Source organism: Podarcis bocagei (assembly GCF_964188305.1).
Source record: "Podarcis bocagei genome assembly, chromosome: 4".
NCBI lineage: Eukaryota > Metazoa > Chordata > Lepidosauria > Squamata > Lacertidae > Podarcis > Podarcis bocagei.
The window spans coordinates 95460422-95603027 of record NC_138128.1 but is presented as its reverse complement, the minus strand read 5'-3'; the positions used below and the strand labels follow the sequence as shown (position 1 = coordinate 95603027).

At 43.7% G+C, this 142606-nt stretch overlaps 5 protein-coding genes and 1 long non-coding RNA gene across 14 annotated transcripts; 3 read left to right on the top strand and 3 right to left on the bottom strand.

The window, feature by feature from the left end:
* Positions 1 to 3861: 3861 nt before the first annotated feature.
* NDUFA9 (NADH:ubiquinone oxidoreductase subunit A9) lies at positions 3862 to 25061 on the bottom strand. The gene is made up of 11 exons (XM_081191821.1): positions 24912 to 25061; positions 22819 to 22983; positions 21088 to 21185; positions 20842 to 20933; positions 16729 to 16870; positions 14431 to 14533; positions 9750 to 9817; positions 9530 to 9606; positions 8390 to 8485; positions 5799 to 5865; positions 3862 to 4133 (listed from the first exon to the last, which is right to left on the bottom strand). The coding sequence occupies exons 1-11, from the start codon at positions 24973 to 24975 to the stop codon at positions 3960 to 3962; spliced, it is 1146 nt and encodes a 381-aa protein (XP_081047947.1). The 5' UTR covers positions 24976 to 25061; the 3' UTR covers positions 3862 to 3959.
* A 2443-nt stretch (positions 25062 to 27504) lies between these two features.
* AKAP3 (A-kinase anchoring protein 3) lies at positions 27505 to 40654 on the top strand. Of its 3 annotated transcripts, XM_081191625.1 has the most exons (6): positions 27505 to 27630; positions 29310 to 29424; positions 29723 to 29749; positions 32797 to 32889; positions 34236 to 36350; positions 40348 to 40654. In XM_081191625.1, the coding sequence occupies exons 2-6, from the start codon at positions 29422 to 29424 to the stop codon at positions 40501 to 40503; spliced, it is 2394 nt and encodes a 797-aa protein (XP_081047751.1). In that variant the 5' UTR covers positions 27505 to 27630; positions 29310 to 29421; the 3' UTR covers positions 40504 to 40654. The 3 variants fall into 3 exon arrangements, with proteins under 3 accessions (XP_081047751.1, XP_081047752.1, XP_081047753.1); XM_081191626.1 differs by lacking the exon at positions 29723 to 29749; XM_081191627.1 differs by lacking the exons at positions 29310 to 29424; positions 29723 to 29749 and having other exon boundaries at positions 27518 to 27630.
* Positions 40655 to 43843: 3189 nt separating this feature from the next.
* Positions 43844 to 96118, bottom strand: DYRK4 (dual specificity tyrosine phosphorylation regulated kinase 4). Of its 3 annotated transcripts, none has more exons than XM_081191605.1 (18): positions 95612 to 96118; positions 91587 to 91686; positions 89348 to 89432; positions 86990 to 87081; positions 85173 to 85310; positions 72420 to 72563; positions 69552 to 69701; positions 67950 to 68073; positions 65576 to 65739; positions 63558 to 63694; positions 62867 to 63007; positions 60081 to 60219; positions 57187 to 57274; positions 54432 to 54604; positions 52566 to 52626; positions 50840 to 50969; positions 49323 to 49486; positions 43844 to 44196 (listed from the first exon to the last, which is right to left on the bottom strand). In XM_081191605.1, exons 1-18 carry the CDS (start codon positions 95899 to 95901, stop codon positions 43928 to 43930), a joined length of 2589 nt encoding a protein of 862 aa, XP_081047731.1. In that variant the 5' UTR covers positions 95902 to 96118; the 3' UTR covers positions 43844 to 43927. The 3 variants fall into 3 exon arrangements, with proteins under 3 accessions (XP_081047731.1, XP_081047732.1, XP_081047733.1); XM_081191606.1 differs by having other exon boundaries at positions 67950 to 68070; XM_081191607.1 differs by lacking the exon at positions 72420 to 72563 and having other exon boundaries at positions 95612 to 96117.
* Positions 96119 to 97532: 1414 nt separating this feature from the next.
* RAD51AP1 (RAD51 associated protein 1) lies at positions 97533 to 110095 on the bottom strand. The gene is made up of 7 exons (XM_081191912.1): positions 109978 to 110095; positions 106214 to 106269; positions 103343 to 103478; positions 102901 to 103010; positions 102263 to 102421; positions 101390 to 101500; positions 97533 to 98193 (listed from the first exon to the last, which is right to left on the bottom strand). Exons 1-7 carry the CDS (start codon positions 109995 to 109997, stop codon positions 98066 to 98068), a joined length of 720 nt encoding a protein of 239 aa, XP_081048038.1. The 5' UTR covers positions 109998 to 110095; the 3' UTR covers positions 97533 to 98065.
* On the top strand, positions 102314 to 108808 carry LOC308585815. 2 transcript variants are annotated; one of them, XR_014007581.1, is made up of 4 exons: positions 102410 to 102448; positions 105151 to 105192; positions 105740 to 105827; positions 108425 to 108808. It is a non-coding gene; the product is annotated as an uncharacterized lncRNA (long non-coding RNA). The 2 variants fall into 2 exon arrangements; XR_014007582.1 differs by lacking the exon at positions 108425 to 108808 and having other exon boundaries at positions 102314 to 102448; positions 104567 to 106202.
* Positions 110096 to 110110: 15 nt separating the features above from the next.
* FERRY3 (FERRY endosomal RAB5 effector complex subunit 3) lies at positions 110111 to 133436 on the top strand. 4 transcript variants are annotated; one of them, XM_081191705.1, is made up of 15 exons: positions 110147 to 110235; positions 110821 to 110873; positions 112586 to 112775; positions 113593 to 113738; positions 116877 to 117058; positions 118479 to 118578; positions 118659 to 118777; positions 119857 to 119963; positions 121274 to 121471; positions 121916 to 122044; positions 122351 to 122425; positions 124236 to 124438; positions 130440 to 130497; positions 131899 to 131966; positions 132949 to 133436. In XM_081191705.1, the coding sequence occupies exons 3-15, from the start codon at positions 112598 to 112600 to the stop codon at positions 133039 to 133041; spliced, it is 1656 nt and encodes a 551-aa protein (XP_081047831.1). In that variant the 5' UTR covers positions 110147 to 110235; positions 110821 to 110873; positions 112586 to 112597; the 3' UTR covers positions 133042 to 133436. The 4 variants fall into 4 exon arrangements, with proteins under 4 accessions (XP_081047829.1, XP_081047830.1, XP_081047831.1 ...); XM_081191703.1 differs by lacking the exon at positions 110821 to 110873 and having other exon boundaries at positions 110111 to 110235; positions 112581 to 112775; XM_081191704.1 differs by lacking the exon at positions 110821 to 110873 and having other exon boundaries at positions 110117 to 110235.
* Positions 133437 to 142606: the final 9170 nt, after the last annotated feature.

Below are 142606 nucleotides of genomic sequence, written 5' to 3'. Positions count from 1 at the left end.
TTTAAATTTCTTATGGATATGATGCTCCTTCAGTCGCTATTGTACCCCCAAAATAGAAGACTGAGGCCATTTCTCAGTTGGGGGTCCCAAGAACCGGGGTCCTAGTTCTGGTTTCCGGAGCACCTGCTAATGGGAAGGTGGGTATGTGTTAGCAAATAAAACCAGAATAATGGCAGATTTCTAACATGGTGAAAACGTCAGAAACAAACCCAGGAAACTCAGAACTCCCCAAATCCATGGAAGATTTATTTGAAGAGAATTTCGGAAGGATTCCTACGCAGTCTGATTTTTATTTTTGGGGTAAAAACTGGAGGAAAACAAGTTTTGACTGTGATTCTCTGATTCAGGGTGGTATTGTTCTTTCTTCATATGCTCTTTACTGGAGTCAAGAGCAGAAAACACAAGTCAGTTTTAGACCAGACGTACCAATACGGACAGCAATGAAGTGTCTTCTCTTATCCAGGCTAAACCACTGTTCCTCATAAGCTTGGTTTCCACACCCTTTTCCATCTTGGTCACCCTTCTCTGCACATGTTCTAGCTTGTCATTATCCCTCTTAAACGGCAGAGACAAGAACTGGACACAGGACTCCAGGCAGTCAGACCAAAGCAGAACAGAGTACTGCTGATACTTCCCTTGATCTAGACACTGTGTTTCTGTCAATGCAGCCTACAACTGAATTCACTTTCTTTGCTGCTGCATCACACTGATGGCTCAGGTTAAGCTTGTGGTTTATGAAGACCGTTAGATCCTTTTCACACATAGTGGTACCTCGGGTTAAGAACTTAATTCGTTCAGGAGGTCCGTTCTTAACCCGAAACTGTTCTTAACCTGAAGCACCACTTTAGCTAATGGGGCCTCCAGCTGCTGCTGCACCACTGCTGCACGATTTCTGTTCTCATCCTGAAGCAAAGTTCTTAACCCGAGGTACTATTTCTGGGTTAGCGGAGTCTGTAACCTGAAGCGTCTGTAACCCGAGGTACCACTGTACTGCTGTCAGGCCAGGTGTCCCTTATCCTATATTTGTGCATCTGATTATTCCTAAGCGCAGGAACTTACAGTTGTCCCAATTGAAATTCATTTTGTTAGTTCTGACCCAGTTTCACAACCTGTTAAGCTCATATTGAATCCCGATTCCATCTTCTGAGGACGCCCATTTGGTGTCATCCACAAATGTGTTGAACGTCCATCAATTCCGTCATCCAAATAACTGGTCAGAGAGTATAGCAGGGCATCTGTTGCTGAAGAAATAAGGTTGCCTTCAATTTCTATGTAGGAGAGCCAATGCAAGTGTAAATAGTGTTTGACTTGGATCATGGAGGCGATGATTCAAATCTTTGCCCAGCTCAGTAGGAGAGCCAAGTCAGTCTCATCTCTAAGCCTGACCTACCTTGAGAAACTATGAGGCTAAAACAGTGATAACCTCCATGTCCCCTTGAAGTGGGTAGGATACGCTCACTCCAGCTGTTGGGGGCTCTATTATTGGTTTTAGTGCCCCAGCTGTTTAAAATGTTTAAAAGTGTTTTAAATTTTGGTTTTCATTTGCCTTTTGTTGGTACTAAAGGGTTAAGAGGTAACAAGTCGCTCTAATCACTGAGCAGCTGGAAGTCATTAAGCATCCAGGAATGTGAGTTAGTTTGTATAAATAGTTCACCCATGTGTTTTCTCTCCCCCCGTGTTTGCTAATATGAAGAAGAAGAAGAAGAGTTTGGATTTGATATCCCGCCTTTCACTCCCTTTAAGGAGTCTCAAAGCGGCTAACATTCTCCTTTCCCTTCCTCCCCCACAACAAACACTCTGTGAGGTGAGTGGGGCTGAGAGACTTCAGAGAAGTGTGACTGGCCCAAGGTCACCCAGCAGCTGCATGCGGAGGAGCGGAGACATGAACCCGGTTTCCCAGATTACGTGACTACCGCTCTTAACCACTACACCACCACTACATTTTCTTTATGCCGGAGATAAAAGCATGTGTGCTTTATCGCCAGGGTTTTTCTTTTGTAAATAAAGTTTTTTCCCTGAGTTCCAAAGTGCTTGCTCCAGGATTCTTCATCGAAAGGTACTGACTCTCCTGCCTCCTTCAACCGCTGCACGAAATTCTCTGCTGAGATAAGATTTATGGCGTTGGAAGCGCACTGGACGTTTACTTAACATTAAACTAATTAAAGTTTAATGGACACCTTTGTTTTAAATAAAAGGGCATAGGATGTGCCTGGGAAGAGAGGAGCAAGGGAGAGCAAGGGGGACCCGCAATCACAGTAGTTCAAGGTAGGAGGTATGGAGTTGGGAGTTGGAACAGGCTGGGTAATGGGGCACACAGCACAGGTAGTTACTGACTCTGCCATATGCCAGCCCCTCCTCCAACCTGGGGAACTGCAGTTGTCCTATCTGCCAGCCTTCAGGTCTGTGGCTGCTGTTGCTGAATACCAGATTGAGTCCTCCCTCATCCATGAACCTACCCAGACCCTGAGATCACCCTCTGACTTATCCTATGTGGTGGGAATGTAAAAAGGTGAAAAACTTCTGGGAAATGATATATAATGAGATGGAAAAACTGTTGAAATATACATTCATTAAGAAACCAGAAGCATTTTTACTGGGCATTGTAGGAGATGATATAAACAGAAAGGACTGTAAGCTGTTTTTATATGCAATGACGGCAGCAAGAATATTACTGGCACAAAAATGGAAGCAAGAAGAACTACCGACGATAGAAGATTGGAGGATGAAATTGATGGACGATGCAGAATTAGACAAACTAACAGGAAGAATTCGAAACCAGCGGGACCAGAGATTCACAGAAGATTGATGTAAATTTACGGATTATTTGAAAAGTAATTGTGATGACCAGATTACATTCGTAGGTTTGCAAGAAGTTTTGTGAGGTGAATAATTTGAACTATTGCATAACTGGATAAAAAGGGAGACATTAGTTAAGAGAATTAAAGGCAATATGAATTTAAGAAATGCAGAAGAAATGATATAAATGGGGGATCATCAGAGGTGTTGATGGAAGCCCAAAAGATTGTAGAAGATGTGAAATTCTGTTCTGTGTATGACAATTAATATGTTTAAAAATGAATAAAAATTATTTAAAAAAGAGAGAGAAATCATTCTCTGAGGCCCTTCTTTGTGTGCCTCGTACATGAGAGGTCTGGAGGGTGGCAACACAAGAATAGGCCTATTCTGCAGTGACTCCCTGCTTGCAGAATGCTCTCCCCAGGGCATTCCTCTTCAACCAGGCCTTTGGCTGATTAACATCTTATACTCCTTTTAAATGTGTTTGTGGAACGGGGGAGAGGGGTTACTGGTTTTTGTTTTTTATTCTTGTTTTATTATGCATTTTGCGTTTTTATACTGTATTTTATGTCGTGAACCATCTTGAGAGCTACGGATGAAGGGCAAATTTAATAAACAATCAAAAGCCGAAACTGTTCAGCATCGCTGGCACTGGTTTGGGACCAGTTGTAAGGATAAAAGAAGTGTAGACAAGCAACCGCCCTTGCAACCCAGCCTTGCTAATCCTGATACTGAAATCTGGAATTGCAGAATTCCACTGTATATAGGAGGCACAATGCCTTTCTCCTACACATTGATAGAATTGAGTAAAAACCACCACCACTCATGGTTAGGTATGTGGAAGAGAAATCAAAGGCAGCATTATTTCTAAAGTATTGATCCTCTACTGATCTGGAGTGCTTAGCTCAATGTTTTTAACATTTCTGAAAGCAAGGGACACAGATCCAATAGATACATACTCTTGAGCAGGGGTCTGGTACCCTCATTACGAAAATCTACAAAGGGACAATACAGAATTTTCTTGGCATATCGTATTCCTGAATAAAACAATTGACACCAGTATCGTAAAGGTTACATGATTTATATAGGGTTTTAGCTTTGTATGTACAGATTTCTTCAGAAATGAGTGCAGTGTAACCAGTCTGAAAAACTCCCAAAGTAGATTACATGTCGGTAACAGGCTTGGCTATTTTTGCTTCCTCAAGCTCAGCTTCCAGCCAGCGGAATGTGCGGTGGCGACGCAGGACTTCAATTGCTTTCTGTTCTATGGGAGTTGGGACAATACCCAAGTCCTCCAAGCCAGGAAGATCAGGGAACTTCATGTCTGTGGTATGGAACTTCAAACAAACAAACAAAGAAGAAATGAGTGAACGGTGAGCCATCTTATAAATCCATCTCTCACACAGCTGCATCTTTACAAATCAAGTATGCAATATTGTTTGGATGGCCAATATCTTATTTTTTGGGTGGTTCTTTGGATTCCAAAGAGTTCATTAAGAGTTTCACATGAAACAGTCTGAAATAAAAAGTTAAGTTCAGCTACAAAATATACAATTAGATTTTCCCTATTTTATCATCTATCTCTTACACCTGGTCAGAGGAAAGAATATTTATTGAGTGTATTACCAAAGGACAGTTTGGATTCTATTTTCCTATCTGTGATTAGACTAGAGTCACAATTGTGACAACTTTTGTGTCTGGACTTAAGCTCCTGCAAAGCAGAAGACATACCTAAGGCTCTTTGCAAAGTTTCCACATTTTGCATTTGTCATATGCAACACCCACCCACTCTTATTGTGGGATTGCAAACAATAACTTCTAAGGAATACCTGATCTCCGATGGACCCACCAACAGAAAGATGCATGCTGCTTATTAAGAAAAAAGGAAGGGTAACGGGAGATGAAGCCTTTAGAACTACATAGGTTCCAAAGACTAGAAAACAAGAAAGAAGCAGGAAAGAAAACTGCACTAAAGGGGAGGGGGAAACAGCGGCTCTTTAGGACCCCAGGGATTCCTCTTGTCTGGCGCCCAAACAATTCTCTTGTCAATCACAGCTCTGACATTGCTCATTGGCTAGAACACCAAAAGGTGGGAGCAGCCAGGCAGATTCATCCCACAGTAATTGTTTAGAACGGTCTTTACACATTTGCTTTATAACATTTTCTCTAGAACGTTAAATACTTTTTTAAAATGAAAGCTCAGAGTCAAGGCCCCCTGCTAGCTTTGGATCTGGTACATCTATACCCCCTGCATCTACCTTTTGGCAGTCTTGAATGGACTCAACAGTCTGAAGCCGTCTTTCCCAACCTAAAGATCTCCAGATGTTTTGGAAACCAAGCATTCCTGACTGTTTTTCATTATGGCTGGAGTTGTAAACAGAAACATCTGGAGGGCATCACGTTTAGGGGGGCTAGTCTGGAAGAAGAGTACCTCTGCTTCCCCGCTCTCTACAAATAAGAAGTTTGCTTCAAGTAAGGCAGATTTAATTCATGGGTAGGCAAACTAGGGGCCGGATCCAGCCCAATCACATTCTAAGCGTGTTTTTACATGAGTAGGATGTGTCCTTTTATTTAAAATGCATCTCTGGGTTATTTGTGGGGCATAGGAATTCGTTCATATTGCCCCCCCCAAAAAAAAATATAGTCTGCCCCCCCCCCACAAGGTCTGAGGAACAATGGACCGGGCCCCTGCTGAAAAAGTTTGCTGACCACTGATAACTGATACGTTGCAACTCAAAAGCTAAACATTGATTCCATCCCATTAATAAAATAAAAACTCCATACGTATGTAATGTTAAGAATGCATTCAACCCTAAAAATAACACTGAGAAAGAACACACAGAGATAAACTTGCTCTGTATTCATATATATAGAGAGAGATAGTTCTTATATTGATTATCATTCTGATATTTTGTATTAATTTGCATTTTGTTCCATTCTTATCCACCTTAGGATTCGCAGGTGATAAGCAATAAACGAGATGAAAATGAAGGCAATCTTACCCGATCCACTTTGTCCCTTGTTATCCATGGCTCAAAAGGACTTATCTCAAAAAATCTTGCAAATAAGCTGTAATTCAAAGTGCCACAATAATTAATACCATGGCTGAACAAAGGCAAGGATCTAACTGTTCTTTTCTCAAATCAGCTAGTGAAGTTTCACTCGCTTCTAATTGCTCCACCAGACAAAACAGACTACTTTGTATTTATTAATTCTATCAACCAAAGTAACTATTGAAAGGAAAAGTTAACTGAAGCCACAAGACACACGTGCTGAAGTTGGGAAAGTGCTGAGAGAACTGAGCTGGCACATCAAGTGAGGCTGGGAGAGGGCGGGACTGGAGCGACTTATGAGCAGAATTTGACAATTCCCTTAAAGGTAAAGGGACCCCTGACCATTAGGTCCAGTCGTGACCGACTCTGGGATTGCGGCGCTCATCTCGCTTTACTGGCTGAGGGAGCCAGTGTACAGCTTCCAGGTCATGTGGCCAGCATGACTAATCCGCTTCTGGCAAACCAGAGCAGCACACAGAAACGCCATTTACCTTCCCACTGGAGTGGTACCTATTTATCTACTTGCATTCTGACGTGCTTTTGGACTGCTAGGTTGGCAGGAGCCGGGACAGAGCAACGGGAGCTCACCCCATTGCGGGGATTCGAACCGCCGACCTTCTGATCGGCAAGTACTAGGCTCTGTGGTTTAACCCACAGTGCCACCTGTGTCCCTGAAAATGAAATGAAACCTGAAAATGTTGTAACAGTAATTTCTGTTCTGCAAGTCTCATGGAGGGCATCCATCATGTTTGAGATGGTACCAACCTTTGGAGTACATATAGACAGGGCCAATTCCAGACGACTTCACCAGGTGGGATGGCAGATGGGGGGATGAAGGATTATGAAGGATATGATTTGGGTCTGCTGCCCTTCCTGAGCTTATTATTAGAGTAGTCCTTGAATCCATGTCTGCTCTTTACTGGATGAGACCTGCCACAAGGCTCCCAATTTCCATTGATGGAAAGGACTTCCTGGACCTGTTAAGTCAACAAGTATCTTGTGGCTACTGCATAACCTAGGTGAGGGCCTCATACCCAGAAAGATCAGGCCAAGGAATGAAGGAGGGAAGCCATGGCCAGGGTTCAAGGCACCTTCCCTAGGACGCCAAATGCCCTCTAGGGGCCTCCGGAGAAAGCCCCTTTTTAAAATGATGGGGAGGGGGATTGTTTCTTCTCAAAACGCATTACGGTTCCCTCGCTGCGAGAAGTGAGGTTACAGGGAACCAGGCAGAGGGCCTTCTCGGTAGTGGCGCCCGCCCTGTGGAACGCCCTCCCATCAGATGTCAAGGAAATAAAACAACTATCTGACTTTTAGAAGACATCTGAAAGCAGCCGTGTTTAGGGAAGTTTTTAATGTTTGTTGTTTTATTGTATTTTTCATATTCTGTTGAGGTACTCCCAGAGTGGCTGGGGAAACCCAGCCAGATGGGCGGGGTATAAATAATTATTATTATTATTATTATTATTATTATTATTATTATTATTATTATTATTATTACTACTACTACTACTACTACTACTACTACTATTATCCAGTTAAAAGCTTTCCTGAGAGCATTTTTGTTGCCAGTTCAAAGGTCCCAAAATAGAGCTACAGTAAGGGGGGGGGAGTATTTGATCTGTGGAGGGAGCTGAAGGTTCGAGTAGCTACACATCAGCCTCGAAATCTTACTGACTTGGAGAGGATCTGCAAAGAGGAGTGGGACGAAATACCTCCTGAGATGTGTGCAAACCTGGTGGCCACCTACAAGAAACATCTGACCTCTTTAATTGCCAACAAGGGTTTTGCCCCCAAGTACTAAGTCATCTTTTGCAATGGCATCAAATACTTATTTCACTCATTATAATTATAATCTTTGACTTTTGTCTTCTGGGTTTATGGGGGTTATTTTCCTGTTGTTATTCTGTCTCTCAGAGCTACAATAAACCTACCATTAAAATTATGTACTGGTCATTACTTCGTCAGACGGCAAATGGGCAAATTTAGCAGGGGATCAAATACTTTCCCCCCTCGCTGTACATGCTCTTGCTTAGGGTTCTCTTCACCTTGAGTGACGGAAGGCAGGCAGATTCTCCTGGCACATATTTCTAATGCCACCTCCCTAACTCAACATTCAGGCTGCAGAACCAAAGCCCAGACTGATTACAGCTCAAGCTACACATGACACCTAATGACGTCCAGTTCTCCTCACTCCCAAAAGCAAGCATACAGCAACTGCAAGCAAACTGACAGAGGTAGTAAATAGAGAAGAGGGATGTCTCAAGTTTTTCTTCTCTGCCAGTCATCTACCTCCCAAAAACATTCCCCATCCCCAAACTACTTTGGGCTTGTGGAGTGAAACAGAGGTAACATCTCTTGCGTTCCCTTCAAAATCCAGGCCTAGTCCACTGATGAAGAATGCAGCCTGCGCACCTGCTTTCAATGGCAGAGATGAACAGATCAGTGTGCGCACACAAGGGGAAAAAACCAAACAACCAACACAGGTATAGTTGGAGCCTCAGAGGTAACAACTTGTCAACAAAAAACATATTAAGACTTACTGATACAGAGGACGGGGCATAGGATACGGAAAGAAATTTCTGTGGAGTACTGAATAAACATACTCTACGAGGTCGTGAAGGAGGTATCTGTTAGGGCTGCAAAGGAACAGACATTAAGTTGTCAATTTGAGAAAGAGGCCTTGGTCTAAAATGGGGTGCTGGTACCACCAGGAAGGACGTGTGACAGCCTTTGTTTTAGCCATGGTGGTCACTGGTAATGAGCAGCTTTCACCAATCCCTCCCCCCAAACCTACAACCAAACCTTAATTATGTAAAAATATAGCCAAAAGTACTGTCACAAAGGTTGCAAGCCAATCTCTGCCAAGTGGTAGCAAGGGGGGTTCCAGGTGGTCATGTTTCCATAGGGAATCAAGACGCAGCGAACATGCTGCGTCTTTAAGAAATATGCAAAATAAAAAAATTCCTTCCAGTAGCACCTTAAAGACCAACTAAGTTAGTTCTTGGCATGAGCTTTCGTGTGCATGCACACTTCTTCAGATACCTATCTGAAGAAGTGTGCATGCACACGAAAGCTCACACCAGGAACTAACTTAGTTGGTCTTTAAGGTGCTACTGGAAGGAATTTTTTTATTTTGACTATGGCAGACCAACACGGCTACCTATCTGTAACTGTTTAAGAAATATGGTTTATCTTACACATACAATGGTACCTTGGTTCTTGAACTTCTCACAACTGACTAACACAATATTCTTGTAAAATTATGCAGACTTTAAGGGTATAATAAAATTAGGGGTTCAGGTATGTGAACAGGGAAAAGAGCATTCTCCCCAAATGCTTACACAACTGCCTTTTGAAACTGCAATTTATGGAAAGGAGCTGCTGGCTGAATGACCAATAAAAGAAGGTATCTGTAGTGAACACATACCATCTAAATCAGGCTTCCTCAAACTCGCCCCTCCAGATGTTTTTGGCCTACAACTCCCATGATCCCTAGCTAGCAGGACCAGTGGTCAGGGATGATGGGAATTGTAGTCTCAAAACATCTGGAGGGCAGAGTTTGAGGAAGCCTGATCTAAATCCACTGCAGAGTTTTTAATAAAAACAACAGGGGGCCAGGAAATGCCTGTAGTGATTTAAGGTGGTCTGAGTAAAAATAATAATAGTAACCAACAACCTACCCAGTCAATGCATAAGTTTTTCCTTTTGAATCAGGGTCCTTAATAGCACTAATTATAGCCTTTGCTACATCAACAACCTATGGGATGATATTTAAGAAAAATTAGCATATATTTTAAATTTACCTTTTTTTAAGCAAGGTCAAAAATGTAATGAAATATATACAAAAGGAAAAGAGGTATGAAATATGCATCATAAACTATATTTTCCAACAATACCTACATAGATAGGCTGCTTCACAGTTTTCTTGCCCATAGCAATCATAGGCAGGCCCCAAAACCAGCGCATGTCTGAATTAAGAGAGATAAATTATTGGAGGATAGAAGTGAGGCTGTTAAGAGGTCAAAGAGCAATAACAACAGTACTGGAAAGTAAAGATCTCAAATGCACCTGAAGGTGACAGGAGAATTGCCTGCACGAATCTCCTGCATCTGCCCCAAGAAAATGTAAACGCTTTAACTGAGGATGCTCAAAACTTTCAGCAAGCTAAAGCTCAGTCTTTGGATACCAGCTACCAGATTTGGCAATTGAACATTATTGCTTAAAAATGTTATGCCAATGCATGGGGTGTCAGGAGAGACTGATCTATGAAGCTGGAAGTCCCTGGTTAAAATCTTGTCTCTGCCATGAACATGAAAGTGGCCTCAGAAAAGTCATTCATTCCTAGCTCCATTTCCCATCTCTACGATGGGTATAATCTGTTATAAGGGTCACTGAGATAGCACTGATCACTTATAAAGGAGTAAATAGTAATAGTAATAATAATAATTTGTTATTTACACCCCACCCATCCGGCTGGGCTTCCCCAGCCACTCTGGGCAGATTCCAAGAAAATATTAAAATACAGTAAATACAGTAAAATACAGTAATGATTTTTCATATCAAACAGTGTCATCAATGCTTATGGAAATTATCTAGGAGGAAAGCACTGTAACTTAATTAACAAGCCAATCCCATGAGCTTATCTGCATCTCCCAACTTTGCATTTCTATCTCTTTCACCACACTCCACTGCCAAACTCCTGTAAGAAGACTAACACTGGGATCCTATACAGGGGGTTAAGTACTTAATTCGTTCCGGAGGTCCGTTCTTAACCTGAAACTGTTCTTAACCTGAAGCACCACTTTAGCTAATGGGGCCTCCTGCTGCCGCCACACCACCGGAGCACGATTTCTGTTCTCATCCTGAAGCAAAGTTCTTAACCTGAAGCACAATTTTTGGCTTAGCGGAGTCTGTAACCTGAAGCGTATGTAACCTGAAGCATATGTAACTCGAGGTACCACTGTACATATCTAGTCAGAAGCACGTCCTATTGATTTCAGTGGGATTTGCTCCCAGGTAAGCAGATTCAGGATTGCAGCCTCAGTGAAAGCCCCCATAAAGAAAAGGTAAAGGGACCCCTGACCATTAGGTCCAGTCACGGACGACTCTGGGGTTGCGGCGGTCATCTCACTTTACTGGCTGAGGGAGCCGGCGTACAGCTTCCGGGTCTTGTGGCCAGCACGACTAAGCCGCTTCTGGCGAACCAGAGCAGCACACGGAAACGCCATTTACCTTCCCGCCAGAGTGGTACCTATTTATCTACTTGCACTTTGACGTGCTTTCAAACTGCTAGGTGGTAAGAACTGCTAGGTAAAGAAACATAATAAACCCAACAAATACTATGGTCATGTTGCTCCAAAACTGCATATTCATAAGGAAACTATCAATAGGAAGCCTATGTTCAGTTTATTTATTTACTTACTACAACTACATGCTTCACTCACTCACTGTAATAATCTGCAATTGTTGTTAATATTTGTAATGAAAATGACTGGCATATATTTGCCTAGTACAATATAAAATACAAAAGGGTTAAAAGACACATTTTCTAAAAACACCTTCAATTTCAGAGGTCATCACGTTCAACAATTTAACAGTATTTCCCAAACTTGGGTTTCCAGCTGGTTTTGGACTACAAGTCCCATCATCCCTAGCTAGCATGAGCAGTGGTCAGGGATAATGGGAACTGTAGTCTGAAAAACACCTGGAGTCCCAAGATTGAGAAGCACTGTTCTAGAAGATGAATTTGGAATCTTTTGCCAAATTCTGACTGTCTGAAATTCCATTTCGCCTGGGCTCAAGGAAATCTAAATTCCATTTCTAGAGTAAATAATGCAAACAATTCTAATACCGTATTTTTCGCACCATAGGACGCACCGGACAATAGGGCACACTTTGTTTTAGAGGGGGGAGAACAAGAAAAAAAAAATCTCCCCCTCTCTGCCCAGCGCTCCTTCAGTGAAGCGGCAGGAGGAGCTGCACAGAGAGGGGGAGAACTTTCCCCCTCTTGTTTTCCCGCTCTAAAACAAGGTGCCGTTCAGGCAGCTACCTTGGAAGCCTGGAGAGCGAGAGGGGTGGGTGTGCACTGACCCCTCTTGCTCTCCAGGCTTCAGGTTCCTTCCGACCTGCTCTTTGGGGCAGGGGAAGCCCACCACCAGCCCCAAAGAGCAGGTCAGGGAGCAGCGGAAAGGCGCAGCGGAGAGGCTCCTGCCATAGCCGCGTGTCACCTCTCCAGCCGGGAGAGGGTCGCAGGGCTATGGCGTCTTCGCTCCATAGGACGCACACACATTTTCCCTTCATTTTTGAAGGGGAAAAAGTGTGTCCTATAGAGCGAAAAATACAGTACATGGTCCTGCATCTCTGTGTAAATATGACAAAGATGGGGATAAGTGCGGGTGGGGCGGGGGGGAGATCTAATAGGGAGGAACTCAGGAATATGATTTCATTTAAAAAAATTAAAAATAAACCAAGCAAATATCTTCAGGAAGTTATATATATTCTGTACTGGCTTGGCATGCTTTACACTCACAATGCTAAACTTAAGTCTCAGAAATAGACAGGATTTTCTGGTGGGCTGGAGCGAAATTAGTTCACTTACCGTAAATTTCGCTCTATAACACGCAGATTTTTTCTCCTAAAAAGTAAGGGGTGATGTCTGTGCCTGTTATTGAGCGAATGTGTGGTCCCTGGAGCTGACTCGCCGGAGCGCAGGGGCAAAAATAGGCAAAAATCAGGCAAAAATAAGATCGGGCGGAGGGAAGGCGGAAGCTGCTGCTTTCCTGCATTCTGCCTCAGGGTCTTACTGCCCACCCGCTTCTGTTGCTGCGTTTGCTCAAACTCAACAAAGAGCAGGGAATCCCTTGCCCTCCTGGCAAGCAGAGGGTTAAGGAAAGGATCGAGTCTTTCCTTCTAATTCTTTCCTAGTCACACTGCGTGCAGGCTCCAGCCCACCACCTCCTCCTCTCCGTGCTCTAGGGACTCGCAGGCAGCCGAAAAACATGCAGGTGGGAGAGAGAGAGGGGGGAGCTGGCTTGGGTGGGGGGGACGGACTTTTGCCTTCCTTTCCTCCCCCCACCCCATTAAACCCCTCCCCTGCATTCTTAGCCAGCTGCTTCTCCGCACACCCCTCTTGTGCTCCTTGTCCCTTCTGTGTTTTTCCTTCCCTCCCCATTTAAAACGTGGTGACAAAGCACGGATCCACATGGATCCTCAGGATTTTTGCATTGGGTCACCCCAAATTCACCATCAGATAACATAGCATGTCCATGGCTACAGCCTGCACCAAAAAAATCACGCACCCACTGTGGCCTGGGGCCACAATGGTGCAAAAACGTGGTTACAAAGCACGGATCCACATGGATCCTCAAGATTTTTGCATTGGGTCACCCCAAATTCACCATCAGATCACATAGCATGTCCATGGCTACATCTTGCACCAAAAAAATCACGCACCCACTGTTGCCTGGGGTCGCAGTGGTGCAAAAACGTGGTTACAAAGCATGGATCCACATGGACCCTCAGGATTTTTGCATGGGCTACTCCAAACTCACTGTCAGATCACATGTCTGTGGCCACAGCATGAACCACAAAAATCATACATCCACTGTTTAATTTAGAATATTTTTTTTCTTGTTTTCCTCCTCTAAAAACTATGTGCGTGTTATGGTCTGGTGCGTGTTATAGAGTGAAAAATACGGTAGCTATGCAAAGCCCATGCAAGACAATTAGGATGCTGCTATTTACAGGAAAGCTCATCTGTTGGCCCATGAATACAACACATTTCCCATGGAATTCAAACACATTCTTTCCTGGCACCATAACAAGTTGCTAATATCTGAAGCAAAAGCTCAAGGATGATTGCTGCATAGATTTGAATAAGATCTTAATACAGATTTTCACAATTACTCTACAATTCTAATTACCGTATTTTTCGCTCTACAGGACGCACTTTTTCCCCCCAAAAAATGAAGGGGAAATGTGTATGCGTTCTATGGAGCGAATGCAGGCTTTCGCTGAAGCCTGGAGAGTGAGAGGGGTCGGTGCACACCGATGCCTCTCGCTCTCCAGGCTTCAGGAAGCTATCCGCAAGCCTTCGAAGCGCGGCGGAAGTGCCCACCAGGCTCCCAAGGCTTGCGCATAGCAGCCTGCAGCGCAGCAGCAAACCTTCAGAGCGCTCCCCCAGCCCACAAGCTCTGGGCAACCTTGCCGCCGCTCCTGGACCTGTTCTGGGGGCTGGGGCCGGGGGAAGCTCAGGCTTCCCCCACCCCAGTCCCGCGGCTAAAAACGAAGCCAAGACAGCAAGCAGGATCCATCCCGCTCGCTGTCTTGGCTTCTGCCAAAGCAGCACACAGCCTTTCCCGGCTGGAGAGGTTGTGCGTGGCTAAAGAGGAAGCCAAGACAGCCAGCGGTATCCAAAATTTCCTTTATTTCCCCCCCTAAAAACTAGGTGCGCCCTATGGTCTGGTGTGCCCTATGGAGCGAAAAATACGGTAAGTACAAATGCAGTGTGCTTGCATCCCTTGCTCTCTGATATTACTTTCTCTCAAGGAAACAAATTTTATGCTGCAAGGAGTGTACTTACTTGCATAATGGTTGAAAAACCTATCCTCTCTCCCGTACATTTCAGAAGGCTTCATAATGATGGCATCTGGAAATTCTTCCCTCACAACCTTCTCTCCAACGGCCTGCCATCAGGTCATTAGAAAGTGATTAATTTCCCATGCAAGTTCAAGATGCACAGTGCTATGAAACTATAATAAAATTTAGAGATACCCTTGGGTTTCACATTGCATACACTTGGGCTCTTTGGCATAATTTAATTAAAAAATAAAAAAAATCCAGCCTAGGTATACAAGAATATACAAATCTATATATTAACATATGGCAATGTAACAGTATTTTTTCTTTTCTTTTTTCATTCTCACACACTTTCTTTTCTTTCATTCTTTCTTCCTCGCTCTCTCTTTTTATAAATGAAATTCTCTCAATAAAATATTATTATTATTATTATTATTATTATTATTATTAAAATGTTCCAGTCTGTCGGACAGAACACATATTTAGCACCATGAAATATGTAACCTAGGAAACACAAGAATTAACAGCAAGCAGAATGAAGTCTGTGCAGACAGCAGGGTAACTACAATGAATGTAAAGACACAAAATCCATCAAAGGGCTTATCTACACTTCCGTTTGGGGATGTGGGTGGCGCTGTGGTCTAAACCACATGCCGATCAGAAGGTCGGCGGTTTGAATCTCCATGACGGGGTGAGCTCCCGTTGCTCGGTCCCTGCTCCTGCTAACCTAGCAGTTTGAAAGCACCTCAAAGTGCAAGTAGATAAATAGGTACCGCTCCAGCGGGAAGGTAAATGGCGTTTCCGTGCGCTGCTCTGGTTCGCCAGAAGCGGCTTAGTCATGCTGGCCACATGACCCGGAAGCTGTACGCCGGCTCCCTCAGCCAATAAAGCGAGATGAGCGCCGCAACCCCAGAGTCGGCCATGACTGGACCTAAGGGTCAGGGGTCCCTTTACCTTTACCTTTTACACTTCCGTTTTCTCCAGCACTTTTCCCTAGGAAAACCCAGTTTAGGACTGAACTGGAGCAAACAGTAGTCAGGTTTTCAATGGATTGCTGTTTGTTCTGATTTATCGCTAAAGAGCAGGTTTTCTAGGGGAAAGTGGAAGGACAAAGGCAAAACTGCTCAGACCAGTACCTAGAAAGCACTGCTCATATCTTTGCCTTCTAGGCCCAGGACAAGCAGGATTGTGAATGAGCCCATAGACCGTGTCTTTCCAAAATTCCTCTTTGCAACCAGTAAGGTAAAGGTAAAGGGACCCCTGACCATTAGGTCCAGTCGCGGACAACTCTGGGGTTGCGGTGCTCATCTCGCTTTATTGGCCAAGGGAGCCTCCAGCTCATGTGGCCAGCATGACTAAGCCGCTTCTGGCGAACTAGAGCAGAGCACGGAAACGCCGTTTACCTTCCCGCCTGAGTGGTACCTATTTATCTACTTGCACTTTTGATGACTTTCGAACTGCTAGCTTGGCAGGAGCAGGGACCAAACAACGGGAGCTCACCTCATTGCGGGGATTCAAACCGCTGACCTTCTGATCGGCAAGTCTGATCGGCAAGTCCACCCGCGTCCCTTGCAACCAGTAAGAAACACTGAGTGACTCCGATTACTTAAATTTGTGTACACTTGCAACCAGTAAGTGTACACAAATTTAAGTAATCGGAGTCACTCAGTGTTTCAAAAAAAATATTTTTTTGAAATATTTTTCAAAAGCAGCCTTATGGCATCTAGGAAATCTGTATGAAAGGTGCAGACATACACAATCACACACACACAGACACACACACATAACTACAGATGACACTGTAATTAATCATAGCAGAAAGTGAACAGATTAGTGTTAGCCACACATAAGAAAGGACAAAAGACACTCAAATCAATAGTTAACTTTCCCTACAGATTTAAACAAGAGTTTTAAAACTGTTCAAACACTACGCAAGCCTCATTTTGCTCTAGAAGAGTTTTTGGATTAGGAAATTCACTGAGTACCCTGAATCTATGTAATGACTACTTATGTGGAATATAGCGTCATATCTGAGCAACCAGAAAATCTCAGCAATAATTCTTGAAGAGTTTCTCACCCCAGAGGTTAAGAAGTCTCCCCTCAAGTCTTTTTGTCACTCTCTTCCTTGTCAAATCTGAAACAGCAACTATTGAGGGACCAGCAGGATTTAAATATACCTAATTCCAATCAAATTTTGGCTTCCTGTTGGGACCATTATGGGTTTTTCTGCACAGAATACCCTGAAAATGGAATTGCAAAACACCAACATCTAAAAACAATCACAAACTAATGGAAAACTTACTTTATTTCTAAGGTATTTTGAAGGACTTTTCATGTCTGCATTCAGATGAGAAATGTGAACCAAAGTTTCTATCCCAGCTTCCTTTGAGAGCTGAGCAATTTCCCTGGGAATATTAACAAAGATGTCTTCATACTTAAAGTTTCTGGAATAAAGCATAAAGAACAGAATAAAAACCAAGCTCCTTCCAAAATTTAGCAAGTCATCATATCACAGTTTTGATATCCCTCTTATCTACAGGACCACCTCTCCTGGTATGCCCTGCAGAGGACCTTAAGGTCCATGAATAACCAGTTTAGAGGACCCAGGCACTAAGGAAGTCAGACTATCCTCCGCCAGGGCCAGGGCCTTTTCAGTGATGGCTCCGACGTGGTGGAATGCTCTGTCCCATGAGACCAGGGCCCTTCAGGATTTAACCTCCTTCTGTCAGGCCTGTAAGACAGAACTATTCCACCTGGCCTTTAATCTGAATTCAGCCTGATCTTTTATTTCCCTTCTCTTCCCTCCCCTTCCCCTTTTATGAAGATTACCTGTTCTGAGACCCCACAGCTAATTCTCCCCTGGCCTCCTCACTGGCCCAAGTAGGACTAATTCAGCCAGCTAGCCCTGGGGATTATCTAATGCTTATTAGATGGATTTCCCCTAAACTGATTTCTGAAATTTGAATTTTATTGTTATTCATGTTTTTATACTGTATTTTATGCTGCTTTTACAAGTAAGTGTTTTAAATTTGTTGTTAGCCACCCTGAGCCCGGTTTTTGAACCGGGAAGGGCCAGGTATAAATAAAAAAATTTCATTTATTTATTTATTGATGGTGAAGCAGAGTGTCTAAGGGTGCAATCCTAAAGGAGTACAAAACCCCACAACTTACCGGGTAGCCTAAGGTAACTCAGTCTCTTTCGGCAACAACCATGTGTGACTTGTGCAGCTCTGTGTTTTTGTTTGCTTTGCTCATTATGGCAAGTGTGCCACTGCCCTCTTGTGACCATGACAAACCCCAGCCTTCTTCTCAAAGTCAGTAGCTGGTCTTTATCTGCACAATTGGGGAATTACCTGAGGGTTATCCTCGCTGCGAGATCACGTTCACCCGGTGCTATACCAGCTGCAACTGGCTCCCAGTGGGGTACAGGATCAGGTGCTGGTTTTAACCTTTAAAGCCCTATACAGCCTAGGACCCTCATACCTACGGGACCGCCTCTCCTGGTACAGTGGTGCCTCGCAAGATGAAATTAATTCGTTCCGCAAGTTTTTTCTTCTTGCAAGTTTTTCGTCTTGCGATGCACGGTTTCCCATAGGAATGCATTGAAAATCAATTAATGCGTTCCTAGGGAAACCGCCTTCAGACCAGGTCCGGGGACAGTCTGTCCCCCGACCTCTTCTGAAGGCTGGGGGGGGGGGACAAGGGCTTTTCTTCCCACCCCCAGCATTTTAAAAAACCCCGGGACAGCGGAGGACTTCTCCGCTGTCCGGGGCGATCTTAAAATGCTGGCGGGCGGCATTTTAAAATCGCCCGGGACAGCGGAGGACTTCTCCGCTGTCCGGGGCGATGTAAAAGCCCCTGGGAAGGCAGGCAGGGGGGACAAAGACTTTCGCCCCCCGCCCACCTTCAGAAGAGGTCCTGGACCTCTTCTGAAGGCGGGCGGGGGGCGAAAGTCTTTGCTCCCCCCCCCCCGCCTGCCTTCAAAAGCCGTCCGCGATAGCGGGAAGCGCTTCCCTGCTATCCCGGACTGCTTTTAAAATGTTGGCGGTGGGGAGCAAAGCCTTTCGGCCCCCGCCGGCCTTCCTGGACCTCTTCTGAAGGCCGGAGGGGGGGAAAGGCTTTGCTCCCCACCAACAGGATTTAAAAGAGGTCCCCGGAGATTTCCCTATGGGCTTCCTTCTTGCGAAGCAAGCCCATAGGGAAATTCGTCTTGCGAAGCGCCTCCAAAACAGAAAACCCTTTCGTCTTGCGGGTTTTCCGTCTTGCGAGGCATTCGTCTTGCGAGGTACCACTGTATGTCCCACAGAGGAACCTACAGTCTTCAAACAAAAACATCCTGAAGGTCCCAGGCCACAGAGAGGTTAGGCTGGCCTCAACCAGAGCCAGGGCTTTTTCGGCTGTGGCTCTGATCTGGTGGAACGCTCTGTCACAAGAGACTAGGGCCCTGCAGGACTTGACATCTTTCCGCAGGGCCTGCAAGACAGAGCTGTTCCACCAAGCCTTTGGCCAGGGCACAGCCTGACTCCCTCCTTTGGCAATCTTCACAGAACTTTAGCCTAATGGTTGCCATCAATTTGATTTGAATTAATTTTATAATGAAATGATTTTAGAATGTTGTACTATTTCATTGTTGTTAGCCGCCCTGAGCCCGCCCTGAGCCCGGCTTCGGCTCGGGAGGGCAGGATATAAATAAAATTATTATTATTATTATTATTATTATTATTATTATTATTATTATTACTACTACTACTACTACTACTACTACTACTACTACTATTACTACTACTACAACTCAGCAGCACAGGGTCAAACCAGAAAATCAGCTGTTACCCTTTCTTACCAAGGGCAGCCAAAAATTGTGAGCCGTTGAAAAATGAAGACAAGATATACTGAAAAGGCCTTCCAGGGCCGTTGCAAACAGCACAGAGGTAATGGGCATGAGATGCTTTGAACACCTGACCAGAACCCAGTCCCTCAACATGGCAGAAACATACGCCAGCTCTGAAGTTGAGAGAGTACTAAAGAATTGAGTCCTAAAAAGCAACAGCAAATAGAAAACTACCCACCCCTCCTTCACTTTCCACCATGCTGGCACAGGTCTGGTAGGCCACGGGATACACAGGTTTATTTGTAATAATAATATTATAATAATTTATTATTTATACTCCACCCGTCCAGCTGGGTTTCCCCAGCCACTCTGGGTGGCTTCCAACAGAATATTAAACAGAATAAAACTTCAGACATTAAAAACTTCCCTAAAAACACCCTTCAGATATCTTCTAAAAGTCATAGTTGTTTATTTCCTTGACATCTGATGGGAGGGCGTTCCACAATGCGGGTGCCACCACCAAGAAGGCCCTCTACTTCTGGTCCCCTCCCCTCTGTCCTTTTGGACTTTTGGCTGGTTCCTAGATCTGGTTTACAGATTTCCACAGATACAGCAGTTTCTTTCATGCGCAAAAGATGAAGGAATCTGAGCAGACAAGAAGGTATGAGAACTGTACATGCTTACAATATATGGGGTTGTAATTGCCTAATGCTGTCAATTTCTGTGTCTGAGAGAGGAAAGGGGCAGCTAAAGTCTTTTAAGTTTTGCCTCAAGAAGTACATCACTCATTTTAGACTTCATATTTGTGTTACAGTTTTCCATTCAAAAACATCTGTGCTAGGGGAATAAACCTTCCTCGTGCTTCCCCCCTGGGTCTTCGTCTCGCTAGGTTGCATCCACAAAGAATATGTAAGGCATAAGAATCAGGGCTTTTCTTTGGAAAAAAATCAGATTGGACCCTAAAACCTCATACAGTTTTAGTTTTCTCTTTCTAGAAGAAAAAATTATGATACAGTGGTACCTCTGGTTGCGAAGGGGATCTGTTCCGGAGGCCCGTTCGCAACATGAAAAGGGCGCAACACACAGCTGCGCATCAGCGCATGACATCATTTTGTGCTTCTGCGCATGCGGCGAAACCCGGAAGTAACCCTTTCCGGTACTTCCAGGTGATTGCGGGATGTAACCTGAAAGAACATAACGTGGCGGTTCCCTCGCTGTGAGAAGTGAGGTTACAGGGAACCAGACAGAGGGCCTTCTCAGTAGTGGCGCCTGCCCTGTGGAACGCCCTCCCTTCAGATGTGAAGGAAATAAGCAGCTATCTTCTCTTTAAAAGACATCTGAAGGCAGCCCTGTTTAGGGAAGTTTTTAATATTTAACGCTGTACTGTTTTTAACACTTGATTGGGAGCCGCCCAGAGTGGCTGGGGAAACTCAGCCAGATGGGCAGGGTATAATTATTATTATTATTATTATTATTATTATTATTATTATTATTATTACTACTATTATTATTACATGAGGTATGACTGTAACTATCTTCAGTCTATGTGACCTCAATCTATCCAAGAGAGCCAAAGAAGAAAGTTACCTTGTTTCCCACTCTTTGCCAACAAGATTGATGACTACATTGCTGTGCTCAAGAGCTCTTCGGGTAGAATCTTTGTCACGTGGATCCCATTCCTGATAGCCACAGCACAAATCAAGAGAGAAATGAAATAAAAGTACAAAAAGCCTTTCAGGAAGATGTTATTTATGGCCTGTACCAAACTTTCAACTATTTAGCAAGTGATCCTAGCCAATCATGAACCAGACTGGATTATTACAAAGAGCATACCATGAACAGGAGCTGTCCCAGGTCACCCATGGGTCGAAGGTACATGACGTCATAAGGCTCACAGCGATATGGGACGATGACTTGGGAGCCGATACGCCCTAAAATTAGAAAGGGGTTTTAAAAGGAGAACAAGGGCATGATATTAATTGAGGATGTTCTATTTTAAGCACTCGGAAAACATCAATGCTTGGCTATATAACTCTACCTGCTGTAATCAATACAATAACTTTAATTCTTTAAAGGTGTTTTCAAAGGGGCTTCATGGAATCCACAATCCTAACACTACATATACCCTACAGAAGGGGTCAGCAAACTTTTTCAGCAGGGGGCCGGTCCAATGTCCCTCAGACCTTGTGGGGGGCCAGACTATATTTTGAAAAAAATATGAACGAATTCCTATGCTTCACAAATAACCCAGAGATGGATTTTAAATAAAAGGACACATTCTACTCATGTAAAAACATGCTGATTCCCGGACCGTCTGTGGGCCGGATTTGGAATACAATTGGGCCAGATCCGGCCCCCGGGCATTAGTTTGCCTACCCATGCCCTACAGACATTTTAATTTTGGTTTCACAGCTTCCCACAACACAGCAAGCTACTCTGGAAACTGGGGGAAATTTCAAAAGGGAACAGGGGAAAGGAGCAGCTGGGTCTACTTGATTGATTGACCTACTTAAAATGTTTTTAAAAGTCTGTTACTCCCCTGTTCTTGAACACACTTAAAAGATGGCAGTTGCAAAACCAACATGGTGTTATTGGTTTTGGGGTGGGTGTAAATTAATAAATGGTAGGATTTTGATTATTTGATTATTATTAATGCAGAGGCATTAACATGACAAAAGGTTTGATGGCCCATTTTAGAGGACTCTTGGGCCTGCAGGGACAGAGGTTGCCAAGGTGATGGGTGTGTGAGAGAAAGGTAACAAGAAAAGTGTATTTAGCAAGGTGTGCAGGGAATAAGATGGGGGAACAGAGACAGAGACCCATCTTGGGCAGGCTGGAAAAGATGCCTTGGACTCCAGAGCTGCACTGCTGTGGAGAACAATACCGTGCTGGAAGATCTGTACTCCCTCTAGACTGAATGTGTAAATATGTGAATAAATCGTATTTCTTAGGACAGCCTCCTCCATATCTTGATTGTCAAAAAAACCCCACAGAACCTGGGTGAGTGACCCCCCTGGAATCTTGCCACAGATTGGCAGCGATTGAAAGTGGCATTCAACCTTTGTAAGGGGGGCGACTCAGAGAAGAAAATCCTCACTTAGTACAGGTGATAAAAGGGTTGAAAACTACCATCTTGAACCATCACGGCTCCATGGGGATTTAGCCTGTTTCCCATCCCTATCTGCCACCAGCATCTTGACAGAAGGTCATTCATTTTTCATTGTACTTGAAATAGGTAACAGAAAGAAAAAAGAAGTTCGGTATTTAGGCACACAGTAACTATTGGGACATTTAGTGAACAGCAAGGCATGCAATCAGCTACAATGGGTCAAGACCTTCACATTTCAAATATGTGTAAGCAGTACAAGATGTTGAGTCCCACGTCCCAGGGTGAAGCAACACTAGGAGGAATCGTAGACCTGCAGAGTTGGAAGGGTCATCCAGCCCAAACCCCTAAGCTTTGTGAACTTACACATTGGTTTACATCTTGCAAGAGACACTATATCAGATTCATTTTCCTGTTAAATATCCAGACATCTCAAATTTAGTTTTGGAGAAAATTACCCAGGCGATTGACGACGTATCGTCCCAGGAAGCCTGTAGCCCCAAAGACAGTAGCCGCAATGCCACTGACAGAGGAGCGCCCACTCCTTCCATGAGGAATCACCAAGTGATGAACTTGACGGTCTTGCTGGACAACAGGAAATGCAGCTGGAGAAGCACCATAGCCTAAAATACAAGAAAATGGAAGCAATATGTGAATAATAATAATAATAATAATAATTTATTATTTATACCCCGCCCATCTGGCTGGGTTTCCCCAGCCACTCTGGGCAGCTTCCAACAAAACACTAAAATAGAATAACCTATTAAACATTAAAAGCTTCCCTAAACAGGGCTGCCTTCAGATGTCTTCTAAAAGTTTGGTAGTTATTTTTTCTTTGACATCTGATGGGAGGGCGTTCCACAGGGCAGGTGCCACTACCGAGAAGGCCCTCCGCCTGGTTCCCTGTAACTTGGCTTCTCGCAGCGAGGGAACCGCCAGAAGGCCCTCGGCGCTGGACCTCAGTGTCCGAGCCGAACGATGGGGGTGGAGACGCTCCTTCACGTATACTGGACTGAGGCCGTTTAGGGCTTTAAAGGTCAGAACCAACACCTTGAATTCTGCTCGGAAACATACTGGGAGCCAATGTAGGTCTTTCAAGACCGGTGTTATATGGTCTCGGCGGCCGCTCCCAGTCACCAGTTTAGCTGCTGCATTCTGGATTAGTTGTAGTTTCTGGGTCACCTTCAAAGGTGGCCCCACATAGAGCGCATTGCAGTAGTCCAAGCAGGAGATAACCAGAGCATGCACCACTCTGGCAAGACAGTCTGCGGGCAGGTAGGGTCTCAGCCTGCATACCAGATGAAGCTGATAAACAGCTGCCCTGGACACAGAATTCACCTGCGCCTCCATGGGCAGCTGTGAGTCCAAAATGACTCCCAGGCTGCACACCTGGTCCTTCAGGGGCACAGTTACCCCATTCAGGACCAGGGAGTCCTCCACACCTGCCTGCCCCCTCCTCAAAAACACGCGGGTGGTGCTGGGGTTAAACCACAGAGCCTAGGGCTTGCCGATCTGAAGGTTGGCGGTTTGAATCCCCGTGATGGAGTGAGCTCCCGTTGCTCGGTCTCTGCTCCTGCCAACCTAGCAGTTCAAAAGCATGAAGTGCAAGTAGATAAATAGGTACCACTCCGGCGGGAAGGTAAATGGTGTTTCCATGCGCTGCTCTGGTTCGTCAGAAACGGCTTAGTCATGCTGGCCACATGACCCGAAAGCTGTCTGTGGACAAACGCTGGCTCCCTTGGCCAATAAAGCGAGATGAGTGCCGCAACCCCAGAGTCGTCCGCGACTGGAGCTAACGGTCAGGGGTCCCTTTACCTATACCTTACCTTCAGTAGCTTAAGGCCTCATCAAACCAAAACCCGGCCCTGCCTCTGAGACTGTCCAACTGCCCTACCAGACACCGTTGAGGGAGTCTGGGAGGCTTTATTTGGATGAATAAAGCCGATAAACAAGGGAAAGTTGGGGGGGGAGGTATGTGTACATGTACATTGGTACCTCGGGTTAAGTGCTTAATTCGTTCCGGAGGTCCGTTCTTAACCTGAAACTGTTCTTAACCTGAAGCACCACTTTAGCTAATGGGGCCTCCTGCTGCCGCTGCGCCGCCGGAGTACAATTTCTGTTCTCATCCTGAAGCAAAGTTCTTAACCCGAGGTACTATTTCTGGGTTAGCGGAGTCTGTAACCCGAAGCGTATGTAACCTGAGGTACCACTGTAAATAAAAAGAAGCGAGAAGCGGCTTTCGGGATTTTGCCACAGAGGAGCCTTCCTTTAGAAGCGTCCCGCTGCCTCTCGCCTAGCAGAGGGAAGGCGCCTGCCTCAGACTCCAGTGGCAGGGAGTTCCGAAGGGCAGGCGGAAAGCTTCCCAAAGAGGAGGAGCGTCGCCCAGGGGGGACCTCGCAGGCTCACAGCGCCGCCGTGACCTTCCCGAAGGGCGGCCCTTCGGCGGAGAGGAGACCCCGCGCTCTCCCCCCTCCCCCCCCCGGCTACGAAGAGGGACAGGAGGGAGGGACACCCCCCCCCATTCGCTGCCCCCGGGGCCCCCGCCTCTTACCCGCCCTCGGAGGAGTCAGGAGGGCCCTGCAAGGGAGCCGGGAGACCCGAGCGGAAGCCGCCATCTTGCCCCCGTCGCCTCGCCCCGCCCCGCGACGGGTGCCGCGCGAGGCCAATCGAGGAGCGATCGAAGGGAAACGGCCTCTCCGAAAGCGGGTCGGGCGGGGACGACGGAGCGCGCAGGAATTGATCTGCGGGTTTTCGACAGGGCGGGCGGGCGAATCTGTTTTCGGTTTTTTGTTTTTTAAAAACAAAAAACGACGGAATTGGGGTGCATTATTTTATATGAGGCACAGGTATTAAAGAAGGACCAGCAGTTCTATTTTGCTTTATTTTTATATTATTATTATTATGATGCATTTTTATCATTAAGGTAACTGATGCACATGAATGATGTTAAGAGTAGTATCTCTGAAAATAAAAAAAAATGCAGAATACAGGACTATAAGGTGTTTCCTAACATTTTAATGCAATTTGAATCGAGTTTCAGAGGGGGGGGGAGGGAATCAAAGACTCCCTCGCCATCAGTGTAAAGGACTTTCTAAATGATTTACTTTCTACAAAAAATGACTAAACCTAAAGTTACCCAAAATCAAAGGGAAGGCCTTAAGACGTCAGCATCGCAGAAGAGGAAATAAAATAAACAATTAGGAAGCATCCATCGCCAGGTGAAAATGACAGGTGAATTTTATAAATAAATAAAAACCCCTATATTAATATTTTGATTCCAAATTTAGAACTACTTTTTTGATAATTACTGGAAGATGAACCTATTACAGATGTCTGGTGGAAATCTAGAATAATATTACTTTTGAAATCAGGTAAATATCCCAGTTGTATGGATTGTTGTAATTAATCAAGATGTGGAAATAGGTTTTTAAAGTTTGACAGGTAGACCATGTCATATAGCACCTAAGGTTATTAATTTGAATAATTAAATCAAGGAAGATAGCCGACTCTCTAAGGGGAGCATTAAATATAATTAATCACTGCAGCACTCCTACAGTGGTCCTTTCTATTCAAGCAACCAAAGCTTTTAATAAAGTTAATTGAGATTTTCTTAAGAGCTTATTAAAATTTCAGAAATTTGGCCCCCCAAAAATATAGGAATCATTAATCAACTTTAAAGCAACCATTTGGCTCATCTTGATATCAATGACAGGGATTGTAATGTTTTTTTTTCAAATTGTAATAGTATTAAACAAAGCCTTATCTTCACTTTTATTTGCTTTTATCTAGAACCTCCTGCTGAACTATAAGAAATGACCCAGAAGTAGAGAGTATCCAAATAAATCGCACACAACACAGTATTTGAATATTTGCTTATTCTTTTATTATTAACAAATCATGAACAATCAACAAAGTAATCTATGTCTTTGATTTCGGATTTTGGCAGACGGTCGGGTCTTCAAATAAACTTAAAAGATATCAGAAATACTACGTTTGAACAGAAACGGTTGTTTTCTGGGAAGAGAAAACAACTTATGCAAGAAATTACATATATATCAACACATTACAGTCATACCTCAGGTTAAATATGCTTCGATTCGAATTGAGTGTGTTCGAGTTGCGCTCCTCGGCAACCCAGAAGTAACGGAGCGCGTTACTTCCAGGTTTCGCCGCTTGCGCATGCGCAGACGCTCAAAATGATGTCACGCGCATGTGCAGAAGCGGTGAAAAGCGACGCGCGCGTACGCAAATGTGCCATCGCTAATTCTGTTTACCTCTAGATGCGAACGGGGCTCCGGAATGGATCCCGTTCAAATCTAGAGGTACCACTGTACAAGTCAATAAAACATTTGGTAGAGATTCTCCCTAAAAAAAACTTGTAATGCTAGAAAAGACATGCAAAGGGATGTTTGGTCCAGCCAGTCGAAAACTTCCTTTTCCTCCTGCTGGAGCATCCTTCCTTTTGCATGTGATAGAAGGTGGGCATGACCTAACCTGTCCAGGTAACAAGAGGATGAGTCACGTAGCACCCTTCCCTCTTTTTGACTTCCTTCTTCGTTTGACCAGCTATTAGCTAGGACTGCTCTGCTAGCTCTCAGCTAGTAGAAGCACTGGGATTATTCCCCCATACGGGGTAGATCCACATGTACATATTTGTAACTAAGTCTGCCTTCAGGAATACAACTGTGAACTGATGTGAGTAAACTAATTTTATCATCTTTAAATAAGATTGGGGCGTCTTTATTCTTTTTAAGAGGGATTCAAGGGAATTTACCAAGAGCGTACAATTCAATCTGAGACAGATTGAATTGTATAATAGTGAGAGGCTCACACAAGCCTGCAACCAGCTATCTGCTGTGCATGTAAGAAAGGGGAATGTAACTCTGCTGCATAAAGGAACTTGCTAGCGCAAGTTAGGAAGGATAGTAATAAACAAGATATCCTCTCTTGCCACCCTGAACATTCCCACATTTTTCAGGGGCAGAGGGCTTCTCTTTTCCACAAAGGAATGATTAAAGGAGCCTTTAATTTCAGATCTCATGCCAGTCTTGGGCTAGCCTGGCCCCCTCCTTGCAGTGTTGACTGTTGCCATGGAAAAGCCAGTTTCTCCTGGTGCTTTGTGATGTCAGTCTGCATTCTGGCAAGTGGAGGGTAAGAGAGGAGACCAGAGCGTGGGGAGCTCTCAAAGAATATCCTGGAAGTTTTGGGCAAAAATTCTGCTTTTTTGGTGGGTGGGAATTCTTTTGGATGCTCGCGTTGATGTGATAGAGGTAGGCAAGGACCCTTGGTTCTGCAGTGAGCACATTTTGGGGAATTTAAAGGTGTGGAACTGGGTGGTGATAAGCAACATCTGCTGAAATTCCTTTTCCTCCAAGACTTCTGAAGGCATGTTCTCTTTCCCCTTTGGTGACCCTACTGAAGAGAGCTCTTATTTGACCAGGGGGCACCCAGAGAAAAAGAATGAACTCATGAATTCTTACCAGCTGCGTTGTACTTTTCTGTTCATCCACTCCAAAGATTGATCCAAATGGCCTTGCTGCGGTTTTGTCTGTTGTGTAGTAGGCATTATAAAGGTAAAGGGACCCCTGACCATTAGATCCAGTCGTGACCGACTCTGGGGTTGCGGCGCTCATCTCGCTTTACTGGCCGAGGGAGCCAGTGTACAGCTTCCAGGTCATGTGGCCAGCATGACTAAGCCGCTTCTGGCGAACTAGAGCAGCGCACAGAAATGCCGTTAACCTTCCCGCCAGAGTGGTACCTATTTATCTACTTGCACTTTGATGTGCTTTCAAACTGCTAGGTTGGCAGGAGCAGGGACCGAGCAACGGGAGCTCACCCTGTTGCGGGGATTTGAACTGCCGACCTTCTGATTGGCAAGTCCTAGGCTCTGTGGTTTAACCCACAGCGTCACCTGCGTCCCTGTAGTAGGTGTTATGGATCAGGCAATTTCCCTTCTAGTGGGGCCCACCTAATTAATGAGAAGTGAATGAAAAATAGAATATTTGCATTTCTTCCAGGTGCAACGTTAAGAGAGTAAAGGGGAAAGTTCCTGTTGCTCTCACTCTTTGCCCTATTTCTGAGGTCTCATGAGGAAATTTCTCAGCTGCACCTTTGTGTCAACCTAGCTCACGGATCTTAAATATTGGGCAGCTGTTATTATAAACAGTTTAATAGGGCAACATGCTAGGCGGTCACACCAAAGGCACAAAGGAAAGCCATTTCCTCTTTCCCAGGCTAAACATGCCCAGCTCCTTCAACCATTCTTCAAAATGTGGATCTTGAATATTGAGCAGCTCCTTCAACCATTCCTCAAAAGGTTTGGTTTCCACATCCTTCATCATCTTGGTCACCCTGCTCTGCACCCGTCCCAGCTTGTCAATATCCTTCTTAAAATGGTGGCACCCATAACTGATCACAGTACTCCATGTGTGATCTGTAAATTTATTTAACAAGTTAACAATAAATAAACATTAGCTTTCGGGCATGAATGTGAATTCTGCATAGCAGATTGGGGGGCACAGGAAGAGGAGAGGGAAGTTTTGTTGTGTAAGTCTGAAGGATAATACACAGATCAACTTAATTAATAATTCTGTTCATCAAAATATATGTATTTTATGTCAGAAAAAATTCTTTGTGAAGCGAGGTGGGTGAGATGCACTGGAAATACAGAGTGATGGGCAAAAGTGTGTAATTTTAGAAAATCTCTGCTGTATCACATTCTCATTTTGCTCAATTAGTGGCACTCAGAATTGCAAAGGACAGTTCCATTAGAGTAAATGGGAGTTGCTGAAGAGCATCCTGGTACTTAATTTCATTTCAACGGGTTTGGAAAAGGATAATTTTCCAATGGATTATGCCCAAGGATATTTGCTGTACTGGATTTGATGTTAATGCCCTACAACATAGTGGAGAGCTGTCAACAGCAATTTATTTTGTTCCTCTCTCATAGATTCTTTTATGTATATATATATATGACAACTTATGGAAGCCATTCCTGGAAGTTGAGAGTGTCAGCAACTTTTCAGAGACGTCTCTTGGGCCTACAAATCGTATGAAAAAGAATGGTGGGTTTTTAGAAAAGGAAGAAAAAGGACAGAAATGTTACCAAAGTATAAGAGACTGAAAAATAATATTGGCATTCTTGAAGATGGTTGATATCTTGGTTGTATTTTTCTGCAGCTATTCCTAATTAGTTCATTTTGTGCTGGGGTTTTAGGTAGCTAATTTTTCTAAAGTCACTGGGGTATTGTGATTCATTGTTAGAGTGCTTTGATAAGTTAATAATGAGTTTTGTAGTTTCCTTGAATTATTTGCATTGCTATTTTTGATATTGTTCTGCTTTGGTTTTGCTGTCTCCTTTAGGCTTTCTTTGGACTGGAAAAGTGGAATGTAAATATAGATCTTTAAGAGAATCTGCTTCAGATAGTGATTGTAATACTGTTTGTTTAACACTTTTTATTATCCTCCAGAAGCTAAGCTACACAGGGTGGTATTCAATGACACAGTTCTGCAAAGTGCAGTGAACTTTCCAATCCTCTCTTCTTGTACTCGCTAAATCTGTTCTGGAGTCGTCCCCCCCCCCCGGGGCTAGCTACACCCCTGTTCCCCCCAACCCTCCATATCAGATTGGGGGGCACAGGAAGACGAGAGGGAAGTTTTGTTGTGTAAGTGTACATTTCTTGCACTAGTGAAAATACTTGGTTACCGCCCAGTTAGAGTAGCTAGCTAGAGCACGTGTATTGTACCTAAAATAGCACAATTTCTCCCTTACATTTCCTTGTTATTTAAAGGGTTTGCAGAAGCTAGGATGGCATTTACCAAAGCCTAGTTAAATGTGATATCTTGAGCTATTTTAGAAGGTAGAAAAATTGTGCATACCCAGTACTTTTTTTCTTTAAAAAAAATGTGCAGGGGTACGCTAATTTTGACTCAAGAAAATCACCATTTTATAGTTCAAATCGGGGAAAATAAATACAGTAAATCCACAAAAGAGTCACAAAATGTTTAGGGGTATACATACCCCTGCGTCCCCCCAGAAAAAGCACTGTACATACCTGTTCTTGTGGTTTAAGATCTTGTGCATATTAATGTCCCTTGTGTAGAAGCAGCTTGTCTGGTGGAGCAAAGCTGCCGTTCTAGCTTCTGGCCAGGGGTCTTGCTGTTGCTTAAAATGAGGGATCAGGCATTGTGCGAATTGACCAGCCGAGCCAATACAGCACTCTAGCTCAGTGGGTAGAGCATTAGACTCTTAAACTCAGGGTTCGAGCCCCATGTTCGGCAGAAGGTTGGACTAGATGACCCTTGTGGTCCCTTCCAACTCTATACCTCCCCTCCCTCTCTCCCTCCTGGTAAACAACATGAGACTCTGCCCTTATACAGTGGTGCCTTGCAAGACGAAATTAATTCGTTCCGCGAGTTTTTTCGTCTAGCGAATTTTTCGTCTTGCGAAGCACAAAATCCCATAGGAATGCATTGAAATTCAATTATTGCGTTCCTATGGTCAAAAAAATGTCCAAACAAAGCCAAATTTGGTACAACAAGAGTTTATTAAGTGCTCTTTAAAGTCACACATACTGTAAAGAACATTTCAAAAATTGAAGGAACAATAAACTAAGTTTCTAAACATGACAGAAAAACATTTAAAAATCAACAAAGTGTACAGTACATTTTCTAAGACTCTGGGGGACAACTTGAAGAAGGTTCCTCTTCCACTCTTTGCTTCTTGCTGAAGAACCTGTCCATGGTCTGCTGCTTCATCCGCCTTTTCAGCACCTCCCTGAAAGGCGACATGACCCTCGTATCAAAAGTGTTCGCAAGGTCATGTGCCATGTGCTTGTCAGGGTGGTGCCGCTGTGCAAAAGCCTGCACATCCTTCCACTTCATGCAAATGTCCCTCAGTTCTTTGGAGGACAGCCGTTCCTCAGTTGCTTCCTCCTCTTCCAGCGAGGCCTGCTCCTGCGCAGCCTCTGCCTGCAGTTCGACCAGCTCCTGGGTGGTCAGCTTGTGGTCGTGCTCCTCCACCAGCTCGCTGATGTCCTCCTCTGTGACCTCCAGGCCCATGGTCCTCCCCAAGGCAACAATGTCCTGCACCACTGTTGACTCTGGTGCATCAGAGTCACTTGGTGCCACACAGTCCGGCCACAGGCTGCGCCAAGCGCAATTCAAATTTCTCTGGCTGATCCCTTTCCAGGCCGTGGTGATCATCTTCAAGCAGGTGACGATGTCGAAGTGGTCCTTCCAGAATTCCCGCAGGGTGATGGTGGTGCAATCAGCCACCTTGAAGCATCGCCTGAAAAGCTCCTTGGTGTAGAGTTTTTTGAAATTGGCGATGAGCTGCTGATCCATCGGCTGGAGCAGTGGCGTGGTGTTAGGCGGCAGGAACATGATGCTGATGAAGCTGAACTCCTCCAACAAGTCCAACTCAAGGCCTTTAGGATGAGCAGGAGCATTGTCCACACAGAAATTCAAATCCAGATTTTTTTAAAAAAAAAACAAAAAACATGGCCCAATGGTCACAAAAAATCATAAAAATGCAGAAAAAAACCACACAAGCTTCCAGATTCTTGCAAACCCCTCCCCAACACCAAGTCCTTGAATTCCAAACACCCCAACCCAAAATCCAAAACCCCCCCAAAAAGTTTTAAAAGTTTAACTTACCAAATGGCTGCAAAAGGAGTTTTGGAAAAGCTTCAAAAATCACCAAAGTCTTCAAAAACCTCAAAAAAGGCTACCACACCGCGTGCTATGAGTTGCTCCTCGAAGTCAAGTCGCAACTGTATTAACGGTGTTAAGAAAAAGGAAACAAACTTGCAAGACGTTTTCGTTTTTCGTCTTGCGAAGCAAGCCCATAGGGAAATTCGTCTTGCGAAGCAGCTCAAAACACGCAAAACACTTTCGTCTAGCGAGTTTTTCGTCTTACGAGGCATTCGTCTTGCGGGTCACCACTGTATCATATTCCGAGAGAACAATAAATGGGACATATTTTAGGGTGGTATATTGAAAGCTTTGTCCACGAGACTGTAATGAATCTACTTTGTGGACTTTTGTAGATATGTAACTTTGAAAACTCTGTGTTTCCTACCTCCAGTAATAGATGATAGGGATTTTATTTTATTTTTAAGGGAGAATGTTGTGTCTTGCCAGGGAGCCTCAGAATTTTAAGTTAACGCTTTGTTTTATTTAGGGTTTACATAATTTTAAAGGGATTGAATGTTGTGGTTTTGAAATCCAGAATTTTGCTTCTGCTTTTACAGAGTTTTATTTGAGTCTGTGTTTGTTTTTATTGACATTAACTTGTGTTGATTTTTTACAAGTACGTAATTTTCCCTTCTGATTTGTAAAAGGTCTGGTGACTAGATACAAATAAACAAATCTGAATTAAGCTGAATATGGCCCCCTGGAAATTTAACTCTAGTTGTAAATCCTATTTATTGCAGATGACAGAGAGTATCGACTGGTTGCAGAGCCAGAGTGGATTGTGTAAAGTTGATCGTTATACTGCAAGTGATGAGGAGGACCAGAACTGGACAGTAAGAAATAGATAGTTATTTCGGCATAATTGCTTTCTGGAGACTAATGTTGTTGCTTCTTAATGTGATAGGACTAAAGATGTGTTTGATCCTTTACGTTTGAGCTCAGGTGCCGACAGTATTTCCTGGGTTCGGTACACTATATGTGAATTGGGTTCTCTGACCCAGTGACAAAGAGCACACAGATTTGCATAAAATGTGTTTTCCTTTGCAGGTGGAGTGGAAGGCCCCCAAATAAACCAGCAGCCACAAATGTACAGCCATACCTCGGGTTGAATGTGCTTTGGGATGAGCGCGTTTGAGTTGTGCTCCGCGGCAACCCGGAAGTAATGGAGCGTGTTACTTCCGGGTTTTGCCGCATGCGCAGACGCTCAAAATGACGTCATGCGCAGAAGCACTGAAACATGACCCGCGCACGTGCAGACGCACGGACACGGGTTACGTTTGCTAATAGATGCGAACGGGGCTCCGGAATGGATCCCGTTCGCATCTAGAGGTACCACTGTAATGTCTACCAGACAGAATCTGAACTGGTGAAGCTTTTCCCCATAGTTCTGCTTCCATGCCAGAAAAGGGCTGTTGAATTCCTGCCTGCCACAGGGGTGTTAAAGGCACAAGAACATGGCTTCTCCCAGTACTAGCTCTAAGCCAAGGCCTAGGTTCCCGTCCCATATCTACTTATCTAGGAGTAAGTCCCAAGAAACAGAAAGAGACTTCTATTATAGCTTAGTTGCATCACACATTGGGGTTACATTCCAGAGGTATCACGTATACACGGAAATCATATATAGCTATTTTTTCGGCTGACAAGGGGCGGAAACCCCACAGGAAGCCCTACCCTGTTGTCTCCCTTGCCTTCCCTCACTCCTCCACATGTGAGCAGGGGTGAAGGAAGGGGAGTGCGGTGGATGCGGATCGCCCCAGGTGTCACCACTGAGGGGAGTGACAAAATGCCGGACGACACACTTTTCCTGGACCAGGCAATCAATATCCATTAGAATGGCACTTGTGACTTTTCATTGTTTCCCAGAATCAAAAGAGCGAGGAAGTTGTACTTACTGACTACAGTGGTACCTCGGGTTAAGTACTTAATTCATTCCAGAGGTCCGTTCTTAACCTGAAACTGTTCTTAACCTGAAGCACCACTTTAGCTAATGAGGCCTCCCGCTGCTGGCGCGCCGCCGGACCACAATTTCTGTTCTCATCTTGAAGCAAAGTTCTTAACCCGAGGTACTATTTCTGGGTTAGCGGAGTCTGTAACCTGAAGCGTATGTAACCCGAGGTACCACTGTACAATAACCACGGGAACTAAACCGTTGTGAAATTGTCTTTTGTTTGCTGTTTAGACCGACTCAGCCAAGCTTTTTCAGCAAACTGCCTCTGACCCGCTCAAAGTCTTAAGCTGGCTCCGAAAAGATCTGGAAAACTGTGCCATCGGGGTCCAGAATGTGTTGAATGCCAGTAACAACGCAGGGGGTGCAAAATCGAGAGACCCCTCCACGACGAGGCAAAACATGCCGCAACGCAATGTGCGTTCCCCGGGCGGTTTCAGTGTCTGCGATGAGGAATTCAGTGTGAACGTCAGCTCCAACAGGGCTTCGCCCACCTTTCACTTGTCCATGAAGGCTTCTTGTCAGAAGGAATCCAAGGATGAAGAAAGCGATGGATCTACTTCACCAAACACAAATCCTGATCCGGATGACGTATCTTTTTATTGCAATAGGCTTTCCAACCTTGCCATAGCTATGGCCCGGAAAGAGATGAACGACCGGTCAGATGGCAACAACACATGCATACATAAGTCGCTTTATGGCCCTGCTGGGGACCACGGCCACAGGTCTATCGGTGTGGGTACGGAGGACATCAAGCACAATGTACCACCCAAGATGTGTGAAGGCGAATACGAAGAAACCCCAGCTTCTAAGAAGAAGACCGAATTTTATTACAAAGAAGAAAATGCAGAAATACCCAATAAGAGTGACCCTTACAGGGACGAGATCAAAGGCTGCAACCGCAAGAAGCGCTTTGGTACAGACGAGTACAGCAACTCCCTGAGCAAAGGCATATTGGTTTACGCCAACAACGTGGTTTCCGATATGATGGTCTCGGTTATGAAGACCATGAAGGTGAAGGTGAACGACTCAAACATCGCTTGTGCCGTGTTGAAGAAAGTTCTGCTGAAGCACTCCAAAGAGGTTGTATCTGATTTCATCGACTCCTGCATGAAGAACTTACACGATGTCACCGGAACACTCATGACCGACTCTGACTTTGTTTCCGCCGTGAAGCGAAGCCTCTTCACGCAGGGAAGTCAGAAGGCCTCCGAAATTGTCCAAGCCATGCTAAATCGGTTACACAACGCTTTGATTGTGCAGAAGCACGTGAGCGATAGGGGAAAGTCTCAGAGCATGGCCTTTGCCAGTGTCAAGACAGGCTCCGGACATGATGGAAAGTCTCAAAACATGAGGTTTTCTGCCACCAAAACAGAATCTTGCAAAGAGAAAGAAATGACCTGCGCAGAAACCGTGGGCAACCACATCATAAAGGAGGGCCTCACCATGTGGCACCAGAAACAACATGACGACTGTTCAAATCCCCAGTCATCAAAGGCTGGGTGGAATCCGGAAAGCCAAGATCTTGCTAACCTCTCAACAGATTCTTGGGCAAGAGACCTGATTGTGACAGCATTGCTGCTGATACAGTACCATCTAGTCCAGCAGGAGAATGCATTGAAAGAGGCCGAATGTGGCAGGAGCGGCAAGGCAGGTGGCACCGGGTTCGGGTTCTTGTCTCAAGAAAAAGGTGGCAACGCCTGCACACTGCCTTTATCAAAACAGTTTGACTCGTTGAAGCAAAGCGACGACGAGCAGTCGGAGACAAATGCCGAGAATGACATGTCAAGTGTCGTAGTCATGCTCATGCAAAAGCTCATCAACGAGACGGTCAACAAATTAGGAGGAAACGCTGGAACTTTGATGGCCGACGAGGCCTACAAGAGCACTTACAAATGCCCCGAGGGACCTGGGCCTTCAGGCGCTTCCGAAGTAGACCACTCCTACGAGGAGGCCATTTCTGGACTGACCAAAATGATTCTCGACCAGTTTGACGTCAACAGGAAGGAAGGAGGCAGCGGGCCCTTCATTGACAACCTGGTGGATACAGTGACCAAACTGTGTCTCATGATAGCCAAATACAGCAATCCTGAGTCAGGTCTGGGGGATATGGGAGACGGGGAAGACGCTTGCGGGCCTCTGTATGCAAAGGGCACAGATTCTGGAGAAAGCCGAATAGGGTCAGGGGAAGACACGGTGTCTGGCCGCAAAGTGGTTGTAACCAACCAGAATGCTCCGGAGAACATTCAGAACAAACAGCTTCAAGCCATCCTTCAGTGGGTAGCAGCCTCTCAGTTGAACGTCCCCGTGTTGTACTTCATGGATGATGATGAAGAGACCCTGAATAAGGTACCGTATTTTTCGTCCCATAGGACGCACCTAGTTTTTTGGGGGGGAAATAAAGGGGGGGAAATTTTTCCCAAAAAACCAGGTCGGGGAAACCGAACCAGGTCGAGGAACAGCGGGATGGCGGCGCTGCGCCTCCCTGCTGTCCCCCGAGCTTGTGGGGCTGGCCGATGTCTGCCCGGTGCCTAGGCTGCGGATGCGTTCCCGAAGTGCCGGGCGCTCTGCTTTCAGCGCGCCCAGCGCTCCGGGAAGCAGGCTCCTATCCGCAGCCTAGACAGCCCTGTGGGACCTCCCGCAGGGCTTCCTAGGCTGCGGATGTCTTCCTGAAGCCTGGAGAGCAAGAGGGATCAGTGCGCACCGACCCCTCTCGCTCTCCAAGCTTCAGCGAAAGCCTGCATTCACCCCATAGGACGCACCCAGATTTCCCCTTCATTTTTGGAGGGGGGAAAGTGCGTCCTATAGGGCGAAACATACGGTAAATGGGAAGAAACTAGTGGGGGCATTTGCATGGGATGGTATTAAGTTGTGCATTTTATTGCAAGAAGTTTTGTTGCCTCTGTATTTCCCTGATACATCACAGATAACCTTTCAGGGTTAGGGCAGGGGTATTGGGGTGTCACCTTCCAATTTCGATTACTCTCCCTCTTGCCCATCCCCTTCTCTCATCTCTTTTCCTCCTGCTGCAACCTCTCCTTCTGCTCAGACTGGTTTCATGCAGAAAAGAAAATTGCGCAAATGGAAGGAGCTCTTTAGAACCCAAAGATTCCAAATAATACACTAATCATCAGTCACAGTTTTGACTTCATTCATTGGTGAAAAACACTGAAAGGTGGAGCAGCCAGACGGGCCTCTTCTCATACAAACCACTTAGAAAGTTGCCTGAATGTTTTGCTTCCTAACTTTCTTTCCAAGCATGCTAGAGACTTTTTTTAAAAAAAGTGAAAGCTCAGAGTCTGGGGCCCCTTGCAGGCTTGAGCCCTGGAGCAACTGTTCCAACTGCACCATAATAATCAGTGCTATTTTTCTAGAAAAAGAGGTGCCAGAACTCACCGTGAACACTTCCCTCATTTTTTTAGAATAGCAATGGCATCCACCTGAGAGATGCAGGAACTGAGTTTTGGTTAGTTACGGCTGGAAAAAAAAGCCCTAATTATAATGTTGCCATTGGATGAGTTTAATCTTGTTCAAATGGTATTTGGTACTATTAGTCACATTTAGACATTTAGTTGATACAGAACCACAGAACACAGTTTTCTGGTGGTTCCAGTTCTAGGTCTGTGAACGGTCCAAGAAGATGGTAACACTATTTAGCCCCATGGCCTTTGTCCTATGGAATCCCCTGTACTCTTTAATATCTACATAAAGACACTGGCAGTGGTCATCTGGGTTTTGCGAGAAACAAAGCAATAGTGGTGCCACTCTTCAAGAAAGGCCAACCCGGTGACCCAGAGAACTATAGACCCATTAGTTTGTTATCGATAAAGGGAAAAATTATGCCTGCCACCTCTGCACTAGATTGCCTGCCTTTCTGAATGCTAATAGCATCTTTACTGACGCACAAGCTGCATTTAGAGAGAACTGCTCAACTTCCAATCACTGTATAGTTCTATTCCACCTATTCTATGCCGAAAAATATTCGAGATCTCTACAAGCAAACTATGTAGCTTTTATGGACCTAAAAATCAGCCTTTGATTCCATCACCAGAACCAAGTTATGGGGAAAGTAGGACAAGGTTCTGGTTGACAGTAGACTTTTTTGCCTCAACAAGGCCCTTTATACTAATAGCAAGCTATTAGTCACATGTGGTACCCAGGGACAGCTTTCAGGTGAAATATCTATGTCTAGAGGAATCAGACAGTGCTGTCTCCTTGCACCCTCCTTGTTTAACATATTTATAAATGACCTAGAGGATGACCCACTTGGCCACATGCCCAAACTTGGGGTCAGGAGGACTCCATTACTACTGTATGCTGATGACGCCACTATTCTGTAACGTTCCAGACCAGGAGAAACTAAGGAGGTTCATGTCTTATTGCGTACAGAATGATCTTAAAATTAACTTTGGGGAAACTAAAATCTTGGGTTTTGAGAAGACATTTCCCCAATGCAAATGGTTACTAGACAGGCAAGCTTCCAATACCTGGGGCTGACATTCCATCACACAACGACATGGACCACCCATAGATCTGTGGCCCTCCAGAAAGTACAAGTTAGTCAGTTGGCCACTCTTTACTAAATATTCCACCTGCCACCAAAGTAAGGTAAAGGTAAAGGGACCCCTGACCATTAGGTCCAGTCGTGACCGACTCTGGGGTTGCCGCGCTCATCTCGCTTTATTGGCTGAGGGAGCCGGCGTACAGCTTCCAGGTCATGTGGCCAGCATGACTAAGCTGCTTCTGGTGAACCAGAGTAGCGCATGGAAATGCTGTTTACCTTCCCACCTGAGCGGTACCTATTTATCTACTTGCACTTTGACGTGTTTTTGAACTGCTAGGTTGGCAGGAGCAGGGACCGAGCAATGGGAGCTCACCCCGTCGCGGGGATTCGAACCACCAACCTTTTGATCAGCAAGTCCTAGGCTCTGTGGTTTAACCCGCGTCCTGCTGCCCAATTACTATATGCCTCTAATATCTGGGGTGGAGGAATAACATTTGAGTTGAGTAATCTCCAGAATAAATTCTTGAGGCCTCTCCTCCAGATCTCCAGATATATGCCTAACTCAGTCAATTTTCATGGAATCTGGGGAATGCCCTCTACTGACCAGGGCCTGGTGGGCAGCCTTAAAATACCAGTTTAAGGTCAACGTTTTCAAACTGGGCACAGGACTACTCCAACATGTAGCTCAGGACAAGTTTGTAAGGTGCTGGTCCAAGCTCAACGCCCGAAAAGCTTCCACAATTGGGCTGTCCCCATTTCTTCTTGAACACTTGGGCTTTGACATAGCCTTTAAATCACTAAAACAAAACTGTGGGCCATTGCGTACGGTGATCTGCAGGCCCGTTCACACTTATCCTGCTCACCAAGAGCTGTGAGTTTACAGTATGTTGGGACACTTTACACAGCTGAGTATCTAAAGAACTTGACAGTGATCAACTACCACAGACTTTTTACCAAGGACAGACTGAATATCTTTCCTTCCGAATTGCTTCAAGGCAGATTTGCGGGTATTCCTTACTCTGCTAGATTATGCCCCTGTACAAATCAGGTAGAAGAATCTATACAGCATATTCCACTGGCCTGCAGACTGTACAAGCAGGTCAGACAACAAAAAATTCTTCCTTTAATTGCAAACCCACACAATTTTATGTTAGGCACCTATTAGAGCAGTGTTTCCCAACTTTGGGCCTCTAGCTGTTTTTGAACTACAACTCCCATCATCCCTGACTAGCAAGACCAGTGGCAAGGGATGATGGGAATTGTAGTCCAAAAACAGCTGGAGGCCCAAGGTTGGGAAACACTGTATTAGAGGATAGGATTCCAAGCATATCTTTGGCAGTTGCCAAGTTTCTTTCTGAGGCAGTCAGGATCAGAAAGCACTTTGTATTAGTTAAAGATCTGGGACAAGCTTAGTTTTATCCAACGCTCAAGTAGTACGTATGTATTTTGTATTTTTATGTACAGTACTGGAATCTATTTGTGGGTCTTTGGACTGCATTAAAGAATTGACTGACTAGGCAATGTTCTGTTTCCAGATGTTTTGGACTACAACTCCCATCAGGCCCAGCTAGCATGAGTAACGGTTAGGGAGAGTTTAGCTTGGAAAAGCTGGATGACCCTATGTTGACTTACCCCTGTGCTGCAGTATAGCGGAAGCTGGGCCTGATTGTATAAACTGGGCTTCCATCTTGAGTAAATATGATTTTGGAAATTGGCTATTGGGCAGATGGTGCAGGAGGGTGGGAATGTGAAAGTTCTGGTGGGTGAATGTGAACCAATACCAGCGCCCCACCCACGCTCCCCAAATAAATCGCACTCATCGCTGTCTTTTCCTCCTAACAGCTTCAGCAACTCTCCACAGTGGCCGTGGACAGGGGCTACAGCGTCGGAGAGGTGATGCAGGCAGTTCTGAAGTATGAGAAGGAAAGGCAGCTGGGGGAGGCCTTGGGCAACTTTGTGCGGCTGCCAGTTCTGGACTGGCTGCTTCAAAACCTGTGAACACGACGGCCTCTCCCTGCGCCCTCCGAGTGCAGGCTTCTCTTCCGTCACAGCATTAATTTCCACAGCAGTCATTTGTCAGATATGATGTTATGAGTTTTACTAAATCTTCCCCTGCTGAGCAGTCAAATGAATAAAAGGAAATACTTAAGTGGCGGGGCAGTCTTCATTCCTAGGCATTTCAACTAAAATGGGGCATTTGAGGGAAACTTTGGAACTTGCTCCTCCAGTGATGGCCACCAACTTAGATGGCCTTAAAAGAAGATTAGACAAATTCATGGAGGAGAGGGCTTTTGGTGGCTATGCTCTACCTCAGGCTTCCTCAAACTCATCCCTCCAGATGTTTTGAGACTACAATTCCCATCATCCCTGACCACTGGTCCCGCTAGCTAGGGATCATGGGAGTTGTACAGGGGGCGTGCAGGTGTGGGGGATTCCCTGGTCCTGAATGGGGTAACTGTGCCCCTGAAGGACCAGATGGCACAGCCTGGGAGTCATTCTGGACTCAGCTGTCCATGGAGGCACAGGTCAATTCTGGGTCCAGGGCAGCTGTGTACCAGCTCCACCTGGTACGCAGGCTGAGACCCTACCTGCCTGCCAGAGTGGTGCATGCTCTAGTTATCTTCTGGTTGGACTACTGCAATGCACTCTACGTGGGGCTACCTTTGAAGGTGTCCTGGAAACTGCAGTTAATTCAGAATGCGGCAGCAAGACTGGTGACTGGGAGTGGCCGCCGGGACCACATAACACCAGTCCTGAGAGATCTGCATTGGCTCCCAGTACGTTTCTGAGCACAATTCAAAGTGTTGGTGCTGACCTTTAAAGCCCTAAATGGCCTCGGTCCTGTATACCTGAAGGAGCATCTCCACCCCCATCGTTCAGCCCGGACACTGAGATCCAGCACCGAGGGCCTTCTGGCGGTTCCCTCATTGCGAGAAGTGAGGTTACAGGGAACCAGACAGAGGGCCTTCTCAGTAGTGGCGCCCACCCTGTGGAACACCCTCACTTCAGATGTGAAGGAAATAAGCAGCTATCCTATCTTTAAAAGACATCTGAAGGCAGCCCTATTCAGGGAAGTTTTTAATATTTAATGCTGTATTGTTTTTAACACTTGATTGGAAGCCGCCCAGAGTGGCTGGGGAAACTCAGCCAGATGGGCGGGGTATAAATAATAAATGATTATTATTATATTATTATTGTAGGCCAAAAACATCTGGAGGGCCGAGTTTGAGGAAGCCTGTTCTACCTCCACAGTTGGAGGCAGCAATGGTTCTGGAAGCCACTGGAGGGAAGAGAAGCTCTTGGTTTCATGTCCCGCTCCTTGGCTTCTCACAGGCATCCGGTTGACCACTGTGACAGCAGGATGCTGGACTTAGGTGGGCAGCCTGAACCAGCAGGCTGGATCCGAATTGTTTTTCTTGCGGCAGTTATTCTGTTGCAAATGTTTTAAATACTGCATTCTTTGCCACCAATGCTATTTGAATTATATTCCATCTCTTACAGTTCCTCTAGAGCAAAGAGGCTTATTAGCGAGGCCACAGAGCCCTTGAAGTCTTCCTGCACTAATGATTTATAGTTTCACAGGAGCACAAAAGTTATTTGACGGAGGGACCAGCCATACCCTCAGACTTCAAGTTGACACTGCAAGCCATCATTTATGAATACTTACAAAATTATGCGGGTGATCTGAGTTCAGATACCACTCCCATTGAAAGCATAATTTCCTCCTCTGAGCTCAAAATACTTTTTTTACAGAGTTCAAAACCACATGGCTCCCTCCAGTGCTTCCATTAGAAAGCAGTAATTTCAATATTATCGCAGCAATCAAGATTTTATGGCTTCCTTAATCATTTTGCGACATCTGTGTTGTGGAACCTTGTGCTATTATGAGATTCCAACCAAGTCATGGCTAAACCGAATTTGGTTTTGCTTAATGTTAATGATCTGGGAGCAAATCCCTCCCCCAGAATTGAGGCTTTCTGGTGAGAGGCTGATCCACATATTGTTTTGTTCCAGGAAACTCACCAGAAACATAAAAGGTAAAGTTAAAGGACCCCTGGACAGCTAGGTCCAGTCAAAGGTGCAGCACTCATCTCAATTTTCAGGCCACGGGAGCCAGCGTTTGTCCACAGGCAGCTTTCTGGGTCATGTGGCCAGCATGACTAAGCTGCTTCTGGTGCATTGGGGACCATGACGGAAACCTGTCACATGTGGTGACGTTTCTGTGGGTGGCTTCTAACACCAAACCCCTCCTTCCATTTGTTTCTCACCTGAGCACAAGCCGGCCATTTTGCTTCCAGTGACCTTGTGGTGTCAGTCGCTGGATACAGAGGGTAAACTTGGATTTCAACCACACAGTTAGAAAAAGTTGTTTTTTGAGAGATTATCTTGGAAACTGGAATGGTAGCACATATAAGGTAAAGGTAAAGGGACACCTGACCATTAGGTCCAGTCGTGACCGACTCTGGGGTTGCGGCGCTCATCTCGCTTTATTGGCCGAGGGAGCTGGTGTACAGCTTCTGGGTCATGTGGCCAGCATGACTAAGCCGCTTCTGGCGAACCAGAGCAGCGCACGGAAACGCCGTTTACCTTCCCGCCAGAGTGGTACCTATCTATCTACTTGCACTTTGATGTGCTTTCGAACCGCTAGGTTGGCAGGAGCAGGGACCGAACAACGGGAGCTCACCCCGTCACAGGGATTCGAACCGCCAACCTTCTGATTGGCATGCCCTAGGCTCTGTAGTTTAACCCACAGCGCCACCCACATCCCTATCCCATATATAACAGGCATTTAAAATGTGTGTGTGTGTGTGTGTGTACAGGGGCCTCACACAATGCCCCTTTATCACTCTTGTGCAAATTATAGGGCTCCTATCTATTGAATTGGGGTGACAATGCAGAGCTCTGGTACCCCATCTTGCTGCTCTTTCTGATTTTTTTCTTTCTTTCTCTTTTCTGGGAAATGTTTCAAGTTGTGGGGTTTTTTTTAACACCTGTCGCTTCTGGTGTCCTTAACCACCCTGAGATCTATGGATATATGGCGCTATACAAATTTAATAAATAAAATACGATACGACACTTAAAAAAACCAAACCCCTGACTGAAATAACAGCCCATGAGCTGTGTAAGAAATGTCTTGGAGGTTAGACAGAGGTCCTATGTCTTCACCTTGCAGTACTCACAAGTGAAATGTTCATCCACACCCTTGTTCTGATCAAAATTAATTTCTGTCCCCTCAACAGAGCAAAATATATTCTATTTGAACTGTAAAATAGTACCCATTTCCACTCATACAGTCTTCCTCCACACCAAGAAATGTGCACAGACCACATACAGACAGTTATGTTAAATTTCTGTTCTTGAACATTTTACAGCAAAAAAGTTACCTAAAAGCAGACCACAAATGATATGCAAAGAGGACTAGTCATTGCTTGTACTTGATGGGCGGCAAGATGTTTGTATTTTTGTGCATGACCTTCTCAGTCCTATGGTCTCTCTGTTCTCTTTTAACAGTTTTGTCCACCAGGGTTTCCAGTTCTTTTTCTGGAGTTTCTTGCTTGTTGGAATCCTCCTTTTCCTCTTCGTTTGCATCTTGGGAGGTTATGATGGGAGATAATTTCTGAATCGCAACGGATAACTTTTCAGCGGGATCAGATTTTATTTCTCCAGCAGATTGGTGCCGTGTGGTTTCATCTGCAGAAAAGGGGAGACACAAAATTTAAGGGGAAATGTATTACTTTAGAGAGCAGCAAATCTAGAATTGCTTTAGGACTTAAATACAATAAAATACAATAAATACAAAGAGGATTTTTATTTTATTTTTATTTTGACTATGGCAGACCAACACGGCTACCTATCTGTACAAAGAGGAGTGTTCAAGTAAGGTTTTGGCACCTGATTAAAACACTTTTGTATCCAGCCTTGTGGATGCTGGCATAGTTTAGAATTGTTTTTAACTGTATTAATCACTTTCTTGCAAACCACTTATTTTATATAGAGGTTATATATCGGTTATATATCAAGCAGCATGTAATTTGCTCAGGGTTCAAGCCCCACGTTGGGTGAAAGATTCCTGCATTACAGCGAACTGGACTAGATGACCCTCGTGGTCCCTTCCAACTTGACAGTTCTGTGAATCTAAGTGTTGAAAGTTGCAACACACACAGAAGCCACATTTCTCCTCTCAGTCCTCCTCCCCATTCACAAAAATAAACACAAACAATTAAGCAAAAACCTAGAAACATACATGTCTGCCATTGCTCTCTCTTGACAAATATTAATTATAAAAACAAGCTATCGAAGCTGACAACAACAGCCTTCTCCTGGCTAGCTGCAACGAACGTGCTTTGAGGTGTGGCCTTAGGGAAACCAGCACTGAGCATGCTCAGACTGTACTCAAAGGCAGTCCTACTGGGCCAATACTGAAGCTGCTCCTTAGCCCTGGCAACAAGAGATAGAGAAGAAACCTCCAGCAAACACATGCCTTTTTCTCCTCCTAAGACACAAATAACAGGGGCCTCTTTCTCAAAGTGATGCTTTGGGATTGTGATGGGCAGAGAACAGCAGGTTGACAGAAATGTCTGCAGAGCTTTCCTGAATTTGGACAGAAGAGTAAAATGCATGTTGTACAGGGAAGAGTGTGTGGCTCTGAGATTTGTGGGGAGGGCTATGCCTCAGGGAGGCAGCCTCTGCTAGAGATACCTGTACCTGCTTGAGGTTTCTGTGAGTGGTGCAGGTAGTAATATAATTTATTATTTATACTCCACCCATCTGGCTGGGTTTCCCCAGCCACTCTGGGCGGCTTCCAGCAAAACATTAAAATACAATAATTCATCAAACATTAAAAGCTTCCCTAAACAGGTATAAGTGCAGTGGGCTGAAAGAACAGGAAGGTTGAGTACACCACCAGGGCCGGCCCACCCATGAGGCTGATGGAAGCCGCCATCTTGGGCGGCAGAATCCCATGAACACCTTTGCTCACCCCTGCTGCCAACCGCCAGAGAAGCAAGGAGAAATGGCGGCAGCAGCAGCTTCCAATGAGATCTCGAGATAGTTCTGCGAGATGTCTCTGGAAGCTACCACCACCTGAAGCAGAGAGGGTGGGACCTCCCCATTTTGTCTCTCCACACTACAAACATGTAGCTGTCCATCACTGATGGACTCTCTCCACCTTCATAATCAATCCCTGGGGAGATAAAGCTTCCTCTGTTCTCAGTCCCTCCTTTCTCCCTCTCCACCGCAAACATAGGCAACCAACGTCTATCCCTGAAACAGCTGGTGGTGAGGGGGAACTGGGCTCAGGAAACAGACATCAAATGTCCTGGGTTTTCTTAGCAAATGCAGTAGCAGAAGACAGACTTCCTCCAACCCCAAAGCAAACAGTGTGTGTGTGTTTGTGTGTACATATCTTGACTTGGTCTTGGAACTGGAGGACACACCCAAGGAAAATGATGTTTACCGTATTTTTCGCTCTATAAGACGCACCAGACCACAAGACGCACCTAGTTTTTGGAGAAGGAAAACAAGAAAAAAAATAATTCTGAATCTCAGAAGCCAGAACAGCAAGAGGGATCGCTGCGCAGTGAAAGCAGCAATCCCTCTTGCTGTTCTGGCTTCTGGGATAGCTGCGCAGCCTGCATTCGCTCCATAAGACGCACACACATTTCCCCTTACTTTTTAGGAGGGGAAAAGTGAGTCTTATAGAGCAAAAAATACGGTATATTTTCAGTTCATTCCCCCTGCCACCCCACATAAGTTTCTTTTCCCCCCCAAAATTTTTTTATTAGTTTTCACAATATTATAAACAAACAAACACACAAGACAAACAAACATAAATCATAGCCTTATTGAAAATCCCAATTCTTATGAAATTCAACTTAAACATTAACATCCTTAAATCTTCACCTTATGGAATTAAACATATTAATTCATCACTTAACATAAAATCCTCAGCCAATTAAGTATCTGCAAGCTATTTTCAGTTAATTTAACTTGACAAATTTAACTAGATAATCATTAAATTTATTCCACTCTTCCTCACCCCACATCTGTTTCTGGGCTGACAGAGGCTGCTTTGACATCCAGGGAACAATTGCCATAGGCTGAGAGAATTTAGGAACCGGGGGGTGGGGGGTGTTGGGATACTGCCAGGGAGACAGAGGCCATCAGGCAGGCCCCATTCGTCGTCTCCGGACAATCACCAGTCTCCCATGGAAACAGCATCAGTCAATTAGCGACATGAGCCTTAGAGACATTCCAAGACTCATGCACGCCCTTTCCAGCAGTCTCCGCAATGGAAGATTCAGACAGAAGAGCATATTGAGAGCAGTACATGTGAAAAGGATCTAGGAGTCTTGGTTGACATGAGCCAACAGTGTGACGCGGCAGCTAAAAAAGCCAATGCAATTCTGGGCTGCATCAATAGGAGTATAGCATCTAGATCAAGGGAAGTAATAGTGCCACTGTATTCTGCTCTGGTCAGACCTCACCTGGAGTACTGTGCCCAGTTCTGGGCACCACAGTTCAAGAAGGACACTGACAAACTGGAACGTGTCCAGAGGAGGGCAACCAAAATGGTCAAAGGCCTGGAAACGATGCCTTATGAGGAACGGCTAAGGGAGCTGGGCATGTTTAGCCTGGAGAAGAGGAGGTTAAGGGGTGATATGATAGCCATCTTCAAATATATAAAAGGATGTCACATAGAGGAGGGAGAAAGGTTGTTTTCTGCTGCTCCAGAGAAGCGGACACGGAGCAATGGATCCAAACTACAAGAAAGAAGATTCCACCTAAACATTAGGAAGAACTTCCTGACAGTAAGAGCTGTTCGACAGTGGAATTTGCTGCCAAGGAGTGTGGTGGAGTCTCCTACTTTGGAGGTCTTTAAGCAGAGGCTTGACAACCATATGTCAGGAGTGCTCTGATGGTGTTTCCTGCTTGGCAGGGGGTTGGACTCGATGGCCCTTGTGGTCTCTTCCAACTCTATGATTCTATGATTCTATGATTTACAGCTTTATTCAATGTAGGTCAGAACAAAGGAAAAACATGACTGCTTGCATCCGTGTCCAGGAAAACAGCCGGAACAAAAGCTATATACAAAACGGAAACTCCTAGTGAGCAGGAAGGAAACAGGCATGTGACACACAACAGTCATGCCTGACTCTTTTAAGGTGGAACGGAAACTATATCCTAACAGGGGGGCTATCCATTGGCGAGGCATAGACACCAGAGCTTGAGAACACTTGTGATGTGGCAATTGCACGGCCCTCTGCTTTCCGAAATCGCCCACACAGGTGCAACTACTCCCTGGGGGTACCTGAACAGAGAAGCACGGTCAAATTATACTTTTTATCGTGCTCGCCACACTTTAGGGGAGCAGAAAACTGAGTTGGGTAGAAAGCAACAAAATGCGCAGCAAGGTAACCAAATAGATTCTGTGAAATGTATAGGTTATGCAAATTCAGTAAATGTGGATTGTTTCTGTTATTTTGTATAATCTGTTTTTCAAAGCGCTATGCAATTTTGCAATAAATTACATGAAAAGAGTTTTATTTTTCATATTTCCCCCTGCTTCTGCCCATCATGGGGGGCATATATTGTGCTGCAGCCCCACCGTACAATCACTGAAAATTCTTATACAACAAGTCCTCTGGCACTGACTATTTCAAACATATCTTTTCGACCATAAAGGATGGAAACTTGCTGCTGCTTCTTTATTTGGAGCTGGAATTCTTTGGAAGCTGGGTTCAGCTACTAGTATCCCATAACGTGGCCTTTCTGGTTTCCATAACATCAGTGGCGTAGCGTGGGGGGTGCCAGGGGTGCCGGCCGCACCGGGCGCAACATCTGGGGGGGCGCGAGTCCAGAGGGAAGGGACAAGCAATCAAGGCTTGTTTGGGGTGGGGGGTCGTCGTCTCCGTTTGGCTGGCCCCCCTCGAGGAAGCGGGAACCTCTCCAAGGCGCAGCGCGCCGTCGGTGGAGGGAAAAGAGCCGCGCAGCAGCAGCAGCAAAGCCGGGAGGAGGAGGAGGTGGAGGCGCCGCCCGCCGCAGGATCCGATCCGAGCCTGCTAATCGCTTGCTGGGAATTAAGCGGCTCAAAGAGGCAAAGGAAGAGGTGGAGCCGCTGGCCCGGCCTGGAGGAAGCTGGAGAGAGCAGTGCGCCTGGGCACGGCGAGGTTGGGTAGGTGCGCCCTGGCTGGCTACCCGCCTCCCGGGCTCAGTGCCTCCATGACCCCTCCAGCGGCGATGGGAGAGATGGGGGGGTCTGGAGCAGCCCCGGCTGGCCTGCTCCTGCTTCTCCCCCGCCTCCTTCCCGTTGCCGGCGCCTTGATCTCATCCGGATCAGGGACGAAACACGCCCATCCTTTGCTACTCCTTGTCGGGTCACTGCTTCATTTCTCCAGGGAGAGAGGAGAGGAGAGGAGAGGTGCCGGAGATTGCCAAGCGCGCGTGACGCAAAGGGCCTGCCCACGCGCAGGCTGAGCTCCGCGTGGCGGGGGCGGAGGGAGGCGCTCTGCACATGCTTAGGAGGCGCTCGCCAGTGGTGTAGCGTGGGGGGGCTGGCTGCACCGGGCGCAACATCTGGGGGTTAGGGTTAGGGGGCGCAAATCCACGGGTTAGGGGGCGCAAATTACTTGCCTTGCCCCGGGTGCTGACAACCCACGCTACGCCACTGCATAACATAGAGAGAAGGAGACCTCATGATGCTGCTGAACTTGGCAGGTGCTTCCTGGTGTTTTGGTTTTGGTTTGTCTCCCTCTGAAATACCTATTTAAAGACAATTCATTTGGGGGGGAAGAAAGAACCAAGAACTATGAGTCCACCTTTTTCTGGCTGAGCACTCTTATGGGCATTATCCTTCTTCTTCTCTGAGTCGCCTGACTTCATAGTAGGCTTGGGCTTTTGTTTTGCTTTATGTAACCATGGGTCCTGCATCCAGGAGTGGTGCATTGCATCTTCCGGAGTCATGCGCAGGGAAGGTTTCCATCTTGACATAAAACATATGGAGAACATCAGTATGGAGCATGATGCACATGTATTATACACATACAAACCTATGTGCATATGGGGTTTATTACTCACATTATCCTACACGTGACAGCACACGAAAACACCACACTCATATGGTATGACCTTAAAAGGTAAAGGTAGCCCTGACCATTAAGTCCAGTCACGGACAACTCTGGGGTTGCTATGCTCATTTCGCTTTATTGGCCGAGGGAGCCGGCGTACAGCTTCCGGGTCATGTGGCCAGCATGACTAAGCCGCTTCTGGCGAACCAGAGCAGTGCATGGAAATGCCGTTTACCTTCCCGCCGGAGCAGTACCTATTTATCTACTTGCACTTTGACGTGCTTTCGAACTGCTAGGTTGGCAGGAGCTGGGACCGAACAATGGGAGCTCACCCCGTCGCGGGGATTCGAATCACCAACCTTCTGATCAGTAAGCCCTAGGCTCTGTGGTTTAGAACACAGTGCTACCCGCATTTTCACAGCAGTTTCATCACTGCACATCACATAATACACTCTGCAAAAATCTGAGTGTCTAATATATAGGCACTGCACCCAAAAAAAGGCAGAGGACCTGTTCTCCTTAGAGCCTGAAAGGAGGCAAAATGAAAAAGAAAGAAAGATGAGGGAGATCAGTTTGAGAATGCCAGAATGCATAGGTAAGTTTTAAACAGGCATTGAAAGGAGTCAGGTGGGTCCTAGGAGGCAGAGCTTCAAGGGCAATAGATCTAACTTTAGCCACCTTTGCAGCCAGCCACCATTAACTCCCAAGCCACCAAGTGACTGTGGCCTTCTAAGATCATGTCTTTAATTCTGCCAACTCGGCTCACATGCTGACTGTGATCCCATCTAGTATCACCCTAACTTAGTGGTTTTAAATCTTGTCTATCAACAAACCTCTTCCCTGCATGTCTGCCATGGGGCCCAAGCAAGTTTATGGAAAACATAAATAGATAACTCTCCATTAGTGCATGGTGTGAACCAGCCACTTGGAACACATCCAATATGTTCTTTAAAGTTGCACATTCTTTGGGGAGATAATGCAGTGGTAGCCAAGCCGCCTTTCAGGAAAGTTTGTTCACCAGGACTGATATACTAACTGAGAAACCTCTGAAAAACTTCCAAAGAACTCCTGGAGTCCCATGTGAAATATCCTGCTTCTTTCTGCAAAACATTTTCATTACATACTCTGGCAATATGGGGAATTAGCAAATCAAAATAAACCTTGCTACCATAACTGAGCAACAGACATTTAACCAACGCTTAAGGACAGAAAAGCAGGATTTAAGAGTCTATATATGCAATGGGCAAAACAAATGAAAGCTATCTTACACAAGGCACTTTTTCAGAAAATCCAGAAATGCACCATCATACGTTTTCAATACAGCGCTCAGTTCCCTTGTGTTTGGGTTTCTTATTCTCCCCCTACTATTTGTAAGATTCTTTGGAGTACCGCTGGAATCTTTAAAACAGAAAAGCAACATTTTAAAACTGTATACTCATTTGCATAATATTTAAAGTTTTGATGCTGGAAAGGTAAGTCCACAGAAGATTTAAGTCTGCCCAGATGATATTTATTTAGAACAGGGATGTCCAGCGCTGTAATGTTGGGAAACCGATTCCTTATTTTTCTGGTCAGACTCCATAACAAATGTGGTGCCGTTAGGAGCCAGGAATTCCTAGAAATGAAGCAAATGACCCCAGGTGTAACTTTGCTTAATTCACATGTACAGAAAAATACCTTACAGTGCAGAGCTTACATGAAGCATTTTGCTCTGCGGGTAAACTTAAAACCCACCTTGATTAGAAGATTAGAAGAACCATCAGAGACCTGGGAAGATTTTGGCAGCATATACTAACAGTTTGCATCTCTGATCCAGAAGAGTGCCAATGTTGTTCACAAAACCAGTAATTTTCACTCGAAGAAAAATCTCTCGGAGATTAACAATTTAGTGTTTTAATCTTTATGTATTGCAGCCAAAAGCTGCAACAAAAGCCTTAAGGGAATGAATAAATACTTAAAACACATCTCACCTTTCCATCTCTTCAAGGTGGTTTACAATTCAGAATAAAACAATTACATTCAAATCACAATTATTTTTTAAAAAACCCCAACCATCAGTCTAAATGTATTACGACAAAGGAAACCCAGTGCAACAGTAAACTAGCATTAGATACTTTATTATTGCTTTCCAAAAGCACAAGAGAGTAACTTGGTGCCTAAAGATAAAATAAATTACCGTATTTTCCGCCCCATAGGACGCACCGCCCCATAGGATGCACCTAGGTTTTTTTTGGGGGGGAATAAAGAAAAAAAATTATTTTCCCCCAGTCGTGGGGCTGGCGTGGGGGAAGCCCGAGCTTCCCCCGACCCCAGCCCCCAGAGCAGCCTGCTATCCGCAAGCCGAAGTCGCACCGGTCTCCCCAGGCTTGCGGAGAGCTGCGCGAAGCCCGGGCGCGCTCTTCAGCGCGCCCCAGACTTTGAAATGCAGGCAGCTCTGCGCAGCGCTCGGGAGCCTGGTGCGACTTCGCGCCGGGCTCCGGAGGGTGCGCAGAGCTTCCTGAAGCCTGGAGAGCGAGAGGGGTCGGTGCGCACCAACCCCTCTCGCTCTCCAGGCTTCAGCGAAAGCCTGCATTCGCCCCATAGGACGCACACACATTTCCCCTCCATTTTTGGAGGGGGGAAAGTGCTTCTTATAGGGCGAAAAATACGGTATATTTCTGGGAGGCCTATTCCACAATCCACAAGGCCAACACAGAAATGCTTGATCCCCAAGCGTGATAAGAACGAGCACTAAATGAATGTAGACAAGCTGCAATTCTTTATTTTGCACTAGTCTGCACTGCTCTTAATTCCAAGGAAACGAAAGGCATGTGTTAGCACCCTTGAAATCTGTGCCACTCAGAGGCTGGGGTGTGTATCTAGAGCAAATAAATATGCATTGCGACCCCTCTTGCACAAAGCACCATACAATCTGAAGGTCTTTCTTCCACAAATGCCCTGTCCACCATAATGATGGGCACTATGCTAGTAAGTCAATAACAGCAAGGGACTTACCAAAGAACGTTCGTCTTCTTGATGCAGTCTGAATGAAATCAGCTGGTGGAAGACCTAGTATCTTTAACACACACAAAAAGTCAGCCTGAAGAGCACCTCTGTTAAGTATATAACAAATTAATGGTCTTACACCTTTAACAGGAAGGACATGTTGATATAATGGCTGAGCTCTTTTTTATTCTAGCGCAGAGTCAGTTGAAAAGAGGGGGAAACCACCACAAACAGTAAAAATAAGTGTTCTGAGGAACTCATCAGTGGTTCCATCTAACTGGTGGTTTCTATCTGTACTGGATCTGATACTCCTCATCACCGTTATCAACAGCTAAAAATGAAAGTTATGCCTGGCACAAAACTGGGAGGGAGAACTAACGTATCAGGAGACAGAAATAAAGTTCAAAACTATCTTTAAAAACTGGGCTGGAACTAATAAAATCTCTGTACATCTAAATCAATTTAGAAACTGACTTTTATAATCAAATAAGTGTGTATCTGTTAAATGGTACATTTTGGGTTTCATGTTCTTCACAAAGAGTGCTGCCCTCCTTTTTCTGGGTCAACTCTATGGGCCTGTTGCATGCCATAAAGGGGCTTTTAATACTTGGGAGTTAGAGTGTTTAAATCACTTCACACACATAATCTGCTTGTAATCATTGAAACACCCAACAGGTCTGTGTTATTATCCCACATTTCAATTCCCCGTCACTAGGTGATATTTTGGTCTTTGTGTTCTGGGTTGTATGAGTTCCTGTGGGGATATTAAACATTTTACAGGCACTCTAATGCCAGTGTAATGCCACTTGTATGCAAGTCATTACTGAAATGCAACATTTTATTTCATATTTTGTACAGAAAACAACTGTGTGTGTGCATCTTCGGAGACATACGCTAGCTAATTTGTGTTTAAAATGTTTGTGGTAGACATAATTTTTGTCTGACACATTGAATTCCTCAGACTTTAATAAAGGCGCACGGATAAAATTCACAGGTAATGAAAGAGATGCCTTCGTTTCAAGCATGACTGAAACATGGTGAGATGAGGGTAAGAACCTGTTCAAAAGGCATGGCTCAAACAGAAAGGAGAAGTACCATTACATGTAAAGGATGTGTATGCCTGGAAGGACATTCATGACTTGGAGCATGGAAGGCAGGTTGAGAGTATGGGGGGGGGGGGAATTGTTGGAGAGGGTATGAACCGTGACCACACTTCCATGGAGTTGTGTCTCTGGAAGAGTAAACCTCTGCATGGCATCTGATTCGCAGTTGGACACATTGTCCCACCCCCTGGCTTTTTGCAGGAAACCCCAAGAGCATCTCTCACAGATGGCTGTCCAACCGCTGAAGACATCCATTTAGGGAGACTGAAGCACCTCTCAAGATAATTGTTCCCATTGCCAAATGCTGTTACCTTTAAGAAGTTTCTCCTGATAGTCAACTGAGATCTACCCTACTGTACCTTAAGTCCACTAGACCTAATCTTGCCTTCTGGAGTAGCAGGCAACAGATCCTTGCTGTTTTCCATGAAAAACCCTTTCAGATATCTGAAGAATGCTATCACCTCAGCCTTGTCTTCTCCAGGAGAAATCAGCCCAACCTTCCATATTTGTTGTCCTCCTCTGAACACTCCCAACACCTACATACTGTATCCTTCTAAAAGTGCACAGTTTTCCAGATGAAGCCAAACTAGTAAGGAATAAAGTGGAACTTTATGTGACAAATCTTAGAGGAGTTTCAAAAACTACTTGCGATGTTGCAAGAAAGAAAGAAATCCCCTTTGTGAGCATGCATAAGTTCCTGTGTATAGCTAAACTTGTTCTTTAGAGTCTGGGTTGTTTCTGCACACCTGCTAATATTAAAATCAGAAGTTACCTCCATAATGCACGCAAGCTGCTCCACTTCATTCTCCCCAGGAAAAAGTGGGTACCCTGTGTAGAGTTCAGCCATAATGCACCCTAGACTCCACATATCAATAGGGGTTGCATAGGGGTGACCAAGAATCACTTCTGGGGAACGATAAAATCGACTCTGGACATACGTATACACTGGAATAAAAAGGCAGGGGAAAAACATTGGACAGCCGAAAAAGCCCTGGCTCTGGTTGAGGCCAGCCTAACCTCTCTGTGGCCTGGGACCTTCAGGATGTTTGAAGACCGTAAGTTCCTCTGTGGGACATACCAGGAGAGGCGGTCCCGTAGGTATGAGGGTCCTAGGCCGTATAGGGCTTTAAAGGTTAAAACCAGCACCTTAAACCTGATTCTGTACTCCACCGGGAGCCAGTGCAGCTGGTATAGCAGCGGGTGAATGTGATCTCGCAGTGAGGACCCCGTAAGGAGTCTCGCCGCGGCATTCTGCACCTGCTGGAGTTTCTGGGTCACTGATCCTCGCCTCAGTGCAAGCCCCTGAGCTCCTTATCTTAACTCCCATCATTTTGGTCTTGACCTCTGGTTTCCAACCTTTTTGAGTCCAAGGCTCCCTTGACCAACTACATTCTATCTGCAGTCTATTTATTTATACATACTTTTCTAGAAGACAGTGTGTTGAACTATCAATATAGCAAAAGTTGATATTCTAGCTCACAGGTATTCAGCCTTTTTGGGTCCATGGCTCCCTTGACCAACTACATTCTTTCTGTGGCACTCCTGTGCAGCTCAGGAGCCCCTTGACTACAGAGCTGGCAGCCTCTCGCTCCTTTTTGAACACCCTTCTTTGTGGAGTGTTCCCTCAGCCTCCTCTCCCCTCTCTCTGGGAGTCCTCTGGGCAGCAGCAGCCACCAACCCTGGTCTCTGAGCTGCCCCATCCACCCCAAAGAGAGGTACCTCCTCACGATGCCCCCCAGGAGTTTGGGAAGAGGATGCCCCCAGCCTCAGGGGCCCAACAGAGACAGGCCACAGGTGAACATGAGGCCAGCATCTTACTCACCTGGGGAGGCAGCCGTGGGCGCTGCCTGGCCTGCATGGTGGAAAAACTCCCCTTCAGCACTGGGAAATCCTCTCTGCTTCCCAGTGGGGAGGAGTTGCGGTGGACCACACGGCCACCCACTCCCCTCCGGGGGCGGGGGACAAAGTCCCGCGTCCCCCGGAGATTCCCAGCCATGTCATTTGTCTGCCAGCCAATTCGCTGGCTGGGGGAGCGTGGCTGGGCCACATTTGAACTGAGGTGTGAGCCGGATTGGAGAGTGCGTGAAGGATTGGTTGCAGGTGTGAGAGTATTTGGTGGCGAGCCTTGGGCTCGTGTGGCAGTTAGGCATTGGTTTGAAGAAGAGTTTGGATTTGATATCCCACTTTATCACCACCCGAAGGAGTCTCAAAGCGGCTAACAATCTCCTTTCCCTTCCTCCCCCACAACAAACACTCTGTGAGGTGAGTGGGGCTGAGAAACTTCAGAGAAGTGTGACTGGCCCAAGGTCACCCAGCAGCTGCATGTGGAGGAGCGGGGAATCGAACCCAGTTCACCAGATTACAAGTCTACCGCTCTTAACCACTACACCACACTGGCTCTGGGGGAGGTGAGGTGTGGCCATCACCTGCCCCTCCAAGCTTAAGGGTATTCCATTAAAGGAATCTGGGGGTGTGGAGCTTGTCCAAAGTCCAGGGCTGGGCTAGGGCCATGCCACAACCCCGTCGGGAACCCAGAGGGAGCTTGAGTTAGTTTGCATCGACGGGGCTCCCCCTACCGGTGGTTGGCCCTTATTGGACTCCCTGCGTGATGGGCAGGAGTCAGATATAGTCAGGTCAATTCCAATGCCTACGCCAATACCACTCACATTCTGTAACCAATAAGGTTGTGGCCTAAAATTGCCCAATAACACTAACCTAATATCTGTGTCCTTGTGTCTTGTTCATCAACGAGTGGGTGGTCTCGGGGTCTTGACACGCAACTCAGCTCCCAGGCAGGCCTTGCACACAGTAAGTACAAGAATGGCTAGCGGAACACCTGCTTGCCAGGTATCCTACTAGTTTGTCCATTCCCAACTGCAAGGACTGGCGGACTGGCTGGCTGGGCACCCTCGCCCACTGGCTTGCTTGCTTACTCCAAGGCCGCCTCCGCTCCCAGCACTCTCTGCCCCCCGGGCAGCCCCAGAGGCACCATTCAGCTGAGGCGCTTGTAGCCAGGGCTGCTGCAACAAACAGCCATGCAAGCCAATGGGGGACAGAGATGTGAAAGGGCATCAGAGGAGGGAGGGAAGGAAAGAGGGACAGAGGCCAGTGTTGATGGGCCAGCAGGGGGATACTGTAGATAGTTATGCAAATAAGGGATCGAAAGTGACGTTCAGTGATTGGATAGTTTTAGAAAGTTGTTACAGTTACGTTGTACTGGAGCTCTATATAAGCAGGCTGGCTGAACCCTTCAGTTCAGTTCTGTTCTGGCCTGTGAATAAACAAGAGCTGTTTGAAGAATCGCTGTGTCGTCTGATATGTTCACCCACAACTTAACAGTTGATTTCCCTTTTTACTTCAAAAAACTATTTAAAAATTCATTGTGCCTTTGTTTCTTACTCCCTTGTGAGCTGCCCCAGGATTATAAATTTATACAGAAGATGTGGAGTTTGAAGTACATAAGTAAATAAATCAAAAATTAAGAAATCTAATAAAGAAAATTACATCTACTTGACTTTTCTGCAAACCTCTTTGGTGTTCATAGCAGCTTGATCCAAAGTCGATAACTTTAAATGAAACCTGCCCAGGTTGGGGTTGGTTTATTAATATGTTCTCCTAAAATGAGGGAAAGCGAAGAAGGGGGAGAGAAAATATCAACACACATCTATCAGGTTAGCAGACTAACAGCAAAATCATTTTTACAGGGAAAAAGCAACCAGCCTGCAAATATAGGGTGGTGTCTGGTGAGAAATCCCAGCCTCTTTGACCTCCTCTTTTAGGTGTGACTTACTTTGTGGATGGAGCGTTCATACAGGAACGCAAAGGTCATTCATTTGTTGATCTATCAGAAAGAACTCAAACAATGCTTATAAATTATAGGTTGCCATTTTGCTCACATGGCTACATTCTGAAGAGGTATTGACCATTCCTTAGCACATGGGTAGGCAAACTAAGGCCTAGGGGCTGGATCCGGCCCAATCGCCTTCTAAATCCGGCCCGTGGACGGTCCAGGAATCAGCATGTCTTTACATGAGTAGGATGTGTGCTTTTATTTAAAATGCATCTCTGGGTTATTTGTGGGGCATAGGAATTTGTTCATCCCCCCCCCAAAAAAATATAGTCTGGTCCCCCACAAGGTCTGAGGGACAGTGGACCGGCCCCCTGCTGAAAAAGTTTGCTGACCCCTGCCCTGGCACCTTTGAATGCTTAGCTCAGAAGGGCAGAGACCAGGTCAGAAAAGGGCAGGTTAGTCAGCCACACTGAGAACATGCCTCCCTGAGACTTTATCATGTTCCATAGGAGCCATGAAAATTAGCCCCAGAAAGGGAACCAACTGCTGCATAACTGTAGAAGGGCCACATAAACCTGCTGGGCCAATCTGGGAAGGAATTAGAAAAGCCTTCCTTGATGGGGGTCATTTCCACCAACTTCAGATCTCACTTCTCTAACACTGAGCATATAGAACCCTGCATGAACAAATGTACATTTTTTTATACACCGAATGGCACATTTAAGCCAGGCTAAGGGTGGCAGCAGACCAATTACAGTGGTACCTCGGGTTAAGTACTTAATTCGTTCCGGAGGTCTGTACTTAACCTGAAACTGTTCCTAACCTGAAGCACCACTTTAGCTAATGGGGCCTCCCGCTGCTGCCGCGTCGCTGGAGCACAATTTCTGTTCTTATCCTGAAGCAAAGTTCTTAACCTGAAGCACTAATTCTGGCTTAGTGGAGTGTGTAACCTGAAGCGTATGTAACCTGAAGCTTATGTAACCCGAGGTACCACTGTACAAGGGAAAGTGGTTTTAATATAGACAGTGTCTCATAGAAAACAGACCTTCATTAGGAGTCTGTACTAGAGGAAACTGAAATAAACATCATATCTCTAACATAGGCTAATGCTTTGGTCTATATATTTGGTCATATGACACTCAGTGATTTGGAAAATTCACTGAATGGTTAAAGCTTTCCAAACATCACTGCTGCATCAACATAAAACAGCTATTGTGATGTTGAATGCTTAACCATATGAGAGTCATCTATACCTCAGTATTTCATCACTTCCTTTTACTTTCAAAGAGGTCTAGTCAAGCTAGGTAAAAGGTAAAGGGACCCCTGACCATTAGGTCCAGTCATGACCGACTCTGGGGTTGAGGCGCTCATCTCGCTTTACTGGCCGAGGGAGCAGGCGTACAGCTTCTGGGTCATGTGGCCAGCATGACTAAGCTGCTTACAGAGCAGCGCACGGAAACGCCGTTTACCTTCCCACCGGAGCAGTACCTATTTATCTACTTGCACTTTGACGTGCTTTCGAACTGCTAGGTTGGCAGGAGCAGGGACCGAGCAATGGGAGCTTGCCCCGTTGCGGGGATTCGAACCACCGACCTTCTGATCGGCAAGTCCTAGGCTCTGTGGTTTAACCCACGCGCCACCCGCGTCCCTTGGGTAGACCCGCGTCCACCCAATGAAATCTAGTCAAGCTAGACATAACATTAAATAGTGACAATGGGAGTTTTCCTTCCAATGCAAATAGCAGCTTCAGAGGAGCATTTCTTTTTGCCAGGATAGAAAGCAAGAAGATAAGGGTTAAACTCCCCTTTGCTACTTGCAGCAGTAATCACCCCCAGCACCTACTATTTGCATTTTTTTTTAAAGTGCATGTTAAATGCAAATACACACATAATGTCCCATCTTGTTAGGGCCTAACTGACCCCATTCATTGAAATGAACTCATTACACAGAAATACACACACACACACACACAAACACGGGGGGGGGGGGAGATACTGTAGAATACACAGTAGAATACACAGAATATGAAACAACACAGTTTAAGGGGGGGGATGTTTACATATTTTTCTACTCCTTGGTGTAAATAACAATCCATAATGTGCATGAGAGTTAAAAAATTAGCCACTGACAAGGGGCCCAGAAGATTTTAAGTGAGGGAGAGAAAATGTTATGCAATTTTGGAAACAATAATCTTTAGTCTTGTCTAAAGACTTGGACTAGAGGGACGTGGGTGGTGCTGTGGTTTAAACCACCATGCCGCTTGGACTTGCCGATCAGAAGGTCAGTGGTTCAAATCCCCGCGACGGGGTGAGCTCTCATTGCTCAGTCACCAGCTCCTGCCAACCTAGCAGTTTGAAAGCACAGCAGTGCAAGTAGATAAATAGGTATCGCTGAGGCGGGAAGGTAAACGGCATTTTTGTGCGCTGCTCTGGTTCGTCTCATGACCCGGAAAAACTGTCTGCGGAAGCAGACAAACAGCGGCTCCCTCGACCTGTAAAGCGAGATGAGTGCCGCAATGCCAGAGTCGTTCGTGACTGGACTTAACTGTCAGGGGTCCCTTTACCTTTAAAGACTTGGACTATGCTTCATTACACAAAATCTGCAATGATATATAAAAATGGTTGTACTTACAGGCTTTAGATCACAGTGAATAATCTTTTCTGTGTACAACAACTGTAAGCATCTTAATATACAGAGGGTGAATCTACGAATCAAACCCAGTGTAAAACCTTGGAAATTATTTTTCTTGATTAGTTCATACAAATTTATACTGCGGGGTGAGGAAAAAAAAACATTTGCACATTATACTGTGAACAATTTTAAACGACAGAAAATATATAGTCCTTTATTCAACTTCTGACTGAAAGGATAAAATCTGAACAAACTTAAAGTCCAAGACCATGTCAGAATATTTACATCCTTCAGAGAAAAAGTATGGCTATCTACGCATTTACCTCATAAAAGTTTCAGCATCTTTAATGGCAGCTGCTGAGCACTGTGATCAATGAAGCACAGCAGCTAATGATGATTGGAGTGAAAACTGATTTGAGCAGTTGTTGTTGTTGTTGTTGTTTAGTCGCTTAGTCGTGCCCGACTCTTCATAACCCCATGGACCAGAGCACGCCAGGCACTCCTGTCTTCCACTGCCTCCCGCAGTTTGGTCAAACTCATGCTGGTAGCTTCAAGAACACTGTCCAACCATCTCGTCCTCTGTCGTCCCCTTCTCCTTGTGCCCTCCATCTTTCCCAACATCAGGGTCTTTTCCAGGGTCTTCTCTTCTCATGAGGTGGCCAAAGTATTGGAGCCTCAGCTTCACGATCTGTCCTTCCAGTAAGCACTCAGGGCTCATTTCCTTAAGAATGGATACGTTTGATCTTCTTGCAGTCCATGGGACTCTCAAGAGTCTCCTCCAGCACCAGAATTCAAAACATCAATTCTTCGGCAATCAGCCTTCTTTATGGCCCAGCTCTCACTTCCATACATCACTACTGGGAAAACCATGGCTTTAACTATACGGACCTTTGTTGGCAAGGTGATGTCTCTACTTTTTAAGATGTTGCCTAGATTTGCCATCACCTTTCTCCCAAGGAGCAGGCATCTTTTAATTTCGTGACTGCTGTCACCATCTGCAGTGATCATGGAGCCCAAGAAAATAAAATCTCTCACTGCCTCCATTTCCTCCATTGCATCAAAGCTGCTCAAATCCCTGGATAGGTCCCCTTAAGGACTTCTGATTTTTATATAATTTATTTATTAAATTTTCACCCGGATCTTCCTTCCAAAGAAGCCCGTGGCTGTAAATACTTTGAAAGTTTCATCAAAAAAGATCACTTCCAAGGGGTACAACACTGGAACACCATAAAAATCTTCCCGGTAGGAAATTAGTTCTACCATACCACAGCAAACCGTACCAGAACAGCTTGGGTTCTCAGATGACAGAAAAACCACCATCTTTCATTATGGTTATTCAAAAGAATAGAACCGTAGAAATGTGGAAATGGGAGGGAAATGCAGGAATCTCGACAAAAGCACCTATGTCAGATGGCCATCTAACCTCTGCTTAAAAACCTCCAGTATCAACTTCAAATCAACTTCAAATGTGTGTGCGCATGTGTATTCATTTTAAAGATATAAAAGTTGGAGTTTCTAAATATTTTAAGGGCTCATAATACATGCATTCCAGTCTACACAAAAAGAAGAGGGAAAGGGGGGAAATTAGATTGTTTTTTAGACTCTGAAAATTAGTTTTGCATGATTTACCAGGAGCGACTGGAAATGCCAAAGATGGTGAGAACCTGTTTCAGCGACGGGATATGTCTCAGGCCAGGCCTGCTCAGAAGTTAGTGAGGCCCTAGCCCCAGCCTACCAAAGACACTGAGACCAGGCTGAACTCTGGGCATCTACAGTGGCTTTCTCTCAAAAGAACCCCCCAAAGTGTATTCCCTGGGGAAAGGGTGATGTTGTTGTTGTTTAGCCGTTTAGTCGTGTCCGACTCTTCATGACCCCATGGACCAGAGCACACCAGGCACTCCTGTCTTCCACTGCCTCCCGCAGTTTGGTCAAACTCATGATGGTAGCTTCGAGAACACTGTCCAAACCTCTCGTCCTCTGTCATCCCCTTCTCCTTGTGCCCTCCATCTTTCCCAACATCAGGATCTTTTCCAGAGAGTCTTCTCTTCTCATGAGGTGGCCAAAGTATTGGAGCCTCAGCTTCAGGATCTGTCCTTCCAGTGAGCACTCAGGGCTGATTTCCTTCAGAATGGATAGGTTTGATCTTCTTGAAGTCCATGGGACTCTCAAGAGTCTCCTCCAGCACCATAATTCAAAAACATCAATTCTTCGGCGAACAGCCTTCTTTATGGCCAAGCTCTCACTTCCATACATCACTACTGGGAAAACCATAGCTTTAACTATACGGACCCTTGTCGGCAAGGTGATGTCTCTGCTTTTTAAGATGCTGTCTAGGTTTGTCATTGCTTTTCTCCCAAGAAGCAGGCGTCTTTTAATTTCGTGGCTGTAGGAATCCTCAATTAAAGCCAAAGGTACTGCACTATTATGAATCTTGCTTATAACTGGGACTCACATTTGGGCCTATTCCCCATGGAACCCATGGATCAAGGGGCATCCAATGGACTACTCCCTCAGGATTGGCACAATGAATGATGCTTGAACGTTCAGGCTCCATATAAGGCAGTTTCATACTTTCAAAAATTATAAGTGGATCTGCAATATGCAACTTGATACAGAGCAATGATCAGATCTCCATTATACTGCTTAAAGAAATGTCTATGCTTGTGGAATGGAAATGTGAAAACTTAGTGATAGCTTCCCCTCCCATTCCCCCATCTCCAATTTGGGCATAAATATACACAACGGTTTACGTAATTGTTATTATAGATAAGGAAAAGTTGTCTTACCCTAACAGTTCAAAGGAAATGCAGAAATGATTACGGAAGTAAAAATATTCTTTCATGTGGACGACATTGTGAGCATTGTCTTCATCCTTTTGCCGTAGAGCATTGAGGATGCTGACTTCTACCAAGGCTTGATTATGAAATCTAAGTGCAACAGAAGGGTTTTGGTTTTCATTTTTTTACACAAGCTGAAGCTAGATCATTCCCGTGTGTTGTTGAAAATAGCACTTAAGGCAAATTACTCTTAGCACAGGCACACTACACAAAATACAAAGCTAAATGTGACTTTCTATACTAGTCTGATCACAGGAGGGCTTGTCCCATGTGCACTATGCGTGTTCCTCATCATGTGTTTAGTGTGAAGTCCAGAGGGGGCTTCTAACCATGTCAAGCAGTTAGAAACCTCCCCAAGATCTTCACACCAAAACTAGCCCTCGAAACAACTTACAATTTTGAAAACCTGAATATGAATTTTGTTTGTTTAGTCAGAAAGCTGTAACAATAATTTCTACAATTTCTTGTTAGCTGAAAAAATTGTGCGAGTTTTCTGGCTAAACACTGATTAAAACCACTCCCATCTTCTGCTAAAATAATAAAACAAATCACAATTAAATAAAAAAAATTATTTCTATTCAACTAACATCTAACATTGTGGAATCTTGATAAAGTTTATAAAACTTTTGACATACCGTACCTCTTTTTGTTCCTTATTATCTTCACTGCTACTTTTTCACCTGTCTTGTGGTCCAAACACTTCACAACATGCCCAAATGATCCTTTCCCAATAACAGCCAGTATTTCATATCTGTATGCGATATGATCACTTAGAACCTATACAAGGTGACAAAAAGTGGAAAGCAAAAGTAGTACGTGCCCTTGTATCTCTGGTGCTAAAAGGACCTAGGGTCCTAGCAGATCACAAGCTGAACATGAATCAACAGTGCAATGCAGAAGAAGAAGAAGAAGAAGAAGAAGAAGAAGAAGAAGAAGAAGAAGAAGAAGAAGAAGAATAGTAGTAGTAGTAGTAGTAGTAGTAGTAGTAGTAGTAGTAGTAGTAGTTTGGATTTGATATCCCACCTTTCACTCCCCTTCAGGAGTCTCAAAGCAGCTAACATCCTCCTTTCCATTCCTCCCCCACAACAAACACTCTGTGAGGTGAGTGGGGCTGAGAGACTTCAAAGAAGTGTGACTGGCCCAAGGTCACCCAGCAGCTGCATGTGGAGGAGCGGGGAATCAAACCCGGTTCACCAGATTACGAGTCCACCACTCTTAACCACTACACCACACTGGCTCTAGAATGCTATTCTAGTCTGCATCAACAGATGTCTAGTGTGCAGATCAAGGGAAAAAATAGTACCTCTCTCTTCTGCCACACCTGGAATTCTGTGTCAAGTTTTTGGCACCACAATTTCAGAAGGATATTGACAAGCTGGAATGTGTGCAGAGGAGGGCGACCAGGATGATCAAGGGTCTGGAACCCAAGCTGGTTGAGGGAACTGGGTATGTTTAGCCTGGATAAGAGGAGGTCGAGAGGAGATGTGATAGTCATCTTCAAATATCTCAAGAGCTGTCACATGGAAGATGGAGCAAGCTTGTTTTCTCTTGCTCTGGTGGGTAGGACTAGAACCAATGGCTTCAAGTTAAACAAAGTAAATTCCGACAAAACATCAGAAAGAATTTTCTGATGGTAAGAGCTGTTTGACAGTGGAACAGACCCCCTTGGGAGGTGATGGACTCTCCTTCCTTGAAAGTTTTAAAGCAGAGGTTGGATGGCCATCTGTCATGGATACTTTAGCTGAGATTCCTGCACTGCTGGGGTTTGGACTAGATGACTCTCGGGGTCCCTTCAAACTCTACAGTTCTGTGATTCAGTGACTCCATGAACAAAACACAAGTACATGTTCCATGCATTCATCACCCAGTGACACGTAGGTAGAAGGAACGCAGGGATTACAATAAAGACTCTGGCTCAGATTAAAATCTTCTCATTTTAGATCAAAATCCAAGCTGAAGAAGAATATAGGGCTGTAAATGCTCATCTCATATTTGAGGTGAGCATTTGTTGTTGTTGTTTAGTCGTGTCCGACTCTTCGTGACCCCATGGACCAGAGAACGCCAGGCACTCCTGTCTTCCACTGCCTCCCGCAGTTTGGTCAAACTCATGCTGGTAGCTTCGACAACACTGTCCAACCATCTCGTCCTCTGTCGTCCCCTTCTCCTTGTGCCCTCCATCTTTCCCAACATCAGGGTCTTTTCCAGGGAGTCTTCTCTTCTCATGAGGTGGCCAAAGTATTGGAGCCTCAGCTTCACAATCTGTCCTTCCAGTGAGCACTCAGAGCTGATTTCCTTCAGAATGGAGAGGTTTGATCTTCTTGCAGTCCATGAGACTCTCAAGAGTCTCCTCCAGCACCATAATTCAAAAGCATCAATTCTCAGGCGATCAGCCTTCTTTATGGTCCAGCTCTCACTTCCATACATCACTACTGGGAAAACCATAGCTTTTACTATATGGACCTTTGTTGGCAAGGTGAGAGGTGAGCATTATGAGTCCCCAATATTCATATTTCTGAGCCAGGATTTATTAAATGCAATGAGAAAATTACTCTTCACTTTCTCTCATTGGACAGCTCTTACACAAGATGAACACCAATAGTTCTGCATTGTTTCCACAGTCACGGATGCCAAAGCAATACTGCACTTTCAGCCTCTTACCTTTTTGTAGGAGCCATGATCATCATCATAGGAACTGTTGTTCTCTGCATCAAGATAGGCTTCAATCTTTTTAGCTCCCAGTCCAAGAAACCACAGCTCTCTATATTCCTTAATCTCCCGCTGCTCATACGTTGTTAGCTGGTTTTTAAAATGTTTCAAGGCTTCTGATTTGGAGACAAAAATCAAACATTGGATATTGTGTTCATTTATTTATTGCACCTATAAATTCTGCCAAGGAACCTAATGCAGCTTACAATTTAAATACTAAAGCAAACAAATTGTACAAAATATTGATGGACCAACTTCAAGAGCTGATGGCAGTATCTTCCTGGCCTATAAATAACTTAACCATCATGTAATAAATAACTCATTTCCTCATTCTCCCCATCTCTCAGAATATGCTGTTTAAAGCAGTTCCCCAAAAATGCTGGCTATGGCTGCTGGGAGGTGCAGAATAAAAACATATGGAGAGCACCGGGTTAGAGGAGGCTAGTTTAGTTTTAGTGTCCCTGCATCAGTGAGCTCAGTAAAGGTAAAGGGACCCCTGACCATTAGGTCCAGTCGTGACCGACTCTGGGGTTGCAGCACTCATCTCGCTTTATTGGCCGAGGGAGCCGGCGTACAGCTTCCGGGTCATGTGGCCAGCATGACTAAGTTGCTTCTGGCGAACCAGAGCAGCACACAGAAACGCTATTTACCTTCCCGCTGGAGGGGTACCTATTTATCTACTTGCACTTTGACATGCTTTCGAACTGCTAGGTTGGCAGGAGCAGGGACCAAGCAACGGGAGCTCACCCCGTCATGGGGATTCAAACCCCCGACCTTCTGATCGGCAAGTCCTAGGCTCTGTGGTTTAACCCCCATCGCCACCCGCTATTATTATTATCATCCCTGTAGTACAAATTGGAGTGGGAAAACTGAAAGGCTGGCCTGAGATCTGCAAGTAAGTTCACAGTTGGGATGTGGTTTGAACCAGGGTTCCCCTCACCCCATTTTATAGCTTATATATTTACCCACTCCAAGTCTCATTCAAGCAAGGTTATGCTTAAAATTCTACAAGGCAGGCTTAAGCAGTATGTGGACCGGGAACTCCCAGAAGTGCAAGCTGGATTTAGAAGAGGCAGAGGAACCAGAGACCAAATTGCAAACATGTGCTGGATTATGGAAAAAGCTAGAGAGTTCCAGAAAGACATCTACTTCTGCTTTATTGACTATGCAAAAGCCTCTGACTGTGTCAACCACAGCAAACTATGGCAAGTTCTTAAAGAAATGGGAGTGCCTGATCACCTCATCTGTCTCCTGAGAAATCTCAATGTGGGACAGGAAGCTACAGTTACAACTGGGTATGGAACAACTGATTGGTTCAAAATTGGGAAAGGAGTACGACAAGGCTGTATACTGTCTCCCTGTTTATTTAACTTATATGCAGAATTCATCATGCGAAAGGCTGGGCTGGATGAATCCCAAGCCAGAACTAAGATTGCCTAAAGAAATATCAACAACCTCAGATGTGCAGATGACACAACCTTGATGGCAGAAAGTGAGGAGGAATTAAAGAATCTTTCAATGAGGGTGAAAGAGGAGAGCACAAAATATGGTCTGAAGCTCAACATCAAAAATAGTAAGATCATGGCCACTGGTCCCATCACCTCCTGGCTAATAGAAGGGGAAGAAATGGAGGCAGTGAGAGATTTTACTTTCTTGGGCTCCATGATGATTGCAGATGGTGACAGCAGTCACAAAATTAAAAGACACCTGCTTCTTGGGAGAAAAGCAATGACAAACCTAGACAGCACCTTAAAAAGCAGAGACATCACCTTGCCAACAAAGGTCCGTATAGTTAAAGCCATGGTTTTCCAGTAGTGATGTATGGAAGTGAGAGCTGGGCCATAAAGAAGGCTGATCGCTGAAGAATGGATGTTTTTTGAATTCTGGTGCTGGAGGAGACTCTTGAGAGTCCCATGGACTGCAAGAAGATCAAACTTCTCCATTCTTAAGGAAATCAACCCTGAGTGCTCACTGGAAGGACAGATCCTGAAGTTGAGGCTCCAATACTTTGGCCACCTCATGAGAAGAGAAGACTCCCTGGAAAAGACCCTGATGTTGGGAAAGATGGAGGGCATAAGGAGAAGGGGACGACAGAGGTTGGACAGTGTTCTCGAAGCTACCAGCATGAGTTTGACCAAACTGCGGGAGGCAGTGGAAGACAGGAGTGCCTGGCGTTCTCTGGTCCAGGGGGTCACGAAGAGTCGGACACGACTAAGTGACTAAACAACAACAATTTACCCACTCCAAGTCTCATTCAAGCATTTGTCTCAATTTTGTCCATCAATTTGCTTCTGTTAAAAAAAAAAATAGCATTCAAAATTTGTACCTGCTGAAGTCAGAGGCAGCTTTAGATTGTGGCCTTTTTCTGTTTCTGTCTTGCTGGACAGAACTATAGCACTGTTTTCACGAGGAGCTGAAGGAAATGATTGGCCTGCGGCTCTGTTTTCCTGCTAAAGAGTAATACGGTGCTTTGTAAAATACTTGCCTTAAGTCCATACATCTCAGCCCCTTTTTCTCAGTCCATCTCTACAGTAAAATAATTTCAAATGAGTAATTCTCGTCTGATTAAAACAACAACAGAGGCCATCTTTAGACAGCTGTAATGAAGGCAATGAAGAGCCTTCTGCGTCCTTAGGCATATAGGCACATATGTATGGACAGGAACTGGTATTTCTCTGCTGGGGGGGTCAGATTTTCCCCACCTTCAGTGAAAAGGATGGACCAAAAGGGCTCAATGTTCCATGCAGAAACCTGGTTGTGTGTTCAGACCAAGAGACACCCCCCTCCCTAGATAAACACACATTTGACTCAAATTTTAGATTTGGTTTTTGCCAGAATTTAGGCCACAACTTTATTGATTACAGAAGGGGAGTGGTTGCATAGGCTCTGGTTCGACTAGCTTTCTGCACCCTTGCAGGTAGCACTGACCCAGAGTTCTATCATAGGTCAGCCAAAGGCGAACACCTGAGGTGGGTGAAAAGCCCGGGAACAGACTATGTTTACTCCCCAGATGCTCCCCTGGACTCAGGCATGGGCACAACCCCTTCTCGGGGGTTGACCAAACCAAGTTGAGTCCCTGGATTCCTTTAACGGAATACCCTTCACATAGGGATGGCGAGAGCGTTCTCCCATCCCTATCACCTGAACCAGTGCCTATCCGCAACCTTACAGGTTGTGACGATTTGCTACGCAGGAGGCAAAACCCAAATGGCACCAGCCAATCAGCCAAGTGGGGGAAATTCCTGCTGTGCCCCTGTCCCAACGACAGACAACACACGACGGCATAGCAAGGTCAAGCGCAAAATCCCCTAAATATAGGGAGAGGTGGGCAGGTGTTCCGATGCACAAGCCGAAAGAGGAAGCTCTGGGTCAAGTGCATGGGTATATATAGGTCCCTCGACCCGTTTAGACTGCACCCCATTGGCCAGATTAAACCCAGCAACGAGGAACCTACCAATCGGGTGTTGTGGCTATCCAATATACCCACCCACAACACAGGAGGTCAGTCTCCAGGTCTCACCGCAACACGTGCCCTCTTCTAGGGAGGACACACTCTACAGAACACACCCCATGTTTGTCTCAACCACCACAGTCTCTTGGGGCCCTCTGTGTGTGTCTGTGCTCTTATCTTCTGCAAGAGGGCACCACATCCTGGATTTGGAGGCAAGGGTTACTGTATATAAGGCCTGAGCTTTTCTACCAGGCTAGGTAGGGTTCCTTCTACCATCAACATGATCTCTATTTACTAAAGAACTCAGAATATCTTCCTGCAATTTTGAAAATCTTAAGAATGCCTGGTAAACGTCAACCTTTATAAAAAAAATTCTGACACCATGAGATGCACGCATCTACCTACACGATATTCCGCAACTTTTCTAACCACAACAATGAAACGTAAAAACGTAGTACTAAGCTCTGTCTGGCTTACCTGATGCAACGCATTGACATTCTGCAAGTTCTTGGCGGTTATTTGCGGAAGGATAGCATCTTGCTGCTGCGGCTTCACAGCACTTGAAACCAAATTGCTCTTAACTTGGCACTCCAGGTGAGGGAGCACACTTATGCTGCTATTTAATTTCTAATGGGATAAATAAAGTTAGCACAAAAAGAAATAGTTTGGATTTGGTTTCATAAAGTATTTAAAACATTAAAAAATAACTTTTGCGGGGTATATGAAATCATGAGCAAACAGATTTACACAGCAAATTGATTAACGAGTTTTGCCTGCTGCAAGAAGTGAACTAACTGCTCCCCTTTGCGTCCTTTAGTATAGGAAGATCCTGGCTCCCGGACAAGCCAGAGGATTTAGAAGAGTAAAGTGTGTTTCTTCTCCCTGGCACAAAACAATAGGGCCACGGGGGTTGTTTAACTGGCCCTTGAGACAGCCCCGAACCGAGCCACCCTCTCCGTGAGTTCCCGCACGCTGCATTGGAAATCGCGTCTGCACAGATGCAGGCACGCACACTCACACGTGTGTGTGATCCGGCCCAAGGAGGGATCTCTGCTGGAGTGAAGCAGCCCAGGCGAGGTAAACCTTGCCAACCCCTACAATAGAATCCAGACCCTTCCCACAGAAGTTAGGAAAATAGACTGAGAGTGTTCACCAGGAAGTAATTTCCAGCAGCAACCTGAACTCCACATATGTGGAATCCTATTTGTAATATATTCAGGACAGGAAAGAAAAAAAGATTTTTTCAGGAAAGGGGAAATGACAAGGAATGGAGGCTAATTTTTTAAACAAAGTCCCACAGTTTCTCGGATGTTAATAGCCCAGAGACGGAAAAAAGACCAAGTCCCGACCAGAGAAGAATGGCAGATTAAGTTGACAGATTATGCCAAAATGGCAAAAATGACCGGAAGAATCAGAAACCAGGGATACCAAAATTTTAATAAGAAATGGGGGGAAATTATAATTTATCTTAAAAACCATTGCAAACAGTTAAAATTTTTAGTAGGATTGGAATAATATTTGTAGTTTAATTTTGAATTTTGAATATATGGAGATGTAAAAGATTTGGATCATTATAAAAGATGCAGGAGAAAATGGTTAACAAAAGGACCCACAAAGGGGAGGAGGGAAATTCAGGAAATTCTTTGGAATCTTGTTTTTATGTTGGTTGTTGATAATTGACTGCAAAACTTTAAACTGAAAAACTAAATAATTTTTTTAAAAAATTAAACAAAGTTTCCCTCTCAGTTTATTTCAGAGTTGGCAAGTTTGCTTGGCTTTGCTTTATTATATTGCCATGCAGTTTTTCTTTCAAATGAATCGCAAAGCAGTTTACAAACCATACATAACAATAACAGAACAGAACATCACAAACACAGCATAAATCTCACCAAGCAATTAACAAATCATCAGCGAGACAATTACAAGCTACAAAATACCATTAACGAAACAACTAAAAAAGATAGCTAAACAGCACAATTGCAACAAAAGTCATATTACAGGGTGAACAAATTAATACGGCATTTAGAATCAATAAAACAATATTAACAGATTTTACCAAAATAGCAACCCAAAAATAAACTAAGCACCCCCATAACTCATTATCTTTCACTCTGTTCAGTCCATTAAAAGACACAAACGCAGCACAGTGAAACCAACCGGTTGTAATGTAAAGATGTTTGAAAGTGTGCTATATTATCATTGCCTGGAGACAGATGGAACTTGCCTTTTAAACTTCAGGATAAATAGACCTATATGTTTACTTGGATCATTTGTCCTGCTTTAATAAACTCATCAAGTATTTCCTCCCTCTTTTTTTAAAAAAAGTGAACCTTTTTCTTTTCTTCAGAAATCATAGTAATAGTAATTTAGGACATGATTTATGAAGAGTTTTAAAAAATGCTAAAACATACATTTCAGAAAAAAACAAAAACCCAGAAATGTTTTTATTAGGCATTTTAACAATAAACATTCTAAACGAAACCAAAAGACTGTTTCTTCATGCAGTTACAGCAGCCCAAATCTTAATAGCGAAATATTGGAAGAACGAATCAACACCAACAAGAGAGGAATGGCAATTAAAATTATGTGAGTACTTGGAACTCGCTAAAATGACGGAGTTAATAAGAAACAAATCGGTAGATAAGGTTGAAAAATAATGGGAATGTTTTAGTAACTATTTGACAAAACAAGGTTCCAATAATAACACTTGGCTGTGTCTAGAATAAATTTCACAGATAGAAAAATATGACTTTTTCACCCCAAGGTGAGGACAGACAATTAAATACAGATTAAAAATAGGAGTAAGTTGAATTGAAACCGCAAAGAGTTAGGCAGAAGTCAACAAAACAATAAATTGATAAGGGATTCAATCCAACATGAGGGATTTTGTGCACAAAATACCCTAGTATTGGTTTGAATTGGTTGAATATTGCTTATTGATCGATAGGAATTTTTAGTTTTAACACTTTTCCGGTTGTTTTTCTTTTCAATGTTATTATAAGTATATATTTATAATATCTTAGATTTCTAAACAATTTTACTATGTATATTGTAACATTCATCTTAGTCTAAGAATGCTGTAAGATTGACTTATCTTTCCCTTTTTTATGTTTTTTTGTTTTTCTTTTGTGAAAATTTTGAAAATTGAAAATTGAAAAAGTAATAGTAATTTAGCTAAATCATAGCAGCTTCTACTTAACACAGAATATACAAGTTAAAATATACTTCTGTTCCCATACTGTATGGCGGAATGCCCATATCACACTGCAACAGCCGTATTATGAACCAACATAGACACACACAGTTTGCAGGAAAGAAGCAAAACAAACTTTCAACAAGGGTTACCTTCGGCTGCACTCTGCGGTTCCTCCTCATTGGTAAACAACAGACGTTGAAGACACTGAGATCACAAAAGTTTGGGGCACGTCTTTCACACCCCATAATGACAGAGCTCCATGATTTAGGCCTGTCTCCATTAAAATGTTCACTCTGAAAAGTGAAATCCAACACCACTCTTTTTCTAATCCAAAAATGTCACAGCAAGATGGAATCTATGAATAATATTAGTCAAGTGTTCTATTTTAAAAAACACAAAACAAAACATCAATCTTTAGTAGATTGATATTTTAATGTTTCTCTCACAACATGACCTCAGTAAACATGAAGGAAATTGTGAATATTCGCGTATTCTGTATGCAGGTGTGTCAAGGAAATCCTGGAGATGTTAACAGGAGCACGTTTGTCAGTGAGAATAATCAATGAATCTTTATTTGCGACAGCCATCAGTAAGATGTCAGTGAGATTCATTTCTACAAAAATGTTTCCTGAGAACCAATATGGTATAATTTCTTCTCTTGTTATTAAAATAAATATTATTCTCTTTCAAAAATAACAAGCACCACAGGCGATTCGGCCTCTACAGAAAAATTATAGGATTAGAACAGAAACATATATGTGCCTTTTTATAACTTTTGCGGCTTGATTTATATATATATATATATAAAGCAGACCTCATTGAAAGTTTCTATGTAACTTTCTCATTTTGCTATTTTAAAAATGTCTACGACTTCAGGAACATAAAAAAATTCACATACGCCAATTATACTGCTGCAGAACTGGGGAAAATTGAGGATGAGAAAGCAAAAGACAAAAGAAAATTTAGAAAGTGTCAAAGGGCAAGGATCATCCCACGTGAGACAAAGATGAAGAGAAACATTATCAGAACATAAAAACAAGTTTGGTTTCAATTTTGTCACAAATAGCCCAACATCCTGAATATTTAAGGAAAAACCATCTTCCGCAGAAACTGCTGCTTGCCTTCTATCACTGTGCCATTGAGAGCGTGCTCACTTATGGCTTATGTGTGTGGTACGGAAGCTGTACTATCCGGGACAGGATGGGGTTGTGCAGGGTTGTTAAGGCAGCAGAGAGCATTGTTGGCTGCCCACTCTCCACCTTAGAGCAGATTTATGCCACAAGGTGCCATAGGAAGGCACTGGACATAGTAAAAGATCCATCGCATCCTGGTCACTGTCTCTTCGAGCTCTTGCCGTCGGGACGGAGATACAGGACGATGAAGACAAGAACGAGCCGTCTTAAGAACAGCTTCTTCTCCAGAGCGATCTCGGCCCTGAATGGGAAGCCCGGACTTTGAAAGTCATCTAATCTCCCTTGCTGTATTATACTGTATTGTTTAATTAGGGTTTTTATGGAGCAGTCAAGTAATTTCGTTGACCCCGAAGGGGGCAATGACAATAAAGATATTATTATTATTATTATTATTATTATTATTATTATTATTATTATTATTATTATTTCAATAAATTTCTACAGCTATTTATTCAGTTATTTTAATGTTGAACTGTTTTGCAGGGGCACCGTCACGAACTGGCTGGATGCAGAGTGGTAGAAGGAACCGGCTGGGGAACCCCCAATGGAAGAAGGCTCAGAGTCAGGGGGTTGGTGGTGGGATGGTGATGGGAAATCAGACGGAGAAGAGGGAGGTGGTGGTTTCAGAAGCTGAAGAGATAACAGGGTTTAGTGAGCTGGGAGAGTCTTCTTCTTCTTTGATGATCACTCACAGCCAAGTACACTCATACCTCGGGTTAAATACGCTTCGAGTTGCGCGCATTCGAGTTGCGCTCCTCGGCAACCCGGAAGTAACGGAGCGCGTTACTTCCAGGTTTCGCCGCTTGCGCATTCGCAGGTGCTCAAAATGACGTCACGCGCATGCGCAGAAGCGGCAAAAAGTGACACGCTCGTGCGCAGACGTGCCATCGCTAGTTATGTTTACCTCTGGATGCGAACGGGGCTCCGGAATGGATCCCGTTCGTATCTAGAGGTACCACTGTAAGATTATCTTCCATAAACATGGTTTTAACAATGAGTCCGTAAGTGACTGTGAAGGCCAATTCTGGATCCACATCTTCCACAGTGGGGACATTGGTTTCCGGGCAGGAGTTGATCACGGTGTGGATTTGCCAAGCATATCTTCCTCTTAGAATGTTTCTCCCTTGCATCCTGAGTTTGAGTGTCTTCAAAGCCCATGACACCTTTCGTAAAGGCTGTTCTCCAACTGGAGTGCTCGCAGGTCAGTGTTTCCCAGTTGTCAGTGTTTATACTACATTTTTAAAGATTTGCCTTGAAACAGTCTTTAAACCTCTTTTGTTGACGCTTTCCATTTTTAAGTTCAGAATAGAGTAATGAAGTTGACGTTGAAGAGTTATCGCGTCAGCACTGGTGATCTTTGCTTCTTCCAGTACACTGGCATTAGTTCACCTATCTTCCCAAGTGATGTGAAACAAAATTCGGAGACACGGTTGATGGAAACTTTTGAGGAGTTGAAGATGACGTTTATAAGTGGTCCATGTTTCACAAGCATACAGTAAGGTTGGTAGTACAATAGCTTTGTAAACAAGCATTTTGGTTTCCCTGAGAATGTCTCAGTCCTCAAACACTCTGCACTTGAACCAGGAGAAAGCTGAACTTTCAGAGCTCAGGAATTGCTGGATTTCGGCATCAATGTCGGCCCTTGTGGAAAGATAACTGCCCAGGTAGGAGAAGTGATTGACATTTTCCAACGTCACAGAGAGCAGTCCAGAATCAGAGGCAAAAGTAGAGGGGGGCTAAAAGGCAGAGATCATGCAGGCTGGGGAGGAAGCCAGGTTGTCTCCCCGTCCTGCTGTGACCAGCTTCACCCCCCCCCCCGTCCCCGGTCTCCCAGGACCAGAAGAGATATGAAGAAGACAGACAAGGCGACAAAGTCTCAGATTGCTTAGGAAGGACCTGGGGAAGTAGGAGACTTCGGGAACTGTGGCAAAATTCAGATTTGTCAAACAAGCCTGAGTATTTGCCACACAGCACCATGCAATTAAAAATAGAAATTTACACCTCAGACAAAAGCAGCCATTCCAAAAATTCTAATGTAAGGTTTGAAGATTAGAGTTTTGAGGTCCTATGTGGAATATCAATTTGCAGAGACAATTTAGATTAATAATAATAATTTTATTATTTATATGCTGCCCAACTGACCGGATCTCCCCAGCCACTCCAAATATTAAAAACACAATAAAACAGCAAACATTAGAAACTTACATTGACATTTCCTTGACGTCTGATGGGAGGACATTTCCACAGGGTGGGCCCCACTAGTGAGAAGGCCCTCTGCCTGGTTTCATCTTATTATTTAGGCTTCATATTTTAACCACATATTTTAAAAACATTTAACATGCGCTTTACGAAAAGGCACCTACACAGAAAAGGGATTAACAGGGCAGTCTGGTCTTGAAAGTCTAGGAGGAAATACTGAAGAGATCTGGTGTAAAACCAAGGGAGCTTTAAGACAGAGATTATAAGTGGGTCCTGGGATAGCAAGAAGTGACCATCCGTCTGTCTCAGGAATGACACATAATTTACAAAGGAGAGGTATAATTTGTTGAATGTGTTCTTCTGCTCTGCAGGTATTTTCTATTACAGTGGTACCTCGGGTTACATACGCTTCAGGTTACATACGCTTCAGGTTACATACGCTTCAGGTTACATACGCTTCAGGTTACAGACTCCGCTAACCCAGAAATAGTGCCTCAGGTTAAGAACTTTGCTTCAGGATGAGAACAGAAATCGTGCTCCGGCGGCACGGCGGCAGCAGGAGGCCCCATTAGCTAAAGTGGTGCTTCAGGTTAAGAACAGTTTCAGGTTAAATACGGACCTCCAGAACGAATTAAGTACTTAACCCAAGGTACCACTGTAGTTGCTTGTGCTGCTATGCTTAAATAAAGTGATTTGTGAACTTCTAGAACAAGAAAGTGTGGTTGCTCCCAGTTTGATTGCGGCGGCTGTGATAGCTTTCCGAAAGGCAGTGGTGTCCAGTCTGCAAAAAACAGCTTCTGCACTACGGTAATGTTGGCCAGTTCCTAGGCAGCATATCACTGAGAAGCACCTTTGATGTGACAGTCACCACTGGTGTGTTGACTTTGGGAACAGCTGGAAGATATGTCCTTAGGTAGATGGTGGAACTTACCACAGAAGACGTGAGTAGCTTTTTGAAAGTTTATGCCATCCTTTGCATAGCAGCTTGTGGAAGCATATCAGAAACAGAGGTGTTGTGGAAGGAGGTGCTGCTGAATAAAGTAGATGCTATCTTTGCCAGCTGGATGCTGACTGTGTAGCTTCTTACTTTGCCAGCCAGATTAATCCAGCCAGAAATTTTCCACTACCCAGCAAGAAGCCTGGGAAGGGATGCCCCAGAGTAGTTCTTCCATGACCTCCTACTCCCCTGAACGCTCCTCTTCCTTTCTGGGATCCAAGCACAGCTGGAACTGAGGAAAAGTTACAAAGGTATTGGATCTTCCCCAGATTTTTCCTTTTTCCTGAGCATGTTCATCAGGATCCCTGCCTTATGAGGAGGATTTTGTGGGTTTTCAGGGTTCCTCTGTTTTCTGGGCAAGTTAAAATGTACACGGGACAGTTCTGTTGGACGATGCAAGCTCTGTGCTCACAGCATGTTACAGAGGCCTGGAATTTCTTGGGTTTACTGCTGGTTGTCCCATGATGGTGTCTGTTTCTGGAACTTGATTTAGAAAGGCTACAAGACTGCTGAGTTCTAACCGCCTGTTCTGTGTCTACAGGGTGAGCAGTTTTCGGGCAACTCCTGCTCCCACTCCTAGAACAGCCTTCTGTTAGGGGATTTAACTCATATTCCCTTCATTTTGTCTTCAGGTGTAGTATTTGTTTGAGCTGATATGAGGGAAGCACTTGTCCATTGGCAGCTTCCAGCCCTCACGTACTTTTAGTCACTCTGCTGGTCTCGGTTGAGAAGGTCGACTGTGGCATGGGGTGGCTGGAGGTAGATGTTGGAGGTGAGCCCTTTTGGAGCTTGTCTCTGGCAAAGAAGGCATGAAGTCCTTTGGGGAGTAAGCCCTTCCACATCCAGTTTTATTTCATAAGACTGTTCTCCTGATCCCAGGCAAATGGCCTTTCTCCCATGCTAGTTGCCCTCCTACAATGGAAGGGAAAGCTACCTCTGAAATCAAACTCCTACATCCAGCTTTTGAAAACTGCTCGTAGAGGGCTCATCGAATGATGTTATCTGTTTTCTGGCATATAAAGGACTGATGAATAATTGAAAGTGTAATAAATTAGGTTCAGAAGTCATACCCGTAGATACAGCCCAGGTATTGGACTGAGGCATTCTGTAAGATTGTAGATATTCTAGATATTCTAGATATTTTTGGATGTGGTTGAGGAGTATAATTTAACAATCTCCATAGAAGGGAATTCTGAGCTTTATAAAAAAAAGGAAATTTCTGAAAAAGGAAGAAAGAGATTGTGAGCCCTTTAAGGGAGAGATTTAGCTGTAAAATATATAAAGCGTGAAAATAAGGATACAATGTTGGGGGGAAATGGGAAAAAGGCGGGGGGGGGGCCAGGTGAAAGGAAGACATCCCGACAAGAAGAAATTAAAGATCTAGACTTTTTATGGTTAAAAATTAAGGAGGAATTTAAACAAAGTGAATTACACATGGAAAATAAATTAGGAGAAGTGCAGGAGATGATAGACAGAAAGATAGTAGGAGCAGTAGGAGAACTCTCCATTAAAATTCAAGATTTATCAGCCAAGTCAAAAACAATTGAGGAAGCTAATAAAAAAATCCAAAAAGAGATGAGAGAACAGAAAAAGGAGACAGAAAAAATAAAGGAAGAAATGAGAGAGATGAATAAAATGCAGGATCAAATATGGGATAACTTAGCTATGACAGAAATGCGACAGAAACAGCTTCATTTAAAATTCAGAGGAGTAGGAGAAGAAGCGAAGGAGAATATAAAAGAGAAAATGATTAAGGAGTTATCTAAATGGCTGGAATTGAAAGAAGAAGAGGTGGCATACACGATAGAGAATGCTTTTAGAATAAGAATGAAATCCCAGCAAACCAAGGTAAAAAAACCTCTTGGGGACTGTCTAGTAATCTTCAATTCAATCGAGATGAAGAACTTAATATTAAAAACGAGTTATCAAAAAAAATTAATAATTGAAGGCAGACCAATTATTATTTTCAAAGAAATACCAGTTAGACTTCTGCGCAAAAGGGAAGGATATAGACAAATAGTAGGCGTTCTGAAGAGGAATGCCATACAATACAGATGGGAGTTCCCTGAAGGGATTGCCCTCTTTTTTAAAGACAAAAGATTTAAGCTGACAGATACCCAAGAGGTGGAAAAATTCCTGAGAAGGTATGAGAAAGAGCTTGGTAAAGTTGAGGATAGGTTAAGAGATAGAGAGGGAAGCAAAAACGAGAGAAGAGGAAAGAAATGGAAGAGAGGGGTAGGGGACGAGAAATAAGACGAAGAAGAAGTAGAAGAGGAAGAAGGTGCTGTGGGGGGTGAAGAAGTAGAAGAGGAAGAATATACAGGGAATAGAAGCTCCAAAACACAAGTTTGAAAACTCAAATTGAATAAATAGAAGCTAATTTTAATAATGTCTTTGAATTTTTTGTCCTGGAATGTAAACGGTCTAAATGAAAAATTTAAAAGGAATAAAATAGAGAAGGTTTTGAGGAACAAAAACTATGATGTGATTTGTTGTCAAGAGACACATGTCGCCAAAAAACACAAACATATATTGATAAATAAAAGGTTGGGAGTTGAATTTATTAACTCAGATGTAAATAAAAAAAGAGGATTGGTGATTTATGTCAAGGAGAAATGGAATCCTGTATTAATTTGTAAAGATAATGAAGGAAGAATCTTGGGAGTACAAATCAATCACCAAGGTGAAAAATTTAATGTGGTAACCGTCTATGCCCCAAATACAAACAAAGCAGAGTTTTTCAAAAAATTGGAACAAGTATTGTTAGAATTAGAAAATCACAAATTAATTCTGCTCGGACATCTGAATGGAGTACCAATACCAGAATTAGATAGAAGCGAAAAAAAGAGGAAATCGAACCAAGGGAAACTTCCAAAATCATTTAACAACCTTGAGGAAAATCTAGATCTGATTGATATCTGGAGGCATAAAAACCCAATAACGAAACAATTCACACACTTTTCAGAACCACACCAAAGCTGGGGCAGAATTGATCAGATATGGGTCTCAAGAGAACTATCCACAACAACAACAAAATGCGAAATACAACCCAGAACCCTTTCTGATCACAGCCCAATTGTTTTGGAAATAAAATGTAAATCATCTGGGCCATATAGGTGGAGAATGAATGAATATTTATTTGAAAATGACGAGGTGATCGAGAAGGCTAAAAGTACACTGAAAGACTATTTTGATTTAAATCTAAATAAAGAAACAAAAATTGATATAGTTTGGGACGCCAGCAAGGTGGTTTTAAGAGGATTCTTAATTCAACAAAATAATTATAGAAGGAAACTAAGAGAATTAAAGAAAGAAGAAATTATTATTCAATTAAGAGATTGTGAGAAAAAATTAATAATAAACCCCAGGGATGAAAGGACTAAACAAATCTCTAAAATGTTACAAACACAATACTCAACATTAATAAGTCAAGAAGTAGAATGGAGAATTAAATCAATGAAGCAAAAATATTTTGAATCCGCAAATAAAACGGGGAGACTACTGGCGTGGCAACTAAGAAAAAGGAAAAAACAAAATGTGATCAACAAATTAAAAACACAAGAGCAAATACTAGAAGATCCCAATGAAATAAAGGAAAAGTTCCTTCAATTCTATGAAAATCTGTATAAAAAGGAAGATGAGGACATAGCAGAAATAGAAAAATATCTGGAAAGAAATGGAGGAGAACATTTGATGGATGAAGAAAAAACTCAATTAAACAAACTAATAACAACAGATGAGATTAAGGAGGCAATTAAGAAGATGAAACCGGGGAAAGCACCAGGTCCAGATGGGCTGTCATCTAAGTACTATAAAGTTTTAGAGGAGTATCTGGCCCCGGTACTATGTGATGTAATGAATAATATTCTACGAGGAGGGAGGATACCTGATTCCTGGAAAGAGGCACACATCACGTTGATACCTAAATAAGACTCAAATAAATTGGATATAAGAAATTATAGACCGATATCACTACTTAATAACGATTATAAAATCTTCACAGAAATAATGGCGAACAGACTTAAGAAATACTTAATAAAATCTATCCATAAAGATCAAGCCGGATTGCTCCCCAACAGGCAATTAAAAGATAACGTAAGGCACATAATAAATATTATTGAATATTTGGAATTCAAGAATGATACCCATGCAGCATTAGTTTTCATCGACGCTGAAAAGGCTTTTGACAATGTATCCTGGCGGTTTCTATTAAAATGCATGGAGAGGGTAGGGATAGAGGGCCCATTTATGGAAGGAATAAAAGCGATCTATTCAAGCCAAAGGGCTAAACTAATTATTAACAATAATTTAACTAATTCGTTTGTGATTTCGAAGGGTACAAGACAGGGGTGCCCTCTGTCCCCTCTTTTATTTATTATGGTGCTGGAAGTAATTACAAATAAAATAAGGAAAACATCAGAAATAAGAGGAATCAGAATTGGAGTAAAAGAGTATAAACTAAAGGCCTACGCTGATGATTTGGTAATATCGTTAGAAGATCCAGTAAAAAGTGTCAGTAAAGTTCTAGAGCTATTAGAGGAATTTGGAAAACTGTCCGGCTTTAAATTAAATAAAGTAAAAACCAAGATGTTGACAAAGAATCTGGCCGAAGACTTAAGAAAACAGCTAGAGTTGCAGCCAGGAATCAAGGTGATGAAAAAGGTGAAATATCTGGGAATATGGGTCTCCACGAAAAATATAAACTTAGTAGAAGATAACTATACTAAGACCTGGAGAGAAATTAAAAAAGACCTAGATATTTGGAGTAGGATAAAGCTGTCCTGGTTAGGAAGAATGGCTGCAATTAAGATGAGTATTCTTCCAAGACTGCTGTTTTTATTTCAGAATATCCCGGTGATTAGAGGTACGGCAATGCTTAAGGATTGGCAGAAAACCCTTTCCAGATTTATTTGGCAAGGCAAAAGAGCAAGAATTAAATTTAAACTACTCACAGATCGAAGAGATAGAGGAGGGTTTGCTGTTCCGAACTTGAAACTTTACTATGAGGCCTCGTGCTTTTGTTGGATTAAAGAATGGATTGTCTTGAAAAACACAGATTTGTTAGACCTTGAGGGATTTAATGCTAGATTCGGTTGGCATGCATATCTGCGGCAGAATAAAGGGAGGGTACACAAAGGCTTCTCTAACCACATCATCAGAGGTTCGTTGCTTGAGGTATGGGATAGAAACAAAAGACTTGTTGAGAAAGACACCCCCTGGTGGTTATCACCAATTGACATCATAACAATTAAAAAACTGAACATGGAATGTGAAAGATGGACTTATGAAGACCTCCTGGTAAGATCAGAAAAAGGTTGGAAAATCAAAACATATGAAGAGTTAAAGGATAAATTAACAGGATGGCTACAATTTCACCAAATTAATGCCCTATGGAACAAACATAAAAAAACAGGAATGAATGAAAACAATTCCAGTGTCAGGGAACTGCCATCGGAAGGACAGGAGGTGGAAGGGCTCACAGAGGTTGGGAGAGACTCAGCAGCTGAAGAGGGAACCAGCAGGGGGAGAGGAGGGGCTCCGAGGGAAAGTGAGCAGGAGGGATGGCTCAGAGACACTTCCAGTGAGAACAGTGGGGAGGTTTCAGGACCTCCTATAGGGACACCCACTCCTCGCCGGAAACTGTCACGCCGTGAGTCCAGAAGACGCGTTTCCGTTAAGGAGCTTTTATGTTGGAAGCGATTCCGTAAGCAACCACTGTCGGAATCTGCCAGCGACTGACGGAGCCATGCTTAAGGGGCTCCGTTACAGACAGAGGTTTGCGGACTTAACCAAACTCTGAGGGACTAGGATTTTACGCACAAGCAGCTCATCATCCCATCACATCCAGATATCAGGTGGAAATACTAGAAGGTAATTCCAAACTCTTATCCAAAATGTATAACCAACTATTAGACTGGGATACTAAGGATGAAGAAATAAAGGAAGTTATGGTCAAATGGGCTATAGATTTGGGATATAACCTAGAATATGACAGGTGGGTGAAACTTTGGAACAAGGACATGAAATTCACAGCATGTGTTGGACTCCGAGAAAATATGGAAAAAATGATGTACAGATGGTACATTACCCCTGTAAAATTGGGGGAAATGTATAAGACCGGAGACAAAACATGCTGGAAATGCAAAACCAAAGAAGGTAATTTCCATCACATGTGGTGGACCTGTGAAGAAGTGAAAAGGTTTTGGGGACTCATTTATGATGAATTAAAAAAAATATTGAAATATACCTTCCCAAAAAAACCCGAAGCCTTCCTCCTGGGAATGGTCGGAGAGGAGATCAAGAAAGAAGACCAAACAATCTTCCAATATGCAATGGTAGCCGCCAGGATTTTGCTAGCGCAAAATTGGAAAACCCCTAATATCCCAACTGTCAGAGAATGGCAAATCAAACTATTTGAGCATATAGAATTAGCAAAGATGACACAAAAAATCAGGCAGCAAAAAGGTGTAAAATTTAATAAAGATTGGAATAAATTTATAACATACATAGAAGCAAATTTAGGAAATATTAAAATCACAGTAGGTGTAACATAAAACCTGCGATGTACAGATGTTATAAAACGACACTGCAGAAAGGTATGGTGGTTACATAGTCCAAAACCGAGATGGAGGGAAGTCAATCAATGTTATATTATGAATCAATGTTGGTTTGTTTTGTGTTTGTTTTTTCTTTGTATGTGTTGTTCTGTTTGCTTTTTCTTGGTTTGTACGTTTTTGTTCTTTTACTCTTTATGTTCTTGTTTTAAAAAGAACTCAATAAAAAGAAATTTTAAAAAAATGAAAACTGCTCGTAGAAAACGTAGAAAAGGAACAAGAAAAGTGGTTTGAGGCTATGTTGAGATGACTGTTCTGTGGAAGCAGGCAGAAATTCTATGTCAGTCAGAGCATAATGGAACTCCACTGCGTTGGAGGACCATGCCCCTTTAATCATGCAATCTAGACTGGAATATAGAATTTGTGCAAATGCTTTGTTTTTCAAGAGATAGAAAATAAAACAAATCCCAATTCCGCTATATAAACTGAAAGTGAATTCTGCTTCCATCTCTACGGTCTAAGACCAATTACAGTCCTAGCCATGTTCTTCATAATGGCAGAGATGTTGTGGGAACCCAAAGGGGAAGGTTGGTTCAGGTATGGAGCACTTCTGCACTCAAGGAAAGGTTAAAGTTTATTATGGTTGCACAGCCAAGGACACGTCCACAAGTCGGATGTGAATGTGAACATGGGTTGCTGTTTCTGAACGTTTGTCCGCCTTGGTTCACACATAAGCACTTTCCATTTTATGCCTCCAAAATGTATCTAATTGTTTCCGATCCACACTAGTGGATGGTACTTGATGTGAAGCCTTTGTGCTGTATGTTTTTTCTTTCCCTCAATTAGTGCTTCCCCGTCCTTAATGAATTTTGGAAGAAGAGTCTGGATTTGATATCCCGCTTTATCACTACCCGAAGGAGTCTCAAAGTGGCTAACATTCTCCTTTCCCTTCCTCCCCCACAACAAACACCCTGTGAGGTGAGTGGGGCTGAGAGACTTCAGAGAAGTGTGACTGGCCCAAAGTCACCCAGCAGCTGCATGTGGAGGAGCGGGGAATCGAACCCGGTTCACTAGATTACGAGTCCACCGCTCTTAACCACTACACCACACTGGCTCTGGAAGCTTGAGGCCCCTTGTTAGCATGCACAGATATTTATTTATCTCTGCATATGCTCCTTGTTTTTCTCTCTAAAGAGTCTAGAAAAATATGTACAAAGTAAAGTTTAAAAAATGGTCATTTTTAAACAGCAAGTTCAACATAAAATGTGCCTGCGTGTGTGTCAGAGAGCAAAGAATAGCCAGGCGTCAAGATATGTGTGGCACTGATTCACTCACAAAGGAGAGAGCAGAGAACCAATTGGGTGGAGGCAATCCAGTTGGGTGTTTTCTGAAGTTCCCTCCTTCCCAAGGCTTTCCCATTCTTACAGCTGTTTATTCCTAAGTACATTCCATTGAAGTGAAGCCTTACTATTTTTAAGCAAGGGCTGCCTTTACCATTGCAGCCTAATCTTCTCCAGCCGGCTGTTGACCTTGAAAGCTGTTGGGGGCATGGTGACAAACAGCAAACACCACCAGAACCCACCTACCCAATTTTATGTTGAATTAACTTTGCTTAACAAATTTTGCCTGGGTCTAGTTTACTGTGGGGAAAGTGGGGGTTGCCAGTCGAATGAGGAGGATGCCATGTGGACGATACCAAAAATATTGAGACACAAGCAACTGCAAATCTGTGAAGAAGCAATCTAACTTAAAAGACAGTGAATTAGGGTCTCTTCATACACACATTCCCACCCACCCCTGGAGTGAGATCAACTTCCTCAAGATGCAATCCCATGCTTCTGAGGAAAACACCAGCAGCTCTGCTGCAGGACCAATCAAGCCAGGTTCCCTCTTCACTGCAATCTGATCAACAGGTAGAGAGTGAACTGCTAAAAATAAATTAAACCCTATGTATCTCACCTGCGGATGCCGGTCTTTATGATTTGTCAGCCCTAAGTTTCCTTTCTTGAATTTGTGCGTCAGGGATGTGTTTTCTTGGGGAATTAAATGAGGTACCTCCCGTTGTCTTTGGATCACGGCTTTGGGATCAGGTAGAGTCTGTAACAGCAAACCAATAAATTATGAGCAGCTTCCTATGGTGCACATTCTAAACCCTGAAAAGGTAACTTTGAACTTTTCCCGGTAAATGCTTTTGAATTATGGTGCTGGAGGAGACTCTTGAGAGTCCCATGGACTGCAAGAAGATCAAACCTCTCCATTCTTAAGGAAATCAGCCCTGAGTGCTCACTAGAAGGGCAGATCGTGAAGCTGAGGCTCCAATACTTTGGCCACCTCATGAGAAGAGAAGACTCCCTGGAAAAGACCCTGATGTTGGGAAAGATGGAGGGCACAAGGAGAAGGGGACGACAGAGGACGAGATAGTGGGACAGTGTTCTCGAAGCTACCAGCATGAGTTTGACCAAACTGCGGGAGGCAGTGGAAGACAGGAGTGCCTGGCGTGCTCTGGTCCATGGGGTCACGAAGTCGGACACGACTAAACGACTAAACGACTAAACAACTAAACAACAACAACAAGTCATAAACAAGCCTTGGGGAAATGTGCCCATTTCAACAGTGGGAGAGAGAGAGTACGTGAGCGACAAGGAGGGAGGGAAGGAAGGAGACAGGGCAGGTGAACGGGTTTGGTAGTTATCTTCCCTGCCTCACACACGTCTTATTGATTGTAGTATTCCCTCCTGCCAAGCGGCAGAATCGTGGGGAGCGGGAGAGAAGATGTGGCTGAGCCTGTTTTCCCCTGCTGCTCAGCTCTAAGGAGGGAAATGAATACAGGTGACCCTTGTTTTGCGGGGAACGGGGGCGAGTCCTGTTCTGGACCCCTGTTCACATCAGCAGAAGGGCATGTAAACCCGCCCCACCCCACCCCTTTGGCATGATGGGGGCATGTGCATGATCACACGTCATTCAGACAGGCCTAAAACAGGAGCTACCTCTACAGGAGTACAGGAAGAGAGCTCTTCATTGGCCGAGGGAAGGGAGCATAACTGCAGATCATACTTATCTCTTTCTACAGTCATCCCCCCCCCCCATTCTTAGGTGTTTGACCACTGCTTAGTTAGGGGTCAGCAAACCTTTTCAGCAGGGGACCAGTCTACTGTCTCTCAGACCTTGTGGGGGGCCAACTATTTTGGGGGAGGGGAATGAATGAATTCCTGTGCCCCACAAATAACCCAGAGATGCATTTTAAATAAAAGGACACTTACTTCTTATGTAAAAACACGCTGATTCCTGGACCGTCCGCGGGCCGGATTGAGAAGGCGATTGGGCCATATCCGGCCTCTGGGCCGTAGTGTACCTACCCATGGCTTAGTTCTATGAATAGATAGGTGGCAGTGATAGAGACCCCTGAACCCCCAATCTATTCATACACACACCCTCACATGTCACCCCCACCTTTCTGTTCATACAACTGAGCACACTACTAATCCATTCACTGGGTGTGATGCGTTTGAAAGGAAAGACGTTGTTATGATTATTAATACCACACATTTTCACCCGATGGGACTCAAGGAGGCTTACGGATAAAAAACTAGAACCACTATAAAAACACAGAGAAATCAATCATTAAAAATCAACATTCACACACACACACATGTATTTCAACTTGCCTTGATATTTGCATTATTTGTAGCTATGAAGACGTGCAACATACAGTTTAGCAAATGAATTGTTCATGTATGCAATGGATCATTATAAATAATTATAAATTGACTGCTTACCAAAGGTAATTGGGCATAAGCTGCTTCACTTGATGCTTGATCTATCTTTGTTTTGCTTCCTGTGTGGCATATGTCTCCCTTAGGAGTCTTCCCTATTTAGAAAAATATAGGTTAGGAGTATTTCTGCACAGGAGGCATATCTAAGTTTTACTGGGCCTGTCACTTAAAGATAAACCTCAGTGTATTCAATGAAACTTACTCCTAGGTAAGTATCCACAGGTAGGCAGACCATTGTAAGTGCCAAAGCATTCCCTAAAACAGGAAGAGTCAAACTTTGCAATCTTGAGAGATTTTATTCTCCAGGTAGTGACCCAGGGGCCAGATGTGTATTGTTGTGAGTTTGGGGGGGGGTCTGTATCCAGGGAGCATGTGACCCAGGAGCTCAGCTGCAAGGCACCTAGATGGTAGGTTACCCCACACTAGGAACTTAGGTAAAGGCTAGCCCTAGGCTCTGTGGTTTAGACCACAGAGCCACCCACATCTCATACTAGGTGTTAAGTTGTGGGTGAACATATCAGACGACACAGCGATTCTTCAACAGCTCTTGTTTATTCACAGGCCAGAACAGAACTGAACTGAAGGGTTCAGCCAGCCTGCTTATATAGAGCTCCACTACAACGCAACTGTAACACTTTCTGTAACTATCCAATCACTGAACGTCACTTTCGATCGCTTATTTGCATATGTGGACCTGAGTGAAAACCATCTACAGTATCCCCCTGCTGGCCAAGGGTGAGAACTTCAGTACATAACGCTAGGAACTTAGGTTGGGTTTGAAAAAAATAAATAAATAAAGATGGGAATCTATGCATTATGGTTTATGGTGGGGGGGGGCAACTTCAGGTGAGACAGGCACCCATGAAAACAACTTAAGGCTGCAGTTCTAAATCTTATTAACACAATCTAAGTACACTTACCTGGCAGTCAGTCATACTGAACTCACTGTATTGCACTCCTAGATAAAAGCTGCAGTTGCGTGGCAAGACCCCGAACCCGCACCCCCCCTTTGTTGGAATAAAGACACTTGACACCAGTATTTTAGGTTAATAGGCTAAAAAACGTCGCAACTATATTGGTTACAGAATGTGAGTGGTATTGGCTTAGGCACTGGAACCGACTATATCTGACTCCTGCCCGCCTGCAGGAGTCTTGGAAGAGTTAACCACCAGTAGGGGGAGCCCTGCTGATGCACATCAACTAGAAACTCCCCCAGGGTCACTGCTAGAGGTCGTGCCATGGCCCCAGCACCCCGTCTGGACAGGATCACGCCCCCGGATTCCTTTAACAGAATACCCTTGAAATAGGAGGGGTAGGTGATGGCCTTGACCTCCCCTCACTTCCAATCTAATACTCCAATGCTTAACCGCCACCCGAGCCAAACTGCACGAGCACAAAAAAAGGGGCGAGTTCCCACCCACGGGCTGCTAAATAGAACACGCCACGCCCCCTGGCCGCCCGGATTGGTTGGTCTGGGGCGTGACGCAGAGAGGACTCCCTATGACGCGGGGGCTAGCCACACCCCCGTGCACAGGGCAGGCTCGTGTCCAGCCCACAACTCCATTTCCCTGGGAAGGGAAATGGCTTTATCTGCCATTTGGAAGACATCTGAAGGCAGCCCTGTTTAGAGAAGTTTATAATGTTTGAAGTTTTGTTCTGTTTTTAATGTTCTGTTGGAAGCCACCCAGAGTGGCTGGGGAAACCCAGCCAGATGGGCGGGGTAGAAATAAATTATTATTGTTGTTGTTGTTGTTGTTGTTGTTGTTGTTGTTGTTGTTGTTGTTGTTGTTGTTATTTCCTTATGAGATAGTTTGTCATCTCAGGTGTGAGGTCCATCTGGTAAGTTTTACTTAAAACTTCAAGTTTCAGGGGGATACTGTAGATAGTTCAGGTCCACGTATGCAAATAAGGGATCGAAAGTGATGTTCAGTGATTGGATAGTTACAGAAAGTTGTTACAGTTGCGTGGTACTGGAGCTCTATATAAGCAGGCTGACAACCCTTCAGTTCAGTTCTGTTCTGGCCTGTGAATAAACAAGAGCTGTTTGAAGGATCGCTGTGACGTCTGATATGTTCACCCACAACTTAACAGATGCCTCATAGACATATGAAGAGTACACCAACCAGCTCTTCAACAGGATGCAAATTCTGGCCTCACTTTCACATGCATTGGTCTACTTCCCAGAGATCCAGCTGAATCCTATATGCTATGTTTGTTGAGTTCTGTCAAGCATGCAGTGAGCAGATTCACAGGAACCTTTGCAATTTTTCTGATGTCTACCTAAGCTGTTTGATGAAAGCTCCTACGGAGGACAACTTCCATTTCAAAACAGAAGAGGCTTACAACCTAAGCTTTGCTTACCGCAGGGATCGGGCTGGCCTGATCCAATTCTAATTTTTTCTCCATCTTGCTTTGAGCTGTGAACAACAGCACTCCGTTCCCTTTCCTGTAAGAAAGAACAGGGAGAAGAAATGTATAACAAAGCCAGAGATTTCCTGTATATGTGAATGTTCTCCAGTGGAAAAGTAACAGATTGTCAGGCAAAAGCACTGGTGCAACGTAATTTATTTCGCTAATTAGCACAAGTAGACCCTATTCTAGCTCCAAACAGCCTGAGAGCAACGTGTAGAATCATACGACTGGAAGGGCCCTCAAAGGTCCTATAGTCTAGCTCCCCGCCAGTGTAAGAAACCCACTGATAGGTGGCCATCCAGCCTCTGCTTAAAAGCTTGCAATGGAGGAGAGTCTTTCTGAGGCAGCCTGTTATACTGTCAAACCACTCACATGGCTAGGAAGTTATTTCTAATGTTTAATTGACATTTCTTCTTATAGCCTGAACCTGAGAAGTGGTGATTAACTCTTTCCGCACACTTTAGGTCCTAAGGAAAGAGCTGCGTTACCATAGTACAGTGGTAGCTCGGGTTACATACGCTTCAGGTTACATACGCTTCAGGTTACAGACTCCGCTAACCCAGAAATATTACCTCGGGTTAAGAACTTTGCTTCAGGATGAGAATAGAAATTGCGCAGCAGCAGCAGTGGGAGGCCCCATTAGCTAAAGTGGTACCTCAGGTTAAGAACAGTTTCAGGTTAAGAACGGACCTCCGGAACGAATTAAGTTCTTAACCCGAGGTACCACTATACTAGTCTTGGAAAGGCAGGGAGTCCTTGCCTCGTAGCCATGTGATGGTAAGTCTAATGAGATGTATTCTTTATTTTGTGAGTCGGGGTATTGGGATACCCTGTGTCAGGGAACTGCCATCAGAGGCAAGAGGAGAGGTAAGACGCTCCAGTGATGCAGGGGAGGGAACTAGCAAGGAGAGAGAGAGAGCTTCCGCTGGGGAAGAAATCCAGGGGACACCAGGGAGAAAGGGGAGGCTGAGAGTACTGCGGAGGGGAGGCTCCGAGACTCTTCCAGTGAAATCAGCGGAGAGAGCACAGGACCTCCGCTTGGCACGCCCACGCTGCGCAGAAGGCTTCCGCGCAGAGAATCTAGGAGGAGACTTGGAGTCAAGGAATTTTTATGTTGGAGGAAGTTTAGGAGACGCCCACTGACGGATTCTGCCAGTGACTAAGACAGTCGCGTTGTAAGGGCTGTCAAACCAGGGAAAGGTTTAGCTATACGACCAGCTTGGAGCAGTTTGCAGTTTACGCACAAGCAACCCCAATTCCCATTACACCCTGTCACCTGGAATTCCCCTTAGTACATTTCCAGGCACCTTGCAGCTCATGAGGCATAGCTGTCAACTTTCGGATTTGAAAATAAGTGATCAGCAGCCTCACCTGTCCCGGGGACAGCCTACAGGATATCTAACAATCCAGGATAGCAGCGGGAAACGGCGCTGAAATAAGGGAATTTCCCACAAAAAAGGGGAAAGTTGACGGCTGGACTAGAAACATATTTTGAAAAAGGAACAGGCAATTTTGGAAAAGGGGTAAGCAACCCAATCACCTTCTAAATCCAGCCCACGGACAGTCCGGAAATCAGCGTGTTTTTACATGAGTAGAATGTGTGCTTTTATTTAAAATGCATCTCTGGGTTATTTGTGGGGCATAGGAATTCATTCATTTCCCCAAAAAATATAGTCCGCCCCCCCACAAGGTCTGAGGGACAGTGGACCGGTCCCCTGCTGAAAAAGTTTGCTGAGGCCGAGGATCCATAATCCTGTGTTATATATATTGTGCTAAATGGGGAAACGGGACACAGGTGGCGCTGTGGGTTTAACCACAGAGCCTAGGACTTGCTGATCAGAAGGTCGGTGGTTTGAATCCCCGCGATGGGGTGAGCTCCTGTTGCTCGGTCCCTGCTCCTGCCCACCTAGCAGTTCAAAAGCACGTCAAAGTTCAAGTAGATAAATTGGTACCGCTCCGGCGAGAAGGTAAACGGCGTTTCCGTGCGCTGCTCTGGTTCGCCAGAAGCGGCTTCATCATGCTGGCCACATGACCTGGAAGCTGTACGCCGGCTCCCTCGGCCAATAAAGCGAGATGAGCGCTGCAACCCCAGAGTCGGCCACGACTGGACCTAATGGTCAGGGGTCCCTTTACCTTTAAATGGGGGAAATAAAAGATATGCAACTGCTGCAACATTAGTTTTCCTTACCTTTTGGTAGGCATTTGTTTTTTCTCCAGGCTTCAGTATAACAGGGAGTGCACTTGATCTGCCTTTTCTTATTTTTTCAGCCTTGGTGACAATCTTCTTCCTAAAGAGTAAACATGGAGAAAATTAATCATGCAAACATTGTAGGAACAACGTTATTCTAGATTTAGAAATATAAGCTGAAATAGTTTGGGGAAATAATTTGTACTGTACCATGCTTAGAAGAGTTGTTGTTTTTTTTTAATGCAGAAAGGATAATATATTATAAAAGTAAAATAAGATAAGAATCAGTAGCCATGTAGCCAGCTAGGACAATAAAAGTTTAACTAAAAGGAAAGAATATTGTGCAGGAACATAGGTTATATAATCTGGGGTATGTCAGGAAATAAGGATGGGGGGGGAGAAAATGATTAGTTGAACTTGCACATTTTCACTGACGCTTTGTTCTTTTTAGTAAGCAGCTTGTTAAGTTGTGGGTGAACATATCAGACGACACAGCGATTTTTCAAACACCTCTTGTTTATTCACAGGCCAGAACAGAACTGAACCGAAGGGTTCAGCCAGCCTGCCTGTATAGAGCTCCACTAGAACGCAACAGTAACCATTTTCTGTAACTATCCAATCACTGAACGTCACTTTCGATCCCTTATTTGCATATGTGGACCTGAGTGAAAACTATCTACAGTATCCCCCTGCTGGCCCAGGGTGAGAACTTCCGTACATAACACAACTGAAAGTGTCCTTCCTATTATCACTGTTAATATTTAAAAATCAAACTTTGCTATTAATGCATGACCAGCAATAGTTCAGAGCTCACCAAGAAAACCAGGAAAACGTGGACCATTCTATGATTCAAATGGCCTTTTTCCTTCCTCAACAACGGCAGTACGCTCAGCTTCCTACACACTTTAATTCAGTTTCCCTCATATTTTAGAAGCTCACATTCTCCTTCTCAGGTGAACCCTACCCTCCATCGCGTCCACAACACCCCCAACACAGATCCAAATATGTTTAAAGGGGGGGCTCAGTGCTACTCTTTCCTTGCTTGCTGCCACGGTTGAGACTCAAGAGCAGGAAGCGAACAACGCCTTCCTCCAGCTGCTGTTGGGACACATCCTTCCTGGTATCTCAGAGACAAATAATATACCCATGGGCACCAAGGGGGGATTAACACCGCCATGCCATTGTCGAGAATACCTGTGGTCCTTTCCTTTCATCCTAAGCGTCCGTTCTTGGGAATGCAGGCCTTACCCACGTAAATGTTTCCATTGGCAGCAGGAATAAGAAGTCAGCAGAAGTCAAGAGGAGGTTAAAGGTAAAGGGACCCCTGACCATTAGGTCCAGTCGTGGCCGACTCTGGGGTTGCGGCGCTCGTCTCGCTTTATTGGCCGAGGGAGCCGGCGTACAGCTTCCGGGTCATGTGGCCAGCATGACTAAGCCGCTTCTGGCGAACCAGAGCAGCGTACGGAAAGGCCGTTTACCTTCCCGCTGGAGTGGTACCTATTTATCTACTTGCACTTTGATGTGCTTTCGAACTGCTAGGTTAGCGGGAGCAGGGGCCGAGCAACGGGAGCTCACTCCGTCTGGGGGATTCGAACCACCAACCTTCTGATCGGCAAGTCCTGGGCTCTGTGGTTTAACCCACAGCGCCACCCGCGTCCCTAAGAGGAGGTTAGGAGCAACTAAATTTCAAGACCTCCATCCTGATGCAAGTAACAAGTAAAAATGTAAACCACTTTGCCAGTTCATGTACAATCCTGGGACCCAGTACTAGCTTTCAGTGGCAACAATCCAACCCTCTGCTTGCTGCTAATGTGCAAAGCAGCAGGGAGAGGGGATTTGCAAGGGCAAAATGGTGGCTTTCAACATTCCTCCAGCTGCTGCTTTTCTTCTACAATCACTCAAACGACTGCAAGGGAAAAGGAACAGAAATAGGATTTTTAAGCAACTCACTGTCATTTCTCCCCGACAAAACTCGCAGACTCCCTGCACTTCCATGCCACATTTGCATGTTGGCCACAAATTTGCCAGGGTGCAACTGCAACCTGAGAATCCCTTATTTGGCACCAAGCATGGAGTTCTGCGTGGGACGCAGGTGGTGCAATAGTCTAAACCACAGAGCCTAGGGCTTGCCGATCAGAAGGTCGGCGGTTGGAATCCCTGCGACGGGGTGAGCTCCCATTGCTCGGTCCCTGCTCCTGCCAACCTAGCAGTTCGAAAGCACGTCAACGTGCAAGTAGATAAATAGGTACCACTCCTGCGGGAAGGTAAACAGCATTTCCGTGCGATACTCTGGTTTGCCAGAAGTGGCTTAGTCATGCTGGCCACATGACCCGGAAGCTGTACGCCGGCTCCCTTGGCCAATAAAGCGAGATGAGCGCCACAACCCCAGAGTCGGCCACAACTGGACCTAATGGTCAGGGGTCCCTTTACCTTTTATGGAGTTCTGCACTCAGTGGCTGATCTTGATCTCCCTTGCATGGTGTGTGAAGCAGCCCCCAGTGCAACTCTGTAAGTATATGTTTACAGGTAGGAAGCCGTGTTGGTCTGCCATAGTCGAAGCAAAATAAAAAAATTCCTTCCAGTAGCACCTTAGAGACAACTAAGTTTGTTATTGGTATGAGCTTTTGTGTGCATGCACGCTTCTTTAGTATATGTTAGGGGTACTGTTCATAACAACTGGCCGTGGTGAGCATTTAGTGAGAATGTGCACATAATCTATTCCACAAAGAAGGGATTGTGCACATCCTCAGCCAATATAAGCCTTGGAGAATGGACATAGCTGCATTTTGTACGTTCTCCAAGAAATAATGTGATTCCGCCACCTCTATCTCTACTTCAGAAGTGTGCACTCTGCAACACGGCACAAAAGATCAGAAAGAGGGAGTGGGGTCCAAGGAAAAGGATTCATTCTGGCCCCCTCCTTGAAGTCCAGTTTCCTTTTCAGCCCTTTCAGCTGTTCCCCAGTCAGCTGAGCAGCACTAGGGACATCACAGGGAGCGGAAAGCTTTATACTTTCCCTCTCATAAGCCTTCTGAGAATTGCCACCCATGCTGCTCTTAAGCCTGGTGTCAATTGTCACAGGAATCACATGGGAGGAATGAGTTAAACTGCTGATGAAAGGTAACTCAGCAGGGAAAAGACGATTGTGAATGTGAAAGACTTCTGGTCTCAGCCGTACCAGTCTGGGAAGCCCCCCTGAAGCGATTTTGCCTGCCTCTGCCTTACCCCGGCCAGTTTGAAATATTCTCAGTTCTACTAACATGTTGGGGGGAGTCTATTACAGTGGTACCTCAGGTTACATACACATCAGGTTACAGACTCAGCGAACCCAGAAATAGTGCTTCAGGTTAAGAACTTTGCTTCAGGATGAGAACAGAAATCAGGCTCCAGCGGCGCGGTGGCAGCAGGAGGCCCCATTAGCTAAAGTGGTGCTTCAGGTTAAGAACAGTTTCAGGTTAAGTACAGACCTCCGGAACGAATTAAGTACAGTGGTGCCTCGCAAGACGAAAAGAATCCGTTCTGTGATTCTCTTCGTCTAGCGGTTTTTTCGTCTTGCGAAGCAAGCCCATTGACGGATTAGCGGATTAGCGCTATTAGCGGCTTTTAGCGGCTTATCGGATCAGCTGATAAGCGGCTTAGCGGCTTAGAAAAGGGGGGGAGGAAAAAAACCCCGCAGGAACTCGCAAGACATTTTCGTCTTGCGAAGCAAGCCCATAGGAGATTCGTTTTGCGAAGCACCTCCAAAACGGAAAACCCTTTCGTCTAGCGAGTTTTCCGTCTTGCGAGGCATTCGTCTTGCGGGGCACCACTGTACTTAACCTGAGGTACCACTGTACTGTGTTTGTGTTACCATTGCTCATAATAGGATGTTAACGAATGAATCTATAGAGTTTTGCCAATTTTAAAATTCCTGTTCTGGAATGAAAGTTTGTGAAAGCCGCACAAAATGGATGATGTAGGAGAAAGTATGCCATCGTTTCCCTGCCCCAGCCAGTAACCTAGACGCAATGAATGAATTTTCCTACCTCGACAGAACTGGCTGAGATGTTATGAGCTGAGGAACTAAGGCATTCATCTTGTTTTCCGAACATTCCTCCATTGACCTTAACACAGAGAGAAAAGTCTTCCATGAGATTTCCAACGAATCACCAGTTTCCACACTGGGAGCCCCAGAGAGACTCAGGTTGCATGGAGTAGGGCAAGCAACAGTTCTCGGGGCACCAGTCCTGTCTTGATAGTCGCCTGTCTCCAACTTGTACTCAGCAACTCTTTGCTTGTTTTGCTCAATGAGTGATAGCTTCTTTTTCTGTGGCATTCCCACTACGCTCAAGAGCTCATCCCAAGAATGGCAAACGTCAACGAGGCACCAGAATGCCAGCTACCAAGTGAACTCGGCACGTACACAAATCAAAGTAGCGGCATCCTAATGTAACCTTTCGGTTTTGCCAATTTTTCTTTTCCCCCCACCCCACCCCAGTATTTATAGCATCCAGAGAGAACAGTGGGATATAGAGGGTACATGACAGACAAGTAGAATTTTGCAGTGTCTGTGATGTAACAGTGTCACACATGTAAGGTTGGAATTCCTGAAGATACAGTGATCGAGCTTCACGAAACTGCCTGTCAACATTAGACATACGGAAGCAGTGGGCAGGAAGAGGGCCTTTTCAGAAGTAGAACACCTGACCAGCCTTCCTCGGGCTGCTTGCCTGGCATCATCTTGGTGTCTCTGGGTGCCAAGTCAAGATCTTTTCGTTCATTAATAATAATAATAATTTATTATTTATACCCCACCCATCTGGCTGAGTCTCCCCAGCCACTCTGGGCGGCCTCCAATCAAGTGTTAAAAACAATACAGCATCAAATATTAAAAACTTCCCTAAACAGGGCTGCCTTCAGATGTCTTTTAAAGAGAAGATAGCTGCTTATTTCCTTCACACCTGGAGGGCGTTCCACAGGGCAGGCGCCACTACCGAGAAGGCCCTCTGTCTGGTTCCCTGTAACCTCACTTCTCACAGTGAGGGAACCACCAGAAGGCCCTTGGAGATGGATCTCAATGTCTGGGCTGAATGATGGGGGTGGAGACGCTCCTTCAGGTATACAGGACCGAGGTACTGGGAGCCAATGCAGATCTCTCAGGACCAGTGTTATGTGGTCCCGGTGGCCACTCCCAGTCACCAGTCTAGCTGCCACATTCTGGATTAATTGCAGTTTCCGGGTCCCCTTCAAAGGTAGCCCCACGTAGAGCGCATTGCAGTAGTCCAAGTAGGAGATAACTAGAGTATGCACCACTCTGGCAAGACAGTCCGCAGGCAGGTAGGGTCTCAGCCTGCGTACCAGGTGGAGCTGGTAGAAAGCTGCCCTGGACACAGAATTAATCTGCGCCTCCATGGACAGCTGTGAGTCCAAAATGACTCCCAGGCTGCGCTCCTGGTCCTTCAGGGGCACAGTTACCCCATTCAGGACCAGGGAGTTCACCTAGACCTTTAAATAATTTAGGTCACCTAATGTTCCATTTCAAATTTTATATGGCTCCCCGGCTCCTTAATGGCTTTGTGTTTTACCCTGTGTTTCAATTGTTTGTTTTTACTTTTTCGATTGCATGCCACACAGAGAACTTTATGTTATGACAGAGGTGAGGCTGTTTCAGCCAAGCTGCACTGACACTTCCTTCACAGGCCAAGGCAGGGCTTGGCAACAAACAGCATACAATGTGGGAATGAACAATTGCAGTGATCCAGCACACATGGCGACTGTGATCAAAGATCAGCTGGAAGGAGCTGGGGGAACTGGCTTCCGTTAAGTGCTTGCTGTTGTGATTCTTAGCCATTAGGACTTTTCTCCAGCTCAAACTGAAACTGAACCAGTTGTTTCGTGCATTTTGTTTCATGTATTTTGCTCAAGGTGTCAACAAGGAAGACTTAAAATGGCTAACACAAACAGCTCTTTGCTCTTTATACAGATATTTTATTTCACTTAAAAGGGACAGAGATACATAATATACATTTACCAATAAAATCCACGCATAAATGCAAACATCAGAAAATAACAGCATAAATTTCTGAAAATATGTTTTCTATCAAAGGGATGAATGTATCAAGGTGAAACTTCAATATTGCTTTTAGCAAAATATCCAGGTTACAAGTGAACTGGTCTTCATGATGATTCAAAATGCAGCATTTAAAAACTGGAAACTAGCCTGGATCACAACTGACTTCTATGAAGTATTAAGCCAGCCAATGATCTGAAGATTTCAGTGTGCGGGTGTGTGTCACAACAACACTGGAGTTTAAGTGTTGTCAATACCTCACACTTTACACTTTTTGAGAATGAAATCTTTTCTAAAATGTATCAACTTTATCTCATTCAGAATGATAAATATATATTGCCTGAAACAAAATCTGCAATTTTAAAAAATTCTACACCACACCCAAAGGATTTAATTTCAATTTGCAACCCTCTGAAGCCAGCGCAGGTACTCAGGTACTGGCAAAACTCGGGTGCAGTGATTTCACTCTTGCCAACCTGGAGAGGCCAAGCCTGAGACCTTGTGTGGGCGATTTCCCGTGGGTTCTTCCCAGCTGTATGGCACTGCTTCCAGATGTAGCTGAAAAGATTGTTGAAAAGGTACATTGAGAAAAATAAGTAGACTAGAATATTGTATTCATGTTTCACTGTCTGCATAACAGTGAACCCTTAGTGTTGTACATGCAATTTTGTGTAAGACGCAAGCTCATCTCTGGCACATACTCTTCCTCAAGCTCATTTTATCTCTTTAGAGGTTTCAGAAGAAGTATTTAGAGAGGAATTCAACAGCATGTTTTGCAAATTGTTCCGTCAGTCCAAGCTTTTCAGCTTGCACAACAGAACCATTTCCCCTCTCCTCCCTGAGTACCGTTTGGGGGGTTCTCCAGAGCAAATCAGAGCCAATTTTGGGGGTGAAGGAAGAGATGGAGGAATTGTTGAGCTAGCTCCCACTAGTGCATCTTCTTAGTTGAATCCAGCCCTTAACTATACAAATGCAAGAGGGCGGTAAACTTTAAAGGACTCTTTGCATGACAACGAGTCCTCCTCAAATATATCCAGTCTCCTATTAAGTGGCAACCTCACTTAAAAAGTCTGAGTCTCCAAACAGTGCGAGACGGGGAAATATGTGGGGTAACCCATGGTTCAAGTAATCTGCAAGATGCAAGAAACTCCAGTGAAAGAAATAGTGGACAAACTGAACCAAGTAGCATTAAACACTACATAATGCACAATTTCTAGTACACAGAGGGGTATTTCTGTTGTTGTCAGATCATCTCCAGTTTGTGCCAATGTTTCCATTTTGTCTCTGAGATTCCACCTTGTCTATTAGTAGCTGTCAAGGTGAAATGGGGAGGGGGGAAGGTATCCTTGACCTCATTTATTCTGGGATATGGAACTCTTCAGCATCCTAAAGCCAACACCCTCTCCATCCCAAGGCAAGTCCTTGGCAATACAGTGGTACCTCTGGTTGTGGAAGGGATCCGTTCTGGAGCTCCGGTCGGATCCTAAGGTTTCCACAACCGAAGGGACTGCTTCTGCGCATGCGGCGGTAGACCGCTTCTGCACATGCGTATGTGGCGAAACCCAGAAAAATACTTCTGGGTTTGCCGTGTACGTATCCCGAAGGATACGTAACCGGAGGTGAACGTAAGTAGAGGTACCATTGGAATGAGTCCTGTGTCCTTTTACAACCTCCCACTTAGTACTAAATACATCCATCCAGCATCTATCATGCCTCTTTTTGAAAAATAGCCTTGGCATCTCCCTTTTCATTTCCACAGAAAACCTCTTTCAGCAGACACCCTGGCTTTTGTCTTCTAATACTATATAACTGTTTTCATCCTTGACTTAAGTGTGCTTTTTTGGAGAATGGTCATCCTGGAACTCATATTGTTCTCTCTTGAAGCTTCCAGTAGAATGCTCATGCTGAACCTCAACCCCTGCAGTTCTGCTCAGTGACACTTCTACTAATATCTGGAAAGGCTTGATATTTTTTCTGGGGGTTTTTTGTGTGCAGTCCAGTAGAAGCCCCAGCCTGGCGCCCATTCTTGCACCGCTGCATCCAATGACCCTGCCAAATGAAAGCTCTAGCATGGCATGGGAAGGCATTCTCCCTGCCATTGGCACCTACTGCCCAGCCACAAGAATCCATCTTCCCCTTCCTTCCTCCATGTGTCTCAGCAAACTCTAGAGCAGGGGTGGCCAACTCCCAAGAGACTGCGATCTACTCACTGAGTTAAAAGACTGGCAGTGATCTACTCCCTTTTGGGGGGTTCAGGTCAAAGTTGTTGAGCAAGGAGGAAGGCCCGTTTGGGGTGCAGGGCAAAAATAGAGCTTTTTTTAGGGGAGCCAAACTTGTTGAGCTTCTTTGGGGGGAGCCAGTGATCTGCCAGTGATCTACCACAGACGTCCAGTGATCTACCTGTTGGACGTGCCTGATCTAGAGCAAGTAAACTCTTGTTTTGACTTGTGCCTCCTGCCTGATCTTGCAGGTCACTTTCTTCCCTTCCTTGCTTTGGAGAGAGCATGTGCCACAATGCAGCTGTGCAACTTCAGCTCACGACTGCTCTTTCTCCCTCCCCTTGTGGGTAACTTAACTATGCAGTTTGTGTCTCTTAATGCCTTTTAATAAACCCGCTCTTCTGGGTCAATTACTCAAAGTCTAAGTTCCATTTTCCTTCCAAGAAACTTTAGGATGACAATTCAAAGCAAAGACTCAATGTTTTTGAGGACGGGGGCAGGCAGGTGTGGAGGACTCCCTGGTCTTGAATGGGGTAACTGTGCCCCTGAAGGACCAGGCGCGTAGCCTGGGAGTCAATTTGGACTCATGTGGGGGCGCAGGTCAATTCTGTGTCCAGGACAGCTGTTTACCAGCTCCATCTGGTACACAGGCTGAGACCCTATCTGTCTGCAGACTGTCTCGCCAGAGTGGTGCATGCTCTGGTTATCTCCCACTTGGACTACTGCAATGTGCTCTACGTGGGGCTACCTTTGAAGGTGACCCGGAAACTACAATTCATCCAGAATGCGGCAGCTAGACTGGTGACTGGGAGCGGCCGCCAAGACCATATAACACCAGTCCTGAAAGACCTACATTGGCTCCCAGTACATTTCAGAGCACAATTCAAACTGTTGGTGCTGACCTTTAAAGCCCTAAATGGCCTCGGTCCAGAATACCTAAAGGAGTGTCTCCACCTCCAACGTTCTGGCCAGACACTGAGGTCCAGCTCCGAGGGCCTTCTGGTGGTTCCCTCGCTGTGAGAAGCCAAGTTACAGTGAACCAGGCAGAGGGCCTTCTCTGTAGTGGCGCCCGCCCTGTGGAACGCCCTCCCACCAGATGTCAAAGAAATAAGCAACCATCTGACTTTTAGAAGACATCTGAAGGCAACCTTGTTTAGGGAAGTTTTTAATGTTTTAAATATTCTGTTGGGAGCCTCCCAGAAAGGCTGGGGAAATCCAGCCAAATGCGCGAGGTATAAATAATAAATTGTTGTTGTTGTGTTACCCACACCACACTCCTTTTAATGTAGCAAATTGCCCTAGGCCAGCAGCCTGTCTTCCGGCAAAAATAGAGCCAGAGGCTACTGAGGAAAAAAGTTAACCTGAGAGACCAGTTTAATATATTTTTCATTATCCATGGTTCCTAAGGGGCATTACCTGAACATGGAAAATAGGTGTAGTTAAGGATTATATTTTTATCCTGGTTTTCAGACAACGATTTTGCATATATATAGGTATCCTAAGCAACCATATAACAGTGTATGCATTGAATATACCTGGTGACGTGCAGTTAGGCTTCTTGGCCAAAGAAGTGCTAGATGCTGTCAAAGGCTGTCCAATCTGTTCTAGAGTACTTGACAAATTCTGCAAAGCTGGTTCAGATTTGGCTGGAAGTAGTCCCATGGTTAAAAAAAATAAGAAAAAATAACTTTGGAAAATCATTTTTAATGGATGGATGATACAGAACAGAGGCTATATTTAAGAAATATGGAAGTCACTTCTAAATAGCAAATTAATTTGACAGCTACTGGGGAAAAACAAGCACATTCCTCTGACATATACTTCGATGGAGCAGTTAACAAAAAGTTTGTCCTAATAAGTTGCTAAAAAAAGGTAAAGGACCCCTGACAGTTAAGTCCAATCGCGAACGACTCTGGGGTTGCGGTGCTCATCTTGCTTTACTGGCCAAGGGAGCAGACGTTTGTCCGCAGACAGTTTTTCCGGGTCATGTGGCCAGCATGACTAAGCCGCTTCCGGCGGAACGGAACACCGAAACCAGAGCTGCGCACGGAAACGCCGTTTACCTTCCCGCCGGAGTGGTACCTATTTATCTACTTGCAGCTTTTGGCGTGCTTTCGAACTGCTAGGTTGGCAGGAGCTGGGACTGAGCAACGGGAGCACACTGAAAATAAGGTGTTTAAATTGTGCACTTGCACACCTCTTAACTTTCTCAGGATTGCACTTCAGTATGGAAACATGGGCCTGGGAAGTTGATTTCATAAAACACTCCTGTGAAAAGGCCTGGAGCGCAAGTTTCACTTAGCTTTAAAATAAGTGCTATTTTATGCATACCACACGCACCTCTGAAAACCAGATGCAAGAAAGCTTAGCACCAAAATGGCACCCAGGAAAGAATCAAATGTGCTTACCTATCGAATCCCTCTCTGATTTGGAAGGCTTCTTTTCCTTCTTTTTGCTTTCAGCATTTCGCTCCCTTCCTTCTTTTCTATTTCCTGTAGTTTTCTTCTTCACAACGAATTCAACATCATCATTTTCACCGAAGCTGGAATCACCCTCAGATTCTTCAGCTGAAACCAGAAATGGGAAACAGTCAGGTACAATGTAATGGCATAAAGTTTAGTAGTAATAGGCTAGGAAAATTAACTATCTTTCTACCACATTATTAAAAAAAAAAGTCACACTGTGGGAACTTTACTCCTGTGTAAGCAGACTGTGGCTGTACAGTGCAATCAGAAATGAGCACTTTTGAACCTTCACCTTATTCCCAGATACAGTCTCTCCTTTTTAAAGTTATCAAAATAATTAACTGAACTTTGAAGGTATTTCACTCTAGTTTTTGTGGCTGAATTTCAGAACTTCTACATTTTGTGATTTTCATCAACATCAATATTTCTCAAATAGCTAATTGGTTAAAAGAGAATTATGAATGCCTTTTATTTCTGGTCCTAAACACATGTGAGACTGCAGCCCAAAATGTCAACACTACTTTAAGAGCAGCAAAAAGCACAAGACAGAAATGTTTTTACTGAGAGTCTTCAAGAATCACCTTGTTTCTGTGAATCTTGTACTTTATGGTTCCTTCCTGGTGGTTCATCCATTGATAACGCTAAGGCAACTTCCAAATCTCTCTGGTAAAGTCTGTGATCCAAGGGAAGTCTGAAGCAATTTGAAAAACAGTTATGGAAAACACATTATCAATATGTAAGTTTATTAACCTCAGTGCCAACACAAATTAAAACAGGAACAAAGAAACTATTTCATGCTCTGAAACCAACTTTAAATCCTGCTTTTAGATTTTATAACCTCCATAATGGTTAAGATCAGTTCCAATAAACTGATCTTAGGTAGGCAAGGGGAATTCGCTCCACTCCAAGGGAATGAACTTATATCCCCAAAGCCAGCTACCTGTTTCTTAATCACAGCTAGGAAAAAAACAGTGTTGTATCGCAAACACGTAAGTAAATTTAAAATGAATGGATTTCTCTTACCTTTTGTTCGGTGAACTCTTTTGGAACTGAATCTCCTGTTTGTGGGGCTTTTGCTCAGTTTTTTTCTTTGTCAACTCAGAGCATGTCCTCTTTAATTTTTTGCTTGAAGGTGCAGTTATATTTGCAAAATCTTCATCTGTTTAGCAGAAGCACATTAAACGCACTGTAACAGTGCAAGTTCTTCCAGTTGTTTAAAAATCCATTTTAACAATATGTTTAAAGCATGTATTGTAAAATATTCTAGAGCTTTAGAACTTCTGCAGTAATCAAGGATGATTTAAAACAAAATACAGTGGTACCTTGGTTCTCAAACACCTTGGTACTCAAACAACTTGGAACTCAAACACTGCAAACCTGGAAGTGTTCCGGTTTGTGAACTTTTTTCGGAAGCTGAACATGCTCTGTTTTGAGTGCCACACTTCCATTTTGAGTGTTACACCGAGGTCTGTCTGTTTTTGCTATTTATTTTGCGTTTTTGTGGCTTTTTTGTTTTGTTTTTGTGACTGTGTGGAACCCAGTTCAGCTACTGATTGATTGATTGATTGATTGATTGTGTGACTGCAGTACATTGTTTATTCCTTTCATTTTATGGATCAACGGTCTCGTTAGATAGCAAAATTCATGTTAAATTGCTGTTTTAGGGGTTGTTTTAAAAGTCTGGAACGGATTAATCCATTTTGCATTACTTTCTATGGGAAAGCGCACCTTCATTTTGGAATGCTTTGGTTTTGGAACAGACTTCCGAAACGGATTAAGTTTGAGAACCAAGGTACCACTGTACAGGGAGATATTGGCACAGTAATAGCAGAGCAGTACAAGGGAAAGGAAATGGGGACTTCATTTCTCTGTTTAACATTGCCTCCTCCCGAGTGGCACCCACTGCAAGCTGTGAGCAAAGGACGCTGAAATGGGGTGTCTTTGCTTCCTTCCTTTGCCACTGTCCCCACTTCTCCTTGCAACATGTCAGCTGAGATGAGGGAATGAGGAGGTTTGTTGCATCCAGAGTTAAGAATGCTATCTCTTCAACACCCCAAATACAGGGAGCCAGGCAATAGATTATGCTTATTTCATATGAATCAGCCTTGCTGTGTCTGTTCAGAACTTTGTTAGGAAGGATTCTTCAATGAAAGCTGGAGGGTATTAAAATCAGATTACTGGGAAGGAGACATCGACCAGCTTTCTCCTTTTTCTATTTATTTTTGGTGATCTATCTCATGTATCCAGCCAGTCTTTCAAGCCCGTCCAGCTTTCATTACCCAGGACATGGTATCTATCTTCTGTAACTAAAAACCGAAAACTAGTATGTTGTAAACTAAAATGCAATATAACTACTATGTGACACTGGGTAAGGATATCCAGACAGTAAAAAGGTCCATTAGGTCCAGTCGCGGATGACTCTGGGGTTGCGCGCTCATCTTGCTTTATTGGCCGAGGGAGCCAGCATACAGCTTCTGGGTCATGTGGCCAGCATGACTAAGCCGCTTCTGGCGAACCAGACCAGCGCACGGAAACGCCGTTTACCTTCCCGCCGGAGTGGTACCTATTTATCTACTTGCACTTTGACGTGCTTTTGAACTGCTAGGTTGGCAGGAGCTGGGACCGAGCAACGGGAGCTCACCCCGTCGCAGGAATTTGAACCGCCAACCTTCTGATTGGCAAGTCCTAGGCTCTGTGGTTTAACCCACAGCGCCACCCGCGTCCCCTCAATGAAAGCTAGAGGGTATTAAAATCAGATTTACTGGGAAGGAGACATCGAGCAGTTTTCTCCTTTTTCCATTTATTTTTGGTGATCTCTCTCATGTACCCAGCTAGTCTTTCAAGCTTGTCCAGCTTTCATTACCCAGGACATGGTATGTACAAAACTATCTTCTGTAACTAAAAACTAATATGTTGTAAACTAAAATGCAAACTAACTACTATGTGGCACTGGGTAAGGATATCCAGACAGTAGAGCTGGGCAATATTTCGATACTTTGCCTGAAACAAGTATGAAGTCCAGATTGTAAAGACAGTTTCAGACAGGTTCAGTAACAGGAGGAACAACTGACTGGAAGGAAAGCAGCAGCCCATGTCACTTGCTAGGGTGAAGAGGCAAACACACAAACAGGCAGTTAAGAAGGTGGAGCACCTTCAAGGCTGGGCTGTGGAGGGAGAGGCCAGGAACTCCTTCGCCCAAGCAAGCGGGCAGCCTTCTTCCCTTCCTCTTGGTCGTTCCTTCCTTCCTCCACAGCCCAGCTGCTTTTTCAGATGTTATTTTGGTCATTGTGATATATCACTATATTGAGATGCTTAGCTGGTGATATATCACGATGCTGAAAACCAGCTATCGTCCAGAATTTGAAGTGCAGTGTCATCAATATACCAATGATATCCAACTCTTATTTCTCTTTTCATCAGATTCACGTTAAGCTGTCAGAAGTCCTAAACCGGAGTCCAAGATTATTAATGGACTTGATGAAGGCTAATAAACTGAAACTCAATCCAAGTAAAAGACAGGTAGTGCTGGTGAATGGGTCATCCAAATTTGAATATTGTATGGCAGTGTACATGGGCTACCCTTGAAAACCGTTCAGAAGATTGTTTGGAAGTACAAAATACTGCAGCTATGATATTAACTGGGAGCAGATGTATAGAGTGTACCTTGCCAGACTTAAAACAATAGCACTGGCTTGTAGTATGTGCTCATATTTAAATGTACAACAGGTTCGGGAAAAGCTGCGATAAACCTTTGTAGAACCAGTGCAAGCAAAGCTTAAACACAATGAACTTTTCTTCTAGTTGCACTCATATAAAACAGTTTTAGCAAGCTTCCGTGTTACTTTCCCACTGAATCTGCCCCCTTTTGGCATGAAGGAACAGCGAATGACTTACCATCATCATCTTCATCCACACTGCCAAACTGAGAATAATCAACTGCTTTCTTATTCCTAGAAGATTAAAACATGCAAATGCATAAGAGGGGTCATTTTTTTTGTCTGCCCATGGAACCATTATGCATATGTAAGCAGTTCTTGTATTTGAATCAAAATAAAGTAAAGGTACCCCTGCCCGTATGGGCCAGTCGTGTCCGACTCTGGGGTTGTGCGTTCATCTCACTTAAGAGGCCGGGAGCCAGCGCTGTCCGGAGACACTTCCGGGTCACGTGGCCAGCGTGACGAAGCTGCTCGGGCGAGCCAGCACCAGCGCAGCGCACGGAAACACCGTTTACCTTCCTGCTATAAAGTGGTACCTATTTATCTACTTGCACTTAAGGGTGCTTTCGAACTGCTAGGTGGGCAGGAGCTGGGACCGAAAGACGGGAGCTCACCCGCCGCGGGGATTCGAACCGCCGACCATGCGATCGGCAAGTCCTAGGCGCTGAGGTTTTACCCACAGCGCCACCCGCGTCCCTTGAATCAAAATATTCATATTTAATTGCTACTGCTTTATGAAATGATGATTCTGGGAAACATGTAAAAGTAAAATTAATTTAGAAACCGTACACTTGACTCTTCTTAGGATACTGTAGCAGCCACACAATGCCCAATTATATATACATTACACACACATATTATATAGGAAACAATTATTCACTTTATTTTTTTACTAATTATTTTGCTGTAGTAGCTTCTGTATAGCTGGCTGTTTCTGAATTTTTCTCACTGATTTTTTTTTCAACAAGAGCATTAGAATTAGTCTTACTGAAATAAATTCAGGGGCAGCCAGCTATACAACAAAGTGCAATCTATGAATAAAAATGTAAAATAAACTAATACATTTTAGATTGCTATTAATAGATTTACATTGCTGTACTTTCTGTCTCTGAATCCTAGACGGCTAAAAGAAAAATATGGATAAAAATGCATGTTTCCCTTTACATATATTCAGGTGCCAGGCAAAAGCATTCAATCGGTCCATGGCTTGGCTGTAAAAAAACAACCAACAGCCTTTTAAGCGTGTCTGTGGGAGGGAGGATATTGGCTTTTTGTTTCTTTGTTATGAATTTTGTGTTCAGTACGAGACTGGCTCCATTATTATCAAATAATGGAGGTGTATAAACAGGACAGGAAAATTGGCTTCCAGGTGGAGAAATCAAAATTAGAAACAGAATTGTTAGAACCCAATGCTAAGAATCTGTCAAGAATGTATAACTTGTTGCTGAAATGGAATACACAAGATGAAACAGTTAAATCAGCTATGATTAAGTGGGCACAGGATATTGGTTATAACATTATGTTTGCTGACTGGGAACAGTGGTGGACCACCGGTATAAAATTTACGGCATGTAATGCCTTAAAGGAAAATATTATGAAAATGATCTATAGGTGGTACATGACCCCAGTCAAGCTAGCAAAAATCTACCATTTGCCTGATAATAAGTGTTGGAAATGTAAAGAAACTGAAGGTACTTTCTACCACCTTTGGTGGACATGCCCAAGGATTAAGGCTTTCTGGGAAATGATATATAATGAAATGAAAAAGGTACTTAAATGTACTTTCCCTAAGAAACCAGAGGCCTTTCTCTTGGGCATTGTCGGCCAATTGGTGCCAAAGAAAGACAGAATTTTTTTTATGTACGCTACAACAGCAGCAAGAATACTCATTGCAAAGTATTGGAAGACACAAGATCTACCCACTCTGGAAGAATGGCAGATGAAGGTGATAGACTACATGGGACTGGCTGAAATGACCGGCAGAATCCGTGACCAGGGGAAAGAGACGGCGGATGAAGATTGGAATAAATTTAAAAGTTATCTTAAGAAACATTGTAAAATTAATGAATGCTAAAATGTTGAAGTTTTAGACAAAAGGGGATTACAGCTGTAAAAGATTAAGTAAAAGAAAAGAATAAGGGAAAATTTGATAAAACCAAGGGGTAGGATTTGTTGAAACAAATTTGGGAATTGGGATGCAGAAAGGGGAGGTATGGGGAAGTCGGTGAAGTAAGGTTTAAGAAAAAAGGATTTGAAATTATACATGTTTGTTTATGTGTTTGTTTGTTTTGTATTGTGTAATGTTTGTGTTTATAAAAATTGTGAAAAACCAATAAAAAAAATTATTAAAAAAATTGTGTTCTCCCTTGGGTTTTTTTGTGATCTTCAGGGGAAGGGTGGTATACAAATTCAAGGAACAAACAACATTCCCGGGTGTCAAAAAAGACTATTTATGTATGCCACTACTGTGTGTTTGATTAGCCCAAAAATGGAAAACAAGCGAGGTCCCAACCAAAGAAGAGTGCAGAATTTTGCAGGCTTAACATATAGAATAAGAGAACAAGAGAATTTAGAGAAGACTGGAAAACGTTTGTTGAATATATGGGGAATAACTGTGTACAGCTGAAAACACTGGCAGCATTGAGATAAATTCAACAGTGTAAATAAGCTGTGATGGATGTAATAATGGAATACTGAATGGTATTGTTTCTGTAAAATATGCAGGGGTTTGAGATATGTAAAATGAACCATGGAAAGAGAAGAAAGGAAGTCACTGATATCTTAAGGATGTAAAAATGAGTACTTTAAATTGTAAAAAAGAAAATTTAATAAAAAATTATACACAAACAAACAAACTAATTGCAAAAGGTTGGAAGGAAGAGGATATCCCATCTAAGTCAGACTGGCAAAATAAATAAAAGAGTACGCCGAACTGGCGAGATTATCAGCAAGGCTAAGAGACGTTACAAATTAAAAAATGTTCAGAGAGTGGGCTATATAGAGTCTATGTAAAAGAACACTGTCAAGAGATCAATCCGTTGGCAGGTTTTGACTGAGCTTCAGTGTGCAAATAGGATAATTGTATAAAATAAAATTTATAGTAAGTCAAATAATATGGAGAAAGTAAAATTTAAGCGGGTATTTAAGGAACGCAAGAGGAAGATTGGAGGGCTTGACAAATTTAATCACAAATGGATGTATGAAGCAAGAATGAGTTAAAGAATGAACAACCGTTTATTTATTTTTTAAATTTATCATTTTGCCTATAATATCTATTGTACACTCCTGTTATAAAGTTATCAACCAATAAAGCACTCAAAAGCAAAAGGGGAAAAAAGGAGAGATAAATTCAACAGTGCAAATAAGTTATGGTGAATGTAATAATGGAATACTGAATGGTGTAGTTTAATGAACCACGGAAAGAGAAGAAGCGAAGTCACGGATGGAAAAATGAGTACTTTAAATTGCAAAAAAGTAAATGGATGTACAAAGCAAGAATGAGTTAAAGAATGAACAACCGTTTATTTTCTTTAATTTCTCATTTTGCCTGTAATATCTATTGTGCACTCCTGTTATAAAGTTTTCAACCAATAAAGCACTCAAAAGCACAAAAGGGGAGGGGGGAAAAGAGATAAATTCAACAGTGTAAATAAGTTATGATGAATGTGATAATGGAATACTGAATGGTATTGTTTCTGTAAAATATGAGGGGGTTGTGATATGTAAAATGAACCATGGAAAGAAAAGAAGGGAAGTCACGGATATCTTAAGGATGGGAAAATGAGTACTTTAAATTGTAAAAAAAAAGAAAATTTAATAATTTAATTAAAAAATTAATTTCGAAAAATTATACACAAACGAACAACAACAGCAGCCCAGGGGCCTCCGCCCGCCCCCTCCCCGCATAACGCCCCCAAGCGGGAGGCTCCTGCCCCGGCTCACCTCCGCGACGGCCGCGCCATCCCGGGGCTCCGCTTCGGCCCTCGGCCGGCCGCCCGTCCGAAATCCGCGCGCGGAGAAGAGGCCGGAAGTGACGGCGACAGGAGGCCGGAAGTGACGCAGGCAGCCCGCCCCACCCGTGAGGAGAAGGTTGAGGGGACGGGAAAGTGGGCGGGGCGTGTCCTGGCCGACGCGGGGACTCGCGTCTCGTGGGAAAGGGGCATTCCGCCGAAGGAGGGCAGCGAGCGGGTTGAGGAGCGGGTGAGTTTGTGGGGTTTTTCCTTGTGTTCTCCAAGGCAAACGCGGACTCTCGGGCTGCTTCCGTGTCGCCTCAGGCGAAGGCCGGGTTGGGGAGGGAGGGGGGAGGGAGGGAGACTCTTTTCCATCCCAAATAATATATAATAATAATAATAATGATGATGATGATGATGTTTATTAAGTTGCTTACACATATAACACATACGGTAAAACAGATGAAGCAAAAATAAAAAAGAACAAGGGAGAAATAAAACAAATAGAAAAAATATGAACAATACAAATTGATTAATCAGTTAAACTTCCAACCTCATAAACATATTGCTTGACTTCCTCTAGTCCTTCCCATCTGAATTTCCTTGTAGCAGTTTTCCAATATCATTATTCAAAAACAATATTCTATTTATAATCAAACTTACTAACTTTTCTTAACATTTTAGGTCTCATTTATTTAATTAAATCTTAATTTAATCCTAGGCCTAATTGGTACTTTCAAGTAATTTCTAATATTACAATATTTATTCAAATAGTCTTTAGATTTCTTCCAATCTTCTTGATATTCCTCTTCTTTCTGGTCGGGGATTCTTCCAGTGAGGTCAGCCAGCTCCATAAAGTCCATCATCTTCATCTGCCGTTCTTCCACAGTTGGTAGTTCTTGTGTTTTCCATTTCTTGGCTATTAAAATTTGAGCAGCAGTTGTGGGAGGGAGGGAGACGCTTTGCTTAGACGAAACTTCGCTTTTCCGAAAGAAAAAAGAACCCGAGGAATGCCTGCAGTTTTTGTTTGCTGTAATGTAACAGGTGTTATGTAACAGGGTGGCGCTGTGGGTTAAACCACAGAGCCTAGGACTTGCCGATCAGAAGGTCGGTGGTTCGAATCCCCGCGATGGGGTGAGCTCCTGCCAACCTAGCAGTTCGAAAGTACGTCAAAGTGCAAGTAGATAAATAGGTACCACTCCGGCGGGAAGGTAAACGGCGTTTCTGTGCGCTGCTCTGGTTTGCCAGAAGCGGCTTAGTCATGCTGGCCACATGATTTGGAAACTGTCTGCAGACAAATGCCGGCTCCCTCAGCCTATAGAGCAAGATGAGTGCCACAACCCCAGAGTCGTTTATTATTTATTATTTATTATTATTTATTTTTTATTTATACCCCGCCCATCTGGCTGGGCTTCCCCAGCCATTCTGGGCGGCTTCCAAAAGAATATTAAAATACTATAATACATCAAACATTAAAAGCGAGGCATTCATCTTGCGGGGCACCACTGTATCTTGATTTTATTCTATGAACTGCCCTGAGACCCCCGGGTATAGGGCATTATATAAATTCAATTAATAATAATAAATAATACATATATATTGTAAGCTACATAAAACTGAAGCCAGCCCATCTTCTAAACACTGCAGCCTGTGTATGCCAATGCACTTTCTTCTACGTGCACCCTGCTCCCCCCAGTAGGCTGGAGCCATCAACCGTACTTCAGGTTCCCTATGTTTAAAAGATGAGGTCACCAAAAATTGGGGTCTTAAGATGCAGCAGCCCTGTTGTAAAACACCCTGTCCAAGCAGCCCTGCCCAAGCAACCTCTTGAGCTTGTACATATTTCCTAAAATGTATTTAACTTCAGAAGCTATTTGAAAGGCTTAAAGAAACACATAAAACTATGTGTGTAGAAGTGGTTTTATATGTATTAGAAATGGGGCTTACAACAAAATGTTGTCGCGTATTCTCACCCCTAACAGAAATGTTTCTATTCAAAATAGTAGCTAGTTGTTCCTTCCTCTAAGATACTAAAATCTTTTTCGGAAGGTTGTTTTAAACTATTTTGTAGAAGTTTTAATTCTATTATGATGTTTGCCTTCCTTGATTCTTTGAAGGAGTGTGTGAAGGAAGTTGCAAAGACCTCAGTCCATCCCTTTTTGTGACTTTTTGGGTAACTTCTGGGTTCAGTGCAATGCACGTGAGCACGGTCACACACATATTAGATGTGCCTAAAATGGTATCTGTCTGTACTTTGTTTGTAAACTTCATTTTTTAACTTGAAGTTGCAATTGCCTTATCAGATCTTTAAAACAAACAAACAAAAAACCCACCACTTTAAAAATAAACAACAGTGGTGCTATTCTGTGACTGTGTCCTGTTTTAGTCCAGGGAACATCTGGCAAATCTTATTTACTGCAATATTAATTTCTGCAGGGTGAATAAAATAAGAAAATACCTTATTTTTTAACAAATGTGAATATCTTCATTCTCCTTTTTTGTTTTACTTTTTAAAAATTCACTTACTGGCTCCTCTGCCCTTCCTGTGTGTTTGTGTAAAGATATAACAGTAATAGCATTCTCCTTTTGCTTCAGTGCAGGAAGCTTTTGAAATGAAGGGTGACCAAGGAACAATCTGTAGTAAGGAGAGAGGGTTTCTGTATGAATTCAGGGCTGGAAACCAACGTTTTGTGCTTACAGTTCCTCTGAAATTCCCAGTTCAAGAAAGTGCTACCCATTTGCATAGGCATCTGATGCGTCCTTACAACTTGCCATGCTTCATAGAAAATGGTAAGGATTTCTTCTATACCATCAAACATAGACTTTCTCACAGCTGCATAGGGCCTCTAAAGAACTTGGATTTCACATAATGCCATCTGCAGACGTCGGAGGGAGATACATAGGTGGCCCATTGCACATGCAAAACTCTGTTTTTGGATGTAGGGCAGTTGAGGCTATAACTCATAGCTGCTTATTTTGCCCAAGGGCGGGGGTGAAACTCCTGTTGCGTATTCAGTCACATCATTTGGATATAATGACCCACAAGATACTGTGATCACTTAAAATAATGGAATAATCACTTTAAAAGGGGCATTGTTTGCCACAGTGGCTAATAAACTGTGTGCTGTATAGACATATTATCTGGATGGCATGGGATACATTCATGTGATGAATTGCACTGTGTTTAGCCCAAGACAGAGACATGGGACTGACATTTGTTGGAGTTCTACTCCCTTGTGATTGGGTTTTTCTTTAACTCTGCCTTGCTAGCTTTAATTTTGATCTCAGCTTTCCTCCCCTCCTCTTTAAACAGTGGGGGGCGGGCTTCCTTTCTTCCCTCCCTTCTCTGAACTCTTCCTCCTCCCTTCTTTCTGCTGTGGTAATGATCCCTCCACCTGTGAAGCAGACCACCAAGCTGTAATGCATAAAAATATTAAATTGGATATGAGGGATTTGAACACCAAATGTGTGGAACTTACAACCTTTCCTATGTATGTCCTCTTAGTAACCATTAAAAAAATGAATTTACCCCTTATAATGACTGTAAATTAATAAGATAAGCATTTCAGTTGATGGATGGCCCCCAAAAAACCTGCCATTATTTCAGATTTAAAAGAATCCCTGAATAGATTCATTGAGGAGGAATCCATAAAAGATCACGATGAAGAAGCAGAAGCAGCCCTGGAAGCTGTAAAGTCTGGCAAAGTAGATTTACACCAACTGGCAAATGCTTGGGCCAAAACTTATACTGAGGTAAGAAGTCGCCATAGCATTATATATGCTTCAGAAGTTGATGCTGGAACTTATTTTTGTAGCATATTCAATTCTTTACTGGTTATTTCACTCTCTGATTAGAAATACATGAACCAACTACTGTTGTTTTGGCTCCATCAGGATCCATGCTCAGAGAATGAGTTTGCTTTTCCATTGTTCAGTTATTTGCCTTCCTCCCTTCTCTGGCTCTAACGAATGATGGTTAATTTGAACATAAACTACTTCGCAAGGCATTACCAACTAATTATTGCTAGAAGGCTGGTTGAGTTTTCATCTCTGGCTTATGCCTTCCCTTTTTCTGCTATTACATGAATTGCTTTTTAGTTTGTTTGCTTTTTTCCTTTTTTAACAAACACTGGCAAAAATGTTATTAATGCATTATCTATTAGATACTTAAGAACTGTGTGTGCTTGCACAGAAACTTTTAAGTACAGTGGAACCTCTACTTATGGACATAATCAGTTCCGGAGGTCCGTCCGTAAGTCGATCCAGGTCACTGGTAGAAGTGCCGTTGTGTTCAGGCGCATTTGGTGGCAACGCACTTCTGCGCATGTGCAGACGGCGGCAGCCACTTCTGCGGGTGCACGAATCGTGGCAAACCCGGTATTTACTTCCGGGTTTGCCGCGGTCGCGACTTGGATCGGGCCCAAGTAGAGGCAGTCGTAAGTAGAGGTTCTACTGTAGTTGGTAGCACATGAATGGATTTAAGTTATTAACAGATAAAAAAGATAGGTGGTACTGAGTTTTTCTTTCTGGGAATGATGGGAGTTATAGTTCAGAAGCATCTGGAGGGCTGAAGTGCCCCACTCCTGTCTGTTTAAAAGTATGTGGTGCACTAACAAATATAATTTGATTACCGTATTTTTCGCTCTATAGGACACACTTTTCCCCCTCCAAAAATGAAGGGGAAATGTGTGTGCATCCTATGGAGCGAATGAAGGCTTTCGCTGAAGCCTGGAGAGCGAGAGGGGTCCGTGCGCACCGACCCCTCTCGCTCTCCAGGCTTCAGGAAGCTATCCGCAAGCCTTCAGACTGCGGCGGGAGTGCCCGCCGGACTCCCAAGGCTTACGGATAGCAGCCTCCAAACCCAACGTGGTTTGGAGGCTGGCGGTGAGGGAAAGCAGCGCTTCTCCCCTCCACCAGCCCCACAAGCTCGATGGACTTGACCTGGTTTGGAGGCTGGTGATCGGGGAAAGGAGCGCTCCCCCCCCCCCGCCAGCCCTAAAGAGCAGGTCGAAAGGAACCCAAAGCGTCTGGAGGCTTTGGGTGAACGCACCTTGAATGCACAGAATGCACCTTGTTTTAGAGGGGGGGAACAAGAAAAATTTTTTTTTCCTGTTCTCCCCCTCCTATGGTCCGGTGCGTCCAATAGAGCAAAAAATACTGTACATCTGTAATCTACTGTATTGCCTTAAGTTTGCATTGATCAATAAAATCACTTGTACTAGGAAAGTACTGTTAAACACTGACAGTATGAGCCATTGATATTATTTAACATACTGTTCACGATCTTTAATGCAGATAAAGAACATTTTAAAGTTATCTTACTGCCTTTTCTAAAGACTCTTATAAACACAGAACAGCAATAATTATTCAAAACAAATGGAGTTTAAAAGGAAGAATGATACCGAATAATTTTTTGTACCTCTGTGTTATTATTTATATTCATTTGTAAAAATATTTATATACTGTTATTCCTATAAAAAAAAATAATCATATAAAATAGTTAAAATGAGAAATCAGCTACCTGTTGTAGAAAGATGTATTCTTAATTGCCTAAAAGCCTGATGGAATAGAAACTTTTTCAAGAGGAGTTGAAAAGTTGAAACAATGCAGAACAATGGAATGAAAACCTCCCTGGTGTGATTGGTGTGTGTTCTCAGATTCTGGTTAGCAGTGCTTCTAACTGGCATATGCTCATCAATCATTTTCATATCTTCATAACCTTATACAGTGGTGCCCCGCAAGACGAATGCCTCGCAAGACGGAAAACTCGCTAGACGAAAGAGTTTTCCGTTTTGGAGGTGCTTCGCAAAACGAATCTCCTATGGGCTTGCTTCGCAAGACGAAAATGTCTTGCGAGTTCCTGCTGGGGTTTTTTCCCTCCCCCCCCCCCCGCTTTTTCTAAGCCGCTAAGCCGCTTATCAGCTGATCCAATCATTAGATAAGCCGCTAATAGCGCTAAGCCGCTTATCAGCTGATCCTATCAGCTGATCCGATCAGCAGATAAGCCGCTAAAAGCCTCTAAAATCCGCTAATAGCGCTAATCCGCTAATCCTTCAATGGGCTTGCTTCGCAAGACGAAAAGAACCGCTAGACGAAGAGAATCACAGAACGGATTCTTTTCGTCTTGCGAGGCACCAGTGTATAAATCTTACATAGCCAAATAGTAGGATACTGAATCGAATAGTGAATTGTAGCTGTCTTGTATCTCACATTAATTTTCAGAAATCCTGTATCTTAGGGCATTCCCAATAAATGTGATACACATCCGCTGTTGTTGAGGCACATACCCAGCAGCTGTCGTTAGCCCCTGGATCAATCTGGTTCAATCAGTGGAGTCAAATATCAGCTAATAGGAATTTATGAAAAGTTTACATAGAGTTGATTCTACCACGGTGTCCCCTGATCAAATTCAAGTTCTCACAGATTTCCTTTCATAAATCTTGTTTCACCAGGGACTATTGGCATCAACTTCCAAATTAAGAATCATAGATCTGAATCAAAGCCCCCTTTTGACGGATTACCTGAAATCAGCATCTTAAAACTATGTGACACAAATCAGGGATCACCAACCTTTTTGGGCCAGTTGGCAAAATTACTGAAGTGCCTTTTTTGTGCTTAGCATCTTGTTGGAGCATAAAAAACGCTTTATTTGAGTTATTGACAGTTGCTATACAAGAATGAATGTGGGAGAGATCACCAGTTTGCTAGATATGGCTGCAGTTGTCAGCACATGGATTCTGAACCACGGAGGCAAAATCTTCAAGGGAAAACCCACAAATTTTATCAAAACAAAAATGTCCCACAGGCAACCAATCAGTATAACAATTTATTATTATTATTTTTTAAGTTTCCATGTGCAGGGCACATTATCATCATTTTATAATTTTCCAGGCAACATTGGAATATGCAAGACCTGAAGACCCAAGCTGGGATGAAGATTTTGCAGATGTCTATCATGATCTTATCCATTCTCCTGCTTCTGAAACGCTGTTAAATCTGGAACACAATTATTTTGTTAGCATCTCTGAACTGATAAGTGAAAGAGATGTGGAACTGAAAAAATTACGAGAAAGGTAATTCTTTAAACTTGGCATTTTCTGTTAGACCTAAAATTATTATAAAGAGAGAAGAAATTAATCTGGTGTGTGTTGTTTTTCTAAAGAACTACCAGAGATTTAGATAACTGTCAGGAACCGAAGCACAGACAGTTGATTCTCTTTTTTTAATGCACCTCCTTTTTTAATGTATTGTTCCCGCCGAAGACAGTTTTTGAAGTTTCCCTTTGCCAGAGTTGAGTCTGTGTGACACTGTTGATTAAAAACAAATCTGCAGTCCTTTACAAACTTAAAAGTAATGGTCATGGAAGGGTCTCCTTATGAAGTTGATAGAGCTAGTTTTAGGGTCATAGTTCTTTGGATCCTGGCCACTAGCTGTGTAGCATGGAATTTTCTGGAAACACTTCATGGGGACAGGTCACTATTTCACACATTTAACTTGTGCTATATCAGCTTCACACACTTGATGGCTGGGCAGCTGATACTGCACAAATAAAATTCACGCAAGGTAGACAGCTTAAAAGCTCTTTCTGTGCCCGGTTTTCCCTGCTGGGAAGAGAGAGCTTTTAAGCTTGTCAGATTTGCTTCCTGGGCTCTGTAAACCTCCCTACTTTTTCAAAGAAAGGAAGAAAGCCTATGCTAAATGGATATTGCAGCATGTAAACTGCCCTGCCCCATCATCTGCCCATGCTGGCTGTTGCAGTTCCTTTTTTATAATAGTTTTTATTAATTTTAACATATAAATTATAATACACACCACAGAACTTCCTCACTTATATAATCTTTTTTGGACTTCCATCAGCACCTCTGATGATCCACCGTTTTGACCACTGCTTATGCATTTCTTAATTTCATGTTGGCTTTAATTGTTTTAACTAACCATCCTCCCCCTTATCCATTTTTGCATTAATTCCAATAATACTCCTCACACAACTTCTTGCAAACCTAGTCTGATCATCACAAATACTTTTCAAATAATCTGTAAATTTACTCCAGTCTTCTGTGAATTTCTGGTCCCGCCAATTTCGAATCCTTCCTGTTAGTTTATCCAATTCTGCATAGTCCATTACTTTCATCCTCCACCTGGCTGTTGCAGTTCCAAACATCTGGAGGGCAGCTTACATAATGGCAGTGAGAGGAGACAAACCTTTTTTTTGGTGGCAGAAACCCTGTCGCGAACTCTCCCCCCAGGGAAATTTGACTTCCCCCCTCTTTGGTGGTTTTCATTCCACCAAGCCTTTAATGGTTTTTAGTGCTGATTGTCTTTTATGCTCTTCTTCAAGATGCTGTTTTAAAGATATTTATTCTCAGCTTTTCTTCTATTGACATATGTTTATGGTGCCGGGGGGGGGGGGGCGTCTCTTATCAGGGCCAAATTGTGATGCATATCTGTTTTTTACAAACAAACAAAATATTTCTGACTAGATTTTTATTGTAGGCAAGGTGCTGAAATGGATAAGGTGATGCAAGAACTAGGGAAGTCACTATCGGATCAAGACGTAAACATGCTGGCAGCACAACACTTTGAATCCCAGCAGGTAAATGAAGTACCTGATTTAAATAAATTGGGCAGCTCATTTGTTGTTAATCAATTGGCTGACTCAACGTCTCCTTTTAGGCTTTGGAGAACAAGTGGAACAATGAACTGAAGCAAACTACAGCTATCCAGAAACAGGAGTATCAGGAATGGGTGGTAAAGCTTCATGAGGATCTGAAAAACCCCGGCACCACTCTCGGGTACCCTTCTTTCTTAGTTTTCTTCTTAACTTGCTGATTAGGGATTATATCTGTTAGTTACTAATTAGAAGGAGCAGATTAGGGATGTTGGGGTCCGTCGCTTCTTCTGGCCAAATGTTGACTCTAGTCCTGGATTAAGGCAGCAGAGAGCATTGTTGGCTGCCCACTCTCCACCTTAGAGCAGATTTATGCCACAAGGTGCCATAGGAAGGCACTGGACATAGTAAAAGATCCATCGCATCCTGGTCACTGTCTCTTCGAGCTCTTGCCGTCGGGACGGAGATACAGGACGATGAAGACAAGAACGAGCCGTCTTAAGAACAGCTTCTTCTCCAGAGCGATTTCGGCCCTGAATGGGAAGCCCGGACTTTGAAAGTCATCTAATCTCCCTTGCTGTATTATATTGTATTGTTTAATTAGTGTTTTTATGGAGCAGTCAAGTAATTTTGTTGTCCCCGAAGGGGGCAATGACAATAAATATATTATTATTATTATTATTATTATTATTATTATTATTATTATTATTATTAATTTATGGAACTGTTATTTTATTTTAGTGTAGAAAATCCACACCCTGATGTGAACTAAAAGCACACAGGAGGCGGTAGAGACCCGGATAGGATGTTACTCTGTCACAACAAAGGGGTCTGCTTGTGTTGCAAGATCAGCACCAGGGACTTAAATATGAAGGCGGCAGCTGGTTGCCTGTTGGCTAAGTTTCTCTGTGCTCTGCTGTTTGTTTTAACAAAGTGCTCAAAGGGGTGAGCACAGCTCTTCCCCTACCCATTTTGTCATTGCAACAACCCTGTGAGGTAGGTTAGGCTGAAGGGCAGCATTTGGTTCAGGATCATCCAGCAAGCAATTATGGTTTTGTGGGGATTTGAACATTGGTCTCCCAGATCCTAGTCCAATACTCTAACTGCTACACCACATGGGCTCTCTGTAGCTCTGCCCCTGAAGCTGTTGCAGTTCACATGGTTAGGGTAAAATGCCTGTTCCTGTCAAATTAATAAATACGGAGGCAGTGGGGGACAGAAAGCTTTGTCTGGCTTCATTTTCTTTCTTTTTTGTTATTTCAGTGATGAAATAAATGTCCAACCCAATCAGTGGAGAGAATCTGCAGAAGGCAATGGGAGGCTTTTTGAAGACCAGAGACAGCTGGAAGAAAGTTTCACTATTCATCTGGGTAAGTGAAAGATTGAACGTCCAGAGCTTTTTCTCACAGCCACGTTTTCATTCATTTCCAGATTGAACATGTTTGTCCACATATCCATATTCAATGGCTTAACACACATACAGGCCACAAATTACCAAAATTTGAAACATGTTTTAAGTTGTGATCTAAACCTATCTTGGTAACCACATCAGTGAGTGGTATTGATTAAAGGTAAAGGTAAAGGTACCCCTGCCCGTACGGGCCAGTCTTGACAGACTCTAGGGTTGTACGCTCATCTCACTCTAGAGGCCGGGAGCCAGCGCTGTCCGCAGACACTTCCGGGTCACGTGGCCAGCGTGACGAAGCTACTCTGGCGAGCCAGAGCCGCACACAGAAATGCCGTTTACCTTCCCGCTAGTAGGCGGTCCCTATTTATCTACTTGCACCCGGGGGTGCTTTCGAACTGCTAGGTTGGCAGGCGCTGGGACCGAGCAACGGGAGCGCACCCCGCCGCGGGGATTCGAACCGCCGACCATGCGATCAGCAAGTCCTAGGCGCTGAGGTTTAACCCACAGCGCCACCCACGTCCCGTGGTATTGATTACAACTTATGAAAAAGGTTGTGCAGATATTCCATCACTAAGTTTACTTAGTGTAAAGCAAGTTTCGTGCACCAGCAAAAGTAATTCATTTTGGAAATTGCATCAGTGATGACTAATGTGTCTTCTCTGATAGCCCAATGATTTTCTAAATGCAAATGGACCCAAAATGGGTTTATTTCAAATAGACAGCTGCTAAAACTGTCTGATTTCCCCTGAAGTCAAATTATTGTTTTCTAGATATTTTTGTATTCCACCTCCCTCCGTTATGGATTGAGTTGCTTGATATTGCTGCAATGTTAGCAGACTTGCTGCTATCTCTCTCTGAACTGGTGTACTTTTCCTTCACCAGAACATTGCTACGCTATGGTTAAGTAAATTTCTTTTCTGATCTGGGGTGAGTCTACTGGGCTTATTTCACTATACATATCTCTGTTCTTTCACAAGTTACTAAGAGAATGTATATGTTCACCTTTGGGGAGATAATGTGTGTGGTTTGATATTAGAAGCTAACAGTAGTTAAACGTCTTTAAACTGAGACACACAGTATAGCTCTGGTCTTTGCTGTTGCTCCCTCTATATGTGGGGTGAGATAACTGATTTTATAGTGTGTTTTAGATTAGCTTTAGCAGTAAAGTCAGATTATCTGGACATGCTTATTCCGAGGTGACTTGAGCTCCTTTTGGTCCTTCTCCCACTCCCTGTCTCTCACACACACATCTTATTTTTTCCTCCTGCCTAGGAGCCCAATTGAAAACGATGCATAACTTGAGACTGCTGAGGGCAGATATGCTGGACTTCTGCAAGCACAAGCGGCATCACCGCAGTGGAGTCAAACTCCACAGGCTTCAAACGGCACTGTCGCTTTATTCAACTTCTCTTTGTGGCCTGGTCTTGTTAGTGGATAATCGCATCAGTTCATACAGTGGGATCAAAAGAGGTAAGTCGTCCTCATTGAATTGGATTTCTTCCTGTTGAGTTCAGGTCAAGAGTTATAAAACTACTTCCTTTTTTTGCCCGAACTAACATATAATTGATCATTTGACAGCCACCTCTCATTTGATATAATGAAGTGCATCACACAGACAAATAGTTGTAAGGCCTATTTGTAAGAATGAAAAATGGGATAAATAACATTCTGTTTAGCTGTAAATTAACACTATTCAGTAGTCAGGTTTGCACCCTTTTTTCCTTGCTGGTTTTAAATCATTGGTTTTTAATTTAAATCGAAGCCCTCCTGCATGCTAGAACCCTTCCCCAACACCTAGTCTTCTGTGCGAAGGGAATGTTTTTACACAGAAAAGTATTCAATCATGTGAACTTCTGGCTCATAAAACAAGTTCTTCTCCACTGAGATCTACGATCTTTCTTTCCTTTCTTCCAGATTTTGCAACAGTTTGCCAGGAGTGCACAGACTTCCACTTCCCTGGGATTCAGGAGCAACTTGAAGTTGTTCAGCAGGTTGTGCTTTATGCCAGGGCACAACGCAGCAGTAAATCCAAGAGACTGCGTGGTCAGTACTAGTTGTAGTTGCTTTCCTTCAAATATAAACTGAAAGCGATTTCTAGTGTCCTTTCCAGTAAAAATGAGGAAAATAAACATTTCAAAAGTGTTATTTAAGAATACATTTCTGCACACAGAATTTTTGTTTTAATTCTCAAGTTTCAATTGGTCGCTGCTGCTTGAGTTATAAATGTTCCAGTCGCTTCTTCCTTGTTTGTGTAGAAAATAATTTGATCTTTCCTTGTGTGACATAATATATAACCAAGATACATTCAGTTACATGTGATGTACTATTATTTTTTTTTATAATCTACAGATTCAGGAAACAGAAACAATGGCAATGAAGATAAATCTAAGAACATAGAACAAAATCTATCAAATATTTTGCCTGGTACGTTTAGTTATGTAGTTTGTTCAGTAAGATGCGTTCCTTGCTAGAATTCATATTGCAGTCTTTTTTTAAATTCCTGTGTCAATTTATCATTCAAAGCTACTTGCCAAATATGCTTTAACTGAAAGGCACCCCAGAGTTTCCCAGTGCTAGGCAATTTTGAGATGGGCCACAACCAGTACAGTGGTGCCCCGCAAGACGAATGCCTCGCAAGACGGAAAACTCGCTAGACGAAAGAGTTTTCCGTTTTGGAGGTGCTTCGCAAAACGAATCTCCTATGGGCTTGCTTCGCAAGACGACAATGTCTTGCGAGTTCCTGCGGGGTTTTTTCCCTTTCCCCCCCTTTTTCTAAGCCGCTAAGCCACTTATCAGCTGATCCGATAAGCCGCTAAAAGCCGCTAATAGCGCTAATCCACTAATCCGTCAATGGGCTTGCTTCGCAAGACGAAAAAACTACTAGACGAAGAGAATCACAGAACGGATTCTTTTCGTCTTGCGAGGCACCACTGTATCTTCCAAAAATCTGCCACTCTGGCATAGTCCTCCACAGGTGAAAAAGCACTTCCTTAACCTGACAAACCCACCAACAACATGCAGAGAGACTCCAATGAGTATAATTCAGGTGAATTGGAGTCCTGTGCCATCAGGCTAGTCTCCTGTACTTTAGCAGAGATAGAGTGTAAATGAGGTCAGGATCACGTAGCTTTCCATTCAGCTTCAGTAATTTTAATATTCATGTCATCCTGTAGCTGACAAGATTCAGAGCAGTCTGGGTATTGGAAATACAGCAACATTTTATAAATTTCCAAAATAGCCCCCTCTCTCATAGACTAGTGTCTCATAGACTTTCATACATTGTCAGAGATTGAGGAGGACCATAACTGACAGAGTAGACTTGGGCTTTCTGAAACCAGGAAACTTTTATACCTTATAGTAAGGAATCCAGCATTTTTTTCTAAAATTTGTTTGTTTTGTCAAATCTTTCTACTGTGTGGTGCCCTTTTCCTTCCAAACCAGAGAACTGAGAGTAGTTCTCTGGGGCTTTAAAATTTAGGTGGTTTTTTAAAAAGTAGAAGTGAGGATGTAAAAGGACTGAGCTTTTGGCCCGTCTCTTCCGTGTCATGTCAGACTCAGGAAAAAGTTTTTAAAGTGAAGCAGAGATGGCAAGGCAAAGAGGCAGGGAGGAAAGAATGTTGTTTCCATTGAAACACACAGGAATTTTTAGCATTACAAGTCAGTACTTGTAATAGTTAACCTAATTGACAGGAGTCAGAATAAAAACTAATGACATTCCAGATCTCTTACACTGTTCACTAAAGGATTCAGATATATTCTGCCACTTTTTAAAAGTAGAATCAGATATATACCTGGGAAGAATTTAGAATAAAAACATAAACTTTGGCAGAATCATTGTTTTCAAGGCTGCTATATGCCCAAGCCAATATAAATTGAGAGTGGTCCAACTTATAATATCTTTCTCAATAGAAACTGCCAAAGGAGTAAAATTGTGTTTCACAGTCAAGAAGTTACAATCTCAAATGAATTTGTAAGTCCACTGTTGCACTACCTTGTTTTGACTATGTTCTATTTGTCCACACATGTAAATGTTAAATAGCATGGGGTACATTTTTACACTTTGCCATGTAATCTTGCCAAAAAACAACATGACCTATATTTAATTCTTACCTAATAGAACACATCTGATATCCAGAATTGGGATCTGATGCTAAAATACTTTCCGACATTTTACTCCTTTCATAGGTTTGGTTTTAAATTTATCACTAAACTTATTATAACATTTTTCCCTTAGGAGAATTTTACATCACCCGTCATTCAAATCTCTCTGAGATTCATGTTACCTTTCACCTCTGTGTGGATGATAATGTGAGGTCAGGTAATATTACTGCCCGGGATCCTGCAATAATGGGCCTACGAAATATCCTCAAAGTGTGTTGCACACATGACATCACCACAGTTAGTATTCCTCTTCTGCTGGTACACGATATGTCTGAGGTAAGCAACTTATCACCAGTGACTTCTTGTTCTTGTTTAACAATATTGTGGCTGACCCTGCTAGTCTAGACCTGCTAGTTTCCTAAAGTGGTGGGCATCGACCCACAGTGAATAAAGACCTAGGAGTCTAAGGGTTCCTGGAGCAGAAAAACGGTTTACAAGATATACAGTGGTGCCTCGCAAGACAAAAAGAATCCGTTCTGTGATTCTCTTCGTCTAGCGGTTTTTTCGTCTTGCGAAGCAATCCCATTGACGGATTAGAGGATTAGCGCTATTAGCGGCTTATCTGCTGATCGGATCAGCTGATAAGCGGCTTAGCGGCTTAGAAAAAGGGGGGGAGGGGAAAAAACCAGCAGGAACTCGCAAGACATTGTCGTCTTGCGAAGCAAGCCCATAGGAAATTCGTTTTGCGAAGCACCTCCAAAACGGAAAACCCTTTCGTCTAGCGAATTTTTCGTCTTGCGAGGCATTCGTCTTGCGGGGCACCACTGTAATGTGAAAAACCTAATTGGGAACTGTGATCTTCAGAAATAAAGGTCATGGGCATATACAGAGTGTATCTCCCTTTCTACTGAAAAGCCTCTATATTTAACAAGATTCCACAGTGCAGCAGTGTTCTCAGACCATACTATATTGCTTTTAAAAAAGTATACAGATGAAGAGTTTCAGTTTTAAGTGTGTGTGGGGGGTTTTTGCAGTATCAAAAGGAAAATTCTTTATTTCCTCCAAAGATAGAGGTATAAAAGCAAGCTGCCTTCTGGAAAACTTCAAGGACCTTTTAAAAAGGCTTTGGAGCTTGGCTTCAAAGCTACATTCCCGCCCCACATCACCACAAAAACATACTTCAGGCCTCCTTGCTGCTGCTTAACGCCATCATTTTAAAAAATTCTCGACACCGTTTGAAAACCTGTGTTAAAAATGGGAGGAGGAGCAAGCACTCTCTCCCACAATTATTTTTTCTCCCATCCCAAATGCAGTAGGAACATAAGTAAGATACTCACATTTGTTCAGTGGTATTCTGCCTCTCTCTCCCTGCTTGCTTAGGGTAGCTAGCCTAGCTAGTACACACATTCATGGGGCTCTGCAAAATGTAGTGTGTTCTGTCGCTCGGTAGGCACATCCTGCAAGGAAATAGCTCTGGGCACAGTCAGAATCTAGAATCGATTCTGATTGACTTATTAGGGCTTGATAATACCTGCCCTCTCCGGTTTATTAATAGGATCTTGTGCTGTGTGCTCATTCCAGTATTGTGATTGGCGTGATTATTAATAGATGGCAACTTCTGCTATTCAACAAACACACAATTACCAAGTGTTCATTGGCTTTTATCTGGCAGTATGTTGCATCATGATCCTAAGAAACAATGTCACCAGTATACAAAGAATACAGTGGTACCTCTAGTTACGGACTCGATCCGTTCCAAGGTGCCGTTCGCACCCCAAAAAGTCCACAACTAGAGTGCCGCTTACGCGCACAGCATGCTAAAGCGCTTCTGCACATGCGCGCATGGGGTGAAACCCGGAAGTTCGTATCCTGAAAAAACACAGCTGGAGACTGACGTAACAAGAGTTACGACTGTACTCGAAAATGGGATTTCTCTGTTAGCCTACTGACATATGCCCATGAGTGTGATATGTGAAAATGCATATCAGAATGACGGGGACCCTCCAGAGAAACGGGGAAAATTTGTGACCCCTCCTTAAGAACAACTCTTTTGGTGTGAAAGGAGGGGAATTTGGTTTTCACCCAGGGATGTCTCCACTCACCCTGATATTGGATCACCCTGCTTTTTGACTTTTGGATAATATCAGCAGTTCCAGGCCTGGGAATCAATGGGAGTCCATAGAATGGGTGCCATTAAGGAGGAGGTTATAATTGCATTGCTAGAGAGGACCCTATCGTTCCTCCCGATAGGGTCACTGGGTTGGGCTCCAGCTCCACCTAGTGGACAGGCGGGAAGTGGGGGTCTCCTAATCAGCTTTTGCTCCCACCTGAGGCATTCTCATCACTCTTGGTCAGGGGTCAACAAAGTTTTTGTGGCTTGGGCCAGTTCACAGTCCCACAGACACTGCGGTGGGCCGGAGTGTGTGTATGCGCGCATGCGCAAATGCTATTTCCAGCGCTCCTTCCAGCGTGGAGGAAGCGTGCGCAGTTTCCCATTGGCTGCAGGAGCTTCCTGCAGCCAATGGGAAGCCGGTCAGCATCATGGAAGGCGGTTCCCACTGTGCTCCGTGCCAGCACACAGGAGCTGACCGAGCGAGCAGCAGGGGTCCCCGAGTGGGAGGCGGGGGTCCATGGGCCAGTTAAATGACCCCCGTGGGCTGTTTGTGGCCCATGGACCTTAGGTTGCCAACCCCTGCTCTTAGTTCTCGCTTCTTCTACATTTTTTTCCACTCCTCTGAAGCCCCTCTCCATCCATCTGTCATCCAGATCTTCCAACCTCCCTCCATTTGGAACGGCAGCTTCCTCCCACCCTTTTCCACCTTTCCTTTCCTAAACATTTTTTTCAGCTTGTTTAGCTAAAAGTTGAAGAAGAAAGGGCTTCCCCTCTTTTTCCTTCCTCTTCCTTTCCCTGCTCAACGAACCATATTCAGGAAAGTGGACTTGGATCACAGCCTGCCCGTGACCCATAGAGCTGTTCCACATGGTTCATGATCAGGCCCATGTCTTTCTTGGGTGCGCATGTCTGTAACTCCCATTGCCTGCACAAATGTCTACAGGGCAGCAGCCTCCAGCACTTTTCAGCAACTCAGGACCCCCCAGTAGGCCACAAGCACGATACAGTACCTTGACAAGGTATTGATACATCACCCAGGACTGGCTTGAGGGCCAGAGCACGATGGGGCTTTCACCTGGCAGTATATTGTGGGTGAAACCACTGCCATCAGGTGTGGGCACCATCACACACTGGCCCTTAAACCGAGGGGGAAACGAGGCGCAGAGGAATGAGTTCCATTGGCCCTGGCCCCATGGCCGATGGAGCTTGAAACTCCCTCTGCAGTGGCTGCAAGTGCCACATAATGCTCATTCCTCACCTGCAACAAAGCCTCTGCTCTTCCCAGAGGGGAGGTGGTGTGAGGGGGAACCGTTCCTGCGTCGGCAGGGGGGGGTGTTTGGCCCGCTGCATCATCTCCCCGGCTGCTGCCCCGCCCTGCAGTGGGCCAGCCAATAGGGTTGACCTGGGGGTGGGGTTTAGCCGCATTCAAGTGGCCGTGGCAGCCTCCGCGCCTCATTCTGCTTTCTGGAAGACGTCGGATCACCCACACTTTAGGATAGGTTTGTGCTCTTGACCTTGCTGTGGGCCTTGGTTGGTTGCCTAGGGGACCTGGTAGGAGTTTTTGTCAATTTGGCTAAATTGGCACCAACCTCTTGCTTTTTCGCCTGTTGTTGTTTAGTCGTTTAGTCGTGTTCGACTCTTCGTGACCCCATGGACCAGAGCACGCCAGGCACTCCTGTCTTCCACTGCCTCCCACAGTTTGGTCAAACTCATGCTGGTAGCTTCAAGAACACTGTCCAACCATCTCGTCCTCTGTCGTCCCCTTCTCCTTGCGCCCTCAATCTTTCCCATCATCAGGGTCTTTTCCAGGGAGTCTTCTCTTCTCATGAGGTGGCCAAAGTATTGGAGCCTCAGCTTCACGATCTGCCCTTCTAGTGAGCACTCAGGGCTGATTTCCTTCAGAATGGAGAGGTTTGATCTTCTTGCAGTCCATGGGACTCTCAAGAGTCTCCTCCAGCACCATAATTCAAAAGCATCCATTCTTCGGCGATCAGCCTTCTTTATGGTCCAGCTCTCACTTCCATACATCACTACTGAATTGCCTACCTCGTAGCAATTCGTCACAACTTTTCCGGTTTTGGTGGTTAGGCATTGGAATATGTGTTGGGGGGCGGGGTGTGGCCATCACCTACCCCGCCCCATTTTGGGTATTCCATTAAAGGAATCCGGCAGTTGTGGATCCTGTCTGACACCCTTGCTGGTGGCTAGGGCCATGGCACGACCCCCGGTGACATCAGGGGAAGCTTCCAGTTGTATTTGCATCAACAAGCTGCGCAGGTAGGTATACCTGATATAGGTAGTTTGATCCCTGATATATACCCTGAGTATATACCTGTATATATATCCCTGAGTATATACCTGATATAGGTAGTTTGATCCAATGCCTAAGCCAATAACGCTCACATGCTGTAACCAATAAAAGTTGTGGCCTTTTTCAGCCTGTTAACTTAAAATACTTGTGTCCATGTCCATTACGCCTCCACTACGCGGGTTAGGGTCCTCGAGTCACAAATCATTCTTTCCTTGTGGCAGCTCCCGTCCTTTGGATCTCCTTCCCTCTTGACTCCAGGCAGGTGACTTTGTTGTACTTTTTGCCAGTTGTTAAAACATTATTGTTTAGACAAGCCTGTCCATTGACAGCCTGTCCATTGACGTTACCTTGTTTTAATCTCTCTTTAGTCTATTGTTCATTTTAATTGTTTTTTTAATGTTTTGACTTGTTTTTGCCTGTTTTTTATTTACAATTCTCAGATTTCTTGTAAACTACTTAGAGCTTTTATTACAATCCAGCGGTGTATAAATTTTGTTAAATAAGATAAACAAACGGTGCTGTTCTGAGAAGATTAATTTTATAGATTTAAATTCTGTGCCGTTCTCTGTGCCCCGGCTTATTTTTATTCTGTGCATCCCCAAAATGACAAGTACACACGTTGTCATCCAAAGCAGTCATCATCCAAGTGTCACATCCTGTTTCTTCCAGAAAGCCTTTTATGGCATCAGCTCGTAACCTCACTGACTGCCAAATGTGCTGCTAATTTCCCTTCAGAATAACAGGACCTTCCTTTTTAGATCATGGTTTTTATCTTCGCCAAGACGCAGATCAAAACCACCGGCAAACACCCACGTTGCATGTGAGCAAGAGAGCGTGTGGGCAGATGAAATTACAATGGAGATCTAGTATTTCTTCCGCTAAGCCTGAAAAATCCCTATGTCTGTATTCCGTTATCCCTTGCTTCTCTTTCTGATTCATATATTACATAACCCCAAGGGCTAAGTAAACAGACGTTAAGGATTTGCATCATGAGAAAATTGATTCTAAATGTTTCCAGTTTACAAGATGTTTTGTGGTTTTACCTTCAGTCTGTATTTTATACATGTTCACTGAATCTAGGTATTTTAGTCTTGCTATCCTTGTAGGACATGGTGGGACAGATTTGGCTGCTTCCAAACAATGCGTCTGAAATTTAACCTGAATTTAACGGTTATTTATTTTATCAGATGTAAGCTTTGGCTTTCTATACTAGGTCCTCAAGGTGGCTAAGTGAATAACGTCGAAAATACAACATAAAACAAAAACCAGTAAAAAGCACAGATGGTAACTGATAAAGCAGCAAGATAAATGCAGTCATCAGCTGATATAAAGTGGTGTATTTTGAGAACCCAATAATGAATTTACAGAGCTTATTTATTAGCAGACTTATGAAATGATTGGGACCCTTAATGTGCTTTCGCAGTATGATGACATAGTGCATGGCAGGGGAGCAGATTTAATCACAGTATAGTTTGACTGTGGCATGATAGATTCAGAGCCGGAGAGGATCGTTTAGGCCATGTAGTGCAACTCCCACTTGATAGAACTACATCATCCCCAATGTCCAGCCTCTTCTTAAAGAGCTCTAGAAAGTGAGAACCCACAGACCTTCTAGAGACTTGGTCCCATTGCCCATTGTCTCACTGTTAAATGAAATGAGACTTGTATTAATAAAGATATTGGGGGAGGGCAAGCAACAGGCAGTGGTTTGGGGCGGGGATTGAGTGAGCATAGCAACCGTATATTCCATGAATTTGAGATGTTAAAGTTGGATGAATGAAGAAATGGTGACAGTTAACTTGTTGCAATGGCTTATTAATTTGAGTCATTTGCTGAGTGTCTTGATCTGTATATAAAACACCTGCTATTTAATTGATAATTAATCAATTTTAATTTTTGTTTTTTATTTTAAGGAAATGACTATATCCTGGTGTCTGAAAAGGGCAGAGCTTGTATTTAAGTGTGTTAAAGGTTAGTAGTGCACAGTCATATTCTACATTTTTGGAAATGCCAATTTCAAGAGTAATAGGAACAGCCTTAACTCAGTGAGCACGTGCATTGCAAGCAAAAAGTTCCAGGTTCAATCCCTGGCGTCTCTGGTTACAAAGCTCAAATAGTACAGTTCGGAAAGACCTGAGACCTTTGATAGCACTTTGTTGTTGTTTAGTCGTGTCCGACTCTTCGTGACCCCATGGACCAGAGCATGCCAGGCACTTCTGTCTTCCACTGCCTTCCACAGTTTAGTCAAACTCATGCTGGTAGCTTCGAGAACACTGTCCAACCATCTCGTCCTCTGTCGTCCACTTCTCCTTGTGCCCTCCGTCTTTCCCAACATCAGGGTCTTTTCCAGGGAGTCTTCTCTTCTCATGAGGTGGCCAAAGTATTGGAGCCTCAGCTTCAGGATCTGTCCTTCCAGTGAGCACTCAGGGCTGATTTCCCTCAGAATGGATAGGTTTGATCTTCTTGCAGTCCACGGGACTCTCAAGAGTCTCCTCCAGCACCATAATCCAAAAGCATCAATTCTTCGGCGATCAGCCTTCTTTATGGTCCAGCTCTCACTTCCATGCATCACTACTGGGAAAACCTTTGCTTTAACTATACGAACCTTTGTTGGCAAGGTGATGTCTCTGCTTTTTAAGATGCTGTCTAGGTTTGTCAGAGTAAATCAGCATGAGTCAACTTCGTATGTGCAACTAAAGTAGAGATTTCTGAACTGTTTGAAAACTAGACTTAACTACTATGCAAATGTGTGTGGAATTGCAGCCTGAACCACACTGCATATCAATATTATTATTTTCTTCTGAACGGAGTATCCATCATAAAATCTACTATGCCAAGAGCTCTTTGTCTTATTGAGCTTTGGGCCTTCCCGTTGAGAATTCCAGATAGACACCATAAACATAGAAGAAACTGCTCTGCATGATCTAATAATAGTACATTAGGTAAGACCATGTTGACTTGTTTCTCTGCACTAAGAAATGCAGCCTGCTTCCAGTCCCAGCCAAGCCTTGTATGAAAAGCAGCATGTTGCAGGAACCTGTCCGTGGCTTTTAGAGTTGTGGGCAATGTAGTGTGGGGAGATAGGAATTCCTCTTCCAAGGATGTTCCTTTCCAGTTCTATTCCACATTGAATTGTACTAGCAGAACCACTGAAAGTCTGCACTCCTTTAGGTGGAACTTGGGCAAAAACTTGTACTCTTGACTCAAGCCAGTTCCTTTCATGTTGTGATGTGAAGCTGTTGTAGAAAACTGGGAGCGCCTAACTGGCTTTGATCAGTCAGGTGGCTTAATCACAGAAGCCAGGTTCTATTATATACAGTCCTGGTTGGAGCCATGACTTACAGGGTCACTGTGTTTTTGAATTCCTTCCAGGATTCATGATGGAAATGGCTTCATGGGATGGAGGGATTTCTCGGACGGTTCAATTCCTGGTACCGCAGGTAAGTTAATGAAGACACACATAGACTTTAAATTTTGTTATGTTCTAGAACAGAAATTTTGATAGGTTCTAGGGACACGGGTGGCGCTGTGGGTTAAACCACAGAGCCTAGGACTTGCCGATCGGAAGGTCAGCGGTTCGAATCCCCGTGACAGGGTGAGTTTCCATGCGTTTCCATGTGCTGCTCTGGTTCGCCAGAAGCGGCTTAGTCATGCTGGCCACATGACCTGAAAGCTGTACGCCGGCTCCCTCGGCCAATAAAGCGAGATGAGCGCCTTAGCCCCAGAGTCGGTCACGACTGGACCTAATGGTCAGGGGTCCCTTTACCTTTACCTTTAGAACAGAAATGGTTCATAGATTGCCCTGTGTGTTGGTGTTACTTAAAAAAAATTTAAAATCTTGTGACTATCAACTTTATGCCACCTCATGAGAAGAGAAGACTCCCAATCCCATGGTTTTGTTAGTATTTTTAAAATATATATATAATAGCAGTGTGGTTTATCAGATGGAATGCCTGCCCTGGATTCGAATCTCAGTTCAGCTTTGGAACTCCCTAGTTTATATCCCAGCTTACAGGTTCATTGTACAGATAAATTGGGGGTGGTCATCGTATATGTTGCCCTGAGCTGTTTGGGGGGAGGGTGGGATAAAAATATAATTAAGTGGCCATTTGTAGCTGATAAGCAGAACTTTGCAAATATGTGGCTTAGATTCACACATTTTGTTAAATAGCTCTTTGTATAAAATAAATGAGAGGTGTGTTTTATTTATTGCTGGGATGAATCTGAATAGCTGGAAATTCCCTCTCCCACTTGGATGTGTAGAGTGCCCTTATGAAGCTCTTTTGGGAGGAAGAGCGGGATATAAATTAAATAAATAAAAAATTTAAAAGTTGCAAGGAAAGCTCAGAGGCTTAATTTGTGTTTGAGCTAGAGAGAACAAGAAACATATTTACCCTTTGGCTCTCTTCCTTTTTATTACAGAGTATTTCTGAAGAAATGTTTTATCAGCTGAGTAATATGTTGCCACAGATTTTCCGTGTCTCATCTACGCTCACTCTGACATCCAAACACTGAGTGCCGTCAATACTCTGAAAAGGAAATATAGGAAGACAACACTGGATCCATTTTAATACATTAATCATCTCATCCTTAATGATAACCACCTGAATGTGATTGTGGTGCAAATTCCTTGAAAAAGCTGGGATTCAAGACATACTTTAAAGCTTGCACGAGGGGAAGTGGGTTGGTTTGTTGATTTCCTGCCCCTCACTTTTGTCTGCATGCCCTCTCACCATATTATGGGATGTTTTGGATCCTCCAAGCTTCAGAAGCAGTGGGGAGACAGGGGCAGTAGGGAGTGTGGTAGAAGCCTAATTGAAATTCAACAGTGGAGCTCTGGGTCAAGCCGTAATGTATTTTCCTGTACATAAATATTGTCAAACAGAGATAAATACTTTTTAAAAAATGGATCTCTTGACAAATGTGTTGATACTTTGTATGGAGTGTAACGTTGATCTCATTTACATCTTTGCATTTATTTATATGTGCAGAAATGGCTACAACTTGCTTCAGCGCACAGGTTGCAATCATAAGCTTATGTAGGCTGGTGGCCGCTGCTGGGAACAGTGGTCTATAGCATTTTCGTCATCCCTCGCCCCCACCCAAAAAAAAGTTTCGTACAACTTACCTGTGGCCAGATACCATGGCTTTGTGCATTTGACCTGCTCACATTCCACATCATTGGCTGCTAGGAGCCAAGGAAATGCACAATTTTAGGAAGCCAGAATATGGGTTACCAAGGGGAAGGGATTTAGACATAACACTGCTGTTTTCATTCACAGTATATTGTAGCATCGGACCTTGTTAAGAAGCAAGTTTGGCGAGTCCACTGCAAATTCTTTCCAAGTGGAGTGCTGGCTTAATGGAGCGAGATACTTTTCTATTCCTGCCTTACCTTCCTTGCAGTTAGCAAATGAAAAGTAATGATCATTTCTCACCATCCTAGATTCGTGCCACGAGATTTGTGTGGTGTGGTACAGTTCTGAGGCCTAGGTCACGTTGTTTCATTCTTTTGCTGATCGTTCTTGTAATTGTCACCCATTTCTAGAATGGAATTTTCCTTTCCGAGGTACAGTGTTTTTGTGTTGGGATAAGATATGACATATCGGCTCCTCTGCTCTCCCACCACTCCATTCCTCTTGAGAGTTTGTGCACAGAATGTTTTGGAAGATAAAACTGTCTTTTCTTTCATCTTAACCTATAATACTAAATAACCTGAAACACTCGAAGAGCGTGGCTCAAATAAACCATGACAAGCATCGATAGCACATGCTGTGGGACAAACGCCACCTTGTCCTTGTCTTCAGACTTCACAGCAAATGAATGGATCAGTGTGCAGAATCTAGCAGCTTTATTTGTGAATGGCTTGAAATGAAATGAAATGAAATTTATTACGGTCCCAGACCAGCTTCACATACCGTACTAAGCGAACATAAAACACAATAGAATTAAGTTTGAATTAACAATTGAATATAACAATAAACAATACAAATATGACAGCCATTAGAAATGTGGTTTGGGTCTTAGTCTCTAAAATATTATCTAGAGTTTGCATCTGAGGCCTTGGTCTTTGTAATAGCACAGCGTGTTCCCTGAGTTTTATGGCAGCTGCGCAAAATTTGACCACCCTTCATGTGATCTCTGGCTCCTTATCCTCTATCGGGGATTTTAAGCATTGAGGTTCAGACCCACTTGGAATTTTCTGTATAACAGGGGTGATCAAGACTGAGCATATATCTTCATAAGAACGACATCGTAGCAAGACATGAGAGACGGTTTCCACCTCTATCAGGCCGCAGTGGCAGATTCGCTCTGCATACAGTTTTATCTGCCCTGCATTAAGGTAGATGGCAGCATGTTGAATCTAGCAAGGGTGACCGACCGTCTTTTAATTTTGACAGATATATTGCTGGGGTAAAACCTCTCCCAGTGTCTTTGATTGATGGGTTCTTATTCATCTCACTCACATGACACCGAAATTCTGCATCCCAGATTCGTTGGTTGAGTGGCTTTGTTTTGCTTCCAAACCGATAGACACAGACCCATCCATGCAGTTTCAGGCGAATTATGTCATAAAGGTTAGGCCTCTCCCTAATTTAAAATGTAATCTATTTAAGTAAGGATCCTTCGTTTAACCCAAAGGAGGACCTTCTCAAGGCGGGAAGCAAAAAATCCAAGCAAGTTGGAAGATCGGTGGGAGTTTGGAGACCCTGGAGAGGAGAAAGGGAATCAAAATTAAAAGGGTATATGAACCTTATGCTTATAGAGCATGGGTAGGCAAACTAAGGCCCGGGGGCCAGATCCAGCCCAATTGCCGCCTAAATCTGGCCCGCAGACGGTCTGGGAATCAGTGTTTTTACATGAGTAGAATGCGTGCTTTCATTAAAAGTGCATCTCTGGGTTATTTGTGGGGCACAGGAATTCATTCATTATTTTTTTTCAAAATATAGTCTGGTCCCCCCACAAGGTCTGAGGGACAGTGGACCGGCCCCCTGCTGAAAAAGTTTGCTGACCCCTGTTATATAGTAATACCGGTTATGTTAACAAACTGCTCCTTTGATGTGAATAAGCACACTTTTTTAAAGAAAAAAAATTTTTTTTAAAGAAAAAGGGATTGCAGCAGCAAGCAAATAGAGCCCTGTTCCATATTTGCTCATATTTGGCTTTCCTGTGTCATTACAATACACCATCCATTCAAATAGATTCTGCCTCTATAAACATAGGATTTTAGCAATTGTGACCAATGTGATCATAGACAGATTAGTCCTTTCTCTCTTTTTAAGCCACCTAAGCTAGTGGACACGGACACGGGTGGCGCTGTGGGTTAAACCACAGAGCCTAGGACTTGCCGATCAGGAGGTCGGTGGTTCGAATCCCCACGACGGAGTGAGCTCCCGTTGCTCGGTCCCTGCTCCTGCCAACCTAGCAGTTCGAAAGCACGTCAAAGTGCAAATAGATAAATAGGTACCGCTCTGGCGGGAAGGCAAATGACATTTCCGTGTGCTGCTCTGGTTCGCTAGAAGTGGCTTAGTCCTGCTGGCCACATGACCCGGAAGCTGTACGCCGGCTCCCTCAGCCAATAAAGCGAGATGAGCGCCACAATCCTAGAGTCGGCCACAACTGGACCTAATGGTCAGGGGTCCCTTTACCTTTACCTTAAGCTAGTGGACAGCGAATGCCGTCATAAGGCATTGTAAGGCCATTGTTTTTGCCTCGTGAACCTGCTGTAAGTCAACTTAATTGGAATGGCCTGAGTTCCACAGTTATTATTCTGTAATTGTTTTACAATCTGGGTTCTTTTCATCGCTATGTAAGGGGAAAGGATGGGCTGAAGGAAGACAGCTGAGCATTGCATCTGGGGATGTCAGTTTCGTTTCTGGGCAACCATTTTACAGCTGCTGTGAGTCTGAAGCTAAAGGTCAGTACAGAGACGCTGCAGAAGAGAGTTCCATGCACATTCCAGCTGTGAACACATGGCTGCTGCTTGTCTGTTTCGGAGGAATTTTCAGTGTACCCTCGCATGCTTGCCTTGACCTCGCTCCATGCCTTCCGTCTAGTGTGAATCAGGCAGGAGCTATTCTCTAATCTCACGTCAAATAGGCATTCTGCACAGGAGATGCTTTGAATAGCTGCATATCATCATTAGAGCGGTGGCTATGAATGGATCTCATTTATCTTTAGCCCAAGGTTTGCATCCTATTTGCAAGGGCCTCACGGGATCATCAAGCCAAGATCAAGCTTAAAAACTCTGGAATATTGAATAATTTGTGGAATTCGTTGACTTCTAAATAGGAGGAATGTTCAGTTCCTTTAAAAAGGAGGGTTGGGCCAAAATTATCTCATTTTCGGATCATTTTCATGTGTCAAAGAAGCTCTCCCCGTTTTTGGCAATTTCCTGCACTTGTTACAAGCATATTCACATTGTTTCCATACTGTTCCTCTTGGCACCATTTTGTCAAGTGATCATCTGGCAGCAAATTTCACATTGTGACTGCAGAAACTCCGTTTGTATCACATCACATTTATCTATTAAAAATTTTATTCTGCTTTTCTCCCAGATTGAATCATTTAGAATCAAATTAACAGCGCAATAGCATACACGTGTACACAGAAATAAGTCCCACTGAGTTTAACGCAATGTTTTCCTGGGTATTTGAGTGCAGGGTTTCAGCTGTAAAGGGTTAAATAACTTATCATAATAATCAACTATGGTTCTAAAACTCAGTACATATTTTTGTTCATGATTTCAAACCCAGGTAAGTAAAAGGAAAGAGTTTGGAATATAATTTTGTGAAGCCTTCCTGCCTCTCCTCCTCTATTTAGTCACATGGTTTGCAGTCTCTCCATTCATTGCTCACCATATAAGTCCATCCTAGGGATCATTTCCTTGCAAGACCCTGGCCCACAATGTTTCAGCCACAGGGTCCACAGGGATGGAAGGAAAGGGCCCTATTAAGCCCTAGGCTGATGGTTTGTGCACAACTGTACCATTCATTTTTATGAATCGATCTCTAAAAGATGGACGGTTGAGCAACTACAAATCTAATCTGTTGAAACACTTCGCTGTTACTGCTTAAGATAATGATCTGTTTGTTTATAATTAGACTTTTTTATATGGCACAAGTTGGAAGTCTCTACAGCTACAAAGGCTTTCGCCAGCTAGAGGACATACTTTTGTAACATCAGTTGATAAAAATAAGACGGTCTTTTTAATAGAACAAGTTACTTACATTTTATATTTAACCCCTGTCAGTACTATTATTTCAAAATACTTTCGAAATCTGATCTTGATCTTGCATATGTTAAGAGCTGTCACAAACAGATGCCTTCGCTCTTTGGCAGGGGTCAAAAACCTTTCCAAGCAGGCACACCAGACCCTGAAGCCCCCCACCCTTGGCAGCCAATCTGGCAGGGGGGCGCTCCCCACCTGTTAATCACCTGACATCACAATGACATCAGGCAACCCATTTTTCCTTTGCAGCACTTTTCTAGACTAATTTAAATCTGATTTCTCAACTTGGGCGTACTAGCTTTTAACAAATTATTCCCATTTCTTTGGCTGTGTAGGAGCTCAAAAAAAACACCAATCCAAACAAGAAGGAATAATAGCAAGGGTTAGGAGTCCACATGCTCAATTGGATCCACTTCAGAGGGAATTCTAGGTGTGTAAATCTGAGGCAGCTGCTGAGGAAGACAAAGAAGAAGGATTTCCAAGGGATCTCCTTATTTTAATGCCAAATTTGCCTGTGCTCAGTGTAAAAGGATTTCCAGCACGTGTACTTGGCATAACATTCAACTGTGTGGGTGTGTGGGTGTCTGCACATATGTGTGTTTTTGTATGCAATGTTTGGGAGGAAATAAGACGGTAAATAACAAATAACAAACTAAATATTGATGTATGCAATTTTTATTAATTATATTTAGTGGCAATATGGCTGTATTGTTGTTTGTAACATAAAATCATTCAATAAAAATTATTTATAAAAAAACCAAAACATTCAACTGCTGCTTACATTTGTGCACCTTGCAAAATGGTTTGCATACAGAATACAGTGGTACCTTGGTTACGAACTTAATTCGTTCCGGAGGTCCGTTCTTAACCGCCACCCCGCGATTTCCATTCTCATCCTGGGGCAAAGTTCGTAACCCGAGGTACTACTTCCGGGTTAGCAGAGTTTGTAACCCGAAGCATTTGTAACCCGAGGTACCACTGTATACTTTAATAGGATATAGCTTTAACCCACAGAGACTTGTGCAGCTATCAAAGACAGTGAAGAAAGTAATTCCAAGCTGATAAGGACATTCTGTAGATAACGGCCCACAAGGCTGGGAGCCACATCTCTCTTGCGATCCATACTGAGAAAGATGTGAATGCAGGAAGCTTATTTCACTAATAGAAAATAAGACAGCAATCACCACTACACCTGCTGACAGGAACATCAATTGTCAAGGTGGGACATGACGTGGACTCCTCACATTTGGTTTGCAGGCAATGGTGATAACTTGTTGCAGCTTACCCAAAATTAACACTTTGGGGGAGCTCGCTGATTTATTTGTTCAACTGAAAAACACAGGATCAATATTCAAGTTAGCTTTGAGGGGGAGGGCAGATACCAATGAAAGTCAATTAAGGCTCATATTTGTTAGAAATTCATGCATACCTCCACACTGTTGTATGCTGAGGTTACCAGATTTTTTTCAATGAATCCAGGGACACTTTTCAACTTCAATGGATTTTGTATGGGGACTGATTTGCAAATCAGGGGACCGCCCCCGGGAAACGGGGATGTCTGGTAACCTTATTGTATACAGGTTGTCCTTCCTGACAAATACAGTATTTTTTGCTCTATAAGACTCACTTTTTCCCTCCTAAAAAGTAAGGGGAAATATGTGTGCGTCTTATGGAGCGAATGCAGGCTGCGCAGCTATCCCAGAAGCCAGAACAGCAAGAGGGATTGCTGCTTTAACTGCACAGCCATCCCTCTTGCTGTTCTGGCTTCTGAGATTCAGAATATTTTTTTTCTTGTTTTCCTCCTCCAAAAACTAGGTGCGTCTTGTGGTCTGGTGTGTCTTATAGAGTGAAAAATACGGTAATTGGGGAAGCTTCCCTGTATGCCTGAGAATTAATCCTTGCTTGCTTTGTTTCTCAATTGATATATGAGACCCTCAATGTTGTCGTTGCTGAAGGATTCTAAGGTGAAAGGAACATGGTGCCAATTAGACTCTTGATGTTATGCAGCTTCAGGAAGCTAATGAAAAGACAGACTCTAGAATTGCACAGTGCACAGTTACAGCTATGTTAATGGGCATAGAGACATTTCTTTCCTTAGTGCACCACTTCTGTGCATCGTTGGTTGATGGCTAGGCGCAACATAAAATAGGAAGTACATGTTCCAGTCCTCAGACTTTGCAGCCAGCATCCTGTTCGATGATGGAGTGCTTTGCATTACTCAAACACGAAGGTGACCTCTGCATCTGTTTGCTTGTTTGCCTACCAAGCAAGCCGGCTGGTAGGTTTTATACCAATTTTAAAAAATAAAATCGTCCCTCTCTCCTGCTCTTTGATTTGTCTGATCTCTCTCCATGGTTTCTGCCTGAAAATGGCTGCCATCAACCAACAAAGCACAAACAAGTGAGGCAAATACGCTGTCTGTATGGATAGCTGAATCAGCTGTGAGGGGCTGTCTTTGGGGGATTTGATTGACGGTTTGAGTTTGATTGGCAGGTGGAGACCTCAGAAATGGGTGTCCATCTCAGGAGGGATGGGGGGTGGCAATCAAAACAAGAACAGTCAAAACAACTTCTAGTATCCACTAAACTACTTGCTCAGAATCAATTTACACTACAATGACTAACACTCAGCCTTAGGTCTTCCTCCTTGCTAACTGAAACTCAATCCCTCTCAAGCAGAGATTTCTGCCCATCCTCCCGGCTTTGCTCTTTGAAAACTGAAAACTAACCTTTTCACAAATCACCGTACTGGGCCAAGTTAACACAATGCAAATAGTAACGTGATCAAAAGACAAACGGATACAGAACAGTATCTAGTAACCTGGAATATTTACTTGCATCCTGTAGCTTTGGAATTGTTAAAATTTGTGTTCCACATAACTAGCAAGGAACTGACTGCAGATTGTTTTGAGCTGGAGCGGAGTATCAGAGCAACAGATGACCAGGCACTCGATATTTGGGAAGAAATCAGAACCCCTGCCTTCTGCAACCAAGCTGACACCTTCCTGCATCGTATCAAGACTCCTATACGGCAGAGTGCAGTTACCTAATCCTGTGAGCTGTAACGGAAAAAAGGTCTCACTCCCCATCCTTATAATATTTCATCCTTTCCTCTTGATGTAATGGTGTGAGGTTGCAAAACCAGCTGTTCAAGAAAGTACAATTACTGTGCAGAAATGCTTCTTTGGTGCTACCTGTGTAAATGTGGATTATTCCCTTTAATTGTTCCGTCCTTCTGTGCATTGATTAGTTCTTTCTTAAAAGCTTTTGTGGCATATTAAACATCTTCATAAGTTAGGGTTGTCATATTTCAGAAAGCTTTTTTAGGCAAAGTTGTTGATCCTTTTTCCCCCGAGGTTTCTCCTCAGAAATTGAGCTCCCCCCCCAAAAAAAAAATTGCCAAAAATGGCAAACTTCCAATATGGGTTGCCATACAGCCAAATCCTGGGTATGTCTGGAAAAATTCTGGACATATGGCAGCCCTATATTCATTGCATTGCATTTTAATCTGATATATCTCATATTAGCCTATAAGTCATGCAAACCAGACAAAAAACATTGGGACTCAATTTGACAGATGATGATAGATAGATAGATAGATAGATAGATAGATAGATAGATAGATAGATAGATGATAGATAGATAGATAGATAGATTGATAGATAGATAGATGATAGATAGATAGATAGATAGATAGATAGATAGATAGATAGATAGATAGATGATAGATAGATAGATAGATAGATAGATAGATGATAGATAGATAGATAGATAGATAGATAGATAGATAGATAGATAGATTAGATAGATAGATAGATAGATAGATAGATAGATAGATAGATAGATAAATAGATAGATAGATAGATATAGATAGATAGATGATAGATAGACAGATAGAGATAGATAGATAGATAGATAGATAGATGATAGATAGATAGATAGATAGATAGATAGATGATAGATAGATAGATAGATAGATAGATAGATAGATAGATAGATAGATTAGATAGATAGATAGATAGATAGATAGATAGATAGATAGATAGATAAATAGATAGATAGATAGATATAGATAGATAGATGATAGATAGACAGATAGAGATAGATAGATAGATAGATAGATGATAGATAGATAGATAGATAGATAGATAGATAGATAGATGATAGATATAAATTTCAGCAAGCATAACATTTAATTTATAAAGAATAATTCAAAACATTGTTCTGTTTCCAAATGTAATATTTAATTCAAATATTTTATAGGGCAAGACAAGCTCAAAGCACTCATATGGTTTACTGATATATGGGGGCTTCAAAATTGATTAAATGAACAGATATTGTGGGACCCATTTGTTATGTATACTGTTGTTTTTATACACTCCTGAAACCCCCAACTGAGTCGCTGAGTTTCTACTCTCAAGCTCCTCCTATACTGCCATAGAAACAGAAGCATTGGTTCAAAGCATCTTGGAAACCATCTTGAAATCTAGCCTGTTCTGTTGACAAATCAGCTTAGGGACAGTGATTTTCAGAAGCAGCATGGGGGTCTTGTTATGCTAGACAAGCGATTTACCAAAAATGCTTATTAAAAGGCCATAGGTTTGTCAAAACCTGGGAGAAGAGGAATGTTTTATGTTTTATCGTGTATTTTTATGCTATGAACCACCTTGAGATATTCTGATGAAGGGTGGTATGCAAATTTAATAAATAATAATAATGTTTTTGCCGGGATCCAAAAGATATGTAACAAAGGCTTCAAGTGAGCCTCCCAGGGGAGAGCGTTCCACTAACAGGGGAGCCATCACAGAAAAGGCCCGTTCTCGTGTTGCCTCTGGAGATTCACCTGCTG

Excerpts from the sequence above, each read along its gene's own strand:
- NDUFA9 (XM_081191821.1), bottom strand. The coding sequence starts at position 24,975 with ATGGCGGCTTCCGCTCGGGTCTCCCGGCTCCCTTGCAGGGCCCTCCTG. Across the intron at positions 14,534-16,728 it reads CAAAATACCTTAGAAATAAA|GCCGTTGGAGAGAAGGTTGT; the intron begins GTAAGTTTTCCA and ends ACCTGATGGCAG. Across the intron at positions 9,607-9,749 it reads CTGTGAAGCAGCCTATCTAT|GTTGTTGATGTAGCAAAGGC; the intron begins GTAGGTATTGTT and ends ATCATCCCATAG.
- AKAP3 (XM_081191625.1), top strand. Across the intron at positions 32,890-34,235 it reads AGGAGGACCAGAACTGGACA|ACCGACTCAGCCAAGCTTTT; the intron begins GTAAGAAATAGA and ends TTTGCTGTTTAG. Across the intron at positions 36,351-40,347 it reads ATGAAGAGACCCTGAATAAG|CTTCAGCAACTCTCCACAGT; the intron begins GTACCGTATTTT and ends TCCTCCTAACAG.
- DYRK4 (XM_081191605.1), bottom strand. The coding sequence starts at position 95,901 with ATGCCACAGAAAAAGAAGCTATCACTCATTGAGCAAAACAAGCAAAGA. Across the intron at positions 60,220-62,866 it reads ATTTCCTTTGAACTGTTAGG|TATAAATTTGTATGAACTAA; the intron begins GTAAGACAACTT and ends CTCACCCCGCAG. Across the intron at positions 50,970-52,565 it reads AAGAAGACGAACGTTCTTTG|ATTCCAGCGGTACTCCAAAG; the intron begins GTAAGTCCCTTG and ends TCTGTTTTAAAG.
- RAD51AP1 (XM_081191912.1), bottom strand. The coding sequence starts at position 109,997 with ATGGCGCGGCCGTCGCGGAG. Across the intron at positions 103,011-103,342 it reads AAGAGTTCACCGAACAAAAG|ACTTCCCTTGGATCACAGAC; the intron begins GTAAGAGAAATC and ends AAATTGCTTCAG. Across the intron at positions 102,422-102,900 it reads ACAAGATTCACAGAAACAAG|CTGAAGAATCTGAGGGTGAT; the intron begins GTGATTCTTGAA and ends TTCTGGTTTCAG.
- FERRY3 (XM_081191703.1), top strand. The coding sequence starts at position 112,598 with ATGAAGGGTGACCAAGGAACAATCTGTAGTAAGGAGAGAGGGTTTCTG. Across the intron at positions 118,579-118,658 it reads AACACTTTGAATCCCAGCAG|GCTTTGGAGAACAAGTGGAA; the intron begins GTAAATGAAGTA and ends GTCTCCTTTTAG. Across the intron at positions 131,967-132,948 it reads TTCAATTCCTGGTACCGCAG|AGTATTTCTGAAGAAATGTT; the intron begins GTAAGTTAATGA and ends TTTTTATTACAG.